We start from the raw sequence: 144,179 nt of genomic DNA, 5'->3' as shown, positions 1-144,179 counted from the left end.
GGTTGGTTGTGGTGTTTGTGACTGGTGGATCCTGGAATCTGAAGTGCTTTGTTTGCACTTTGAAATTGCCCTTTCTGAATCTCTTTATTTGCTCTAAAAACAATGTTGTTCTTGAGGTTCTTATTACTTGTATTTGCGTCTGATGCCCCAGTGTCTGGTTCACTTTCAATATCAGAACTCCCTGCGGTTGATTGTGTAGTGTTCTCCTTGGATCTTACTTTAGAGTCATCATCATTTTTCTCTTGGAAATTGTACTGCCTGCTGAAACCTGACAGGGATTAGGGTAATTGTTCTTGAATTGATCACCTGTTTCCTCTGGACGGGAATTAACAGGTGACCCTGGGTCCCTACGTCTCGTGGGCGGTCTCTGTCCTTTATGAAGACCCACAGGAATGAGTTCTCTCCTCTCTTTTGTTCAAAATGTATATCAGGATAATAGGCAAGATCATGTATCTAAAATGTTGATAACATATATAGCTATGGCATGGTAGGTACCCAAACATACCTATGCTGCCTGCTATGAAGTTGACTGGCGTGGGGAAATGCATGATATTCGGGTAGCACCCTGCACCACATACCAACCATGCTTGAATACTCATGTCCCTATTGTACATGTAGGAGGGAGAAAGAGGAATTGTCAATCATGCCCCACCTGGGGTTTGCCTCTTGGTTTCTCGCCAGTTAAAGGCGCTGATCTGTCTTTGCAGACATAGCATTTACAAGCACTCTTGAACATTCACTAGCAGAGAACCTTAGACATCTTTGAAACCTCCAAAGGCCTGTTGGATGTGCACACACGCAGCAGCATTGACTGTGTTTACAAACAAAAACACATCCTGCACATGATCTGGTGTGGCTAGGCAAGCATTACATCCCACCACACATGGCCCTCCGACTCACCTTTCTGGGTAAAGCAGGCTGCTCAGCCTCCTAGCAGCCACTGCTACACGCCAGGGTCAACACATGCTGCTGTGAGGCTGGAAAGCCTGTTGCATATTTGTCTCCTCTGTAATGTGCAGTGAGGCACCCCTCTACCCAATAGAGATGAGCCACCATTGCCATTTTCTCAATGTTCAGTCATATCCTAAATTTGAGAAATAGTGCTAGTGGTGGCAGCACAGGAGGTGCAATAGCAGTTTTCAGACCTCCTATGTGACCTATGTACCTCATGCTTATGTCATTGAGTCCTAGGAGCCGGAGAACAGGATATTTTTGTATTCCCCAATTGGACACATTTTTGCCTTCACAGGTAGATGTGCTGGCTATGTCACAGAATAAACAGCTATATGCAAGTTCACACTGCAGAAAAATGTGTGACAAGAGCTCTTGCCTAGTTCTAGGGGTGACCAATGAGGTGACTCAAACAACCAGGTGCCACCACAAGCCATTGGATGTTGGGCCCAGTGGTGAGATGGAGAAGGTGTTCTGGTCAACCTCTCTTGATCCCTTTCACAGGGCAGTGGACAATCACGGTGCTCCAATACAGACCAGTTGTGGGGCATTGACCCTCTCTAGTCTACCAGCCAGGTAGAGCAGGACTGTCCTGCTAGCCTTGTACCTCATTAGATCCCTAGTAGGATCATGCAGGAGAGTGGTAGGGAGATCCCTCTACAACAGGGAAAGTCTAAAGCCCCCTCTAGGAAGACAAAAAGTTCCAGCTTTAAAGAAACACTGATTTACCTTTAAACAGAGTCAAGTTCATGAATTTGACATTAGTAGTAGTATTGTAACATTGTTAAATGCCCACCTGGAACTTCTGGGAAGTCAATTTTGCCGTTTAAAGTTACCCACAGTGAGGCAGGGAGTTCGGCTGATACAATGTTGTAAAGTCAGACAGCATTTTCGACACATTCAGGGGAAATTAAAAGCTTACCAAGAGATCCCTCAGCATGGCATTTGCAAGTTGGGAAAACAAGAGACCTAGGTCCTACACAGAGAGCACCAGAGAGGTGCTGGGAGGCCGGAGTAAAATCCAATATAGTGGAAAGGCCATATAAAGGCTTCATTAGGCCCCCTCAGCCCAAAGTGAGGAAAGATGCACCCAGTAGTAGCCAATCCCAACCCTGCCCTGATTACCAAACACAGGTACAGCCACAAACTAAGAGCTTAGCCGAGGGAGAGCACTATAAAACCCAGAGTGCCCAGTCAGCCGGTGTCACTTGTTGGACCAGGAGGTTGGAGTTTGGAGTCGGTTGGAGAGTGGAGACATTTGGAGAGACCAGGAACTGGAGATACAGATGATATTGTAGACACAGAGGAGTAGAGAAGAGTCTGGTGGAGGAAAGAAGGAAGAGGTTGTTGTTGTACCAGAAGGTAGTGAAGACTGGGGGTGTATGGTTACAACAGGAAGTGGTGGTGGTGATGGTGTTAAGGCAGAAGTCACTTTAGCAGGAGATGATTGTGCCAACCACCAGAGTGTGACAGTTACATCAAGAAGTGGTAAAGACAGTGGGCAGGTAGTGGTTGTTACATTCAGAGGTGCTGACAATGACTCAGAAGAGGAATTTACATCAGGAGTTGGTAGACACAGTAGGAGTGGTGGATACATCAAGAGGTTGGCATGAACTAGATAATTGGAGAGGGATAGAAGCCTTGTAGAAGGACATCACAAGAAATCAGTTGGAGAGTCACCCGGAAGGCTGAGATTAGAGTTCTCAAGAGTGTTTCGAGATGGAGGAGCTTAGAAGAGGCAGCAAAGAGGTATTGGGTAGGACATTGTCCTAAGGGGATGAAGAACTATCTCTATTAAGAGGGGTCAGAGGAGAAGTGATAAGGAAAGAGAGAGAAATTGGCCAAACGGATATCAAGGTCATTGAGGCATGGTTGAGACAGGTGAAGCTAAAAAGACTAACTGCCAGCAGAAGGTAGTAATATCAGGGAGTGGTGGTGAGAGTAAGAAAGAGGAGATGGTTAGATCAGAAGGGTGGGTGACAGTACCAAAGGAGAAAAAAACATGATATAAGACCCATGCCAGGAAAGATCAGTAAGAGCTCGCTAGTATAGACAGATTTCAGTGGCCAGGTCAATCCTAGGAAGAACCAGAAGGTGGGAATAGGAATGAGAGCAGCTTAGCAAGGTAGGGGCCAGGAAGAAACAGGACTAGTGTGAAAGCAGGTGGATGTGCTTTGCATCTCTCAGCATGGCCCTCCAAGGAAAATCTCCTTGCTGGCCGGCCCATCTGTACCTTGACTACCATCTGGACTCTGGACCCATAGCTCTGGAACTCCTGAAAGCCTGCAACCGGACCGGTCAAGAAAGGGGTTGGGATGCCTGAAAGACCACCACAAGAAATATTAAAAAGAGACTGGACAAAGCTCTGCCAGGCAGGACCTTGGACCCCGACACAATCTGGAAAGGCTTTGTGGGATTTCCAAATCTCAGAGCGAAACCAGGAAAGAACAAACACACTGACAACTGTTGTTTTGACTTTTCCCTGTTTTTCTTTTGCTTTGGTCCACTCTATTAAGAATATGCCTAATAGATCCTTTTGTCATTCACTATATTTACTCTTGGCATACTTTTTGGACCCTGTTACGGTGGGACAAACGTTTTTCTGCTCCGTGTGCCCTCTGAATGTGCCATTCCTGCATGCATAACTACCACAGCTACACAACCTCAATTTATGTTCCACTGCAATGCGATCTTGGGGCATTCCCAATGTCTTTCATGCCAGCAGAGAATCTTAATGTACAGTACCCTACACCAGGGTTCCCCTAGTTTCCCATGGAGTCCAGGGACAAAAGTGTTGTCGGTTTTGTGTATTGTTGGTAGAGTGACACAAAGCTAAAAGTATATGATGTCAGAGAATTCTAGACAAAAAATTCTCTGCATTTATCTAGATGCAACCCCATCTGTACCCGACCTCACAAAAAAAACTGTCCAGAGATTTGGCAAGAGGCCGGAAATAATTAAAGATTCTTCCATAACTTTGAGAAGGAACATAGATCATACTACTTAAGAACCAAACATAGATAAAGCTTAGAGCAAAGGAATGCTTTATTGTGTAATAGATAAGGTTGCATCTAGATAATGCAGAGAATGTGTTGTCTAGAATTTTCTGACATCATATACTTTCAACTTTGTGTCACTCTACCAACAATACGCAAAACTGACAGCACTTTTATGGAATGTTGTTTTAAATGTCTGCCAAACAAAGAAGCCCAATAAAAAAAATATACACATTCATTTGGGAGGCAGACAACACATGCCTTGATGAGGACAACATGTGCCTTTTAGAAAAACTTTACGGTGTGTATCATTAGTCTAGCGATGAGGCAAGTCCTCTCTGCAATATCCCCTCACCCTAGATAAGCGGAGCAACCAGCGCAACCTAGGGATAGTAACACACAAGGGCTTAGTAAAGAGTGGGTGAAGGGCAAGGAAGACTAGGGCTACATTTAGAGCAAAGATAAAACTTAGTAGTAATTGAACCTGAGACTTTATTGTGGGATCCAGAGTTACCTTGAAGTTTTGGGAGCAAGGGCTGTCTGGAAGAACAGCCGTCAGCGGCACTGAGTATGGAATGATGTAATGAGGTCAAAGAGCATTCATCTGCCACCGCATGAGGTCTTTAATTGAGTATAGCAGCCAAAGTCTTGAATTTGGAAAGTGGTATGAACACATGAGAGACCACAGTGAGACGAATTCATGATGAGGTGACCATAAAAACACATAGAACGGGTCACAAAGTTACGCAGCCATCTACCATTAATGGTGAAAAGGGAATGTGTGGCACAAACAAATCCGCTGTGCCCTAGTGTTCAGAACATGACCTCATTTTGGGAATAGTGTTTCCAAGATCATCATATTCAGTAATTCTGCTCTCAAATACTGGGGGGTGTATGATAGCTCGAGAACATGGTAGCTGGATTAATAGAGTATTGGTGGTGGCTGCTAAGCAAATCCCGAGAGTCTGGAAAACAAGGAAAAAGCCAAAAGTGGAGGGATGATTATCTGATTTACAAATCTTGTCCAGTTTTGAGAAACTCATGCTACAATAACAGAAACGAGAGGGCGAATATTTGGAGGTACGGGGATCATTCAATGAGCTGTATAATTGAGGCTAAGCTATTACCATAATAGTTGGATGAATTGACGTGATAGTGTGGTTTGGAATGACGTGAATGAATAGGGAGATAATTGAGAATTGAGTTGTGTTGTCTTGTCCATATATGTTGTGTATGTCTTGTTCAGTCTTATTGTTGTCTCTCTTTACATATAGCCATATTGCAATGGGTTAGTTATAGTTGATGACGTATTGAATATGTATATAGTAAAGAGTTTAATTTATTTATATTTTTGCTTAGTAGGGAAAACAATTGATTGGTTCACGATGTAACCTGCAGATGTTAATTGATGATTGTATTGTATTAGTCTAAAACAACAAATAAAGAGTAAAAAAAAAGAACACGACCAGTTGTGAAAATGTCTCATATGTCAAACTGCTTACAAACAGTCGCCCCAGGGAATAGAATATTACACAACTCTCAGTCAGCCAGCCTAGTATTGAAATGGTGTCCCAACCATTGAAACGTAGTCCAGATCACAAGTTACTAACTGCATCATTTGTTTTCTCAATCAATCAATCAATAAGTTGCGCCATAGAAGATTCACAGCATAAGAGTACAACAGTCTTGTACACGTAGTCTGAAAAGCAGCAAAATACCTATCACGACTAATACAAGCAAGGTAGCAAATGCTGTCCCCACTTATCACATCGTAAAGGCACCCCCCTTGTCTGAACGGAAAGTGAAGTTAGCAGCCAGAAATACGATGTGTTCAAAGTGGAAATACCAGTAACCATGCATTCTGATTCAATGATCTCCTCACAGTATGCATTAGGTACAGGATTTGAAACGTAATTTCCAAAATTCATATAAAGGCGGAATAAACAAACAAATACATACAATTAATAGCCCCAGCTGATGTGCAAAAGTGCGAAGTGTGGGTGGACAAAGTGCATTGGTTGAATGTACTTTTACAGTATACCTCAAATAAAAGGCAGTTACCGAGAAAGAAAAACACTGTCAGAGGGAGCATTAAATACAAAATAAAGTTTGATTGGGAATTACTATATACAATATAATACCGATAAAGTGAAAATGGGGCAAGAGAAAAGAAAACACTCTAAAAAAAGGAGCAAAACGTACTGGATTTAACTTATCATATCTAACATTCAGATGGAGTACATAAGTGTGAATGTCAGCCCAGGTTGGTATGCATAGTGCAAGGAAGAGCAGTAGTTAAATGTTTGCAATGCCTGCCTAATTGGATCTAGGCAGAGTATTCTCAGCAAGGCTGCTGTTCATTAGTTTGCTTCTAAAGTGCCTTATGCCACTGTCTCTGAGGACACTTGTCAGCCCACTCTTCCTAATATCTGCATCAATGGGACAGAAAAGAATGAAGTGTGTCAAATTATCTACAGTGCCACCAATGCAGCAATAGCTGGCTCAGTCCTTCCAAATATTTGTACCTGCTGGCAGTGGGAAAGCGCTTAAGCTGGCTCTGGTAAGCAGAGTCCTTTGCTGCCGGTTGGTCACAAAGATAAGGTACCCTGGTAGACCCACCCTAGATGCAAAATGGAGATGTGTTCTACCGGGGGAACTCAGCATCATTTAATCTCCCCGGCAAGGTTCCCTGTAAGCTGTGCACTTGTGCGTTTGCCCAACTTCCTTCTGGGTGCCGCTCAGAAGAATTTCAGCAGCGCACACAAACCATTCCGACCTATTCAAAAAGATGTAATAATGCACAAGGCACAGCAGGTACATAATATTTGTTTTCTCTAAAAATGCAGCTAAATAATACAAACTAGTATTGATATTCTGGTCTAGCTTATTTACATTTCCCTACTATGCAAGCTTGACCTTAAAAGCCCCAAAACCCTAAAAGTAGAATACATCCACAATAGGTTAAACAAAATATGAAAAAGTAACTGCATGAACAGAAGATATAATTAAGAGATGTCTGCACACATTAACCAAATGATCTCCTCTCCCTACCCATGACTCCTATACTTAACTCTACAACACTTAAACCTTATGACTCGAACTTCCGTCCCAGGGCTCATTGAGATATATTACCAGACATCCTTGACTCGGCCTACCTTGGCTCTATGAAAAGTTACCAGGCTTGTACCTACATTCACTTGTTGAATGTTTCTAATATGAATGACGTTTAAGCACAAGTATTTCTGTTACTCATGGCGCCCTAGCAAAAGCGTCACCCAGAGTACATAGCTCAACTGTCAGCTCAAATATCAAATTCTGAGTGCAAGTAACCAGGCTACTTGAATGTGTAACCTCATCCCATGATTCCCATTCTTTGTTCATATGTTACACAAGCACTTTGAAGCGGCCCCTCTTGCAAGTTAATGTGTTACAAAACTCAAATATGAATTTGCAATATCATTTACTTGGCCTGCAAGGGATAATGGGTATGGACTATGCCTGCCATTATTCGTATATATAGCGTTAGGGCAATGGATATACAGGTTACTAGAATGCTTTTCACACAATCTGCCGCCTTTCCAAGTTTTCAAAGTTCCATGAGGCATAGACATTAACAAATTATAAGCTAACTCGCTGCTATGCAAAACAGTTTCACTGAGCATTTTTATAATCTTACCCAACAATTTAAAGGTGGGGTATGTTGCAAACAATCTTGTATACACCTTATAGTAATTGTGCACTTGCAGATTCATGGTGTTTTCTTAAACTGCATATAATATCATGGTGAGGTTTTAAATATGTTTTGCATTAACAAGTATTGTGGATATGCAAATATCCCCGTTAGTGTTTTAGTGCTACAATTCCTCACTTTTTACAGAGCCCCGTCAAATGGCATTGGAGGCTAGCACAGGAGCCGGTGTGGGGCACAGATGGAAGGGCACAGAAGAACACTCCTTTGGCACGAAAAACAAATCAGCAACTCGAGGAATAGTCTAGGAAACTGCGCCTTCGGTTTCTTTCTCTACTCAGCTGCTGAGGGCTTTTCAATAAGATAATGTGTTTGCGTTTATTGCCTCTAGCATCCCCATGTATCTTGTCCAACTGATAACACCGAATTTCATTAGGGGGATCCCTAGTTGAAGGAGAAAGCACTCAATTCTTTGTACCTACGAGCATTGTTGCTATTGACTTAAAAGGCAAATATATGTGATTTTCTTAAACGGTGCTCCAGACAAAACCCCAGTAAGACTCTAGTGGAATTGTGTCTCGGCTGTGGTGAGAGATTGTGGGCAAAACTGTGAGCTGTATTATGTACCCTTTCATATCACATTCTATGTCAGGGTTACAAGGCGCCTCCTCTGATATGTTACTCCCTACTCCAAATCAATTGATTTTTCAGGGAGTAAGAAAGTAATTACCTTTGCCAGTAGGGATATTTCATGTTTATTAAAATATGTTATTTCACCTTAAAATTCCTCTTGAGATTGGGCAGTAGTATTATTTGAGTTTCTACCAATGGCACTGCTCTGTGGGTCACTGATTCAAAACGAAATAGCAGTGGAACTTTGTGGGTAGAAGCAGGTGGTAGGTTCCTATATGTTCATGATTTGCCATTTTTGTTGGGCACATTTTCCTGTTTTTAGGGAGCTAGAATGGATTGTGTAAATGCCTCTTAGCTGTAGGGCTGGTTTTGAGCAAATGTCACAACTCACAGGACCATGCAATGTGGATAGCAAGCAGAGGCCCAGGAATTATGATCATCATTTTGTGGTGCAGATATTCAAATGCAATTATCGTCCTTACACACATTTTGAGGCAAATTCTCCTGGCCCTCCAATGTCTTCATTAAAGTGGCACATGAATTCCTATTTGCATTTTTTCTGACACATTCCTTTTAGTTGCCATTATTTCATTTGCAAAAATGTTATCCTGTCTGAATATTTTGACAGCCCTCTTCAGTGAGAAGTGATATTTGCTTTTTTTAATAAACATGAATATTTTTTTCAAATGGTTTTACACACTTTCTGCATTGTCTCTAAACAGTGTTGACAAATGAATAGCCACAACTAAAACTATTGTTTATCCCGACCGTAAAAAGCTTTTTTGTGCACACACATTTTTTTCTCTGCGCATGAGTAATTTTGGCAAGGAACTATGGCATATCTTGAAGTCTTGGACTGGTTGAAGAGCTCTCCTTATAACCACATAAAATAGATATATATATTTTAAGCCTATATGTTTGGAATAAGTGTTTCAATATGCACCTTTTACACTGACTCGTAAAGAATTGCAGTGGTTGGGAAGGAGAAATTCAGTTACAAACTCTTTGGCGATGGTAGCTCACCAACTACGCATGCTCACATAGTAGCTTACCTCGTAATTTAGTTGTGCACATGGAAAATAAATTGCGCACAAAAGCTAAGCATTTCCGCACTTAGGGAAATATAATTAGAGGGAACATTGCTTCCCGGTATACAGTTTTTTTCACTGAAATATATTTCCTTGAGAGATGTTTCACTGAAAAATGTAAATTAAAAGATTTTTTAATTGAAAAAATGTTTCACTGAATTATTTTTTAATATAAAATATATGTATATATGTTTGGATGGGGTAAAGAGTTACATTTTGAAAACAGGGGTTTGGGAATGTTGGGGGGCTTAAGGGTTGGAAAATGGAGTTTGGGGCGCCCAATAAAAAATAATTGGTATATGGATTTTCAGCGAATAGTGTTATTAATCTACATTAGGTGAAACATTGTTCGGTTAAAAAAATTAAAAGGTGAAAAGAATTTGATGAAAAGACATGCAACCAATCTTCCCTTTTGTCTGCAAAGAACTGCTCAAACTTTGTCTTCAGGGCCCTTTTGTTTACCTTAGCTAACAGCTTGCGGCCAGTAAAGCAGGTTTCCAAGTGCAACTTTTAGAGAAGTGACGTGATGTAAAAGAGGCATCTGACCTTGCTCCAGCCCGAAAAGGTCAATCTATCAGAGATCAGGAGCTTTGTTAGTTTGCCCCCACTAGCCAACCAGAGGCTATACCAAAATGGGATTGGTACAGATTGGATCATGTCCGTTAGGTATGACATGCCATTCTCCAAATGAGTTACATAAACCCAAGTAGATTGTGGTATGGATAATAATCTTCCCAAGAGATCATTCTCTGCCATCTGCAGGCAGTCTAAATTGGCGTCGCCTTATATGCTGCATCCATGCGTCCCTTCCGCCACTGCTTTACCTCTATAAATAGCATGAGTTCCATGGAGTGATGCCTAATATTTTTAGCAAATCTGAAAATATCCCCATAGATGTGGCTAATTTTTACCACGGATGTGGCTGTGTTATCCTCCTATTGTATTCTATTCTATTTAAGCTTTGTAGAGCGCTAGCTCGCCCACAGGCATTAGAGCACTGCCCGTTCAGTTTGGTGTTGAATCTGAGGGCGAGGAAGTCAAAATGTGCACCCTCACTCAATTGGTATCCATTTAGGCAGACTCTGGTGTTAGTTTTCCTTTTACCCGAGACACACACTATCAGACACTTCCTTCGGTTAACCCTGAGCCCCCTGTCCAGCATATATTCCGTAAACCCATCGACCGGAAGATGACGTGATTTGGGTGTGGTGGCCAGGTGAACCGCATCATCTCCGTAACTCAAAACTGGAAGTTTTCTTGCAACCACACCTTGGGATGTCTGGCTTCAAGGCAAGGAGTTGCTTGTCCAGTGAGTTAGTATTTACTGTTTTTATTTTATTTTTTTATTTAACTTTTAATGTGATGTAGTTTATAAATAAACTTTACACATAAAAAATATAAATTTGTATGCTTAAATACAACTTTACATAGTAAAACATATAAGATAACATATAAAAAGATACAACATACTTATCACTCAGTTTCTCAATACAGAAATACAAAAAATAAAACCTAATATCTACCATCCTTATATAAAATAACAAAAGTTAACCCAATAGAATACATTTACATACAACCAAAACCATTATTACCTAACAGATGTCCCCAGTGAGTTAGTGTGCAGAATGAATAGAAGGGGGGCCAGAACACACCCTTGCCGGATCACCCTTCTCACAACTATTTCATTGCTAGGTTCCTCTCTGGTACCAAAGCAAACGTGCTTTCTGGCGTTATTGTGGAGGGCAATAAACATCCTCAGAAGTGGCTTGGCCATGCCCACACTGCTCAGTTCCTGTACAGGTAGTCAAAAGCGGAAATGTGGGCAATGAGTCAATACAAAATTAGGGTGAGTTGAGCACTGATCTAGTATATGTTTGTGGCATTCAAGAGTTTGCTGTGGAACACATGCCGGTCTCAGGAGGATAGCTCAGGCGCAACGTGCTCGCCTTGGAAGCAAGACGACACAGAGCACCACAGGTTCGATCCCTGGGTCCTCACTTAGGAACATCTGGGTATTAAACGTATTATAAATAACCTACCAAATAATGATTATGGATTTGAGAAAGTGTAATTTGTTATATTGAGGGCCTATAGAAAACGTGTCTACTAAACTCGGGGAACTTTAGCAACATTCAAAAGGTTTTGTTTAAGGAGTCCTGGACGTTTTAGCTGAAATAAAAATTTTCATCACTATGAATTTAATATAAAATAATAATTCTTTTAGAAATAGCAGCTGATAACGCAGTTTTTGCCTTTTCGTTTCAAAGCTGTAACCTTGAGGCTGAGAACAGATTTCAGAACACACTCTCAATATATTCAGCTGTGAGATGGCTCCTTGGGAGGGGGTAAGGGGAGAACGTGGCCTTGAGCAGGTTCTGGGGTTTTAGGAATTCAGCAAACTGGGTTATGTGTGTCCGGTGTAGCCCAGCATGAAGGAAAAGACCTGGGCTGAGTCTGCGGTGGTGCCCTGGAAAGGTTATGGCCTGAGGAGCTTTTGGCCTGCCCCGGTGCCAATCGAGACGGCCCAGAGGAAGGCCCAGGGAGTCAGCTGTGCCCTGAGGAGCATGACAGTCCATCAGAGTGCCGCAACGGGCTGGCCAGGTAAGATCAGATCCCCGGACCACAGTTGGGCAGCTTCCCAGTGAAGCGAAGATGGCCACCCAGACCCTATGCTACTTGAGTGGGGCGGGCAAGACGCCTGCCCCATGACCAGTCAGGACCAGCGAGAGCAAGTGGGGGAAATCAAGTCCCAGGCAAAATGGGAAACAGCACTCGGGAAGATGGCACTGCATGGGAAAAGACTGGCGTGACCTGCCCTGCAGGCACAGTGAGAGGAGTGGGCTGCCCTCCCTTTGCTCCCTGAAGGGAGAGAACATGCACAGTCCCAGCAATCACAGTAACAGCAGCGCTCCACCTGGGCACAGTGCACAGTGGAAAACAAATGTATCTGTTTGCAGACACCCCCACTGCCCCACTGCCCCCCCTAGGTACTGCATGATTGCAGAGGGTCAGTGGTGGTGACAACATCCCACAACGAGCACAGGAGAGCACCTAGCCTATCTCATGAAGAATGCAGGCACTGGGCCTCGCCCCAGGGAGTGTACCTGAATTGGTTGGCTGGGGGTATGGCTGGGATATATCTTAGAGTTTCTCCTCTTATGGCTTGGTAAAACAACGTCACAAAGCCAGAGATGGGATACAAGACCACTTTACATTATATTACATTACCATTCATTTGGGTAGTAAAACATAGTGCAGCAGTAAGACGAGGTATGTATATGCCATAAACAAACATTATATCATTATGATTGTTAAACTTGAAATAATGAAACAGGATTGGATGGAACATTGTTGTTGATCATTTGTTTAAAACGCTGAGTAGACACTTTAAGGAAGGCAGTTGAACTGTGACGTTGAATGTGTTATATGTAAGTTTGGCTGGGATACCATTCAGGGTGCTGTAGGTTGGGCATTGAAGGTGCATCATGAAGCAACACGTTTATTGTCCTGAACCTACTCCGTAATGTCTCTTTTTTAACCAGCTTGCTAAAATATATATGTTTTCTTAAACCTGTTGATACTCATTTGATGTAGCACCAGCCTGCATCCTATTTGTGCTCCCTGGTTCCCACCCTCCCCTCCCAGTCCCCCTTAGCCCCCCTTCTCCCAGGCCCCTAATAGTGATTTCTAGTGACGCCACTGTCAAGGGGCCTGTCGCCATCTCGGGGAGGACATTACATCCATATTCAGGGTTTTCAGTCACAAAAAAGACCATGCAGTCTGTTTGATGGATTGGGTGTTTCAGCCGGAAATGTCAGTTTTTAATAACTGCCATAACAGAATCTCGCGAACGCTTTAGAGACCAAACCGCAAATGACGCCTTATTAATATTTGTAATTTTTCGAGTGAAAGGGAAATCTGCAGAGATGACAACGTCGAGAAACACTATAAATCTTTAAGTGGCAGGACTCCAGATGAGGAAAGAGCAATTTTGTCCTCTGAGGTTCCTGTCAGTTATTGGCGGGAGTGAGGCAGACGGGTGTTGACTGAGAAGGAATGGCAGAGAAGGAACATGGACTCCGAGGCGGAAAGCGAAGATAGAACATGGGAGCCAGCAAGGACAAGGACTTGTACAATAAACCACCAGAAGCACTGAGATCAGTTATAAACTGTCCTACGCTACTGCACTTACACGATCCGAATGTCACAAGGCCTGGTAGAACGTTATTATTATCTTTCTGCCTTGTTCCCCCCAGCCCGTTTGGTGTTGTGGCGCCTTGAAACACCATTTTTTGTATAGGCACTTTACAAATATCCAATAAATAAATAAAATATGATCTGCAAGAACTTCAGCAACTAGTTCGGTGTTGCAAATCTTACCTGGAGGCTTTACCAACACTGGTGTCATCTGCGGTCTGGCAGGTGCGGATACGGTAACGGGACAGATGTGATCAACTACTAACCAGTTGATGGAATGATCCCAAACATGATGATGGGATACTTGCCCAGGTCCTGAAGAAGGTGACACAAGTAATCATTAGTCACTGAAACCATTTGACCCATACTGCTGATATCCTTCAAATTACTTGAGATACGTTGAGGAATACACAGATGTTTTATGCTCCACCCTTCCAGTTTTTGGGCCTTCTGGGGGGTGACTTTTATGTGGATAGTAACCGGGGTCCCTGGTACATACTCAGGTGTGGTTTTCAGGAATGGACTATAATCCCCTCCTGTCTGAACTAGAATAATCTCTTACTGCACCTTCAGCAGTCGCACTGACCCTCTGGCTTTGAATAATTTTAACATAGTGTTGAGTTTAGTTTTAGGGACACCTTTCCTCGCTATCCCTATTAGATAGGCGGCGCACCATCACTGTCTAGTGATCACAAATATAAAGGATAAGTTATTTATTCCTGTGGGAGAGAACTAGCTTAGAGATAGGTACTGGTGAAGTAATTGACTGTGTGCCCACCTTTGCGTGATATAATATTGTTCCTCCATGGTTGGCTATGTTCATGGACACAGAGGATCAAATTTCGAAAGGGATGGCAAAGGCATGGGGTGGAGACTGAATTACAAATCAAGCCGGCTACTGACAAGTGAGCCAATGCAACAGAAGAAAGAACCACTATTTTGATGAAAGACATGACTGTCAGAAGTTATCCAGGATAGGAGCGCAATTGAAGGCAACGTTGAAAAAAGAAACAAACCTGCTTTGGAAAATGGCTAATCCTGCAGTTATATTACTGGGTAGGCTAATGAGACGCAGGAGCAGATACAGAGTATGTCACCAAAGGATGTTTACCATTAGCATGTCTGATGAGTAGAGGGCAGAAAGGCATCCTTTTCACCAGGTTGAATGGTATGTTGTGAGAATGGATGTTGGTGTTGACTCACACCAAGTTCTCTCAAATGCTGTGCCACCATATATGAAAGCTTGCTGTCCTGCATATGATGTCAGCTGTATTAAATCAGCGGACCAGTGCCACCTCAGGTCGGCTAGTCTCACAGCCTACAACACAAAAGAGGTGATAGCTGGAGTTTAGAATTAACCTTAACCTCTGGCAATTGCTCTGGGCAATCACTTGACCATCATTCCTCAGCCTTCAAATCCATTGCAAAAAGGGGAAAGACCATATGAAAATCAGGCTTTGTCCCACCTCAAAAGGGGCTGCTTGGTCACATCCCCTCTGCATGACGCCACAGGTAACCCCAAACATGCTTAGCCTCATTGGGCATCATCGGTGAGATGTGCCTTGGGTCTATATGCCCAGCAGGCTCGCGACCCACATCTGGGCATACCAGTCCCACTCTGCGTGACTTAAGCAACACAAAATAGGTGATGGCAATGGTTTAGAATTATTCTAACCTCTCACAATTGTTCTGGGCAACATCCAGGCCATTGATCTTCATCCTGCCATGTCATTACAGAAAGGGGAAAAACCATATGCAAATCAGGCTGGGTCCTGCCCCAAAAAGGGCAGTCCAGCCCGAACTGCTAGGTCACATCCCTTCTGCACAAGACCACAAGAAACCGTTTCAGCCTCATTAGGAATCATCATTGAGGAGTAGCTAGGGACTCTAGGCCCAGCAAGCCCGAGTTACAGGTCTGGGCATACCCGTCCACCTCAGGGTGTCTTAAACAAAACAAAAGGTGATGACTGGAAGGTTTAAGATTAATCTTAACATCTGGTACGGCTCTGGGCAACCCTCCAAACCATCGTTCTTTAGCCTGCCAAGCAATTACAGAAAGGGGAAAGACCATATGCAAATCTGGCCTTGCCCCACCTCAAAAGGAGCAGTCCAGCCCAAACTGCTCAGTCACAGCCCTTTCACACACAACCCCAGACATGTATCGACCTCAATGGGCATAATCAATGAGGTGTAGCTTGGGTCTCTAGGCCCAGCAGGCTCTAGACCCAGATCTGGGCATACCCGTCCCAATGGGGTTGACTTAAGCAACACAAAAGAGTTGATAGCTGGAAGGTTTAGAATTAATATTAACCTCTAGCAGTTGCTCTGGCCAACCCTCCAGACAGTAGCAATAGAGTGAGTTCCCCCGTCCCCTGCACACTATCTTGGGCTAATCACCAAACAGTATATATATATTTAGTCCTGTTAAAAAAGGATAGAGTCTGTCTCAAATCAAGAGAACCTGCTCGATATTTGTGAATAGATAAACACTTTCAGGCATAAAATATAATTTTCCATACAATCCTTTAGATAAGGCAGTGTATAAGTGATTTTAATAAAAAGATCAAACATCTTCAATCAAAAAATTAGTGAGTGGTTAGGTCCCAACGCATTTCGAGATGTTCTCTCTTTATCAGGGGTATTCTTCTTATTACATTTCTACAAATAATTCCAAAAAACCATATCAAAATTGTGTTGATACTATATAACTTAGTTCAATAGATAAACCTCTGAAATTCAAACCCAAAATGTTACCTGTGCCTTTACAAATTGCGTACTCTTCTATTGCGTTAATGGCATATTACACAGACTGTTATTCAGTCTCCTAGTCAATAGAAGATAACTCTTATTAGTGAAGTGCATTCAAATAGACCAACGTGATTGGAACAGCTGCAATGGCCACTAAAATGAATGCCTTGTGTGTCTTGCACACCTGTTAGAGAAAATGATTTCTAAATGTGTGTTGTACTTTATGGCCATTTGAATCTGTCCCTTATGTGTGATACACATAATGTCTTTTGATGCTGTTAGACACTTACCCTTCATATTGGATCGTGGAAAGTGTGAGCTGAATCACTGCTAGGGACATCTAATTTTGGCAGATAAGGCATAGTGAGGTACAATTATTTGTACAGAGCCTACACCTTGGTTTCATGTCGCAGCCAGGATTGGAGACAAGTCTGCAACTTGGGCACCTGAACACATCTCCCTGGCTCTAGGTGGAAGAAATATGTGTTTGCCACAATGGAGCCTTTACACCAAGGAGTTCTTGGGGCAGTGAGAATAACCAATTTCATAGTTTCTCAAATGTTAGCATATCGGTGGTGCACTCATGTACAGCCCTGAAAAAGTGGGTAAAATCGTAGTCATATGCGCAATGCTGCACAACATGTGTATACGAAGGAATATACAAATGCCTCCAGATGAGGACTACCCCCTCCCACCAGGCTCTGATGAGGAAGACATTGCAGGTGAATACAGGGCACATCAGGACATACGTGGGGAGATGTGGGAAGGACGTATGGTCTGCCAGGACCTCATGGACAGTTTATTTGACTTAGCACATATGCACCTCTGACGTCAGTGACGATTCACTGAATGCACATGTATCACCACCATAGAATAAACACTGTTGCAAATTGTGTAGACTTAACAGTGATTTATTTTCATATCAACAAACCCTGCTCCTCAACTCCATCACCCACCCCACCCCCTGATACCCAACTCCATTACCCACCCCTCACCCTGATCCCAACTCCATCACCCACCCACACTCTGATCTCCAACTCCATTACCCACCCAACACCCTGATCCCCAAGTCCATCATCCACCCTAGACCCTGATCCTCCCACTCCATCACCCACCCCACACCCTCAATCTGTCCCATGTGGTGAACCACTAGTGCTTCCTTTTGTCTGCTATTTGAGGAGGCAAGGGAGCACAAGACTGCAGCGCAGTGAGCGTCTGGGCTGCGTGCTGGCCACCGACCACTCAGTAGGGGTGACTGACACGGAACTAACTGCCTAACTGCCCCAGAGGTGTTGCATGGTTAGATTGATTCCTCTGCCCATGGTCTCACGTGAGGTCGAGATTTGTTCAGGCAGCTCCCTCACCATCTGGCTGATGAGGGTGTTACTTGTATTTGTGTGCACTGTGTTCTGGCACAGCTGGTCAATGGATGTGGCCACCCACCTGGAGGCCCCTGGATCACATTGCGCATGGCCTGTGAATGGCAACATTGCTCCTGTGCCATGGCACCCATTTCAGCCTGCCGTTCCTTGATTCTTTCCAGCCGCTCCCTAATGGCCTGCAATGTGAGGCTGTGCATTGGCTCAGGAGATGGTTGTGGGCCCACACCCTCATTGTGGGATGCCTGACCTGCCTGCTCTGCATGGTCATCCGTGTCCTTGTACTGCTTGGAGTGGAGGGCACAGAGAGATGAGAAGTGTGATGGGGAGGACTGCATGGACAAGACGCTGCATGGGGGGGGATTCTGGTGAGAAGTATCTCACAGTTTAACATGCAGGACTGTATTTGGATGAGGAAGATTTCAATTGCACAGTGGCAGCGGGTGCAGTGGGCTGGGCCCATGCCTGGATGTTGTCAGTACTCGGGTCAGTGTGTAGTACTCCTGAGTCCCCAGCAGTGGTGGGGGGTGCCCCTGTTGCGGGTGGAGCTACATCCTCTGTAATGGCCTCAGCAGGCAGTTGAATTGTGGCCGGTGTACCAGTGGCCATGGAGGTGGATGGCACTGTCACCTTGGATTTTCTTTTTTGACTGACACTCCCACATCTGGCCAAGCCATGGCCTCTGGCCTTTGCAGGGCTTTCTTGTGCCGGTGTCCCCAAGGTACTGGCACTTTCAGTGAGTTTCTGGGTGTCTTGTATGCCTGTTGGGAGACATTAAAGTGTGCATCAATACCTTCATGGAAATGTGGTAGGTGTGTTGTCATGTAGTGTCGCGTATAGTATGGGGTCACAGGGTGCTAGACCTCCAGGGGGGCATACTTCATGTGACTGACAGTATCGCAGTTTACAGCATTGATTGATGTGCATGCATATGGTCACTGTGGCGGTTGTGCCTTGCTTGGACTGTGCAATCATGTGCATGACTAACAAACAGAGTCACATGTGCGCATGTAGGGCAGGATGGATGTATCCTGTAGTACTGTCATCTGAGGAGTGCCCTGCTAGTTGTGGTGGAGTCGTGACAACATAAGGTTGGGCATTGTCTCCATGGGGGCCTTGCAGCTACTGGTCATTTGCAGTGGTTATTAGTTTGAGACACACGTCCAGTGGAGTTCTTTGCTTGACATGCGCTACCAGTTTGGTACCATGCTTGCTGTGGTGTCTGTGCATGGGTGGCCGGTGTGCGGGCAAGGGTTGGTTGTGATGTGTAATGCAGATGTGTGTCATTCCTTGTTACTTGCAGTTTGATGGTGGTTGTTGTGTACGTCATGCCCTCATCATCCTACTTGGTTGCAATGTGAGGGGGATCACTGCTTCAATGACTCATGATGTAATGGCCTGCAGTGTCACATGGATGGGTCATGCATTGTCAGGGTTGCTGTCGCCTGAATAAATGGCAGTTTGTTTATGTCTACGTGCTATAAGTGTTGATCTGCAATGGGCCCATCATTCACCCATGTACTCACCAAGTTCTTTCTGGCTGCTGTCTCTGACCTCAGCCGAAACCACACCCTCCAGGCCCACCATGTGGAGGATGCTGCTGACCATCTACTCTCATGGGGTCAGCTGTAGAGAGTCTACTGTTCCTCCACCTGTGGCAACCATCTCCCTGCGGTGGTTGGAAATTAGGCTGCAGACTCGGGACTTGAGGTCATTCCACCTGTTCTTCATGTCGTCTCCGTCACGTGGGATATGGGCTACAGCCTCCACATTGTCCTTAATTTATGCCCAGATGGCATTCTTGCGGTGTTGGGTGGTGTCCTGTTGTTGTGACCCGTAGAGTTCTTCAGAATGGGCCACCACCTTCTTTGCTAGGACTGTCAACTCCTGATCACTGAATTTGGGTTTTTGCACCCGCATACAAGGAACCTTAGACTTGGCCTTTCCTACATAAATGATTGTGCTTGCCTCTGGGGGATGGATGGCACGCCTACAGGTTGATTTTCAATGGATTGTGTTTTTAAAGATGGCCACCGCAGTACTTCCTTTTCCTGTAATGACTTTATTTCCACCGTCAGTAATTCCATTGTCAGTAATTCCACCAGTGGATTTAGTGCTGATTGCCCCGGCGGTAACTGTAATTCTGCCAAATATGGGTGCATTTTCAGCAGTATTACTGGTACCACCAATGGTGGGTGCGCGCTCCAACCAAGTTGCAATACGACGGTATTCCATCACAGACAATGGCAGTAACAGTAAATACGTGGTGGTGGAATTACTGCTGTATTAGTGCCAAACTTGTAATGATCCCCATTGAGTCTAAGCAGGTGTATCATCTCTGGTCAGTGGCCTGAGGATGCACCTGCAGTGTGAGAGTTTGCTCTATAAATACACCTTATTTTTTGTTACCTTATGACACAGTTTCTTTTGTTGGGTATGTTTAAATAATTTAAAATTAGTTATGGCACTTGTAGACTGCAATCTATGATGGAGAAAAAAAAGCTACAATTATTCTCCTTTTGCAACGCCTGTTACTATAAGGATTTTTTAAATATATTATGGTATTGGTTTATCATTTGTTTACTCCCAAAGTCATGGTTACAAAACAGCTTAACATTTTAGTGCTGCATGAGTCAAACATTCACAAACAAATGCACATTGCTGAATACAGGAATTGGGAAACAATGTGGCCACAAGTGCCAAAATTGCAGACGTGTGCCTTCCTCGTGGCTCAAATCCCAGCTTCTATTAATATGATCGCATAGTGCCTAACCTGTCAAAAGATCTGGTCCCTAAATTCTCTTCAAACGAGCCTGACTCGTGGTCTATCGTGCTATAGAGTTGTTTCATTCACAACAATAATGACCATTGATATATTGCACATCACACAGCCATTTGTTTCTTGGCCATTGCCCTCTTATAATCTTACTGGATGTCCTTTTTTAAGGAGGACCGGGCACGAGCAGAGAGTCTCGGATCACTTAATTTCTTTGGTTTGGCTAGGGAACTAGATCGGTCTGAGCCCCATACCCCAAAACCCATTCTAACCACCAATCACAAAACTGAATGCACAGTGACTAGTAATATGTATACTTGTAAATCGTCATTGAAGCAGTGGCTTATCTAGTGTGAAGCTACCACACTGGCTGAAGTGCCAGCCATAAAGCACATGCCACTAGAGATTATACCAGTGTTCAACAATATACCAGAAGGGTCAATGGGCATCATTGCTCATGTGCTCGTTAATAAGATGCAATCAGAAGTTGAAGAGAATAAGATCAGTTGCAAGGGCGCTGCCACCACCTACCAAGTTACTTTCATGTTACTTTCAAGTGTTATCCGACTGTTGTTCAAATAATCCATGCGTTGCCAATCATTTCCGGCAGTTGAATAAATATTCCAGGTCACTGCTATGAAGCTCAATCTGCCAGCTTGTTAGGTGTAGTGATCAAATAAACAATGGTCCGCTCAGATATCCCACAAGCTGTGCCAGCCTCTGAGTCGCCTTGAGAAATTACACATTGCAAGCCAAGTTCGCTCTGCCCCTCTGAATCACGTGTTGTTAATGGCATGCCAGTTTCAACAGTACATCTTAGAAGTGCCATAAATTAAGCACTAAGTGATGCAAGTGTTTACATTGCACCAGAATGCTGCTGTGCCAGTTCCAACAAGGCCATGCCACTCCTTGTAAACATTTTGTCATACTGGGTTGTACATTGCCTCAATAAAATATCTGTGCAAGTACAATTAACGTTGTACCAGTATTGCACCAATTACAATTTTTATCTTTCTGGTTTCTAACATTGCACACGCAAAATGTGCAAGGCCCATCTCAACAATGCATTGCGAATGTTGCTCCAATTCAGCAAATTATCCCGCAAAACTTTACATTGCCCCAAAAAGATTGTGGTGCCAGTTTAAACAATACCATGCCAATAATGGCTCAGTGAAGCACATTGTCGTGTCGAGTTCTACATTACACTCAAAAGATTGTGACACCAAGGGCCAGATTACAGAAACTTTGTATTGGTGCAAGTGCAAAGTTTGCACAGGATTAGCATTGGGGCAAAGTTTGCCCTATTTTTATAAACACTGGGACACATTAAAAAACCATTGCAACTCGACAAGTGATTAAAAGCACCAGGGCTAAAATTGCCCTCGTGCTAAAAAGATACATTGTTGATGCATTTTTGCATCAGGGCAAAGTTTGCTCTAGTTCTAATACCATTCCGTATTAGCACTAGGGCAAACTTTGCCCTGATGCAAACATTTTGTGAAAATGCTTCTTTTTTGCACTAGGGCAATTTTAGCCCTGGTGCTTTTAATATGCCAAACTGCACTTATCGAGTTGTAATGGTTTTTTAATGTGTCCGAGTGTTTTTAAAAATAGGGCAAACTTTACCCTAGTGCTAATACCGTGCAAACTTTGCACTTGCGCTGGTGCAAAGTTTCTGTAATCTGGCCCCCGATTTAAAAATGTCATTCCAGTGGTGTCCAATAAAGCACACTATTACGCTGGTTTCTACTATATACATACATTCTCCCCTCAAACATTTTTAGTTTGAAATAAGGAGTAGTATGTCAGATTCTACGACACACCAAAGGCTTAACATGGATACACTTCTCTGTAGGGAGGTGGGTCGGGAAGAAAGAGGCTATTGTGCACCAGTAGGGGCAGCAAACGCTTGATTCTAAGGCAGCAGAGCAAAACCAGGCCCATTGATAATAAGAAAACATGACACGCTGCAAAAGAGACATCTATGAGGGACTTCAAATTCAAAAGTTCAATTAATATTGACCTACTCTTTTTCAGTAGTGGTAGGCTTATAGGACATTTAATTTTTTCAAAGGGGGCTTTCTGAAAGTTTTAAATGGTGTGATTTAACAGGCCCACAAAATGAAGAGTTTACCATCGTTTATATTGAATGTATTTAAAAGGAAATAAAAACATTGAAATGTCTTTGCTCGATCTAAACACACCTTTGGTACAAAATACCATTTTAAAAAATACCACTCTTCATTACCATTATTCGTATTTTCTTGTCACCCAACACCTCACCCTCTACCAGTTGTGTCCATTGCACTACATCTCGAATACTGGCGGGTGGTGCGTTTTTTTAATTGGAGAGGAGAAAATCTTTCCCATGAATATGCAGGAGTGACCGAGTGTAGCGAGGGATCCTGAACCAACTAAAGGCGATCTAGACGGGGTTACACCCCCAACAATGTTTGACAGTAATGGTTTAAAATGGTGCATTTTACAGCACACTTCATGTAAAATATAGGGTTAAAAAATCGATTTTGTTGGGTAACACATGAAAAAAATCCAATAGATGCAAGTTACCAAAGGTGCAAGGGAGCATTTTCCAGTGTATTTTATGTGTCTACAATATATGCTAGTACAAAAGATTTTCATGTTGGTTGTGCCCATATGTGTCAATGCAGACTGCCCCAATGTATGACAGTATTACCACATAATAGCATACTCCTACTGCCGTTGCCAGTAAAAAGAAAATGCATGGTCAGGGCTTTAAATGGACTGGCGCTAGCCAGGGCTCAGCCCTGATACTCTCCAAATATTGCGCTTGAGCTTGGGCTCTGGCAGTGCTCCCTGAACTGACTTCTTAACCCGATTCCCTCATACAGCTCTGGAAAAAGATGTGGGACAATACTGCTCTTTGCCAGTAGATGTCCCTATCTGCCATGTTTAGAAGGTATGCAGTGATAAAATCGCGGCAAAAATGTCCCCTATACAAAAAATCGCGGCAAAAATGCTGTGGTTTGAACCGGTAAAGGTGAACCTTGTTATACCATTTAAGGGGAGCAGGGGTTTGCGGGGGTGTCCCCTGCTCCACTTAAATGGTTAAATGGGGCCAGGGGTTGCGGGGGTGTCCCCCGCTCCACTTAAATGGTTAAATGGGTCCAGGGGTTGGGGTGGTGTCCCCCGCATCCTTTACATGGGTTGCGGCGGTAAAACCACAGCATTTTTGACGCAATATTTTATAACGACAGCAATTTTTGCCGCGATTTTAACACATGGAACCGATTAGAATTACTACATCAGTTAAAGTCATTTGGAATTTGGTCGTTTTGTAATGTGAAAGCAAAATTCTAATATAGAGAATACATTGTTTGGTTTTTTGCGACACATTACATTAGAATATTGTCAGTACTATGCTTTGATTAAATGAATACATAAAATTAATGGATTTACTTCAAACAAACTGTGGGACTGCAAGGTGCGTTCACTTATTTTAATTTGATTTTCGATTTTATATTCAAATATCTTTCATCGATTGTTTACTGCATCTTGATTACTTATTAACACACCTTTAAAAATAGATGTAACAGTGGCGTGGCTAACCAGGGAAGAAAGTGGATGTTTACCCTGTGAGCTACGTGAGCCCCATGCCTGCCGAGGGCCCTGGTACGGACAAATGGAGAGGTAAGGGAACAATAGAAAAACACCTAAAGTCAAAATCAAAAAGGTTTGATATCATTTGCTGTGTAAATGGTGTTTTTAATATTTGTTTTACCCTCAACACGTGTTTCTCCAAATTAAAATTGTTTGGTTCATCAGGAGGGTTTTTCAAACATTTCCAATCACAGTATTTTGTTTGATGCTTGGCTGAATAGGTGTGTGGATGATTAGATGTGAGTTGAGGTTGTAGATTCAAGATTTCCAATCTTGGCCAGTGATAAGCAGCAAGTGCTGAGAAAAATGTTGGCCCTTCTGTCTGGGAGTTTATAAAGGGTGGATTTCTCCTTAAGTTGTCTTATATAGCAGCAGTATACCTTGGGGGAACTCTACAACCTCAACTCACATCGAATTATAAAATTAATTTGAGAGATGTTTGGAGAACCTAGGTTGACAGGATTGAGATGACTGTGACTGACTTCTATGGTGTCTACTACTACAGCTCCTGTTGCTACTCATAATACTACTTCTATTGCTGCTACTCCTCAGCCTAGGTCATTTTCTTGTCTTGTACTGTGGTGTGGCCTTCGGGACTGTATTGTTGGCTTAAGGTGGCAGGGGTTGTTATTATTTATTTATATCTAGGCTATTATTTAAATGTGGTATGGGAATGTCTCTGGTGTCTCAAGTTCACAGATGCAATGGGTCTGTGTACCCTCCTGTAATTTTATTTAAGCAATATGCCCCGAGCGACGGGGGCATTACGGACCAGAGTCGGTAATGCCCCCGCTGCAAGGGGCATATAGCTATTAGTACCCTGGCCCGCAAGATCTGCATGATCAGGGCACTAAAAGCCTTTTTTTTGTCGAAAAAAAGAAGAAAAAAAAACAACCAAGAAAATGGCCGACGGGAAAGGGAAAACGAAATCCATTTTCCCTTTCCATGGTGGCCATCGGGAGCCGACGCGCTGGGAACAGAAGCGTTCCCAGTGCGTCCGCTCCCAGAAAAAAAAAACAAGAAGGTAAGGGGGGTTGGGAGGGCAGAAGGGAAAAAAAAGAAAAAAAACGTACCCGAGTCCCCGATGGGGGACAATGGAAGCCTCCAGCCATGTGGAGACTCGAAGCGGGGATGGCCCCGCTCCGAGTCTCCACACGGCTAGAGGCTGCCATCATCCCTCACCTGGGACAAAGCAGGCTGAAAGTAAGTGGGGTCGGGAGGGCGGGGAGGTGAGAGGGAAGGGAATACAAAGAAAAACATAGTTGAATGGACTTCTCCACACTTCAGGAACAAGCGCCACACTGGGTATTTGTGAGAAGCTTGGTAAATTTATTAAATTGAATTAAAGGTGCCCTTTATGGGTTAATCGATAAAGGGCACCTTTAATTCAATTTAATAAATTTACCAACTTTCTCACAAATACCCATTGTGGTGCTTGTTCCTGAAGTGTGGAGAAGTCCATTGAACTATTACTTCAAGGGGTCGGGGTTACTAGTGTCCCCTTTATTGTTGCTCCACACAACCTGCGACACTTTCTCTAATTGGAACAATAATCAGGCGCATGGTAACTTTGTAGGTTGGTACCAAACAAAAAACCCCGGAGTTGTGGTACAAAGAAAAACATACCTGAGTCCCTGGCGGGGGGCGAAGGCAGCTTCTCAGTCGTGGGGAGGCTCGGAGCAGGGATGGCCCGCTTCGAGCCTCCTCATTGGCTGAGGGGCTGCCATGCCTCCCGCCGTGGAAAAGGCGGCTGGAATCCCGGCCGAGAATCGAGGGATTCTCGGCCGGGTAAAGCCCCGGCGAGGGCCAATCAGAATGCTTGTTTCATTCTGATTGCGCCCTCGCCAGGTACTAATAGAAAGTATAAGGGGTCAGGTTGTATTATTGTTTCACAATATGGTTAAGCATTTGGGGAGAAGAACTGAACTCTTGCGCCCTCGCAGAGCTGACAGGATGGGTAGGAGGAATGTTAATTAGGATGTTACTTGAAAAATACAATGAAATGTGTGTGGGAAATGAAATCTATGCAGAATAAACACTGAGAACCTCACTATAGAATGTACCTGGACTATCCTTCTGAATTTTACACAGACATTATTTTGACACCGTCTGGGGTATCTCATGTTTAAAGGGGGTTGTGGGTCCTCCTGTCACTGTACAGTATCACTGGGATTTTGCATACTTCATTCTTCTTCATCATGAATGATGTGTTGTTGACTTGTGTGTGTGGTATGGTATAGTATGGTATTAATGTGTACAGAGCAAGGATCTACAACCTGTTGCTTTCCAGATGGTTTGAACTAGGATTCCTATGATCCCTCAGCATTGCCAATGTTGGCAAATTCTGATGGGAGTTGAAGCCCAAAACATCTCGAGTGCCAAAAGTTGCAGACCCACGGTACAGAGCACTATTCAATTCCAAAGAGGTATCAGCGCTATCAAGGGAGCATACAGAGAGTGAATATATTACAAGTAAAGTCATATAACACAAAAGATACTTTAAGAAACTATAAGAATCCTGTAGAGCATTAGAGAAATTGAAAGAGACCATGGTTAAGAAATCAGCTCTGACGCTAAGTGGGATGCCATCACCACAGCCACAACAGAGATTGTTTGATGGCAGGTGGCACCAAACCACAGGGCCCCAGAAATGAAAGCCTCTAAGTCCACCCTGGCTGCTAATCCTGTATCTTCATATATCCTCCTCCAACATCTCAAGCACTGCTTTAAGTACCACCCGTCTGAGGTCTACAAGCACAGCTCCATGCTGCTCACTCCATGTGCCAAAAGTTACAGTCTTGTCCTCGATCCCTTTGGCTCAGGTGAGCGCAGCGACATCGGCGAATCCCAGAAGATGAGATAAAGCTCCACAAAGGTAGAGCTCGGAGTGGAGTGAGCAGGGAGTGGAATGCCGGTCACTTCTGGCTGTTGATGGAGAATTGTGTAGGGGTCACCTCCCTGAGATATTTCATTAGACAGCAAAAAAAGTGTTTTTTATTGTTTTACCATAAGATTAAACCTTTCAGGGGAAAATAATACCCTTCGTATGTGCTTTTCACAGTACACAAACAAGTAGGATGGCCACCAGAGCAGGCCTTGTCTGCCACTCTTGCTTTCGTCAATATGATCTACCCGGGTGGAGCTTACACTGACTCTCCTGGGCCATCGCAGACAACACCAGTGGTGCTGGTGAGTAGTGCTCACTGGGGAAAATGAAAAGCAGACTAACCGAAGACAGAAGTCAGCAGAAGGAGGCTACTGACATAAACAGCAAACATGCTCATCTTACTTGCTCTGACCTAGATGGACTTTGAGCTGATGGAAGACTAATCAGGGATTGTGGAACATGAGGACTAGCAAGCCTGTACCCCACAACCACTGGCCCTAAACCCACACTGCCAAACTGAATGCAGTAGACAAAACACCCCATCCTACACAAAGTCAACAATGTGGGACAACTTCATTGTCAACAAAGCAAGTAGCAATACTGCAGTTTGTTGTTTGTGCAAGAAGGAGGTCAAAAGGGCTGAAGTTAGGTTACCGTATGGATACACAGGGCCAGATAGCCCATTGGAAATCCCACAAGTGGGATTGGTGCTAAGCCGACAAGAAGAGTAATAGCACTGGTGTGCTACTAGTAAGGGAGCAGAGAATGTAAATTGCACATTTAACTGCGATGCACAGAAGTAAAGGGAACAAGCATCAGCCAATGCTAACTGAGGAATTGGAAAAGCAAACCCCCTATGACCGCAAACACCTCATAGTGTGCCTACTCAAGGGTCTGACAGCAAACATGCTTGCTCTGGAGTTTCTGCCCTTCTCCTGTGTTAAATACCTTGGCTTCGGCAAACCTATGGCATGCACACCACCAAGGGAGAAGATTTAGAGCACCCACTATTTCTCAAGGACTTCCATTCCAGAGCTGTATCGAAAGGTAGTCGGAGCGCTGAAAAAGGCAATCCAAGAGTCGGAAGTGGAAAAGGTGCACCTTACTGAGCTTAGGGCCCTTTAGGAACGTACATGCAATGGATGGGTTCACACAGAAAAATCCTGAGTCCAAATAAACAATCTAACTCAGGAAGATGGCAAAGTACTGTTTTATTAACAGTTATCTAAAACAGGGAGTTACAACAAACATCAACGGACATACATTTGATTTCTCTCAACAATCTTTTCATAAAAACATGGTTATATATCAAAAACATGTCAGAGGTAACGTCATACTATGTGGCAAATAATAAAAACCTACTAAGTGTCAGGATAGGCTTAAGGGGAACATCTAATTATACTATCAATACGAACTAGGATTGTGATTGGCGGCCCACAGTAAGGTGGACAACATCTGCCTACCTCCAAATCATGTCATCTTCAGAAACATTAGAGCCACAGTTTCTCATTGGTTTTCAAACTATAATGTCATTCATTATATGGACCACTGCAATTGGTTGGCACCTTTGTGCCATGTCTGGAACATTCGGTTCACTTAGCAGCACATAAACCCAGACCAAGGTGCAGGGAGATGAGAAATGACACTACCTCCCCACCCAATTAGCGCAGCACCTCCCATCACCCAAGCCTTCTGTCATGAAGATTGTCTTTGAACTTGGCCTTGCAAAGTATCCTTGTCTCTGAGAAAACATGGGAGTGCGGGCACTCACTATCATGTTCTAGGACTCCAAGTTCCCACTCTATTTTCATCCTTGGCTCACGTGATGGGAGACCACCATTTGGTCCATTTTGCAGGTTTAAAATGTCTTTAATGAATTAAACTTGGCACTCTTCGTGTTCTTTCTTTGCACCTTAACAAGAGATGATTCATCCTTGCATGTTCACTCCTTTTCAGAATAGATAACCGACCTTGACTGCTTCAGTCTTGACTTCAGGCCATGCAACCTTGCCATGCAGCTCCACGATTCAACTTATTCTTGCTGCAACACATTTTTCCCTTTCACCTTCATGGGTCTTAGTTTACTAAAAATTCATTATATCAATGTCCAGGTTCTATACAATGATGGCTTCGCCTGCATTCTATTTACTATGTAAGTCCTCTTCTATGATGACTTAGTCTCCCTTTGGTTTCAGCATCTGTGCAATTATTGAAGGGTTGATTCACTGCAGCACTTTGAGCATGTGTAATCTTTTTCATATTTAAAAGTTCTCCTGATTCTTTACTTCATTATTAGTTTCTGTAGGGTCCATACATCCTCTTCAGCCAGTATCCTGAGACGTCATTTATACTCTCTTATGATGTCACAGGCTTCTTCCTTTGCTCTTCTTTCATATTCCTTCAGGGCATTCCTCCCTCAAATTGTCGTCCCTTTGGGGATACATTCGATATGGTTGTCTCAATGGGTATCTTCTTGCGAACATACATTGCGGTATTGGCATAACTGCTGGTGTTAAACAGGGCACAATCTCAGGCTTCCAACATATGGGAGGTAGGGATGCAGAGTTTCCTGCAGAGGCATGCAGCTGCTCCTCTATATTTCCCCCTCTGGTCGAGTCCTCGACAGCCTCCTCAGTTGTTTCCACATCCTGATATTTTATCTTGACAAAGTATTTCTTTTGTGTCCATATCTTCATTACCCCCCTCAGGGTGCCCGCTGCTTTGACATGTTCATCTACACTCCAGGTTATGTAATTACATTGTCCATTCAGGGTACAATAGACCCATCGTCCTACGTACTTCTCATGATTCTTTGGATACAGAAACTTTGTTCCTTCAATTGCTACGATGCTGGACTCTATGTACTTTCAGACAGCTTCATCAGTCAACTCCTTGGCATTAGGTTCAGGTTTGACATCGATCATGATCTTCATTCCTACCACCTTCTTTGCCATTTTCTTGCATTGGGCAATCACTATCCTGACTACACAGAATCCAAACATCACCAGCACCAATATTACTCCAAGAATGTTGAATATATTTGCCAACCACTGTGGAATCCACGAGAACAGGGAGGCAAACCAACTGTCATCATCATTGTCATCCGTCTTGTCTTCCAGTTGCAGGTCTCTTAACAACGTTATGGCCTCTGTCAAGGTTACATTTTGTTCATCATGAATGAGCACAAACTCCTCCTTCCATTACTGTGATCATATGAAGGATATATCGATTTTGGAGGGTGATCAGTCGTATGGCCCTCAGCTCTTCTTTAATAGCGTTAAATCCCTTTATGGTAGCATTGATTGTCTGCAGAAGCTCCCATCTAGTGATCTGTAACCACATGGTGTTTGTGACTGTTTGGATCCCAGGCATGAATATAGTCATTAATATTGTGGCAGTCTTGCTGAACAACCTGTGCTCCTCAGCAATGGAGTCATACACTGTTATTGATTTGGCTGAGAAATAATGTTCTCTTTTTTTTCGACATAGAAGTTCAAGTGATCTTCTGTTTCTCAAATGGGCATGCACCTTTGGAAATTCACCAATGTTCAGGTTGCTCTGGGGAATCACTAATGCTAGAACATGGATGAGTGCCAAGGAACATACTCTGCCCCAATCCTTGGGCAACCTCATATAAGCTCTAGATGCACAGGCCCAATATCGGTCCATAAGTACGGCTGTCCCTTCTCCCATCCTAGGAACGTCAATTGTGGTTTTGCATTCTTTGTTATACCCTACATGGTTCTTTCCGTGTCTTCAGAAGCATAGTGTTGCATTAACCAATGGGATTAAAACTACTGAGCCTGATTCATCTTCTACCCATGTCAATAGTTTGGAATGCTCCATCATTCACCTTCTGCACCTCTTGTACGTAATCTGTTTTCAGCAGATGAGCTGCACAGGACATCATTCCTTCTTCCCATCCCTTCTTGGAAATCACTCGTCCATGAATCAATAATTGAGTTTGTTCCCAACATGCAGGTGATCCAACTATTTCTGTCACATCAGGGCAATTCATTCTCTTCATTTCTTCAATGATCACCTCATCCTGTCCTGCAGCAGGATATACAAGCATCTTGCTCTTACATCCAGGCTCCTTTTACATTTGTAGTGTTTTGATGTAGTCATCCTGGTATGGAAACAACAATTTGAATCTCCATCGCAAAGTCGCCCAACTTCCTTGGAATTGTCCTCGGGATGTACATGTTGCAATATGACTGAGGCACTTTGCATCATGTTCTGGAACCTCTCTTGCAATGAAAGTCCTTACTATATTTATGGCATTGGGGATGAGAGAGCAGACATAGCAACCCTCCTTAAATGCTTTCTTCCCTACTCTTTTCATGTGTTGGTGCCATATATTATTCCCCAAGGGAGCTGTGTTATCTAGATAGGTATTTATCCCTTCACTATCTTCCTCTGCATCTCTCTTGTGTCTCCCAAAATACCTATAGAAATCATAGATTTTGTCATTAGTCGTTTTCACAGTGGGAGATCCATAGGGACCTTTCTGTAACGCTCACCTGGTATCCACGGGGACGTCACTCAGCCTGTTCTGACCTCTTACGACCTCGAACCCTTCCCTGGAGGCTATTCGACTAGAGACTGGGCCTGGGATAGTGTGTTCTCCGTCCTACTTTCAGCGCAGGGGCGCGTTGATTGATGCAGGCTTGTTGCTGCCTAGTTACTTCACTGGCAAGAGTCCGACAGGTAAGTATAATGAGTCTTTTGAACAGTTCTCTAACTTTGTTCCTTTCCTTCCTTAGATGATGGCGGGCGACCGGGGATGGCGGCGTGCTGCTGAGATGAGTAGCGCTGAAGTTGATTGAGAGCGCAATGCGCAATGCACCCCTTTCATATTTGCATTGAACTGAGTTATTTTTCTGTGTCTTTTAGTGCCGCGATGTTTTCAGCGTGGGTGCCGGTTATGAAGAAGAAATGCGGTGGGTAAGCGTGGTATGCGGCGCCTCTAGGTGTTTCCACGCTAACCTGGAGTGTCTTTTCCCTCTTGCAGATGGATGAGAAGTTCCGGAGACAGAGTTTCCCCAGAGCGGCTGGGATTCAGGTAAGCGTTTGAAGCTCACACAGTATTTAAAAATAAGCAAAGATTTGCAGAATTCTTACTAATGCCTTTTTTCTGTTCTTTTCCCTTTTCCTTAGGAAGCGGCGTGCCGGGATGGGAATGACACCGCCGAAGATGCCCGCAGAACAGAAGGAGCGATGAATGATGGACAGAAGCACCGCAAGGTAAGGCTGTTCCTAACGGTGTTCTTGTTCTTGCAGGAGCTGAGTGCAGAAGAAAGATGCAGGCCTACTGGAGACCGATCCGAACACGGTGAGTGTCACGCTGCAGGTGCAGAAAACGCAAAGCATGTTTCTCAGCCTGGGTGTGGCTTAAATAGTCTCTGGGTATCCCAGGTGTCTCTGGGCTGAACCACACCCAAAAGACTAGACCGCACATGCAGTTCTGGGAACCGAACTATGTGGGGGCATCCATCTTGTCCCCATCAATGCACTACAAGTCCAATCCCCAATGTTATCCTATGGGAGTGAGTGAGTCTGGTGCCACAAGCACCAAGTCTGACTCCAAGTGGGTCTTTGGAGGGATGGAGAGGCCCTTGAGGGCCATGTAGGTGATCGTGGCCTGGCTCCAGCCTGACATCTTGGAGTCCTGGGGACATGAGGGGCAGGAATCATGACACTTTCCTTCAGCGGAAGTACTAAAATGATAGAGACTGTGAAAGATGAGGAACAGGAAGACCACCAAAACAATCATGCAAATGTATGTTATACATAAGAATCTGGGCATCCATCTCTCGCGCCATACTACTGTTTGTTGAATTTGTTCATTCTCTATAACCATGCCATTTTCTTCATTAATCATTTTTAATACAATCATCACGATTCTTTATATTTGTTACTGTAAAATGTGTTCAATTATAGCAATAAGGAGTCTTCTTATCACTGGACCGTTTTTAGGATCATGTAAGAAAGTGTGAATATTAACATCTCTTTTAACAAGAGCAGAGTAAGACTGAAGCATGAACACAAAGACAGCAAGCACAAGCTGATGAACATCACTATCGGCAGGTACGATATGTTTATCACTTAAAACAAATATTCTCCATCAAATGAATCTGGATACTGATCTCGTTTCCAATTTCTGATCAAGAACTGACATTTAGGCATAACTCTGATGCATTATTCTCTGCTTCTATATATTTTTAAAAGTTCATTTCCAAATTCCTAAAATTCCCGGCAAGTCCTTTCACTTGTTACACTCACCTGGTATCCACGGGGACGCCACTCAGCCGTAGGGACTCTGGTATCCTTCTCTGTGGTTCCCAGGTGTGACCAGCGGGGAAGTTCTGCCTGGAATACAGGTGGGCAATGTTCAAGACTGGGCAACCTGGGTAAGCAAGCCCCCACCACCCTGTATGCCCGCAGCCCCTCTGGACTTCTCCTCACTTTGTTGTTAATTCAGGTGTGCTCTCCGTCCTGCCTTCTTGGCAGGGGCACGTTGTCCTTTGTGGGCGAATGGATCTAGTTACTTCACTGATGCTGGCCCGTTTTGAGTCTTTCAGGTAGGTCTTATTGCTGTTATATATTTTTGTTATTCTTGCATGCCTTTCTTGGTTTAAATAATGTCTTTTTCTCTTCCTTAGGTGCGCGGAAGTCCAATCTGATGCATTGGCTGAATTGGGTCTCGCCGGTAAATGATGGAGTATTAAGAGCGCCTTGATGCGGTAAGTAGGCGATATGTGCAGCACTATGATGCCTTGCCTTTGCTAACCTGTTGTCTTTTCTTTCCCATAGATTGCGGTGCTCACCCGGTGTATGAAATCCCTAGGCGATGCTGGTCGAGGGACGACTTGCGAGGTAAGCTCTTCGGCACAATTCGTTATGTTGTAAAAGTGTCTAATGTCTTGTTTCTTCCTTTTTTGCAGATCCGCTGGTCCGGGAGACGCGCTGATCCTAGGATGCTGTTCGCAGGAGCTGTGGGCAGCTAACGATGAAATTACAGGTAAGCTGCTGCTGTTAACGATGTCCTTTTGTCTCTTACAGATGCTGTTCTTCCGAGGTTCGAGGGTACAGCTGAACACGATGAGCGTCACGTTGCAGGATTGCAAAGTAACGCGAAGCGTGTTATCCAAGTCGAGTGTGGTTTAAATAGCTTCAAGAAAGTAGTCCAGGTAAAGTAGTTCCTAGGCTACCACAACCAAAACACTATACCACATAGCTTGGTTCCAAGAAGCCAAGCTATGTGGATGCCTCCATGTTGGCTGGCACTTGAAATAAAGTAGTTCCCTAAACACAAGTCTTTATTAAGTTGAGCCTGGTGCCAAAGGCGCCAGGACTGGCCCCAAGAGGGCCTAGGCAAAGGATGCCTAATTTTGTTGGAGACCCGAGCCAAGACCCCTCCTGGCCCATGGACTTTCCAGGGGGGTTTCTGGATGTGGGTCGTGACATCACTTCCTGCTAAAAAATCTACAAGGAGTGTCTATTGAATTCCAGTCCAAATAAAGTGCATGTTAATTGCTTGTTGCTTTTTCATCCTTCTTCTTAGTCATCGATCGGGCCTGCACACGTGGAAATTCTTCTGCTTGTCTTACTTCTAGATTAGCAACGGCGGGAGGGAAGGTCTTTCCTTTATAGATCTTCACATAGCCCACGTCCCACCAAGCTCTTCTTCCTTGTATTTTAATAGCAGAAGGGGACAATGATAGGGCCATGAAAAAGTGTCTCATGCCACTTCCTGGTAAAAATTTTAATCTACACTAGGTCCCCAGCATATAACTTAGGTGATGGTAATAGTTCACTTGGATTGGTTGCCAAAGTATCTTCTTCCATGTTCTTAGACTGACCCCCCTGACGCTTGACGTGATCTGAAATGAAAGAAATACTAGAGGTCATACATGTCAAATAATCATGCATCTCATCACCTGAAGTTTTCGCTATGATCGGGACATCACTCTTCCTCCTAGACGGAGGTGTAAGGGGTATCTTCATTCGACAACCTGTTATTAGTTTGTATGGGGTGAGGTGGTGGTCTGATCCAAGCTGATTCCGAAAGGCACAGAATTTTCCATACGGTATGTACCCCAAGTTTATACAAACTGACAGCTAGAACCATTTTGAATAGTCAGAATTGAACTTACTTAGCAGTGCCCACTCTCACTCGATGATTAAATATAGTTATGCCACTCCAGCATGCTGTCGTCAGCAGTTCTAAATTTGAACATCACATAGAAGTACACACCTTTTGGCACGTGCATGCAATAAACTTCACTGACAGCCAAATATTATTTATGAGTGGGGCTCCCGTTTTCAGCTCTAAATGTCTGACAAAGTGCAGGAGGAAGACTTTGCAGTGCAAGCTGAAGGAAAAGAATGTGTCCCTATATTTTCTCATTCTTTCTTCAAGGTCACTTACCTCTGCGTCTTCTGGCAAGACGCCAACACCACTCTCTCCCAGTTGACTCTGGCTAGGGTAAGAAAAAAAAAGTGTTCACCCTGAGAGCAATTTTGAATGAGTAGAGATAGTGTGTGAGAGTGAGAGAGTTTGAGAGCATGTCTCCGCAGAGCGAGAGATAGTGCCTGTGTGGATGTGTATGCATGGGGATGTGTGTGTGTGTTGTGTTTATGAGACTGAGAGATTATTTATCTTTTCTGGGTGTACAGGTCTTGAGTATTTATGGTCACTCAACACTGGGTCTTCTGTAAGAGCCCAGTATCGCCCATTGCACTGCTATTGACACCCCTACCTACCGGTCAAATCCCCCAGGTTGAAGGAAAAATATTTTTGTCAATTTTAGTGAGATTCATGACCGGGAGAGAGAGAATGTGAGAGTTAGAGAGTGTGAGAGGTTGCTGGTGCAGAATTAACTTGCTGGTAATTTTGTTTACCGACACGTTTCCACACTAGTTAAGAGCTGGAGGTAATTCCGCCACCCCACCAGCAAAAATTGCCAGTATTACCGCCACCGGTATTATGGGCAAATCCCTGGCAGTTGTAATCTGCTGGTAGTTCCGGCAGACCAAGTGACGGATACCGTCAACCTTATAATGAGGCCTGCGAGAATGAGTGTGAGAGAATACTTATCTTTTCTAAGTGTGCAGGTCTTCTGTCGTCATGATCATTCAACACTGGGGCTTATGATTGGGCCCCCAGAACCGCACCTTGCCTCTCATCACCACCATTTCCTCCAAGTTAACTTTGCCATGGGGAAGGAAAAAAAGTTAGTCTGGTTTGGATTTAGAACAGGTGTGAGGAAGAGAGTGAGAGAGGAAATTAGAGTATGGGAGTCTAAGTGTGTATGCGTGTGTGTGTGTGTGTGTGTGTGTGTGAGAGAGAGAGAGAGAGAGAGAGACCAGAGAGATAGAGAGAGAGAGAAAGAGAGAGAGAGGAAGAGAGAGAGAGCAAGAGAGAGAGAGAGAGAGAGAGAGAGAGAGAGAGAGAGAGAGAATACAAATCTAGGACTGACCCTGTGGTGTGCTTGGTCCTCCATGCTGATCATTCTGGCCATCTATACTCCACAATGGGAATTCTGGCCATATCGTCCCTGCTGGTCCACCTGGAAATCTGCTCCACTGCTGAGCCTCTCATCCTGTGGGTTTTGTCGCTGATGGCTTGCTCCCCTGGCCAAGCAGCCCAGTAATGCTCCTGGTGTGATCCTGCCAGACAGCTAACATGCTCCCAAGCACCAACTCATTGCACCCCAGCAGCAACCCACAGATCCGTCATGATCTGACCAGGTAGCAAATGAATGGCGTACAGACCTGTGTTGGATCTAGTGGGATTATACACCGCAGTAGAGAAGGAATCTCATGAAACTTACTTTCAGGTTTCAGTGGCATGTTGGTCATCACCACTCTAAGCTATAATCTCCAGGCTCTGCCACTTTTATAAGTGTTGATGATGGTCTCTGTGCCAGTGGCAGTTGCTGAGTGGGTAGTGCTCACTGTGCCTGTGGTGGCAGCTATGCCAGTGGGGGTCACGGTGTGAGTGGTGCTGGTTGCTGCTGGGGCACCTTTGTAGATGCTGTCATGGCATTCCAGGTGCAGAGCTAGGGCTGATGTGCCAATTACAAATTTGACAGTCAGGGCGCCCCCGTGGATATCCTGGAAGTAGTGGTTGCAGATGATGCTGCCAACAGCCGTCCTGGCTGCTAGTTTGGTGGGGGCAGTTGCTGGTCCGATGGTGGCTGCTGGCATAGCAGGGATGTCTGCAGGTCTGGCAGTGGATGCTCCTGGGGCAGGCAATGGTGACTCCTGGCCTGTCAAGGTGGCAGCTCCTCATTTGGTGGTTGCAGCCAGGGCTGGACTGCCCCACCGGGATACCGGGACATCCCCCGGCAGGCCTGTGGGCATAGGGCCGCTTTTGTTGGCAGTGGCACAGAAGGATACCTGCATCACGTGAATACGCCTGGGTGGTTTTGTATGAATTGGCTGCCTGCCGGCTGCCACCACCGACAGCACGCGCTGACGCTGCCTGCACATTTCTTTTTTCCCCAGGGCTGGGAATGGGCAGCGCTCCTGCGCTTGAGGGCATGGAAACCCGAAACCGCACGTGCCTGCAAGCGCAGGTCAGGTGCAGGGCAGGCTGCAGCCAGGCAAAGTCAAGTGTTTGCTGTCCGGTCCCAGGGCAGCGGAGGTGACGCCTTCACTGTGGCGTGATCAACGTGATGTTGAAGGTAAGCAGACCGATGACACTTCTACTGCCTTCCCGTTGCCCAGCAATGAGGTGCCGGCCAGTCTCCCTGAACCCAAATTGACCCTGATTGATTAACAGTCTGCTGCCTGGTGCTTATTCGATCCCCGCAGCCCCATCATGTCGCTTTAGGTTGTAAATACCCATTGGGGGCTAATAAGATAAGGTAAGTGGTCTTACATAGCGCCCTCTGCCAATAACGTTGGCCTCGGGGTGCATGGCTCTGTGAGAAAGGCGGGCGTGGTGTGCTAGTCGGCTACTGGGAAGGCAGAGGTGGAAACCTGTGGTTTAGCTGTACAGCCACCTCCCGGTTTGGGAATTTACATTAAACATGGGAAAATGTTGACATGGGAAAATGATTGTTGCGTGGAGATGTGTAGAGAAGAACACTAGACCTGGTAGGCCCTCTGGGGTCTGAGGGGGGCAGTGTAAGAGTCGGAGTCACCATAGTTCCCACTCGCAAAAGCTCTTCCTGAAAGAGCACAAAATACCCCATGCACCCTTAAAATAAACATAAATATATGGAATGAGACAAAAGGCGCCTTGTCCAGTGAGTGGAGGAGTCACACCTGGGGTACACGCCAGGAAGGGGGTGGGGTGGGCTGGCTACTGAACGGGAATTGAACACTGCCACCCCAGGAGAGCTCTGCCAATGATATTGAGCCCGAGTGAGCTAGGGGGGTGGGAAAGAGTCAGGGATATACGCTAGCTCGGCGGGTTGAGGCTGCTGCAGCAGAAACCTGCATCCAACTTCTGGTTGGCAGGGTTGAAAAATCGGCGGCGCCAACTCTGTTTTTTTATTTTCTGAGATGTTTGGTGTTCTTTAGATGTTTGAAACAGATGAGAAAATATGAGGGAAGTCACTGCATGCCAGAAAGAAATCGGGAGCTGGGCGGATTTACAGCGCCACACGTGGCACGCGCCACTGACGAGGAGGCACTTCCATGCCAACAAGGGTCTGGATCCCGTGGAGCTGACTTTTGCCTTCATCAGTTGCGGGTCCCTAATTGGGTGCCACGAACGTGAGTAATAATAATGGTCATTCTAAATACCTGTTATCAAGGGTTGCCAGTCAATTCGTCGAAAAAAATTGGTCGACCAGACAAATGGTCGAAGCAAATTGGTCGAAAACCATTTCGTCGAAAATTCTTTTTTCTATTTTAACCCTTTTTTTTTTTTTTTTGGGGGGGTCCCCCCCCAACCCCCTTTTTTTCTCTAAAAACCCCTTTTTTAACTAAACGAAAACCCAAAAAATAAATATATAAATAAACAAATATTTTCGACGAAATGGTTTTCGACGAAATTGCGTCGACCAAATTGCAGTCGACCAGTTTTTTTTCGACGAGTTGACTGGACACCGTTATCAAGCGCTCTGAAGCTGTTAAAGGTGCTATAGAAAACTATACATTTTCTATTGTGTAGAGTGCCCCCAACCCCTCTTACCTTGCTCTGTGCTCTATCCTGGGGTAACTTCACACCACCAACAGCAGGCAGCTTTCTTCGCTTCCCTATGCCAGCAGCAGACTAGCAGGCAAGCCCGAAACGATGGCTCTTTAAACTGCTGAACCCTGAACATATGCTGCCAGTCACAGGGAGGCTTATGTGCTGACCCCCCACTAAGCCCCCAACAATCAGGGAGGCTGCAGTGCATGGAAGAGTAACATTGGTCCAACAAAAGGCCCCATTAAGTGCATCCAGCTAAAGAGTTAAAAATATCCCAGTGGTCAATGGGCTCAGGAGGACAACTGTGCCCCTCGCACCCACTTCCCAGTGCCAAGTTTCCATTGGAAAAAGGCAGAATCCAGCTTCTTCCCAAAATACGGGCAAAGGAAGAGAATCATGTGTTCCAAAGCAAAACGCTACAAGGCCTGGATTTCCAGTTAAATTGCATTTGTTTGTTTATATAGCGCTAACAAGCTGCTTGCAGCTTCTTCCAAGCACTTTGAAACACCACAGCACTCAGCAAAGGAGGCAGAAGGGCACAGCCAAGAGACCACAGTAAACACAGCGAGCATCAGGGAGGGCACCCATGCAAAGTGCTGGGTCCCCAGCCACCAAATTCCTTATTCTATAGGCAGGGTACCTGGTGCCCCTGAGGACACACTCAATTGAGGGTGAGTTTTGAATGGCAAGTTCCCAAATTAGTCCCTCGCCCTGTGTCTGCCCAACCGGCCAACCTGTACCTGTCCCCACCCTCCAACATGTGCCTGCCCATTCTGCCCATTCAGCCTGTCCCTGCACTCTCCTGCAGCCTGTGCCTGCCCTCCCCGACCCTCCACCGAGCCTGCCCTCACGTCCAGCCTGTGCTTAGCCTCCTGTCCCACCTTGCACCTGCCCTCCTGTCCAGCCCCAGTTCCTTTTTGGGGTCTGCACAGAGCCCCTCGTAAGCCTGTCTTGGACTCCAGAAGTAAATCTGCGCATATAACTGACTTCCCAAACCTGCTCACTGGGTTACTATTACCATAGTCGTTAAAAGGCGGAGCAGGAAAAATCACGAATGCATCCCTAAAGGGAAGGGCACTTCATTTAATTTTATTTCAGTTATTTGTATCGCGATAATTCCTCAGGGAGCAAAATGGAGCAGAGACTGTATCTGGGTGCAGATGATCTAAATACTAGAGACAATAAGGCCTACATTGTTGGAGACATTTAGAGAAAGAGATTTCTCTTAAGCTTCGTCAGAAATATAGGAAAAGTATCAAATGTCCAAAGGTGGGGGTGGAGGGGGAAGTGGAGTAACTTTGCTGAAAATGTTGGGGGGGACATGACATCTGAAAAAAGGTGCCCCAGCCAAATGAATGGGGACTAAATGGTGTGCCATGAAAGTTGTGGGGACAAACACCCCCGCGCCCCTTAAAATTACACCCATGGAGGGGGGCAGAGGTAGAGCATTTCAGGCACAAGGACTGAATACAGAAAAGCACCTATCGCAACGATGGGAAAAGCAGAGTTATAGGTTAAAGCAGGATGTATGGACCAACAACACATTTTGAGCTGACAACCATAAAATAGGTTGTGCTGGGGGATAGGGTGCAGAACCATGTGTTTAACCTACCCCCCATAGGTCTCAGTGTCAGGAAAATATCCTAGCAGGTTAAAGTGCCAGCTGTAGAAATGTGTGTGCCGTGCAAGCCATACATCTTCTTGGGGGATACTCGCAAAATCCTCATAGAAGGGTTGGGCTCACACGCTGTGCTCGCTCCTTCAGTGAAATATGGGGCCACTTTGAAAAAAAATTCCAGGGCCACTTTTGGTTCCCAGTCCAGCCCTGGTTGCAGCTCCTGGCATATGGGGGTTGGTGCTGCCTTCGTCTTGTGCTTCAATGTTGTTGAACCTGCCTTCACTAAAGCCAATGGCTGACAACTGGAACCCCTGGCTTTTTTCTGCTACTGCACTGCTTGGGGGTGTCATCCAGTCCCACTCCTCAGGTAATGGTCTGCTGCTCTCCTTGCTTGTTATGAATGGATAATAACTTCCTGGATCCATCTTAGAATAAATTAAAACAAAAAAGAAACTTCAGTGAGGTTGAAGACGGGAAGGGGAAAGAGAAACACATGGAATGGAATAAAGGGAGTTAAAAATGAGGGTAAATGGGGAAGGGAGAAAAATAGGTAAAAGTAAGCAGTTTGGTGGTTGTGGTGATGCTGGTGCTGGTAATAGTTTTGCTGCCTGTGGTGCTGCTTGTGCTGCTGCTCCTTCTGCTTTACCTGGACCACCTGCTGCACCTGCTGCGGATGCTCCTGGTTTCTATGTAACTCAAACTGGTGTGGTGGTGTGGTGGTTTCTGGGAGGCAATGTGCACTTATGTAGGAAGGGCAACGCAAGCCAGCCAATCACGTTGCTTCATTTTGCCCAAAAAGATTACGGGAAGCAAAGTATGACACAAAGTGCATGGGTGAAGACGCAAAGCACTCACTACGATTTGCCTAATGTGAAGCGTGACATTTAGTGCATGCACAAGTAAGCAGATCACACACGTTGCTTTACCCGAAATGAAGTGTGACTTAAGCATACATACCAACTCTCCCGATTTAGGCGGGAGGCTCTTGATTTTTCAATTAAAAATATTGCAATTTTTTACTTTCTCCAGCCTAAAATAACTAAATCATCAATGCAATCCAATGGCAACATTTCATTCTCCCGCTTTCTGTGGCAAAATCTCCCTCCGAGGTGCCAGAGAATATTGTGTGCATAAGGCACATGGGCAAGAGCAATCCCTGTGCTTGGCTTCACCTAAGGGATTGGGCAAGTGAAACATGATGCAAAGGGCATGTGCAACTGCACATGCTCTGTTTTGTCCAAAGAAAAGCATGCCATAAAGCAAAAATGCAAGCAATCAAAGCCTACTCTTTGTTTTACCCAAAGTACTTTGGGGTAGATCCTTATCCTCTGCAGGTGTCTCCCTCTGGAACAACCTCCCTGCCTCTCTGCATCTTGAGCTGGATCTCCTTAAGTTCCAGAAACTCCTCAAGACCTTCCTCTTTTCTTCATCTTTCTCTCTCCCTCTCCCCTGATAACCTCCTTTCTCTTCTCTCCTGCTTCCCTGCTTCCTTCTCCTCCCCACCCTGCTCAGTTTGCTGACTGGTCGCCTGGTGCACTTCCAGAGCCTCACAGGTCCCAGGCTCCCCCGCCAGTCCTGCACTTGCCTCTGGGCCTCTACACTCTGCTTGGCACTACTGCACTTGGAATATGCTCCATGAGAGGGTCAAGCACTCTGTACTTAACCCAGGCCCCTGCTGGACTGGACGCACTTGTCTCCCTGCCCCTCCCTTGCACTTCCTGTTATGCGCACTTGCACGACCTGAATGCACTAGGCCTAGCAAGTTTGTCTGTCATATCCTCGCTTTGTCTCCCCTTCCTAGCTGGGTTGTGCCTGAATACTCATGCATAGACGCATTAGATGACCGACCACCAATCAATCTGAAATGTCATCAGGTCTAGTACGGTAGTTTATTGTTCTGTATGTCCTTTTCCCTCCCCCGCCCCCCATTCCCCTCACTCTTTGTCATGCACTAACACTAGTAGATATCGCCTCTGGCCTAGTATACTAGTTATTGTTGTTAGATCATTCGGAATCTCCAAGGCTGAAGAATGATGACTGTATTCCCTTGTTCCCTTCCCTCCTTGAAGCGCTTTGATGCACTTCACCTGTGTATAAGCGCTTTGCAAATAAACAATTACAATTTACAATTACAAAGTGAAACAGACTGTAAAGTGTATGTGCAAAAAAAGAAGCCTGCATTTCGCCTTTCCCAAGGTGACTGCACAAAGTAAAGTGTGACGTAAAGCCCTTAAGCAAAGCAAATGAAAAGATTGGATGAGGAGTTGGGTGACATTTTAAATGGTTCATGCATCACCACTTTGCTCAGCCATTTTTGCATCATACCGCTCCACCACGTTGTGTGAAGTGATTCCAAGCAAATTTGGACCCAGGGCAGATGGAGCAACCGATCAGGTTTCTTGGATCACGGGCTGAATCTACCGATCAAAGCCTGTATTACGGGCAACCTGATAGTTGCCTCTCCTGCCCTGCCATCTTCCTTCTTATTTGTAATCCCCCCAGACACAGTGGGCCTCACTATAAGGTTGGCGGAAGGGGTTTACCGGCACCGGTAAAGGTGCCGGTGCCAGTAAACCCGTCCCGCCTACTACGAGGTCTCCACGCGGGACCCGCAATGGGCGCCTGCAAAAACCCGGCGTCCTTACCGGGTCCCGCGAGGGGACCTGGGAGCTAACAACGGGCCCGTCATTAACGGGCCCATTGTTAGCTCCATCCCCATTCCCATTGAGCCCTATGGGGGCTCGAATGGGAATGGGGATGGACCGGGTCCGGGTTCTTCGGACGGGGAATTACCAGGTCCGCCAAGGTTGCGATGGTCCGGTAATTCCTCATTCGAGGAATGCGGGCCCGGATTGCGGTATGGAGGCAGCCATGGCGCTAATAGCACCATGGCTACCTCCATACTCGTAATGAGGCACAGTTACTTGATTACTGCAGCAGCGTTGCCCACCACTGTTGCCGCTGCCTCAGCTCCGTTGTCTGCTGCGTTGTCTTCAGTGAGTATTTAGTTTCAATGATATGATATTTTATTTGTATCGCGCCCAGACACAAGTGTTTCAGAGCATGACGAGGCAAGGGAGGGGAAACAAGGGAGGAACAAAACAGCGATCTTACTAGGCCCAGTGACATTGAGAACATGCAAGTGCAGGGGAGAGGGAAGGGGGAAAGTGCAACGGGCAGGGGAGAGTGGAAAGTGCTGAACACGTGATAGAACAACAACAGGTAGTGCGTCCCGTTCATTTTAGCAAAATCCTTTGCTCTTAGAACCCCGGGTTACCAGATTCGCAACCCGGGGTGCTAATTGCAATAATCACCCTTTCCACCTGCTTGAACGGGTGGTAGCGGTCCGGTGGCTGAGTTAAAGGCCCAAGCATAGAGCAAGCAAATTTCTGTGAATTCTGTGAATTTCAGATAAGACTTTTGAATGCCAAAATTCAGTAATTTTGCCACCCCTCTCCCCACCGTGTATGAATACATTTAAAGTAGTATGGCGTCCACGGGAAAATTCCCACCATTGAGATAAAGGGAGTTTTGTAGGTGTGTGATTGGGGGAAGCAGAGATTAAGAAATGAGTGTCTCCAAGGAGGCAAATGTGCAATATCATGTTTGTATGAACTACATTTTGTGGAAATCATCTACATTCTTTTTACATTGAACTCCAGGGACATCATTTCACCAAAATGCCAGGGGTAGCGGAAGTGACATCACACGGCCCTTGACCTCTGATGACATCACAGGAATTGATGTCATTTGAACCCACTCCGAAGTGACATCACAGGAAGCGATGGAACATGACCTTTCAAGTGGTATCACATACCATTGTTCCTAAGTACACTACGAAGAATATGGTTACGATATCACTGTAATGTGATATACACTTTATACAACAATGGATCACCATATGTATCATTAATATCAGTGTCTATAGGCCCATATTATCAAAATACTGTGAATGCAAGCATGCTTCCAAGGCCAAATGATAATGATGTGTTATTATATATGCTTAAGGGCTTAATATAGAACAGATACACATACAATATCACCCAACCTGTTCTGGTACTCATTTAGCAACTTCAGAAGGATGAAAGGCTGAGTTAGCCTTGTTCGAACCTGCAAACTGCAGATCACACACATCACAGCAGCGAGTGTCCAACCCACTGACCTATTTTACCAGCTATAGCTATAGTAAAATACGCAATTACATGTCTGAATGTTCTCAAAGTAAGAAAGCAAATTACACTCTGTAGTGGATACCATTAAACTGGTAACTGAGATTTAACAGCAGGCCAGTTCATCTGCAGCTCTGGTGCAAAGTTGGCCACACGTCAAGCTTGCGTGGATCTACTTTTCAGGCTTCAGTGGTTGGCAAAATACATACCATTGGGAGGGTTCCTAACTGTATATTAAAGAATTTAGAGTAGCGCAGTGAAACCAGCACACTTACACGGCATCCTGTGCGCTGAGCACTCATACTCCTACCTCCTACATGTAAACAAACAAACATCCTGAACAGCATGCCATGGAGATAGGAAGATAGACATGTTACAACAAAGCATTCATTGTGGCACAATGAAATCAAGGGCCACTTTATGTGCTATGGTCAAACATTTCTACACTGTACACAAGATTTAAGGCACAAAGATTTTGTCTAGTAACCGAGGACACCGAGATGAAATGTCTTGTGGTGATCATAAAAGAGACAATGGCACCAAAAAACATGTTATAACTGCAACGTACATCGTCCGAAAGGATGCTTATTCTACTCTAAATGTTTCTTCGAAGTTTTTGGTTGCATTGTGAATTTGAGGTGTTTAAGAACAGACTAAATCAGTGACTCACCCCCTGAGGTGTGCCTGAAATAAGCCTTTAATGAGTCTAGCAATTATTGTATATAATTCAAGAAAGATAAATTGTTATTCCTATTCTTTCTTATTTAGGGTCATTGCTCAAAGTGTTACACTTGTGGAACCCCCCCCCCTTTTTTAAGAGTCCTGAACTAGAAAGCAGCCACTCCACAAACAAAGAGCCACATGGCACTGGCCACAGCCCATGAGCTTCAATTAAAACATTTTTTTTAATTAATACAACGTTTTTTTGTAACTATGTATAGGGGGTAGCAAGGGAGACCACAGGGGTAGCAAGGGAGACCTCAGGGGTATCAGGTGAGACCCCTGGTGACCCCCAAACGACGTCCCTGTTGAACTCCTTTGCTTTGACTACTAAATTTACTTCTTGGTGTTAAGTTTATGCATTTGTTTGGTTTAATTGATTGGCAATAAAAAAATATAAATAAAGGACTGCATTAGGTTTCTCAACAGTGGGGGTGCATGGCTTTTAGCCGCCTTCGGTGACGTGATACTTTGATGCACACTCGACCCAAAATGAGGGGCTAATAGACAATTGGCAAATGTTCACTTGCCCTAGAAAAGACTTGGCATCTCATTGGGAAATCGGTTAGTCCCAGCTGGTTCATACAAAGGTATGGAGGCCATTCCATCTCTCTTCAAGGTCTAGTCTGCTGGAGCGCCCTTCTTATCGTTATCGAGGATGATTCCGGTTACTTCCGGTTCTCAAAGTAGCTGAAAACCCACATATTCATCTGCATTTCTGAAACCCTGTTACCCTTTCTGTTTCTCGTCTTGCCTGTTCTGGGGCTCAACCTCGTCCCCTCTTTCCATCTCCCCCTCCCCAGGCTGAACTCGTTTTGGAGTGCTTTGAGGCAGATCACTTGCTTAGAAAGATTGACAATGTCCAGTAACAGCATCTGAGAAGAAAAAAGAGACTTGCAGACTGCCACAGAACTCTAACCATAACTGTAACCATAACTATAACTAAATGCCACATCATATCGCAATTCTACGAGTTTGCCCTCAAATAGTACCATTAAGTATGTGGCAGAAAAGTTGAAAAACATGCACTTTTCAAACCCTCAGCAAATCACTGCGGAAGTGTCTCTTATGGGAATAAATATGACTGTTATTCCCGAGGGGGCATACATTGAGACATCTAATATGAGGTTCTTTGCTGCTGTAAGTAAATCGAGCATATTTGAGTTTTGAAAACCTCAAACGTGGGAGCCCTGTTTATCGATCTGGCTGGCCGGAGACACACTGCATCACATTTCTGAACCTTGTAGTACTGGGGTTGTTTCCATAGAAAGGGCGTGAGCTGCTCTGGAGCGCCACCTAGTGGCCGTAATCGGAGCTGGCGTTGTGTTGAGTGCCCGTGGATGTGGGGAGCAGTTTCTTTTTATAAGAGAGCCCATGGTTAAAAGGAGTCTCTTTAGTCTATCCATAGGGGGCATAGCAGAAAATGTTAACTCTGACGTGTGAGAGGCTATGCTGGTTTTGCAGAAAAGACCAAGCGGAAGAATGTGGACGGCATTTGCAGTCTTCCTGTTTCTAAACATTGGTCAACAAAATGGCCGGCCTCTGAATTGCTATGCGCATTCCACCGAGCAAACAAAGCCCAATAAAAACGTGTAATGATGATGTAGTGTAAAAAAAAAAACAGGCTTCCCCTCATGGCTCGCTGCCTCGCTGCTGTCCTACCTGTCTCTGGAAAGCCTTTCCTGTCATTAAGCCAGTTTATGGCACCTGGTTACACAGTAATCCACAAGCCAGGCCCCTTGAGTGATCCTGCGATGGCCATTCCAGGGCGAGCTGTGCTTGCGTATTGGGCAGAGGAAGGGCTGTGAGAATAACACTGTTCAGGAGACAGCTCTGTCTTTCGAGTAAGAGCGAAGTTTGTTGAGCTCGAGGGCAAAAGTCGCGGAGGGAGACAACGAAAGAAAGAGGTAGGAAAGAGAGATAGCGTGAGGGAAAAGAACGACTGAGAGAGGAGAGGGGAACGGAAAGAGGAATAAAAGAGAAACAAGGAACACGAATAGAGGCTTCCTATAAGGAACGTGTAGAAGAATGCAGCCATATTTCAGGACCAGCAACAATAACAATTATTACGTAAACTGGAGGAAGAAAGCAATAGGATAACGCGTTGTAAAGGAGGAAAGACAGAGAAGGGAGGAGAAAAGAAAAATATTAAACAGAGAAATCAAAGAACAGGTTACAAAGTAAAGTCAAGGAGAAAAAGAGAGATGAGTTTGTGAGAGAAAGAAAATGTGGATTTGCGAGAGACCCCCAATGATAAGAGGGGATTGAACTAGGGAGAAACTCGAACCAAAGAAGCACAATATGAGGGAACAGAGAATGGATGAGAGTATGGGAACAAGGAAGGAAAGGCATGACATGGTAGACTTTCGCTGCTAGTAGCTTTGTGAGCTGACAGTGGAGAGGAGACGTGGTAGGGAGAAGAGCCACAGTGCACTGAGATTACAGGGCAAGGGCGAGACATGTATGTTTGGAAGGCCACGGCAGATAAGACACATCAGAGAGACTTTGGGATCTTCGGGAAAGCAGGGACGGCACAGCAGGGGAAAGGGACATTTCCAGAAAAATACGAAGCAGCACCACGGACATGTGATTAGACCTGTTTTTTTTTTCCTTTTTGTTTTTATCAGTGGTGCACACCTGTTGTACACCAAACCCCGGCAGCGCCCTTCAACGCGGAAGGCTCCTGAACACCTCTTTTAGAGGTGTTTCTTCTGGTGAAACCAGTGCAGGACCAGCCAGAGTCTGTCAGTAGAATCCACAGGTGCAGACCAAGCTTTTGGGGGCGGAGAGTCTCGATGGATTCCCCCACTGGCCCTTTGCGAGAAGCAGGCTGGATGCGAAAGACTCTACTCCACTCTTTAAATAAGAAAGAGCGCTGAGAGCCTTGCACGGCACACAACAAGCTGCAGCAAGCAGTTCCCGCCAACCTCTCCAGTGGATGCCTGTATCTTTCCACCAATGTTTCTATCCAGAAAAAAGGGCAAGTATCATGATTGGGACAAGGTATGCCACCACTGTAACAAATGGATCACATTTGTTCTGACTGCCAATTTGGATATTATGTTTTCCGTACTAAAACGTATGGAATGTTTTGTTTAAACACCCCAATAATTTGGGCAGATTTCATTGATTTTGGATTATCCAGAGCAAAGTCATTATCAGGAGAGCCCTTCAATCAGTGGAGTTTGCCCGATCCAAGGTCAAGCAAGAGGCTACGGGTGACTTATGCCACGTGGTTCACGCCCTCCTCTGCCACCACCCTGTGAATGTAGATAGCAGTGCATTACTCCAGCAGTCACGCACGCAGGCGATTGGAGGAAACTATGTGGCTCCAAAACACAATGGGATTTGGTGATTTAAGTCAAACGAGCTTGCCCTCTTCTTGCTGGCCAGTGGGAAGTGTGTCCATGGAGCAGCGTGAGCAGCAGAAGAGGCCAGTGTTATCCCATTCCATTGAGAAGATTCTACGGAAGCCCGAGTGCACTGCCTCAGGAGCAGAGGCCACAGAAGCCGCGGCTCCAGGGCCCGACCTCAGCAAGAAACATGGCCACAGTGAGTACAAGGGTGCTGCTGGGTCTTTCTTCACGACAGAGAAGAAGTCATGATTTACAAGGACTTTCATATTCTCTCGTTCTATGTTTCTGCTATCAACCTGTGTTGCTGCGTGTCGTCTTGCTTCCAAGGCGAGCACATTGCCTCTGAGCTATCCTCCCCAGACAATATGGAGACTGCAGTCTTCTTCATTCCCCATCCTGGCATCCATCCTCCTTTCATAAGGACTCTCTCCTTACATCTTTACATCCAGCTCTCACATTCCCTTCAAAGCTTTTTGTTTTCAGCTTCCTCATCCCTTGGTCCGCTTCCCCCATCAGAGCCTCACTGACCAGTTCCCACAAGCTTCCAACGAGAACCCATCACCACTTCACTCGTGTGTTACCTCTTTTTTCCCATGCTGCCTACATTGTGTGTCATACCCTACCAGTGCTCATACCCCTTTCACATTCCCTTCAAATCTTTTTACTTTCAGCTTCCTCGTCCCTTGCTCCGCATCCCCCATCAGAGCCTCAATGACCTGTTCCCACAAGCTTCCGACGAGAACCCATCACCCCTTCACTCGCATGTCACCTCTTTTTTCCAATGCAGCTTACATTGTGTGTCACACGGCCTCCCTCCCTACCAGTGCTCCTACCCCTTTCACTCACCACTAAGCACCTCTTACTTGACTTGTCCCCATCCTGCTTTCTAATCCCACCTGCACGCCCAACAGCAGGTGCAGCACAGTCAGTCCTTCTGGACTGACTCTAGGCTGGGGAGGATAGCTCAGTGGCAACGTTCTCGCCTTGGAAACAAGACGACACGGAGCAACAAAGGTTCGATCCCAGGGTCTGCGCTTAGAAACCTCTGGGTATTAAGCGCCGTAGCATTTATAGTATCTATCTGTACTGAGTGCACACTGTGCAGATAGTGGAATATTGGGAAATCATTTAGAATGATAAGGGACATTATTGTTCCAATAGCTACAGTTGGGGAGCAGAGACGATTTTATGGGAGGGCAAAAGGGGCACTTGCCCAAGGCCCCCACCTTGGAGGGGGGCCCCACAAGGCAGCCTGATCTGAAGACGTAAGATTCAATTGTTCACCAGTCTTAAATAGCACACGTTAGGACATTTTATGCAGCGCTTGTGAAGCTTTAAACCCATTGCCTTTCTGTTTTGACAAGTACATTCTGCCTTGATCAATTCATCATGTATTGCTTTCTGTGTTCACTGTGCTATACATAGTTTGTGTGTTCCTTACTGCACAAATCTGTAGCATTATTTCCTTCCTGTGGAAATTATGTTGCTCATGTGCAATAGGCAACAGTGAAATGGATATTGATGAATTGAGTGCCACAATGGTTCAGAAGTTAGCTCAGTGTGTGAAGCACCCATTGCAGAAATATGTGTTCATATGCAAAATTAGAATATCATATTCCAGCAAGGATGGCTGAGCCTTTCCTATGTCGGAAGTTTATAAATCTGCCTGCATATGCACTTGGTTTTGCAGAACAACATCTGCTATTATCAGCAATGTACCTGCACCAGATAGGGGTTGCTATAAAAACTAACATATCATCCGTGTTGTGAAGGTCTAGAAATTGGTTTGTTCAGCTGGGGTGTTCTAAAACCTAGCCAATTACCTCCAACAATGGCATAAACTGTTAGCCCAAGAGGTGATTAAGTATCCAAATTCAAGACTATGGAATGAAGACGTTCATGCTTGTATCCTGGATTTGCCAGCAGACGATACAGTGATCCTGGTAAAATCATCTAATATATCTTACATTACTGTGGTGTTTTCTGTGAGGTTTGCCTTCTTGCATGCTGCTGGTATCGTTTAGCCCATTACTTGATCATTCTTCTTATGTAGGCCATTTGGGCCGAAGGGTTGGTAGACAGAAGAGAGTAGACCATATGTTGCAGGCCTCAGGCAAGCATATTTTAAGGTCTGCGTGTTTGACACAAAAAACACGGTTTGCTTTTTGGTAAAAGTGCAAGGTTTTTATGCACATTTATAAATGAAAATGCCACAATCCATTGTTTTGGAAGTAATTAAAGCTTTAAAATACAAAAGACAAACCCAGATTAAATGTGTTAAATCACATAGATTGGCATGCTGGTTCTTATATACATCCCTTGATGATGGAGAGAATGAAGCTAGAATCATTCTCATTTTGCATAACACCCTTCTATAATATTTTGTTTAAAAATTGTCATGTTTGGTCATGTGATTTGTGTACTTTTCAAGTCTGTTTTTATAAAATGAGATTGTTTTAGTTCATGGTAAGAACTAGAAAAGAACGTGTTCAAATTCAGAAATTGCAGAGATGGCACAAGTCTCAGCTTCACCCCTTCACCCCTTAACCAATGTGTGATCCTGGGCATCTCATTTAATCTTGTATTGCCTGACCTCTCAATATTACCAGTCCCTAAACCTTTCAAAATTGTCAGCGCTTCAGAGTGATTTCCTTCTCATGGTATGATCTTCATAAAAAGCATTATTCATGGTTTCCCTGTGTTAATAGTGAGCATATTTATATCGCACACCACATGCATTTGTTCCTTTGATATCTAATGGCAACACTATTTGAAAACCATATCCCACTTCTAATCCCAGTCTGTCTGGTTAAAGACACTTTCCTGCTAGCGTCCAATCTACCTCCACTATTCATTCTACTGTATGTGTAGCATTTTGTTCCTTCCAATTATTGGTCTCTATCCGTGCATGAGCACGTTTGCATTCTGTGAGGCAGCTAACGTGAGTTCTCTGTCTATTACGGGTCACATGTACCTTTTACATACGGTCCTGCATTAATACTGCAGGCTGCATTCCTTCCTGGATGTTATTGATAAAATGTATCCTGTATGTACTAGAACAGTAACCTCTTTGTTGACTGCTAATGTTGGCCTTCAAATGCTACTTGTTTATCATTCTGATTAGAGCAAGAATGAAGAGGGTAAGGGTATTTAAAGGGAGTAAACATGCTTATTATGCAGCGAGACAGCATATCAACTTATAGGTTGTGAGTGCAATGGGTGGGGGGCGCGACCAGTATTCTTGATTCCTTAATTCCTTAATTCCTTTGGGTTGGTGGTGGGGGGCCCCAAAAATGTCTGTGCCCAGGGCCCCAAAAGTGCTTAATATGGCCCTGTTGGGGAGACAGGATGGGAGAACCTAACTGAAATGATGCTACCTATTTAGCCCCTCCCTTTGCTACTTAACTTGCCCTGTAACTTGTGAATAAACGTACTCCTTTTTATATATTGAAGTCTCCAGTGCCTTACCCGATTCCTGATGACTTCTTACATCTTCCAATACTACAAGCGCGTTATAAATAACCTATCATATCATCAACATTCTGTTGTCAATCGTCTTGTAATTACTCACCTCATCGTTCCATCATCTCTCTCCTGCAGTACCCATCTCCCTGTTCCCCCCTCTTCTGGCTCTCACTGGCTTCCAATTTCATTTCTGACCCCCACCAGCCTATGTATCCCTTCTTTTTCTGTCCCTCGTCAGCAATGGCTCCCACTGTCTTTATTGGGGCTTTTATGTTCCCCTTCCCCATCAGACTCTTAAACCAAACTCCATAGGCCCTAATTACAAGTTTGGGGCTAGTGGTAAAACAGCTGTTATTTTATAATACCGGAGGTTTTACCAATATGCCAATTTCCGGGGTTCGGATATCACCCTGAGCAAATACACCTGCTTTTGTGCAGAGGTAATGGCCTCCACACAAGAGCATTTCCACGTACAGTAATTATCACATGCGGTAATTACTAAAATGCAGTAATTTGCAATCCCCATGGAGACAATTGAAGGGCCCAATTTGCTCGAAGTCATGCAAACCTTTCAAGTTAGTGAATGTGGTAACATGAGTTCCATTTGACGGTATTACTTGAGGTAATACAGCCAAGCTCGTAATCAGGCCGTCAAGAGTCTTTTACGCTGTGCCTGATTATGCTGTCAAACGAAATTTCTGTTACTGCATGCAGTCATTTCAATCTCCTTCTTGGTGGAGCTTATCTAGCACCTCATTGCATCCTGTTTGCACCAATACTTTCACAACGATTCCTCCCCATCCTCCACTCACGTTCCTCGTTGAGGCATCCTTCCTTTATCCTCCCAGCTTTCAGCTCAATCTGCCTTCTTCACATCTTTCTTTCACACTCCTAACTACTCCCAAATGTCTAGGCAAATGGCATATCACACACTTCCGAGAGCTTCAATTACATATAATGTTTTCAGTTGTGGCTCTGTGGTGGCACATTAGGGGCACCTGGTGATGAATATATACATAAAGCATCCTGTTTGTTACAAGGGGGGTGGTAATTCAGAGGAAGAAACCTTCCGCAGCTGTCTTGGGGCCACATAGCCTTGACTTATAGCTGATGATCTAGAGCCCCTTGTGAAGAAACATAGGGTTGGACCTCAGGTGGGGCTTTTTGTGATGCAGTTTTGTTTTATGGGTGTTGCCTTATCACCACCTTGTGATGGTGCATAGGTTTGGCTCATAATTGGGGCTTTATGGTCAAAAAGAGGGAGTGAAGGGTCGATATTTTTGTAGATATTTGCGATGCAGCAACTAACAGTTGGATCGTGCGGAAAGGCACCCAGGGTGGGGTCAGAGCAGAGCAGGGGCGCTTCACTCCTCTCCTGCAGTGGTGGTCAGGCTACCACCGTGGTCTGTCTCCCTTGGGCCTGGGTGACACTCTCCATCATTTAAGGAGATCCAAATATGCAGAGCGAAAACTGTTGGCTCATTTTTTAAGTTAATAACGTTTTATTTTATTTTTATTCAAATTACAAACCAGTAGTCTCCAATATAACAGTGAACAATTCATAAATAATTTAACATTTGAAATACAGTCCATAATAAGGCAACTAGATAACAATGAAATAAAATAATTATATTATAAGGTATCAGTATAAAAAACTGTATACATATTCTAGCTTTCAAGTGGCACGGTATTGGAACTGGTTATATTCAATTGGTTAAACTTTTATATTGTGATCCAAAGGCGTCTATATCAATGGTCAATTTTCTCCAACGATTTGCCCTTCATAGAGGTACAAGACAAGGCTGTCCCCTGTCCCCTATTTGATCTGTTTTGGCCCTTGACCCTCTATAAGAGTTAATACGAATAAATAAAGATATTGTAGGCATTAATTGTAGCAATTCTGAATTCAAACTTGCTGCATATGCTGATGGCATACTTTTTTTTTTTTTTTTTAGAAAATCTGAGCACAACACTCCCTCATTTACTGGTTATGATTGATTTTTTCTCCCATTTCTCGGGTATAAGTTAAATAAAGACATGTCTGAGATGCTTCCACTCAATGTTTACTGTATAAAACGTTTGGCTCCTTTAACGCGTACCACTGCTCAGAAAAGGAGTTCATGGAAAATAGAAAAGAGGGATGAGATATCGTGTAGTGGAGGAAAGGAATAATTGCATATGTGTCAGAAAGAAGCTAGAATGTAAAGGGGGTATTCAATATTGAAGTTCTGAAAAATATAAACATGTTCAACCAATAGGAAAAATTACTAGCTGCCATTAAGCCCCTCTGAAAGCAACTCTTTCCAGGTTGCTACACCAGTGAAATCTTTCCGCACTTGGTTCTTTGGAGCAAGAGGGCCGGGGCTCTCAAAGGCCACAGCTCCTGATTTCCAGATCGATCACGCCACTTCGCTTCATATGATCATATGATCATATGTTCATATATCACAACATGCAATAGATGTTGGACACCATTTGCTTTTCTGTAAATCAGCCATTTATTCTAAGCATAATTCAGGTAATGACGTATATGCTTTGTACTCTTAAGCTCTTTCGATGAGATTGATGCTTATGTTTAAGATGACCTATGTAAAAGGTATATTGATCCTTGTGCAATTACCAATCCAGTTATATGTGAGCATTTAGCTACTTTTCTATCAATATTGCCATTCCATAGCACCCAGCATAAAACAGATGTACTGCAACACTGGCATAATAAAATGTGCCAAACACGAGGCCGCCGCAGTATGTTCTGTGGATAATTTACCCACATGTCAATGGCAAAGCTATTGTAATCAGCACACCAGTGTTGTTAAAGTGAGATCATATTTCAATATACATTTCTGTTTATGCGATGGTACTGCAGCTCCATGCAAGCCTAAACTTGTGGATTTTTTCCATACTCCTAAATGGGGCCTGGCTTCGTTTGCACAACCCTTATGAGCTGCAAGATAGCCCACTGAGTAAGCCTTCTGAAGTTTAAACCGGTGGCCAAATGATTAGACATATATCTCTGCAGCAAAAACATTATCCTTCTGAGCTATCTTACCAGCAAAAATCAACAGAAAGTGGCAGAGATGTGTAGGATTATGCTGCCAAGCCAGCTGTTATGAAATGCCACTGGGGCAGAACCAGTCACATGTCAGTGATGTCTTACGTGTTTGTATGTATTGACATTGAGGGAAACATTGAACATGCTTTTTGCAATGGACTCTTTTGCTATGTACTTCTAACAAAACAAGTTCGCTTACTTGCTCTATTGCTTTAATGCCAAGCCAACAAAAAATGGTATTAAAAAAGAATGCATTAGGGAGTGCTTATCAGCAGTGTCCGTGCAAAGCAAAGTGATATTTTGACAGATGTTTCTCTAGTTCAGAGGTCTGCACCTTTTGGCTCTCCAGATGTTTTGGACTACAACGCCCATCAGCCCACCCAGAATAGTGAATGTGTTAGGATTCATGGGAGCCATAGTCCAGAACATCTGGAAGCCGTACACCGCTGTGCATTTTGAACGTCCTCCCGGGGGACCGCTATTAGCCAATCAAGCCGTCCTCCAAAAGACCAGTGCTTCGGAATAACTGGTAAATCTCAGCAGAGTCGGTTCCATGCCATATCACATCAACCCGACTCTGCAGCCCTCCCAGCTTTTCAGATGGCCCGTCAGAAAACCTTGCTTTTTCATCAGGAGAAGGTGTTATGTTATTTTAAAGGATATTTATACCAACCGCTGTCACCACCAGAGTGAATAGAACTGAGCAGGAAAAGCACAAGAGAGCTGTGATGTTCTGTTGGCAGCTTGAGTTCGGTTTACACCGTTCGCTGAGCGTAGGTGTGATTTTTCGGTGGTAGTTGTCAGGTGCTTTTGTGTCAGGCTATGTGTGGCTTGTTTCTTTGCCCTATGAAAGGCCACTGGGGCTGGGAGTCATGTCCAAGCAGACAATGTCATCTGCTATTTCAGAGACAGCAGTCACAGGTGTGAATATCGGCAGGTCTGGCTGGGCCCTTCATCGTTCACACTAACTGGGCTGCAGGGCAGTGAAGCAAGCGACAGCAGTTTCCTATACAGAAAACCTTTACGTTTACATTTTGCATAATGCCTGCTTGTTTCCAAATCTTTCCGGCTCAACCAAGTTTCCAACTGAAATCATCTAAACACAATCTTGTCGTTTAAATACTACAAAACATAGCACGATTTAACTCAGTGCTGTTTTTTTTCTATTTTATTAACTCACTATTATAGCAACATGTTTTACTTAAGCACAACTGCTCGAAAACCTATATTGTTAACAATATTACGGTATGTTTTAATACCCTCTCAGAAAACAGGAGGCAATATCTTCTTGCTATAATGACCCCTCCCTCAGTCTATGAAGCTGCATTGCACGATTACAGTGCTTAGAAGCAGGATGAATACAGCATGAAGTGCTATACCAAAACCTTCTATTATTACTGTTATCTACCAGCTCCCTTAGGGCTCCACTTATGAATGCATTCAAGCACACCGGACCGCATGCCACTCTCATCAGCACCCAACCTGTCTGCCCACTTTCCTCGGAATTGACCTCCATCCGAATTCTGCACTGGGAAACAAACATGAGACCCAGCACAAACTCAAACCGAACCAGAAATTGCAGCACTACCCTTGCTCATGCCAAGGGCTAATGCTGTATCAATAATCCCCACCAGATTTACAAGGAAACGTCTCAGAAAAAGCCCCACCAAAAATCTCATCCCAACCACAAACAGAGCCCCCGAGAGTCCAGCAGAATCCTCCCTGTACAACCACAGAAGAAGTGAAGTGTTCCCCAAGGGGCGAGCCGTTTCAGGAAAGAATGACACAAACTGTGAGTTCATTCTATTGTTGCCCTTTTTAATCAAAAGTGTGGCAAAATAGTATTCTTATAATTGAACATTTCTTGAAAAATAAAATTGTTATCAGATTTTTACAAAAAGAATAATCACTCAGATTGTGAAAAACTAAAACAAAGATACAAAAACTGGAAGATAGCACATAAACACACGCAAATGTAGCTCGACACTGAGAGAATGATGGAAACCCTGGCAAACAAGAACACAAAATCCTTTTGGTCGATAGTAAATGAATCCATAACAGAACAAGCGGCTCTAACCTGCAACCCTATAGCAGCAAACATATGGACAGCTTTCTTTTCTAGTCTGTACAATAACAGTACAGATTCACTAGATGCCAGAAGTCAACAAATTGTTCCATTAAAAACAGGACATAACGATATGGAAAACCAAGAATTAGAGGGAAAATGAATATCAGACTGGAATCTGAAGATTGCCAGCAATGAAATCCTAACAATAATCATGTGGTTGAGCACCTCACGAGCCCCAGACCCTGACGGGCTTACTAACTTCATAAGCAAGAAAGCACCGGAGGAATAGGCGATTTTCTGCAAGATCTTATTCGGCAGAATAGCCAGCACCAAAAGACTTCCTCCGTCATGGACATCCTCAGTAATTATACCAGTTTTCAAAAAAGGCCCGACAGATGATCCTAAAAACTACCGCCCTATAGCACTCTTGGATGTGCTTGGTAAAATCTATGCAACATTTTTGTTAGACCAACTAAAAGCCTGGAATAAATCAAGAAATCACCGTGACAACCACCAATGTGGATTTGTAAAAGGTGTAGGGTGTGCACTGAATTGATTTCTCCTAAATATCCTAAAAATCAGAGCCTTGAAAAACAAGAGTAAAACCTACATTGCGCTAGTATACTTTGCTCAAGCCTTTGACAGTGTCGACCGCTCGTTACTCTGGAAAAAACTCAGACACTGGGAATGCCCGCGAAACATATTAGAACCAATAATGGCTCTTTACACGAACACCACTGTCAGAGTTAGGCTAAGCCAGAACGGCCTATTAACCAATGACATCGAAACAACCAAAGGCTTGAAACAAGGATGTCCTCTAGCAGCAGAATTGTTTAAATTATTCATATCTGATATGGCCCTAACAATCACAGAAGACTCCTCATTGTTAGCGAAGATCAATGGACAAAGACTAGGAAGACGTCTATACGCGGACGATTTAATTCTTCTAGACCAAAGCCAAATTGGTCTACAAAGGAAATTTCAGTTTCTAAACATCTATACAACCAAAAATAATCTCAAAGTTAACACTGCGAAGACCACGATCTTAGTGCTAGAAGCCACTCAAGGTAGACCCAAAAAGGAAACATTTTGATGGTACCTGGGGAAACAACCTCTACTTCAAACACCGACTGTCAAATACCTGTGTGTGACTATCAACCTAAATAAAAATGACACCCCTCAACATGCAGTGATAAAAGCAAAAATCATACATCAAAAGTTCTGAAAATTCCCATTAATGCCCGTAATTAATTTTTATAAACAGAAAGTTTGCTGACAGTCACCAACGGTGCAGAAACTGCCCTTTGCCTACTTTGTGAAATCTGGCCCTCCATCGAAGGGCACTTTTGGAAACAAACCTTGAATTTACCTCAAACTTTACCAGTACAACTTATTCGACATGATCACTAGTCGCAATAGGTGAGTGGAACGCCCTGTCACTCTATTGAAAAACTCTAGCTAACTGTGGCACTATTCAACACAACATCTTAAAAAGCAAACATCCTGATCAAAGTGATTCTGTAATTGAAGAATGGACCAAATGTTGTAAAAAACTGCTTTCTGAAGCAAACATTACGGAGGAGCTACTTGTCACCAATCCAAATCCAGCAAAAAGAAATTTCTGGATTTTTGACTGAATGAGAAGTGAAGATGATCAAGCAAAAATTAAGCTGCAATGTAATATCTGTTTGGAAATTAAGGCTCAGAAGAAAATTTCTACCTACCTTTTCTAGTTTCCTTGTCCTGTGTATCGAGCAACACGCATACGCTTTAGGCTAAATCTCTTTAACACAAAGGAGATATTGACCCAACGCAGACCGATTGACAAGGATGATCTCTTATCTCGACTATGCCATGGAGAAAGTGAAACATTAAAACATCTTGTACTTGTATGCCACCAGCTATGTGCGATAAGAACAAAATACCTAGCTGCATTCATGAATAACAGCTATTTAAGAGATGTTGATACCTGGTGGTACAGGTTGTGTGAAACGGAAAATGTAAAACTAATATTTGCCTTAGGGAAATTACTGCACAAAGTTTTCCAAAGGGACACATGGGATACTATTCTCGTCATTAAAGATCCCACCTGAATATGAACTAGAAACCATAAACACACTGTCAATTATGTGGTTGGCAAAGGTGTGTAATAAACCATGAGCCATAAATAAATTAAAATAAAGGAAACATGCATGCCCGATTAATAAAATGCACACATCAAAAAGGACAGATTTGATAAAGCATTATATCAGAACAATCCCCCCTCGTCCGCCCATCCTTTTCTCTTTATACCTCAAAAGCCCTTTGCAAATCACCCAAAGCACTCCCGGCTGATCTCCATAGAGCATCAGGCCCAGCTAAACCAATAATCCAACTTCCCTCCCATTTCCTCCATCCCCTCTAGCTTCCCCTCACCCCGCCCTAGCCCACCCTGACTCTCACTCAGCAAGACGTACAGGCCTCAACACTCCCAACCAAGTTGAATTCAGTGGATAGATAAAGTGATGTAAGGAGCACTATTCCCGTATACTTAGTTACGGCTGCCCTGTTACCTGTTCTGTGCTCACACTCTGACAGTTTTCATTTAACCCACTGTAAAATACATGACAGAGCAACAGTTCTGTGTAGTCTGATCTTAGATATGCTGCCCAAAAACGAAATAATTCCATATTCAATTCTCTGTGGACCTCATTGACCCAGTTTGTGAATATCTCCATTGTCCTTTTTTGATCAACTCTTGCTTGGTTGGAGGCAATGACCTATTCCAGCATTCCATCAAGCATGCACAGTCCGCTAAAAACACATTGTATACCATATTTGGTAACTTTCTATGCTTGTCCTCAACAGAGGGCAGGCCAAACAGAATTAACATGGAATTCCGCTTTCTATCAATACTATTCAGGTACTTTATCCAGGGTAATACTTCTGAAAGACATCTCTGAATATCCTTGAAGCTCCACCATACATGCCAGTTTACCCCTTTCTCTCCACAATTCCTCATACACAAGTCTTTTTGGTATTAGGTCAAAAGAACTTTTTCTAAAAAACAAACAAAAAAAAGATCGATTTAGAAAGACCGCTCTGTGACCGCACAGAGTGGTCTTTCTAAATCGAACTGTCGTACCGAGTGTGCACAGGAGCTGACAAGCAGGAAGTGTGAGCAAGCGCAGGCAGGAGAAGAAAGGCGCATCCTGGGAGGTAAATATGTTTGATTTGGGTGTGTGTGTGAGTGTTTGTGCATGTGTGTCTGTGTGTGTATGTGTGTACATACGCGTGTACATATGCGTGGGTTTGGCTGGGAAGGTGATGGTGGGTGAGAGAATGGGGGGTTCAGGGTGGTTAAACCCCCCCAATTATTAAGACAACCAGCGGGAGATGGTGGGGGTGGGGAAGGGATCACCTTGCAGGGGGTAGGAGGAGCGAGTATGTGATATTTTGGCATTTTAAAACCGACACAAAAACGGCCGAAAAAAAAAGGTATTTTATGTTTTCAGGCTTTAAAATGCGGAAATATGACATAGGACCATCTTTTTGTACCCCTGAATATTTTAGCTAATCTATCAGGGGGTAATTGTCATCTGTGGAGACGTTGAAACTGGTGCGACCCAAATTGGTTGGAAACAGACATTTGCTGACCTTTTTGCAAAGTAAGAGAAAACGCTTACCTGATATTGGGAACTCCAAATCTGCTTCCCAGTTATTTTTAGCGCAAGGATGGTTTTGCTTGAAAGATGGCTTTGTGAAATGCTGATATCACATCCCTCTTTTCACTTTGAGTAACCAAAACATGCTCAAACCTGGTCAATTTCCAGGATATGTTCTCCCTTTTCTTATCTTGATGGTGGGGGGCTTTCAACTGAAGGTAAAAGAAAATAGAACGTTTTAGTCTACCCACAGCCTCCTCTACCCATTGCAGATCAATACATTTTGCATTCCTCAGTGACTGCCCTGGTCTCTCACCTCTAGCCTCAAACCAAGTTTGAAATCATAGCAGGTCAGTTAAATCTTCTTAAATGGAGGGGGGTCCAGAAGCAGCCAAGCGGTGGCAGCCATTTTGGAAAGACCCCTTATGTTTTTGCCACCCACAAGACATCCCCTTGTGTGTTCAAGATTGGGTGGTGCCTGGACATCATTAAAATACCTTTCCTCGGAGCCCATAACATTCTCCAGCAAATACTCAGGACAGGTCAGTATTCTCATTTGAACTATTCACGATATGATCCCACACTATCGAGCAGCAGCACTTTCCTCAGTGGGCATTAAAATCAATGCGTTGCAGGCAATTCTGCCTTTCTTCCTATCACACAACAAGCTCAGCAGATGTAGAGTCATATCTGGCATGATCACTGGAAGCATTGCAAATACACATTCTTGGAGGAATGGTCATCTTAAATGCAGGGGAACGCCGCATCAAGGAAGTGCCAGGGTTTACCATCTCTGTAAACCTTGCTTAACTGCTCCCATTATGGGAGAAATCGATTGGGAAGTTATGATTTAAACCATTACAGCACGAAATTCCAAAATATTGTAATCTATCCGTAGAAATCTAGAAGGGAAGATGAGTGAGCGTGTGATTTGTGTAGCCGTCGGTATCAATGCCTCCAATACTGATTTTTCTACATTTATGCTGTTATTCTTTTGTGTTAAAAGCATTCGTAGAGTGTGTGTTTGCCCCAAGACTTATCTTGGGCTGAGATTTCAGCATAATAGTAGTAAATAAAGCAGACCAGTTAAATGAATTTACCGGAAACATTAAGATTTTAAGTTAATGCTTAAGAGGGAAACAATCATCTATTAGTTTTAGTGGAAAAGGTAAGAAGGTGCAAGCATGAGCAGCTGGGTATAGGTGGAAATATCGATGTTTTCCTGCGAGGTAGAAAACAACACATTTTAGCTATTTTAAATGTGGGGGGATCCCACGCACCCTGCTCCACATCCTCCACATCCCCCCATTTTAATAAATACCCCAACCCAACCCCCATCTATTTTTTCATCTAAATTAATTGTTTTTGATTCAAGGTGTTCTACCTCGCAGTAATGTTCTGCAATATTTTGTAGTGATACCTGAGCAGCGTGTACTACAAAAGATCTCGTGCCCCAGCATACTAACAGGGAATATGAAACACACAGTCAAGGTTTATTGCTATATAGCGGAGAGAAGTTGTCCACAAACTCTCCCCAGGAACTTCCAGGTTGGGGGTTAAAACCGCTATAGAAAACCTTTGGGCTGAGAAATCAAAATCAAGCATCTCTTCTACCTTGTCCTTGAGATTGTTTAGTCTGGGTATTCGACTCTGGACTGTGGCTTCTTTAACTTCTTGGAGAAAAGACGCGACCAGCGATACAATCCTATTCCTCCGAAATAGGCTTTCTGGCGTGATGTCTGAGGATCTATCCAGAGTATGGCCTTTGGAGAGAGCATCGGCCAATGGATTCAGACTTCCTGGCAGGTAGGTAATCAAGAAGTCATATTGTGCAGAATAAATGGGCCAACCCTGCCTGGCGTGAATTCACACACTCCATCTTTTGGAGTACCTCCAGGTTCTTATGATCTGTGCATATGAGAAAGGGGTGGACCCCTCCTTGGAGCAAATGCCACCATTCTTCACAGGCTAGATTCATGGCCAACAGTTCTTTTTCGATTACTGAATAACTGGCTTGGCAAGTGGTAAGAGTTTTTGAGAGGTAGGCTATGGGGTGCTCAATGCCCTCATGTTCCTGAAGTAGGGCAGATCCCACCACAGCTGAGGACGCATCTGCTTCTACGATGAAAGGTTTGGTCTGATCAGGTTGGCGTAGTATGGGATCTGAGCAAAACAGAGTCTTGATGCGAACCAAACCAACACCTGCCGCCTCTGTCCACTGAAACGGTGTTGCTGTCTTCCTATGTAAGCTTGTAATGGGCAACACAATATTGGAGAACTCTGGGATAAACTTACGCTAGAAATTCGCAAGCCCCAGAAATCTTTGGACTTCCTTAACTGATGATGGGTGGGCCATTCGAGAATGGCGGAAACCTTCTTAGGATCCATCATGATCCCTTGACTAGAAAGGATGAAACCCAAATATGGGGGTGCAGTCGCTCCAAACAGGCATTTTTTTTCAGGTTTGACCAGAAGCTGGTTATACTGTAATCGGTGGAGAACTTCCCTCAAGTGAGATTGGTGCTACTAAGGTGTGGTGGAGAAAACCAGGATGTCGTCCAGGTATATGATGGTAGAGTGAAACAACAAATCAGAGAAGAGCCTGTCCATGAATCACAGGAAGACTGCGGGGCATTAACTAACCCGAAAGGCATCACCTTATATTCAAAATGCCCGAAAGGAGTCTGAAAGACCACCTTCCATTCATCTCCAGTGCGTATTCGGAGGAGATGATAAGCGCTCCTCTGGTCCAATTTAGAAAAGACGGTTGACCCCTGCACAGCTACTAAGATGCTGGAGATGAGTGGCATTGGGTAGCGATCCCGGATGGTAACTTTGTTGAGTCCCTGAAAGTCAATACAAGCTATTAGCTCCTTAGAATCCCTTTTGGGGATGAAAAAGAGCAAGGCTCCAGCAGGTGAGCGGGAAGGTTGAATCAGGCCATTGGCGAGATTGGCATCCAAGTACTCTCGAAGTGCCTTCTTTTCACTCAGCTAGAGGGAATACATCCACCCGCAGGGAACCAATGCTCCAGAAACTAGGTCGATGGCGCAGTCTTCGGGTCAGTGAGGAGGCAGGTCTTGAGGAACCTTGTCAACAAAGACTTCCCTGAATTCCAAGAGCTCCTTAGGCTTACAGTAGGTGGAGTGCAATCTTAGTGGGTTGTGCGTCCAGGCTATCGTCGGATTATGCTTGCGGTACCACGAGATACCAAGTATTACCGGAAAATGAGCAGCACGAATGATGTCGAATCTGATCCTTTCCGGGTGTTGAAGGACGGATACTTGGAGGTCTTCAGTGGTGTGGGTGATCAGGCCTGAACTAAGGGGCTTGCCATCAACCCCTTCCACCTTCTGATCTTCCTTCCTCTCGATTCGGCAGAGCCTGACTCTTTCTGCCCATATGGTGTCCCCAAAGTTTCCAGCAGCTCTGCAGTCTGTGAGTGCAAGTGAGTCGATCTTCTGTTCATTGATCATGAGTTGTATGGCCACAACCATGAGACGAGAATCCTCTGAAGTTTCTGGGGAAGAAACCATGAGAGTGACATAGGGACTGGTGTAGGAACCTCGGTAGCCCGTCCCTCCTAGGACTGATGTCGCCTATTTCCCGAACATCGAGGAGGTACTTCTGGACAGTCTCTGAGAAGATGCCCGTCAGAACTGCAATAAATGCATAGACCTTTGTCTCTCCTTTTCTTCCATTCCTCTGATGTCAGAGGGGCTCGGGCTGTTCCAATTTGCATGGGTTCATCTTTAGTCTGGCGAGTGGCAGTCTGAGATGATTGAGCATAGTGGTCTGACGGTAAGGAGAAACCTCTGACCTTCTTCCTCTCAATCTTGTGTGCTGAAAAGCAGTAGTCATTTTGGAGAATGGCAGAAAGCAGGTCTGAGACAGTGGGAGGATGCAGCATTCTAGCTAGCTCATCCTTAATCTCTTCCTTGAGGCCTCGCTGGAAAATGGCGTATTGTGCTGGCTCGGGCAAACCTGCTTCAGAAGCGAGTTGTTTGAAGGTTGTAAATTAGGTAAGTAGGTCAGAATTGCACTGGTGGGTATCCAGCAGTTCCTCACATGCCATGAAGGTCGTCTCAGGTCGTTCAAAGGTTTGTTTAAGCAATGTTACAAAGCCTCCATAGTCATGGAGGATGGGGTTGTCATTGGTAACCAGTGGGGTCACCCAGGCTAGGGTGTTCCCAATCATGTTAGACATCATATACCCGACACGGGCGTGTTCAGATGCATAGGTGCTGGCCCTGAAGGAGAAATGCACCATGCAGGCTTCTATGAACTCCTTCAATATCTTAGGAGCCCCGTCAAACTTTCCGGAGGCTAAGGCCATGGGTGGTAGATCCGTTGGATGTTTTTCACGGGCAGAAAAAAGTTGGCGGAGGACGGTGTTTTCCGTCTTTAGACTCTGCACTTCTTGAGTAAGTCCTTGTACAGCTGCCACCAGTTCTTGGACTTGATCGGCGGTGGCCATTTCTATGTTCTGGAGTTGCAAACTATCAACTTCTGAGTGTTCGGTCTCAGTTTCAAAGATTTCAACCTCCTCCTCACCTGAGCTGCTGGAGCTTGGAGTAGATAGCTTCTTTCTTGATATGATATGATATGATATGATATTTTATTTGTATCGCGCTTGTAAGTGTTTCAGAGTGCGACTAGGCAAGGGAGGGCAACAGGGGAAAACACAGCACAACATAAAAATGAGCTTACTAGGCCCAGTGACATTGCGAACGTGCAAGTGCATGGGAAAGGGAAAAGGGAAAAAGTTTATGAAAGGGGGAGAGTGAAAAGTGTGGAGCAGAGGAGCGCAGATAAATAAAATAAATACAAATAAATAGAAAATGGAGGCAATGAGCAGTGGTAGTGCAGCCAGCAAGTAGCAAGAGCTGTGTTTAAGGCAGCAGACTGGGTAAGTCTGATAAGGGCAGAAAAAGAAGAAAAATGGGGGTGGGGCTGTATGGGTATAGATACAGTCCCCAGTGCAAGGGGTGGCAGGGTGAGCAGGTACCTGGGCCCAGTGTACAGAGGGTGGCCAGATGCACAGTGCCAAGAGAGAGCAGATCAGCAGGGGAGAATGGGAGCGAAGGCAGAAGCAAAGAGGAAGGTCTTGAGGTGCTTCCGGAACCAGAGATTGTTCTCCTCAAGTTTTAGAGTGGCAGGGAGGCTGTTCCAGAGGGAGGCCCCAGCCAAAGATAGAGATTTACCCCCAGCTTGTTTCTTTGAGAAACTATTGACCCGGAGGGAGTTAGAGGTAGAGGAGCGAAGAGCTCGAGAGGGGAGGTGTTTGCGGAGGGATAGCAGAAGGTATTTTCCTCTGATCCTGTAGTCCTTCTTTTTATGGAGATAGAGTCTACCTCGAAAGGAAGCCACAGTGGCCATATAGATAACTAGCAGGTCAGTTACCTCTCTCCCGGGATAACTGTGAAGGGGGAAAAAGCTTGTTCAAGCATAGAAAAACCCTGACTGCTGAAGGCTTGGAACAGTGTAGGAATGTCCCACGATGAAGCGTAGTGGAGTCAGCACCATGAAGGACCCTTGAGGCAGGTAAATTGCCAGGTCTGGCTGCAGGAGATCAGATACCGGGGAGAGGAGCTTGAAGATGTGAGTATCTCGGGGTAAATGGAATGGTGACCCAGAGAGCGTGATCCCAGAGTATAGGACAACAAGGTAAGAAATACCTGTGCAGCAGGAAGAGCAATCCTGAGGGAATCCAGGAACCGTCACAGCCGAGAAGTTCATCGAGGAGTGAGAGAGAAAGCAAGAGAGATCTGCCAAGGAGCGGACCGAGAGCAAGAGAGAACAGGCAGGTGAAGAGGGAGAGTGCGGCAGCGAAGCGGGCAGTGAAAAACGGCACAGTGGGCTGGGTAAAGGACCTGCCGCGAGCGGGAGGGAAGCCGTAGAGAAAGCAAGCAACAAGTCAGAAATGAATGGCACAGAGCTGGCAGGGAAATAACAGCGTGTAGACCCAAAGAGGAAAAAAAACAGGGTTCCAACGTGCCCACTGCCAGGAGGGATGGGAATAAGAACCTCGCAATGGCAGCCATGTTGAGAACAACTAGACCACGCTGGCGGTGCGGAGAAAGCGTGATGTCACAATCAATTGAGGTAAATTCGCCATTGATTCCACAAGTGCCAGCCACCAAGGAGCGTGACAGCATGGCATGGCACAGTCAACATTTAGTGCAGTGCTAGACCAGTTGCTGGAGGCCCTCCTGCAGCATGTCTCACGCTTAATCTCATTTCTCACCACCCCAGCACAGGTGCACGCCCTGAAGGCACAGTTCCATGCCATTGCACACATGCCAAATGTCATCACAGCCTTCGACTGTAGCCATGTGGCGTTGGTGGCCCCCACAGTCCCATGAAGCAGTGTGTAACAGTTTATTGAGAGGCCCCACTCAGCACGGGGAGTTCCTTCCCTCCCCAAATCAGGTGTCACACAGTAAATTGTTTAATGTCAGTTCTTTATTCAGCCCTGTTTCCCGATTCATCTCATGCCGCCCCTTGGATCCCTTCTCCTGAGCTACCAATGAGCCAAAAATCAGGTCGGTGGGCAGGAAATATATCTGTATTTATTCCAATTATAGGTAATAGAGATCGTAATAAACTACACATGCCACCTTCTTTGTGGCTCACAATTAAACTTCTTGCTACACAAATAAGTCACACAAGTTGGTTGTGAAAAACACAAATCACAATACTTTACTTTATCCCAATTTCAGTCAAAAAATAATCAACACTGGTCAGTGAACAAAATCAATTTACATCTGCAATGCTGTGCAATTTTGATTTTCCTGTGTGCTTAAAAGGCTAGCAGTTTGGTTAAAAGATTTATACAAATGCTTATGGCAATTATGATTTCACCCACACTTTTGCTTTAAAATAAACATAGGGTGATTTGGCAGTTTATTTTTCAGGATCCCCCCCTTTGTTGGGGAAGTCAGACAGAAACATTTGAATTATTTAGGAATTTTGGATTTCAGACCCCCTCCACTTAAAGGCCTGTTTTGGGGAAGCTGGACAGAAATATTGGGATGATGTTTAGGAATTTTGGATTTCAGACCCCCCCCCTCCACTTAAAGGCCTGTGTTGGGGAAGCTGGACAAGTTGTGGTTGATTTTAAGGAATTCTGTGTTTCAGACCCCCACTCAACTTAAAGGCCTGTATTGGGGAAGCTGGACAGGAAAATTGTATTTTAGTTTAGAGACCAGGACACCCCTCTTCCTTATACAAGTCTGGGTCACAGGGCGATAGGATTACCCAATTATATTACAGTCTTTATTTTTCAGTGCACAACAGGAATGACCTTTCTTAATTTTGAATTTTAACATAAATCACCCTGTGGTGTTCTGCCAAAGGGGAATTAATTAAATCAATATTAGTCAAATAGGCTAAGGATCTACACAGTTTTGCCCCCCCCTATGAACACTATAGAGGGAAACAATTAAAGGCAAGCAGATGCCTCCACCTTTTGGTTTCAAATGGCTAAATTCTACTTACATTGAACACCTCTGCATAAAGTTGAGGAAAGCCAGCAGCATTTCAGGAACCTCTTTGAGGACAGGGAAGAGGTCAGGTCACACCACTCTCAAAGATGGTCCCCAGCTCTTCACCATAGCGCCCCGTCAGCTTTTAGTCCTCCCCAGCAATAGACAGCTCCAACCAGTGTTTCCTTGTGGCTGTCAGATGGTAATTTTTAGCAGCTCTCCCCTTCTCTCAAAGTGCATCCACTTCACCATCAAGCTTTAAATATTGGGTGGTGCCCTGCAAGAATTCTCATAACCAGGATTGGAGAGTTACCTTTCTCTCTCCCCCCAAGTCCAGCCTCTCTCTAAGGATTTGTTTAGGAGTCTAGAGCAAAAATATGGCAACTCCAATTTGAAATCCCCTTTTTTTCATGCCAACTTTTTGGCAAAAAGTAGTTATATGGCAAATCTTCATAATTTACTGGTAACTGTTGTTGTTATATATATATATTCCGCTTCAGTTAATCATGGGGAATTTAATAAAATGACAGCCGGGACCGCACCATGTTGCACGACCGTGTAGCAATTTTCTGCCATTCATACAAAAGGCATAATAGCCTAATAGTTAGGAACATGCAATTTACTCTCCACATACCTAATTTTACACTCCACCAGTCCGCTACATTTTAAATTTGGAACCTTTTCGGAACAGCCAGAAACACTTTTTAGCTTGCCATTACAATTCCCTAACTTGCAGGTAGATTTTATTTCAACAAAATTGCCTAGAATTTATCTTAAAAATGACATAAATGAATGCAGTACGACTTGTGCTATGCCGAGAAAAATGCATACATTATAATTGTCCTTTTAAACTAATGGGAAATCTTCATGTTATGCAAATGTGAGCTCCCCTTCCTACAGGCCATTTGTCATTCCTGGCCAGCATGTGACCAGAACTTCCTGGACTCTGTTTAATAGCCTCTTTGTTGTTTGAAGTTAGCAGGCTGCTGATTGTAAACTTGGGAGGCATCAGCCACACAGAGATCTCCCACTGCAGATAATGAGCCTTACCGGCCCTGTGATGTCACAAGGCCCTGCTGCCATCTGGCATCCTATCCTGTTATCTGAAGTGAACCACTATTTTGATCTGGAAAGCATACTAATTTCTTGTATTTTTTGGGGAGGTTAGATTCTTTTGATATCAGCTACTCCAACATTCCGGTCATACACTGCCATTCACAGAAAAGAGCCTTCAGAGACAACCGTTCTGTGGAAAGTTTGTTTTCAACACCCTTAGCAGGCCATACGTTATTGCAGTTGTAAATAGCTGAGGGGATGCAAGAGCCAGGCTTGCCATGGGGGAGTCCTCTGTGAGGTCTGCCTAGCAACAAGCAAAAGGGTCTGCCTCTGGCCTAAATGAAATGTTCATGTGACCCATGGAAACAAAGTTGCCTTTTCCTTTCAACTGCCGATATTTTGCATGTGAAGCATAATATGCATTATATCTCATAAACACACAATATGTTTTTTTTCTTCCTGATTATCTATATGTTTGCTGGGGAACATTTTTCTCAAGCCTTGCTTTCAAACTGCAAACACACAAGCAAAGCCATTTTGGTGTCATTGATTGAAAATCCTGCTTTTCATGGTAAAGGGGCCTTTGCATTTCTTCTGCCACTGTGAATTAAAAGGCTGCTTTTCCTTTTGTAATGACAGATAGGCATTTTTCACATTGCACTTCCTTGTGTTACTTGCAGAAATCCCTGCAGTCTGCCTTAATGGGCCCATTTTCAGAGTAAAGGTCTTTTTATGAAGGCCGGACAGTAATTTTTCCAGTGGGCGCTTCAGTTCTGTTTGTTGGTGCCTTGGATTAAACTCCACTGAACATCCAGGTGACCTGCAATGCCAACCTGTATATCACCCACTGTTGTGCCCGCGACCCTGGTTCCATCCATGACGGCATTGCCCTATGCAATAGTACACTGCTTGGATACATGGAGAAGCACAGAGGACAACGGACGTGGATAGTGGGTGAGTAAAAGTGGCAGCACACAGGTGCTGCAATGTATCCAACCACATTGGGGGGGGGGGTGAATGTGCACAACTGCAGAATACGTGCCATGTAAAGTCAATGTACAAGTCGGAACTGCCCACCTCCTGCATCAATGACACAGTACACCCCAAAGAACATGTACATGATGGACGTACGTGCATGGATACGCTCATGCACAATAAACAGTAAGGACTACCACCACACACATGAATACAGATACCACAATGCAACATGTTTAATCCATACTCAGTGTCAAATCATGTCACACAACAATGACCCTGTCAGTACCACAGCCAAGTACCCAGGTACACTCAGCCTTCAATGCAGACTCAGTGTCCCCAGAAGCCTAAGGAGGCCCAATGAACGAGAGCAATATACTGGCACAAGACAGCCACCATGTCAGCATGACATGACAATGACAGCCACGTAATGATACCTCTGCTGCAAGAGAACAGGGTGCATGTGGCGATAACGCAATGTATGAGGCGATAGATGCAACATACACAAGCATTTAATGAAACACATGCCATGCAATGAAGCCCCTAATGCATACGCATGATCCCTTTGCCCTGATGCTCTGAAAGGCGTCACACCCACACAATGCAATGTGACTCAAGGCTCTGCCTTTCTCCTTGCAGGTGATTCTGGATTCTGGATATCGGCAGCTACTTTGGCTCATGACACCTGCACGGGATCTACAAACACCACAGGAGTTGGCCTAAAATCACGCTTATAGCAGGACCTCTGTCTCTATAGAGTGTACCTTTAGCCTCCTGAAGGCCGGTTTCCACTGCCAGGACCGTACAGGAGGTGCACTACTGTATAGCCCAGAAAAAGTGGGGAAATCGTGCTGTGTGTGTCATGCTGCACAATATCTGCCTCCAGAGGAATGTCCCTGTAGCCCCTGATGTGGACATGCCACACCCAGAGGATGAGGACACAGTGCCTGTGGCAGACGCGACTGCATGCATTTGGACCGGACGAGTGGTTCACCAGGAACTGATGGACAATATCTTCTAAGACTTTCACATTGCACATACAATTCAGCACTGTGGTTTTGTGCAAAAACTAGCTCTTTCTCTCCCCAACCCCCAACACCCCAGCACACTATGCACTGAACCGCAAAACCACCCCAACACACTATCCCCCTCCCCTACCACCCAACACCACCCTAACACACTATCCCCCCTCCCCGACCTCCCAACACCACCCCAACACGCCCACTGTGGGCAACAACTAGGACATAGTCACTTGCGTGGCTTCTTCCCTCTCAAGGATTCCCCATGTGACTTTGGGCCAAGATTGCACTCAGACCGGCACCTTGGGGTGCTTGGCAATGACCCATCTGTAGGAGTTGCGGAACTCGAGGGTATGGACCCTGGCTTCTGGATATGTTGGCGAGTCAGTTCCATATTCTGCTGCATGGGATCCGCAAAGGCAGAGATGCCCTCTGTCCGCTCCCTGACACGCTGGCCATACACTGTCAGTGCGGCGGTAGTTGCAGCTGCCTGTGTCCGGCTGCGCCTCATTCACTGCACAATCCTTCATGTGGCACCCTGCAGGCAGTCACGTATGGCCTGGAGGTGGAGGGAGTGGGTGTTTGCAATGGCCTCCATTTCAACTTGCCACCTCTCCATGGCGTCCAGCCTCTGCAGGATGTTGTGGCTCAGTGTTATCTGGAGAATTGGTTGAGGGCTACGCAGTGAGCCAGGACTAAAACACGGAGACCCATAAGAGGGGGTGTCCATGTCACTCTCAGGTGTCTGGGCATGCTGGCTGTGATGCATGCTGTCAGGGCTGTGTAATTCAACAGCGCCCTGTGGCTGTTGGGTGATTTCCTCCTGACTGGCTTCTTCACATCTGCCAGCAGGTGTGTCATCGGTCACAGCTACTGTCGCTGTCTGTTCTGGTGGACTTAGAGAGGTGGTGATCCCAGAGACACGTGGGGTTGGCACAGGGCCTGTGCTGTCACCAGCAGACCTGGTCTTGCTGGGGCCAGGTGTTGCATGCTGTGACTTGCGCATGCGCACCACATGTGGTTTGCAGTGGACGTGGATGCCCTGCAGGCTCCAGTCTCTGATTGGCCCTTTCCCTCATCCTCCTCAGCATCTTCCTGAGCTGCCTAAGTGCCTGTGGGGACAAATTACATGCTGTCCGGCATTGTGCCTTCATGTGGAATGGCATGCAAGTCAAACATGCTATTGATCAGAGTGACACCCCACCCATGCGGCCAGATGGGCATGGATGTACAAGGCCCATTGCATATGTCCACAGAATTGTGGGACTAGTCTCAGCTATGTGTCTGTGACCCATGGCCATGTGACATTTGAGACGTGTCTGATCATGATGGCCTGTCCATGCAGGTGCAGCTGACTGGGTCAACCATCCATGCCTGAGACCCTGCAGGGCCATGCATATTGTGGCATGCTCTCATGGCCATGTGCTGTCTAACAGGCCCTGCCTTTGGTTTTGCAGCGCATGGGACGATCACATGTGCACTTGCCCCCACAGTCCCTCCCCTGGGGGAGTGCATTTAGTGGCATCGTCTATGACACTGCCATGGCTCAATGGGACACTACTGTACAGCAGGCTGCGGTACACTGTCTTGTTTTCTGTTTGGCTCACTGGACCCATGTAGGTGCAGGGAGTTGTACACTGCAATGGGGCTCGTCTGCCACACCAGCATGGGGGTGACCGACTGGGCCTGGCACATGTTGGTGTGACGACTGCGCGGTGTTGTGGATACTCACATGCCACACACCTGCTGGCACGCAGAGCACCAGCAGGGGAGTGCAGTGCATTGCACTTGGATGGGTCGCTTGTCACACCTTCACACTCCACAAAAGCTTCATGGTGCTCTTGGTGCTGACACCCAAGCTGCCATGGAGGGGGCTGTTGCGCCACCCGATTAAGTCACTCTGATTCCCCAGGCCAGCTGCTGGGCCTGTTGGCATGTGTCTCAGGGCATTGGTTCATTCTATGCTAAGGGACACTTATATGGTTGGTCATTTACTATGTGCAATGGGGAGGGGATGACTCACCTCCTGCCTCCTGGCTGCTGGCCCACGCCTCTGTTCCACCAACTCCCCTGATCCCCTCCACATTAAGGATTCTGTTGGCCTTCTCCTCTCATAGTGTGAGGACCAGGGGCTCTGTGGTTCCACCTCCTGTGGCCATGGCCTCCTGCCCGTGTTTGGAGAGGAGGCCCTGCACCCTGATATTTAGGTCATTCCAGCTCTTGCCACAGTCTTCTTCATCCCAGGGAACCATGCCCACCGCTGTGACCTTCTGGCTTATTGCCTGCCAGATTTTAGTCTTGCATTATCCAATGTTTTCCTTTGCCTGTTCCCATAGAGCTCTTCACAGTATCCCACCACCACATCAGTGAGGACCGGTGGCCCCCCCTCACTGAATTTGGGTCTCAGAAGCCAGTTTTCAGGCACCTTCCCTCGGTTCCTCTCTTGTGACATCCCAGTTGGTTTGGAGGTCGGAGGGCTGCAGGAAGGGGGGGATTGATGATGGATTCTGTTTTTCAAGATGTCCACCACTATGCTTCCCATTCCGGCGATGACGCTATTTCCGCCGGCGCTAATTATACCGACTGATGTCCAGCTGTAAAGGTAATTGTGCCAGGATTTCAGCAGAGTGCCTTGTTTCGGCGCTAATTCCGCCGGACGGAATTAGAGTTACTGTCGAAGGGGTGTGCATGTTCATGACAGGTTATGATGCAGCTCTAATTGTGCCGCAGGTCACGGCGGTAACGCTCATTCTGCTTGGTGGAATTAATGCTGGGATACTGCCTGACTCCTGATGAGGCCCTTAGTGTTTTCCAATATTATCCACTACGGTCTGGCCCTGAACATACCTAAGTAGTATGTATTAAATCAGGCAGACAGCAATCAACTCTAGAGGCTAGTACTCTGGTAAAGATTTTGGCAACTGCATGAAGTAGAGATATAGGCTTATATGAGGCACATCTTAATGGATCGCGCCCTTCCTTTGGTATAATAGTTATGGCAGCCTCGAAAAAGGTTGCAGGATGTCATGCCCTTCTAATATTCTATAATAGAACTGAGCTAGAGTTGGTGCCAAGAGATATCAGAATTTCTTGATGAGTGCAATTGTTAATCCATCTCTTCCGGGCACTTTACTTATTACATCTCTCATACTGCGCAATTGAGCTTCCAGTCCACCACCACACCTTCCAGGACCATTAGATCTGTTTCTGCTAGCTTCAGCCAATCCAGGTAGGGAAGGTAATCCATGATTGATATATGATTTTTTATTTGTATCGCGCTTGTACACAAGTGTTTCACTTGGATTCAGGAGTAACTCTGCCTGTCTTCTACATTATGTGCATATTCATAACTATGTGCAGCCCTTCTCCCTCTACAGTATCTCTAAACAGCTGGCCTGAATAATAACAATTTTCAAACAACCCCCTTTCCATCTATTGCTTCCATAGATACCTATCATTGTATCAGTGTTATTCCCTTTCTTGTAAAATCTTTTTATAAGAAAATTAAGCTTTCTGTAATTATTGTCTATATTCAATGATTTGAACTCTTCCTTTTTCAAGTAAATTTCCCATACGCGGCCCTGTCTCACATTGCTCTGAGGGCAAACATTCCATTCCAGTTCTGCTATGTTGTTTTTAGTTTTGGCTATTACGAGGCAACAAAGGCTCCACCAATAAGCCACAATTATTAGTACAAGACTAGAAGATAAAGGGGCAATGGGATGTGAAAATTGACACAGAGCCTGACGTTGCTGTTTAATTATGTGTGCGCCCTATCCCGGACCACGACCATGCTAAGGCGTACGGTCATTCCCTCCCCATACCTGACAAATTACACCCACTGAAGACTGCTGTATCATGTTGCCAACATCTGCATGCCTCAAAGGCTCATTGGCAACATTGTGGGATGTCCAACTGATTGCTAGTAAGGGAAAACCGAAACTGAAGCATAACCTCACCAGGGTCAGTTATTGACTCCCCTTTCTCATGTCCCTGCATGCTCCCCCACACATACGCGCAAATTGCAACTGGAAGGTGAAGTCCTGTTGGCCTGTCTTTTTGTGTTTTTTTAACCTATTGGCATTATTTTGTTGAGTTGTTTCTTTCTCTGGAATGATACATCTCTAATATTATTACCACACCTGGATAATGTCTAGAATAGACGAAGGAAGGTTTTGTTTGTGTGCATTTATGCTGTGACCGTAGTGTTAAAGTACGGTTTGTGACATAGTTCCAGAACTAGTACTTACTTTATGCTTGTAGTGCAAGCTGTGTGCCTGAATACTACTGTCTAACTAAGTTGTCAATTTAGTTTTTTTATATGCCTGCCCCACGATGAGCTGCTTCAAGGCTTGACCACTTTATTTGTGTGAGGCAATGGACCTCATTACCACGAGTGCGGCCACGATATGAACGGTGCAGGTAAGGAACCAGCACTGTTCATAGCGCGCCGCCTCGTTCCGAGTTCTGCAGCGGGTCCCGCTCTGGAAGCCTGGCCAGACCAGACGTGCATAGCGGACCCGCTAGCAGACCCGGACGCTAACAACGGGCCCATCATTAACGGGCCTGTTGTTAGCATCCTCCCCATTCCCATTGAGCCCTATGGCGGCTCAAATGGGAATGGGATGTACCGGGTCCGCGTCCCGCGAAAGGGAATTAACGGGCCCTCCAAGGTCGGAATGGCCCGGTAAGTCCCCTTTTGCAGGACCCGGTACCCGGTTTGGGGGTAGCCATGCTGCTTAAAACAGCATGGCTACCTCCAAACTCGTAATGAGGCCCAATGTTCTGGTGCAGTGTGGATATAGCTTCTTTCATGCAGGCGGTTGCACTTGCCTTTCTGTTGGAGTCTTGCCTCGCCGATCAGGCTGTGGAAGACCAGGAAAGTGCTTTTGTTTCTTGTGTACTTTATGTTTTGTCGTCAGGAGATCTCTTGAAAAAACTATCTCAGTCCATGCATGTCATCTGCTATCCCCACAAGGCCCTATGATATACAAACATTATTGTGTGCCATACTGCCCAGAGACAGGTGCTGTCCCTATCACACACACACTGTCTCCACGAACACAGCCTCAAATACGCAAGCATTGCTCCACACCCTCTACCCCCACACACATTGCCCCTAGACGCGCAGTCCCCACACGCTGCCTTGCACGCACACTGACCACACACATACTATGCCCCTACAAACACACTGGCCACTCACCGATTTCCCCCACATGCAAGCTGCCCCCACTCACACATATTTAGGGGTACTACCCCTTGTTTGATTTGTCAGCATTGTGCAAATGTCATTAAGGGTAACAGCATCAGATATCCCCATTCGGGTAAAGCAATTTGGCTCAAACACTCTTGAGCTTGTGATGCGATGAACGTTATCTATGGCCTGCAATGCCCCTGTGGCTTTTATTATGTTGGTATGACCATGAGGAAGGCTAAAATACGCTGGACCGAGCACAAATCAAATATCCGTACCAGCAGCCAGAAATCGCCAGTAGCAGCACACTTTGCAGAAGCCCTACATACAGTAGCATACAGTAGCACAATTAAAATGTGTTATACTGGAGCAAGTTAAAGTGGGGCCCAGGGGTGGTGACATAGTAAGGAAACTCCAACAGAGGGAAATTCTATGGACTGAGTTACTAGACTGCCTTAGCCCTGAAGGTATGAACTCTGAGTTCGACTTGATGTGCTATGTATAAATACTGTATGTGAAAAAACAGGTGAGCCATCTGTTTAAAGGCTATACTTTTGGAGCAGTGTACAAATTGTAAGCAGTATAGGCTACTGCAAATTCACCGTACGAGCGAAGAGATCGATGGTCATCTCCTTCAGAATGTGAACGGATTGGAATCCTGTTAGAGGGAGTTCCAGTCACGGCAGAATGAATAGGCTATTTGCTGTATGGTCATTGCTTGTTATCAACTAAACTCCTGCTTTCTGATTGCCTGTCAGCATCTGTTTTACGCTTCCTCATACCTCCTATGATATCTGCTTTTGTTTATGTAATTCAGTGGCACTGTCGAAGATTCATATAGATCTTTCAATTGCCCAACTTGACTTCTGTCTCTAGGAACATATATACCAGTGGTCTCCTTGATTTTACTGAATGATCAATATTAACATGTATGCTGTTTTTTGTAATTCTGTTGACAGCACTGAGGTAGTGGGGTCCAAAACTTCAAGATCCCTATGTGTTTCCATTTTAACTACTAGGGCTAGGTTCTTTTTAACCATTAGCTTGTGTTACACTTACTGGGTGGCCCTGGGGGGCCCCGGCAGACTTTGATCTGCACTCCCCCTTTTGCCCACCGACATTAAGTCTGCATGGCAGTCTAGTGAACAGGTGAATTCAAGATGTAATGACCCACTTGGTTCACGTACCATTTGAGCCTTGGAGTGAGGAAGTATAGTACCTCTGGGCAGATAGCACGCCGTTACCCAGTCACACCTCGGTCCCGTGAAGGTGCTGTTTATCCTCTTGGATATAATATAACGAAGTTGCCCCTACCAAGATGGCAGTCCAAGGCATTAGTGCGCGTGTGCGAACTTGCCATGGAAACCACCATAAACATTGGAGAGTTAGCACCGTGCATCGGCGTCGGATAGCTGCTCTCCGTCTTCATGTACGAGGTGAGTGATGTTTCATTCTCTCTCACCCTCGAAGGATAGGATATGCAAAACCACCTCAGTTTGTGAGGGGCGACACGGCTTGTACTCCCCTATATGTGTTGTGTACTGCGTACATGAGGTACGTATGCGCGAGCCTCTACGGAGCTCGCGCATGCGCGTTTGAAGAATAAAGGCGGTGCCCGGCAGTTCGCGCCGGAGACCGGAGCCATCACACGTCTCCGGCGTGTGTTCTATGCATGCATGGGTGCGTGTGGATGTATGCTTGTGTAACGGCCGACGGCTGGCCCCCGAACACACAAAACTGGCGACGAGGATGGGATCGGAGCTGTCTTCCCGTTTCCGACGACATCGGCGAAACAGAATACAACTCCGCAGTCGCGGACCCACTCTAACAGCCGGCGGCCATTTTGAGTGCTCGTTCACTACAACACACGCAGTGGTTGCGGCCCGTTTTGGGTGCTCGTGCGCCATCTGCCCGTTGCAAGCAGCTGCAACAATTTTTGGACACTCCACAGCCCAGCTGGTGCAGGGCTGTGACACAGGAAGTGGCAGAAGAGCCAGCAGGAAGACTCTGCCACAGTTGGGAGCCGGATCACCCATGAACTTGCCAAAAAAATACTGTGAGTACCTATTGTGATGGGTGAAGAAACAGATGATGAGGGCGCTGTTGCCCCAATACCACGCAGAGTGCGCACCACTCTGGCTCCCATGCCTGAATTTGATACCACGGGGCCCCCATCGAAACTTGGCCCAAAATGGCTCATATGGGTCAAAAGACTGGAAATGATGTTCAGAGCCTTGGGGAGACAGAGGACGAGGCAAAGATCGCCATCATGATGTACTCCGCAGGCACTGAAGTCCAGAAAATATATGACTCCCTCGACATTCCAGTGGCGACATATGACGCTATCAAACAAGCACTTCGGGATCACTTCCTACCCTTAGCGAATGTTGACTTCGACAGGTTCGTCATGGGGGCAGAAAAACAACAGAGCGAAGAGTCACTGGACCAGTTTTGTGCCCGTTTGAGACACCTAGCGAGCTCCTGCAGGTGGGTCAATGAAGAAGCAATGGTCTGTAACCAATTGCTGCAAGGATGCTGCTCAGGAAAACTCAGAAGGCAAGTCCTGAGGGAACCAGGGCTGACTCTCCGGCAAATCCTAGACATGGGAAGAGCCTATGAACTGGCGGAGGCCAGAGGATCGAAAATGGACGCAGCCACACATCCCAAGAATGAGGAGGAGGCACTTGCAGTCGGACGGTTCACACCTGGGAAGGCCAGATGGACACCGAAGAGGGGAGAAGGGCCCACGACATCAGGTACCCCTCAGTCGTGCTCTTACTGTGGATATGACCTCCCACACAGAGGTGAATGCTCAGCCAAATCACGAACATGCGGCAGGTGTGGGATACCTGGGCATTACGCTAGAATGTGTAGGGCCGCCATGCCCGTGGCAGCAAGTAGAGGACCAGAGAGGGCCGGTAGAGGTGGCGCTCGCACCGTGAGGGGCATATCATCCCTTGAACAGGACGTGCATGACCTACACATTGCCGAAGAAGAGGAAGAAGAGGAGGAAGAAATTTTCGTCATTTCCAACATCGCAAATGGCCCTGGAACTCGACGAAGACCCATATGTACTGTAGACATTGGAGAAATTCCCACTCCAGTCCTCATCGACACGGGAGCTTCAGTCTGCGTACTGGCGGACAGACATTACAACGCACGTGCAGGCCCACCAACCCTGTCGCCCTCCAAGGCTCAAATATACGCTTTTGGTGAAGATACTCACCTACCCATCCAAGGGGTATTCGTAGCCCCAGTGACCCATGGCCAGAACAGCATCAAAGCGAGGTTTTTTGTTACCAGCGTAAGCCCGCACTCTCTTTTAAGCTGCGCGGCATCTGAAGCACTCAACCTTGTTCATTTCACTTTTGCTGTATATCATACAGATCTGGACAGCCTGCTGACACGCTTTGAGAGGCTCTTCAGAGGCATAGGGAAACTGAAGGCTGAGCCAATAAGGCTCCGCATTGATGAGTCAGTCAGACCAACGGCGCTGAAACATCGCTGCATACCGTTTCATCTGAGGGCTCAGGTGGAAAAGGAGCTGCAAGGCTTAGTGGAACGAGACATCATTGAAAAAGTGGAAGGACCCACCTCGTGGGTCTCTCCAATTGTAGTGGCCCCAAAGCACAAACAGCCTGGGGCTGTATGCATTTGCGTAGACATGAGACTTCCTAATCTGGCTATAAAAAGAGAATGTCATCTCACTCCCACTCTAGACGACATTGTTGGAGAACATCAGGGTGCGAAATTCTTTTCGAAACTAGACCTGAGAGCAGGTTACCACCAGTTGGAGCTCCACCCAGAGTCTAGATATATTACGACCTTTACATCCCACGAAGGACTGTATCAATATAAAAGACTCAGTTTTGGAATATCCTCGGCGGCAGAAGTCTTCCAAAATGCTATCAGGGGGGCTCTGTCCGGACTAAAAGGAGTGATAAACATGTCAGACGATATCCTAGTTTTTGCCAAATCTGAAGCAGAGCATATCAAGTGTCTGGAAAACACTTTTCACAGACTCCACAGCCTCGGGCTGACACTGCACCAAGAAAAGTGCGAATTCCTGAAGGACAGCCTAGAGTTTTTTGGATTTGTCTTCCATGCGGGAGGCATATCCCCAGATCCTGAGAAGGTGAAAGACATTCGAGAGGCGTCACCTCCCACGTCCCCAGCAGAAGTCTGCAGCTTTTTAGGGATGGTGAACTATTGTGGGTGTTTTATTCGAGATTTAGCATCCCTTTCTGAACCCCTGAGAGCGCTCACTAGGAATGAAGTGGCATGGACGTGGACTGGAAAGGAACAGAGAGCATTCACGGCCATCAAGGATGCTCTGTCTGAACAAGATACCATGGCATATTTCAACCCAGCCCGGGAGTCTGAAATTATAGTGGATGCCAGTCCAGTGGGACTTGGGGCGGTTCTCATGCAGGCGGATCAACAGGGATCCATGCGACCCGTTGCATACGCCAGCAAGGCACTCACAGACACAGAGAGAAGATACTCTCAAATTGAACGCGAAGCCCTCGCAATACTATGGGGCTGTAAACATTTTAGACTATATATCCTGGGGAAACATGTTGTAGTGGTGACGGACCACAAGCCCCTAATTCCCATTCTGGCAGGCGCTTCTTCCAAACCGCCACCTCGGATAGAAAGGTGGATGCTATCCCTCATGGAGTACGGGGTGAAGCTGGTATACCGCCCAGGTATGCACAACCCTGCGGACTATTTGTCTCGTCACCCCGGCGCAGGACGATCCAGAGATACTACGGATGTTGCAAATTGTGTGGACACCATTCACATGGTCGTCGAGTTCGCACTTCCCATTGCCTTGACAAGACAAGAAATTGCCAACGAATCGAACTCGGATGAAGCATTTCTGAGAGTGAAAGGTGCGATAGCCACAGGAGCATGGCGGGAGCTCCTCTTGAACAATGCCTGGAGAAATGCAGAAACGCAAAGGGATTTGCAATTGCTCTGGAGTGCACGACATGAACTGTCAGTAACTGCCGATGGTCTCCTGCTGAGAGGGCACCGGATTGTGATCCCCAGGTCACTCGTGCCGAAGGTCCTTCAGCTGGCACGCAACGGACACCAAGGGATGACCAGAATGAAGGCACATCTCAGACTCAAAGCCTGGTTCCCTGAATTGGAAAAGAGAGTGGAAGATTTTGTGAGGGCATGCATCCCGTGCCAAGCCACGAGCCCGGCGGAGAAAGGACCACCGATTCAGACCCTGGCAAGAAGTGATGTACTCTGGGGGACAGTACATGCTGACTTTGGCTCTACCGGAAGAGGACTACACTTCCTAGTAGTAACTGACCAGTGGTCCCGATATCCAGAGGTGGAACTGGTCGAGTCCCAGGCCACCGACCACACCACCCTGGCCATGGACAAGATATTTGCACCCCATGGTTTTCCCATCGAGTTATGTTCTGACAATGGGTCACCTTTTCAAGGGCAATCGTTTGCTCGATACTGTGAAGAGAGAGGGATAAAACACCGAAAAGTTACCCCACTATGGCCAAGAGCCAATGGAGAAGTAGAGCGTTTCATGCGCACACTAAACAAGGTGTTTCGCATATCCGAAAATGGAGGTGAAGACCTCCGACGAAATGTATTCGAATTTCTCCGGGAGTATCGCACAACACCTCATCGATCAACTGGAATAGCCCATGCGGAAGCACTTTTCAAGAGGATCCCAAGAGAACTCATACCTGAATCAGAAGGGAGACAACCAGGAGCGATCGACAATGACCAAGTACAGTTAGAAAGGTCATGGAGAAACGATAATGAACAGCGCGGAGAAGACTGCCGGAAAAACAGATTGCAGTTGGAGATACCGTGTTGGTACGAAACAGAATAGCAGGAGGAAAGTTGTCGACAACTTACGAGACCCAACCACTGGGTGTAACACACGTGAAAGGTACAATGGTCACTGCAGCCAATGCCAGAGGAACCATCACCAGAAATGTGTCATTCTTCAAGCGCATCAAGGCCGCTGGTGGCGAGGCAACAGCAGAACAGGTCCCAGAACAAGGGGAAGAGACAGGGACGGAGGAAGCCACTCCACCTGCAGATCCCGAGACATCGGAGGCCCCTGGTGATGCGGCACCACGATACCCGAGCAGGGCCGGACGACGACTTCCACAGAGGTTCCGAGACTTTATCATGGATCCTGCACCATTGGCGGGGAAATCTGTCGTTGTAAATCCGAAGAAGGAACCAGGTTGTCTCTCTGCAGTTAATTGTTAATTGCTGTTGTTTCTGCAGTTAATTGTTAATTGTTTGTTTCTGGGGAAAAGGAGGGATGTTGTGTACTGCGTACACGAGGTACGCATGATCGAGCCTCTATGGAGCTCGCGCATGCGCGTTTGAAGAATAAAGGCGGTGCCCGGCAGTTCGCGCCGGAGACCGGAGCCATCACACGTCTCCGGCGTGTGTTCTCTGCATGCATGGGTGCGTGTGGATGTATGCTTGTGTAACCGCCGACGGCTGGCCCCCGAACACACAAAAATATGATAATTTGACACATTACGAGTGCCGGCATGGCTTCACCTGACAAGCTCGTATGTAATGTTGCTGCACATTTGAGCCCTTTGTTATGTCTGGAAATTATGGCGCATGCCGCACCTGAATGCTTAGCCCCGCAGTTGTTGTTGCTGCACATGTAAGCGTTTTTTATTTAACGTGTGCGCTATTCCAGCAGTTTGCAATTGAAGCCCCAGTATACTAGCGTGGGGGAGAGAAAGGCCTTGTGACACCCATGGGTACCCACAAGGGTTGGAACACTGTGTAGATGTACCCTTATGAAGTTTTTCCCATTTTATGCTTTCTCAACGTGTATGTAGTGGCCCCTTTGGACAACGTGCTATCAATTAGCTGAGCTGTCTTCACGTTTGCATGTTTCTCCTCCCTTTAGGGACCCCGGTTTACTCTGTCTGACCTGTATCTGTACCTGGACGCAGTGAGAGACTGCAGTCCACTGAATTCGTTGACACCTTTTGTATATGGACCACAAGGTTTGTGTTTTCTCCAGTATTTAAGAGATTGAGTGGAGCTTTAATTTTTGAGCCGTTAGTGATTATCTCTTCTGTTATCCCTTAGGTATCCACATTGTGGCAAATTGAGATTAGTTTTGAACTAAAAGCACCCATAGCCCTGAAGATGGATTATTCACTAATCCGAAACACGTTGGCAACAAAATAGACCCGTTGGTGCTTTGGGACCGTGTTAATCGACCTAGATAATTCATGTGTTCTAGTGTGGATGTTGTAAACACTAGTCACTGAATCGGTTTCATCGGTTTGAAAGAGTCAGGTCGACTTTCTAATTTAGGTTTAAGTTTACACGTTTGAAGATATTTCTGTTTGGAATATGCTTACATGTATTTTATACCCAACTGTTTATGTGACTGGCTAATACCAGTACCTCGAAGTCCTATAGAGACATACGCACTCTCCGCCTGAGAGTTTTGATTTCTTTGAATTGTATTGACTTTATTTAAAAGGTGTAATATAGTCTATACCCCAGCATATATCCCGTCTTGGGTTTTGTCAGTGGTTAGACTTCTGAGAGTTGAATCTGGGACTCTGTCCTATTGGGAGTGCATATGGGGCTATCGTGTGGCAACGCACAGTTTTGTTTTTCCCGCTCACACTGTCCCCACACACTTTCCACTTCCCACAGACACTGCCCTCACACACACTGCCCACACACATTGTCTACACACACACACACACACTCCCATCTCACATAATGCGGCACACACTAACACTTCCACCACATTGCCCACACACATCATACACACACTGCACCCACACACTGACCTGCACACAGCCACGTTGCAAATACACATACCTATTCAACACATTCTGCCCACACACACACTTCCATCACACACATAATGCCCCCACATACATTCTGGCAAATGTAGACAAAAAATAATCAAACTGGTCACTGAAATAACATGCGCCCAGATACCACAGGATGTGGCGTGCTTTATAAATAAACAAAACAAACATAAACTGCTCTGGGGAAATTGGCTACTGGTAATCTGTTTATTGGGCAATGACAGTCGGTGGGGCTGTGAGTACACTCTCCCCACTTGACATTTTAGAATGTTATTTTATGAATCTGACGCTGCTAGAATTTTTACACTGTATCTTGGTCTTTTTGTATTTTCAGAAATGTTATATATTGAGGTTTTTTTTATTTGTGTTTAACAAAATTAATTGTTTTTACAAAGGCAGAATTCTCTTTTTTGTTTGTGGTTTGAGTCATTTCTTACTTTCTTTTCTGCGGTTCTTTTTCTTTTTTCTTCATTTTCTTTTTCTTTTTCGATTTTTCCTAGGGCGATTTGCAAAATTTGTGTGGTGGCGATTGCCCATGCAGTCTTTTGGCCGCTGATCATGCGTGGCCACCAGGTCATTTCTTCGCGATCCGCGTAGGGGTCTAGGACCAGTTTTAGGTAGCTTTCTCTGGTTGTTAGTAGTGCCGGGCATGAGGTCACTAGATGACGGATGGATTCTATTTCATCGTCCTGTTTGCATAGTCTGCATGCGTTAGAATTTGACAGACCTCTAATGTGCCGAATTTCATTGGTCGGAAGTAAATTTTAATCTGGCTATGAGGAATAGGTGAGGGAGCAGTTTTCTAGGGAATTTTTTGTAGATTTCTGCTTGGTCATTTGCTTTTCTAGAGAAAGGTGGCAGATGTCTTAAGAGTTTATTCTTGTCCACCCTTTCTAGAGTGGTGATCCAATCAAGTTCTTCTAGTTTTTTTTATTTTATTCTGAGTGGGTTTTGTAGCAGCTCATCCTCTGACCATGCGATTGCCTCCAATTGGGCCTTTTTTTTCATCACCCAGCCGGCTAGCATTTTCGATCTGCCTGACTTGATTTCTTTGTGTAGCAAGTTATATAAGGACGATGCTTCCGGAAGCAGGATGTTTCTATAGAGTGATATGCTGCTGTTTTCCGCTGTGGCCTTTAGAGAGATGAGGCCCAACTCTCTTCTGATGGCTGGCATTGAGGTTGAGTTGGGGAGAGACAGCACGGACCTCCAGAAGAAGCCTTCGATATTTTCTCAGATCTCCTCCGGTAGCGCTGGCATAGCTTCGGCTCCATATAGCAGGGTAGGGACCACTTTTTCTTTGTAGTAGTTTAGCAGGGGTATCAAGGAGAAGCAGCCGAATTTGTTGTCTAGCGTGCACGCTTGAATAGTTGAAGATTTTGCTTTCGACCAGATCTATCGTTCCATGCATACTTCTGAGCGAGAGTTGTTCAATGCGACCCCCAGATATTTAAATTCCGCTACTTCTTCAATTTTGTTGTTCTCAACTTGCCATGATGTGCTCTTAGACCTCTTGTTGTTTTATTTCTTTCTCTAGGATTATTATATTTGTTTTCTTTATGTTGATTTTCAATTTGTTTGTTTCTATATACCTTGATAGGTTGGGTAGTTGCCTCCGAAGGCCGATCGGTGTTTGATCCACTAACATGATGTCGTCAGCATATAGTATTCTTTGGACAGGCGTTACTCCCATACTTGGTGGGAATTCTTTCACCGTTGTTGTTGAATATATGGAGTTTTATGATAAATTCTTCTGGATATTTTTATAATATGACTCATGTCGCCCTTTCTTTGTCTATACAAAATCAAATGTGTATGTGTTGCTCTTTATTGTTTATGAACTTTTATGTATGTGTTGCCTTCTATTTCTATGAAATTGTATGGCTTTTGTATCATATAAAGTTTTATTGATTGATTGATTGATTGATTATTACTGCCACGTAGCAATAGGTCAGTACCAACCACATGCTCTCTTCAGGGTGTAAGGATTGAAAGCCAAAGGGACTACTCCTCCCACAACCCAAGCCTACTAAAGGCTCATCCACCACATTAGAATTGTGTCAAGAATGCATGCACACTGACATGTACATATGGAAGCCTACAGGCTGGGTGGGGTGCTGACTTTGAAGAGCCTACCACACTACTCCTTTTCAGCTGTTCCCACTGTCAGGCTCGTCTTGTTTCTCCTGCCTGCAGGTAAGGTTTCCCTCACTCTCACAATTCCTAGTGACCACCAATGAATCATAAAATACCCACAGAGTCAAGTTCCCCTGGTGGTCTGCAGTGTCACATTTCTGCACTCAAACCTGATGGGGCAAGCGGACTGTGACAGGACTATCAGACAAAACCCACCTCTGGACCACAATATTATGTGAGGGGTCAGGAGAGTCCTGGGGATCATCCCCATACCACCCTGGGCCCCACATCTAGTAGAGGGCAGTGGAGCTGGCCCTGTGAGCAACCCCCCACACACAGCCCTATGTCCAGGAAGGGACACAGTGACATTGTCACACCACACAGTGCCCCACCAAACATACACTATACCCACACTTTCACATGCTGCCCACATGCATTGCCCCCTCACACTGCAACCACACACACTGGCTATACACAAACGTTTACTGCACACTCTCTTTGCACAAATGCACTGCCCCCACCGACATACACACTGCCCCAAGCACATTCTACCTTCACACACAGTCCCCCAAATGCTGCCACCACACACTGCCCCTCCACACTCAAACTATCTCCAAACTCTGCCACCCAAAGACACACATACTCTTCCCCCACACACTGCCTCTGCACACTCACTGCTTCTCCCTCCATACCCACACTGCCACCAAACACACACTGCCTCTACAGATCCACAATGCTCTCACAAAGACACACACCCCCCACACACCATAACCATACAACCCACAGACTGCCCTAACACACAAAAATGACCCTCCTGACACAGAGTGGACCATCTGCACACACAGACACAAACACACTGCCCACATACATCCCTCACACTGAGCCCAAACATGCACTGACCTCATACACGCATGCACAGCCCCTGCACACTGCTCCCTGCACACCCTGCCCACACACACACACACACACTTCCCCCACACACTCCCCCTGCACAGATACACTGCCCACTACCCACATAAACACACATACTGCCCCCAAACTCTGCCACCAAAGGACACACACGTCCTGCCCCCACTCACTGCGTCCACAGACATACTGCTCCTCCACCACATACATACCGAACCCCACACACACTACCCCCACACACACTTCCCACACATACACACAGTACCCACCCACACACATAGCCACTACACACACTGCCACTTCCACACTGCCTTCATGCACACTGCCCCCACACACCCACACTGCTCCCACACGCATTTCCCAAACTGACACTGGCCAACATAAAAACTGCCAACATACAATGCATGTGCACACACACTGAACACACACACAATCTACACTCTACATACTAAGACTGCCCCACAAACTGCTCCAACAAATACATTCCACACAGGCCACACACACAGCCCAGGCACACAGCCGCCACACACTATCCTCCCACAAACACACAGCTACACATATACAAGGCCCTCCTACATCACCCCCACACACATTGCCACCCACACACATTGTCACCACAAGCACGTCCCTACATACACTACACACACCCACACACTGCAAACAAACACACACACACACTCAAACATACACACACGTTGTGAGTATGTGGGCATTTCATGCAAATGGTGTAGGTAACTGGATATTTACAGGAGTTATCTAGCAAAGGTATTTAAACCTTTGCTAGATACCTCTGTTTGAACCTGGTCATTTGATGGGATGCCCTGGCAATGATGCAAGTGTGTGGTCATATGATGTCAATACCTGCCAAACGTTGTGAGGGCCTGAGCATATGTTGGTAATGCCTGACAAAGGCTTATACAGTGACTAAAGAAAAGTATTCTCAAATTTCTGTTTTGTCCCTTCCAAAATAATCAACACACTGAAGGTAACCTTTGCTGTGTCTCAGACCACTACTGGGGAGATGCCATCTCATTTGTTAATGACGAAGACCCTTGCCCTCTTCACCCTATTTCTCTCCCTGAAATTAACATTCCTTAGTTGGGTGGCCTTACACGGCCATCTACCCTTCTAATGTCTGGAGATCAGAATATGCAATAAAACACTAACTGTGTCATGATGTAACCATGCCACCAAAATAATGGCTAGTGTATGTGTAAAGGATTTCAATCAGGCACACACCCAGGTCTCGCCTAGCATGTAGTGCGCAATGAAACCCTTATTTATGTGTGTCTATAAGTTTAATATTCTGAATGATATACCACTCATACCAAAACCCACTCATATTACCCCCTAGATCACACTGGATCAGGAATTAGGCTAGTTTGTAAAGGTAAATATTTATTTATTTATTTCATATTCAAATCACACATCAATATATATATATATATATATATATATATATATGGGCCAGCAATCACCAAGGGGTGACAATACAATTCAGAAAAAAAGTAAAGCAATTGAATTCACTTTTAATGATGCATCATACAAACCACAGGAAAAAGAACAGTTTTGATTTGTGAACAGATAGTGTTTAGGTTAATATTCCCCTGCAAAATTTTGTTTAAATACAAATGAGCAATCCTACACAAATGTAAGTAATCAGCAGGTATTCAGGAATGAAAGACAAGGTCTAGAGTTTATATACAATCTTCCTTCCCCAAACAAGAGAGAAAAACGTTTTTGGAAAGTGACACTTTTTAAACTGATAGGTCACAATTGCTTTGTAAAATAGTGCAAAAGGGTGCAAAAATGCTTAAATGAACAAAAAGTCTAAGGAAAGCAACACTAAAGAGGTCCTAACACACATGAGCTATAATATAAACAACAGTACACACTTTAGATCAGGATGGGATGGAAGAAGTATTTTGAAATGGGGAAAAGACACATGTAAACTTTTGAGAACTGCAAATTTGCGACAAACTTTTACTATGCGATATTTGAGAAAAACAGGTCAAATGCACTGTTCCGCGATGAGATTTTTAGATATCGACGTAGCTAAGGGTCTTAGGTATCAGTGAGAGTTGAAATTATAGAGGTTTTAGTGAGAGGCGTTCTTTCAAAATAGTCACGAAATGGAACAGAAATTTGGTTTTAAAAATGGCAGATAAGTTTTATTACACTATATTAATGACTATGAAAAAGAGGAGGCCGCACATGAATCTTCACAGCTACATGGCCAGCGCAACCATTCACGTGGTGGATACTCGATTTTGTTCTGGGATTTTGCTTTAGTTAATCAAGATCACTAAAGAGTTATGGTTTTGTAACACAGATGAGAAAAATCAGCGCAAGAAGGATTCTAACGATACAAGGTTTCTGAATTTAAAGATGGGATGGGTTGAGATTGGGATGATACAATGCAGATATACTATGGCTCACGGTTCTTCCTATTAATGCTTACAGTCTTTTGTAATTCAATTGTACCGTCTGGTTCTGGTCATGGGATCGGTTCAGGTCTACCGGCAGCAGGGCACCACTGGAGGGATTGGATCAGTGGCGCAGTTCTGGTCAATTTTGGACTGCACCTCAGACTGGGTTTGGATGGACCCTTCTGGTCACTGGACACAGCAGATTACAGGATGCAAGTTCCAGTGGGCAAGCCTTAATGGTAGCAAGCCAAGCTGAATCAGAATTAGTCTTTTAAGTTTTGGATGTTTGAAATTGGGTCTAGTTAGCAAGAGTTCAGCAATGCTAAAGTCTAGATTCTGCAAATAAATCTGGATCTTCAAAGAAGTCTGGAGTCAGCTACAAGATGAAGAGTACTGGAACAAGGTGCTGCGCGGAAATCTGGATTGCTTCTGGAAGCAGCGTTTCTTATGTGTTGTGAAGTTCCTATATTTGTACTGTCAAATGCCATCCCCCAGTTTATGGTGTGGGCAGAATTTCAAAAACACACCCCCACGACTGTGAGTGGCCGCAGGCACATGCTTTGTTTTGTTTAGCAGTCAGAACAGGGCTGTCATCTTTACGATGGGATTTAGGAACTCCCACATTGATTTTGACCACAATTTAGGTTTCCCATAAATACACATTTTTACAATCATGCCCTGTACTAAAATCAGACACATGCATTACATTGTTTATGGTTTATCCCGGAATCCAATTCCCATCTCGGTGAGAGCTGTCTTTGTCATTCTATGGGAATTCATCAATTTTAATCATAACAGTTTGGATTAATAATTTCTAATTCAGTACACCTCTGGACGCTTATCAGTGGATCATGTACATACAATCGTATGCTTGCAACATTAATAGTTCTGCTATCATAAGGATTTTTTCGTAACTTTGGTTCCTTAAGTGGTACAGATTTCATCCATGTCGTAAAAGCATTGGCCTATAATTAGGTTAACATGTAGTAATTTTTAGATTTATACTCCTTCAGGTTCCACAGCTAAAGAGTTTTAAACTTTAATCACAAATAAGGATTTAACATCAAAGTTCTCCTTTGTAACATCCCTTTCCCAGGCAGCAGCGGCCCAGTCCTTTGATCAGGGAGGTGTGTCCCCTTCCTGGAGAGGGAAGGTCCCCTGTAGAGATCAGTTGGGCAGCTTGCTATTGTTCTTGGCTCAGCCAGAGACGAATTTCTGATGCGGTCTCGTTGTGCTCCTTGTTGTCATTATGCGGGAACCATTAGGCAGCCATTAGCCTTCCTGTAGCAATTGAGTGTCAAGCTGAAATGTGAATCTTTCCCAGGCTGGACTGTCAGATCAGAATTAGCTCCAGACTTGGTTCTGTTAAATTAAATTCTTTTCATTTCACACATATACAGCACAGTTTATAAGGGATTTGGACATTTAAAAGAATTAGCCCTTCACAAACATTCATCAAATAGGTGAATTTTGCCGTTTTAATCAGGAAACAGAACCACTTTTAAACTGGGTTTGACAGCTAATTTTCTGATGCAGCTGTCAGTCAGTGAGGCTTGCATTCCTCTGACTGCACAGGAGAATCTATGATTTCAGCACCCTTTTCCTTTAAATAATTCACTGGGGAAATGACTGAATTTAGCATCAAAACAACACTTTGAAGGTTGCCATTGATTAGGAAGCTGTATTCAAGGGCATTTTCGGATTTTAGCCCACTTTTGTGGCCTTGATTCATGTGACAGGTAACAACACCCACTGGCATTCTCTCGCAGGGAGTTCTTGCTTTGACATCCACTTTGCCTGTGTGTGGCAAGGTGGTGCAGCCTCTTTGCGATTTCTGAACCATGCGCAATTTTGCAGATTGGGCGTGCACAGGGGTTAGCACCTCCATGTTTGGCAGATTCTTTCCCCCATTGGTAAAGGGATGGAGTGTGGCGCATTGGCATGGGCAAAAATATCCAACATATAGGTGAGATGTTGCTGTCCCACCTCCAACAGGATGCAATCCAACCTAGGGTGCATTTTATTGGAATGGGATTAAAAGGTGTGTCCCTTTTTCCCCTCAGTGCAATCCATCCACACATCCACTAAAAAGAATGTCAGTAACAAGCTATTAAACCGCTGTGGGTCTTTATCTGCCCTCCACTGTCGTGTAGGTGTCAGCACTGGTCTATCAAGTACCTTGGTGACCATATTAAAATCTCCACCAACAGTAAAGAACCCTTCCACCTATGCTGTGATCAACCCCAAACGTTGCTCAACAAATTCTGGTTGGGCCTAATTTGGACTCTAAACAAAGCCCTTCACCAACAGCAGTCTTACCACCAATAATCCTCTCACTACAGCTTTCTCAAGTATAAAATGCTTCAATGACAACATCCCCACCCCTGCTTTATTTGCCTGATGCCCAGAATGATTGGCCTTCATTCGCGTATCTAATCAAATATTTTTTTTATTTTTCTCCCCCCATGACCCTACTTACCGTATTTCTGCGGGGGCTCCCGCCGCCGCTACATCCACTCCTTCCCTTTGCCTTCTACCGGCTGCTATAGAAAGGGAAGAAGGACTCTCTACGGATCTTCCCTTTACATTGTGGCCATCTTGGAAAAGGATTTTCCTTCCTTTTCCTTCCTTCATCGGGACGCCGCGCATGTCCTGTTGTAGGTAGTAAATTCCTCTTATTTTTAGCACCCAGGCTTACTGCTTTGGCAACCCGGTGTTCTTAATGGCCTTCGTCCCCCGTTCAAGGAGCTGGAACGGGGGATAACAGACCAGAGCCCTCGTTATCCACCCTTGCTTCGCTCAGGCCAATAACTTGGGCTGCTGGACCATTACCCCTCGTTCTAGCCCCTGGAACGGGGAATGAATGCCACATTGTATTTTTATAACGTGCTTAATAACAAAGAGGTTTCCAAGTGTGGACCGGTGATTCAAACCTTTGTTGCTCTATGTCAACTTGCTTCCAAGATGTGCGCATTGCCTCTGAGCTATACTACCCTCACCTACCTTCTGTTGTTCCTGACCCGTTTTCAGCAGTGTATGAAATTACCCATTCCCAGTGAAAAGATCTTTTTCTAAAGATCTTTTCACTGAAAGGTCGCTTTAGAAAAACTGCTCTGTGGACGCACGAGGGGTGAGGGTCTGGGGCTGAGATATGGGGATTTGTGGGTGCGTGTTTGTTAGTGTGTGGGTTGTGGCAATAGGAGGGAGTAGGGGGGCTGGGACTGAAATCCTGAGGGTGGGGGTGGGGTGAGGGTGCTGGGGCTGAAATCCTGCAGGAGCGGGTTGGGGTGCAGGGTTTGGGGGAGAACAATGGGGTGCTCGCGGGGTGAAACCCTCTGAAAAAATGTTAAAAAAGAGGAAAAGGTATTTTTCTCTTGAGACCTTTAAAAAAAGGTCAATTCACATAGAATCCTTCTACCACCTCCAGCTATCTTGGGAGGCACTTTATTGTTAGGATTCCTTCCCTCATTTTACATTTGGTTCTTACCTGCCTTCTCCACTCATGACAGGACCACTTGTGCTATTTCATCTGGCTCTGTCAAACAGTAGCATTTATCAACCATCTCAAAAATGAGGGAAACCCCCAGATGACACCTGTGCCCTTCTCCCAAAGCCACTCTGTGAGAGGGTGGCTCGCTCACTATCTGCATAAATGAATCCTGTGGAGGTTGTGAAGTACTCAAATTGTGTGTTGCTGATGCGCCACCAAGTCCAACTCACTCATCTTTGTCATAATAAGCATTTTACCAACACAATAATGACTGTGTGCTTTGTCTAATTGTATGTCTAATCCTCCTTCATCTTGAAATAATTGGTTAATGAGTTCCTTGACAACCTTCCCAACCCTGTGGGATTCACATCCATTTCCAGGACTGCTAGAAATCTGTACCGTCTTTCCCGATTTTTGATGCCATCAACTTCTGGTTACAGTACTCTTACCTGCATGTCTCTTTCAGTTAGCCTTGCTTTCGATTCCATTTTGAACGTGTTTGTTGAGTTCTGAATAGTAGTCCATAGGCGCCCCTCTGCGAGAACGAACACGGCCCATTGACCTGTTCTTTGGGAAGCTACCCACTCGAGAGTCCGAAGCCATGCTTTAGCTCACTGTACCTTTCACAGATGGGAAATATCCATTTGCATATCAGTCTTAGTCCCGCCCAGATGGGCAGTCCAGCACCGAAATGCTATGGCAATTCCCTTCTGAACAAGAGTACCAACAGCAACCCCATACACATGTTTCAGCCTTGTTGGGCCTCATCAGTGAGCTGAAGCTGTGTCTCTCTGAGCACAGTGAGCAAGGGGCCCACATGTAGATGACCCTAGGAAACTGGGTTTTCGGTTTGCAGTTGGACATATCTGGAGTTAATAGACAATCAATAACAAGAAGCATTGACCAATATTTTCCAAGAAATATATTAGCAACTGAAGCAGCGGACAAAGGTAGAGCCATAGCTGGGGGAACTATCCCACGGTGGAAGGGACACTCATGTCACTACTTATAGCAGAGCATGTTAGACTAGATGTCGCTAGGAGAGTGGCTAACTAACTACCAGCCAAGAAAGGAGAGTGCAACTTCATGACATAGTATCAGCCGCCTGGGTATAACCCCAGCAGAAAGCTCTCGAAAAGAGAATTGAAGAATGGTTCCCCAATGAGAAAGTTGACACTACCCTGCAAGACAGGTACGGGTCACCCCTCTGTTGCTCATTAAATCCGCAAACCACTTAACAGCTTTTTACGGCTCAGTGGGGACAGCTAAAACTTAAGTCCAGGATGGGTATAAGAACTCCAACAGAATTACCAATGAGAGTGGCAGTGATGCTCAAGCTGCCCACAAGAACTGAAGCTCTGGTCCCTTAATAGGTCTGACAGCCAGGTTGAATATTCACAACAGAATAAGGTGTACCTGAATATGGGATTATATCTTTATTTGTGAGATAACTACATTTAATATCCACAATAAAATTACGAGCGATTATATTTTCTGTTGCATAGCCTCATCCCAATTGGGGGAGAACTTTGGGGGAGATCATTGATTCCCTTATTACTTATGAAGGTGTTTTAGTTAACAAGATGTTATTGTGCAGTTTTTAATCGTCTAATGCCTACTTTTTTCAATGGACACACATATTTTCTCTTAATAAATCTTGGGGGGATGAACAAGTTTCTCACCAACTCTAATCTTTGTTTTATTGGCCAGGGGTGTCTACCTAGTTTTGAATGGTCTCTGGCTATTTTGAGATCCAAGTCATGTCTGTGTCCTTAGGCAAATAAGCATGGCTGCAAATGTGCGTGCAATAGTTGCTAGCATGAGTACTCACTTTGGACGCATTTGTTTTGTCGAGGAAAAGTGGCTCCCTACTCCAGTGTGGGAGTTGCATGGTCTATGCTCTTAATGTAGATGCGTGCACATCATTAAGAGCACTGCTATATATTTTCTCACAGCACCTGACATAGATCACCCAATTTCATCCCTCTTCAATCGGCAAAAGTTGTAACCGCTCTTGGAGGATAAAGGATATACCATCTTCTCATCCCGCTGTCCCTTTGTGTTCCCCACATCCACCTTTACTCCACAAACTCTTAGGGCTTGAATCACAGAGCATTTTCCAATGGGATTGCACCATTATAAAACACTGCTGTGAATCAGGCCACTAGTCTGGCACTTATATAGGTCGACTCTGCAGCTCCATATTTCCCTTCTTGTTTATGGGGAGGGACATAAAAACAATTGTAATATGGCCAAGAATCCTCCACACCTCAAGGGATAACTCCAGAAAATCCCGAGTCCATCACAAAGCCATACACAAACTAATTCTATCAATGTACTAGAGAGCGCCTTAACAGAAACCGCTGATACAGTGGGCACATATTTACTATCCCTCTATCCAGTGCAACATTTATTTGATCCTTCACAAATGATTACACCTTCTCTTAAATCCTCTTGTACATTCCCAATCGTTTGTCTGTCCATCTCTATTCTAACCCACTTTCACTAGCCGCTCAACTCTTCTTTTCATTTTCTTCCACAGTCAACAGTCAGGTGTACTCCACACTGGGGCACAATATGCCTCGATTCAGACAAGTCTCAGCGATGTAGACACCTGAGTGGTGATGGGCACAGTATAAATGCTTATTAACATTATATAACTTACGATAACACATATAGTCTACCAAACCTTTGTTTCTTTCTGCTCCACTCTGGGATGTAATCTTCTTGCTACCTCCATTCTTCAAAGTGCAGCTTTATGATGCTTGCCTTTTATTTCCTATGTTGTTTAAGTTACCACTTTTTATTGTAAATCTTTGCAGCCCTTTGCCCTCAGCACTTTATAAATTCAGATAAATTCATAAGTAAATAACCTCAAAGGGAAACATTCAACTTCAAATTTTGTGAAAATATGTTTGCCTTTTCCGTTCCCATACATCATAATATATTAACAAGGCCACATCGGTGAACACAACTTCACAACTTGTAGGCAAAGTACAGAAAGAGAGGTTAAATGCCTATTTATATGGAGAGTGTGTGTAGCAGAATCCATTGATTGGTAAGAAAAGTGATCACTCCCCTCCCTTTATTTTCCCGTTGGATAGCAAATTCATATCTATTCAAAGCCACTATAAGTAGATCTCCTTAGATTGTATTAGCGTTCCTTCACCTCACACAACTTGGGGGTCACGATACTCATGGTGTTTCTGTACATGAATATATAGAGTTATAGGTACAGTACCAATTCCTGAACTGACAAGTGGCGGGAATTTGTTTTCATGAGTCTGTAACTGGCTGAACCACGTCTTCCTCCTTGTTTCCACACTAGTTGCAGGATATGGGATTCTGGTGGTAGGCAAATGCCCGAGGGTAGAACTGAACCTCATTTCATCCAAGATAAACAGATAATATGGGTACATCTGTTGGAATCTGATTATGCTCCTGCTCCTGCTGTTACAGCGTGACCCAGCATGACCCAATGAGACTGGACTCATTATTTCACTTTAGGAAATTATAATTGTTCATTTATAACACGCTTAATACCAATAAGTGGAATCTAAGCGCGGGATCGGGCTTTGAACCTGTGCTGAGCTGCACTGTCTTGTTTCCAAGACAAACGAGTTTCCCCTGAGCTGGTTGATTTTCATGAGCTTGATTGTTGTTCTCGCCTTTTGAATGTGTTGCAGTTGGCTCTTTTGGATGATTGATAGATGTCCTCGAAGTCTCCGTACATTTCTCTTTGTTCATTGTCTGTAGACTAGCTGGTTCTTTAATTTCATTCGGTGTATTGTTCGCCTTAGTAAATCACGTTTTGGACTACATTTGGTTATTTGTATGGTGGCCATGCTTGTTGTTTGCTCTGTTTCAATACCATAACTGGTCTCACAGGTGAAATATTTGTTCTCGTTGGATGTTTCCCTGCAATACTAAAATTAGTCGATAAAATGAATCCATGGGGGTTCAAACAATTTGGCATACTTTCACAGTGTTCAGCAGATGTAAAATGCCTTTTTGGTGAAACATTCCGAAATAATGTATCATTTCAAATCACAATGGATCATAGCATTGGTGTGCATCTTCTACTCCACATTATGACAGGCAAACAAAGAGTGTTTGGCCCTGCATGTGACTGCATGAAACTGCTATGACGTAGTTCTTCACGATTTTGACCATTTGGTAATTTGTTGTGTGTTTGAATCAAAACAGTGTAGTATGTCCCTTCATCTGAAGTTGCTCCACTCCAGAGAGTTCACATGTAAAACCAGAGGGCAAAACCTGTCCTCACCACCTATGTACCTAACACTCTCACACTTACTTCACAGATGCTGACTTATTAAGGGAACCTCAACACAGCTCAGAGGCCCCAGCCTCCCCCAACAAACTAAGGTCTCACATCATGGACAGAGTTGGTCTGGGCTCACCAGTGAGGTGCAGGAGGTCCAGCGATACAGGGGTGAGCAGCACTGTCCCATTGCTGGATCAGGACACATGCACAGAAGAAGTGGGCCAAGATGACGAAAGTGATGAGATGTGTGACTCACCTGAAAATACCTTCTCTGGTAAGTAACTCTCTTCAGGCTCGAGACCTTTTGCTTTTTGAATTTCCCATTACAGTATAAAAATGTTCACACGGAAGGCGATCCAGATGTGCCTGAACCCAAGGAATGACCATGATTGCCTAGAAATCTCCCGAATCCTGATACTAATCCCCATTCAAATCTATGCAATTCCACAAAAAGTCCATACAACTAAAACAATGTTTTTCTATTAATTTACAACCAGATGTGTTTTTGAATTATGTATCGTATGGTATGGTAAAAAATTAGATAGTGAACAACGTGAAATACATTTCCACAAAAATTGGGCTGGTTTCAGACACAAAACAACATTAATTGTGTAGATTCCCTCTGAATATTTTACAAATTTGAAGTGTCAATTGTACTGTACATCACTTTAGATGGCAAGCCACCCTCCCCTTTACTAGATGGCATCAACGTTCTATGGACGTTTCTCACAGAAGATTTAATCAGAACTAATTATTCCAGACAGGAAAGCATTTTCGGAATATTTTACAATTGCCCCCCAAATGTTAAGAATAAGGGGGTTCATTTCAGCACAATGATTGAGAATTATGAACACATCAAAAGTTCTGCATATATTTTCCTGGAGGCTTCACTAAAACGTACTAGACGAATTTCTGATTTTTGCAGAATGCAACATTTTGTGGAATTCTTTGGACATTCCTATGACGTATTCCAATAGAAGGACTTAATTGCCAGGACATTTCTTCAGGCATTTAGATTTACACAATTGCTGTGGTATTGTACACAGTAATCTCTTCTGGAACCACGAAACCTGTGCTGGACCAGTCAAATCCATAACTAGCAGTGTCATATGTGATTTACCCCATGGTTCTTGATTATCCCCACTCCATTACAATGCATTCATGCAGCCACTTGACCAAAATCATTAAGGTCCTACTCCTTTAATTACAACTGTATGGTATAGTATGGTATTATTTATATAGCGCCTTTAAACAGTCAAGTGTTTCAAAGTACTCAAGGAGGGTGGGAGCATGGGAAAAAAACAAACAGTTTCTCAGAGCCCTTGAAATTCTGAGACGATAATAGTCTGCACGGACAGAGTAAGTGCGTGAAAAATATATTTAATAGTTTGCAAGACAGCAAATAGGCCTGGCGGCGATTCTGCAGTTTTAACAATGCAATTAAGGGGTGAAGACAAGGGAGACAGACAGACGATCTTCAGGCACAGTGCGTACGGATCGAGCAAGTGCACAGAGGGTCACAGGAAGGGGGAGGATCAAGTGCAACAGGTTGGTTGAGAAAGGGTTAAGTGCAGAGAGAGCCACTCTCTTTGGTTAATTTCTCAAGTGCATTGGGTGAGGTATAGAGCCCTAAGGCAAGTGCGAGAGAGGACTGGCGGGGGTACCCGGGAACAGTGAGACTCAGAGGTGCACCCGGCGGCCAGTCAGCATGCTGTAAGGAAGAGGAGGGAGGGAGCAAAAAACAGAACTGTACTAGCAGGGTAGCGGGAGACAGAAGGAAGAGGAGAAGTGGAAAGTCTTGAGGAGTTTCCAGAATTTAAGGAGATCCGGTTCAAGGCATAGGGTGGCAGGGAGGCTATTCCAGAGGGGAGGCACCTGCAGAGGATAAGGATCTCCCTCCAAATCTCTGCTTGGAGAATCGTCTCACTCGCAGAATGTTGGAGGTAGATGAGCAGAGGGCTCGTTAGGGATAGTATTAAGGTAAGCAGCATTTTAGGTAGGTAGGTTCCAGGCCCCAGAAAGCCTTGTGGACAACGTGATGTGGTTGTGATGTGCTCAATCTTAATAGATCCAACATCCTTTAACTTTTCTACTCTCTTTTCCAACTCCAACCACCACCAAAGAAATTTGAGCTACCTCCAACCTTCTGCGAGTATGCTGGGATCATTCAGTTCTCAACCTTTGTCAGAATTAGGCAACATTTATTAATGGTTCTTGGTTTGTTAATTGTTTTATTGATCCCAACTTTTACTTCGTATGGGGCAACTTGGCACTAAAGAAACTTTAAATTGCTACCATTATATTGCCTGCTGGCTAGTTGGAGAACAGCAGTGGGTTTAGCAGTTTCCTGAAATGTTCTAATTATGTGACAGATAGAGTGACAACTAAAGTTGTTCTCTTCTAAATTCTTGGAATTGAAATGAATACAAAGACAGAGGGCCTTAGAGGTTGGGTGGGTTATTTAATGGATATAAACAATGCAAAGCCTTTTGTCACCAGCAACCAGTGGAGAGAGTCTGCATGAGAACTATGCTACTGATGGCCACACTGAAACAGAAGCCACGCTGCAGCACTTGTCACTCTCTGCACCCAATAAAATTCATGCTGTGCAAAACCAAGGTAGACACACCTGGTATAATCCAAAAGAGAAAGGACACATGTTGCAATAGCTTGGAGCAGATGAGGGAGTGACAAGTACAGAAAGATGAATTTTAAGAACTTAAACTGGAAAAGGTCACCTTTTTCTGTGACTTCCACCAGAATGGGCATGGACAACTTAGCCTCAATGAGGAAACCAAGGGTCTTTACAGTGGTTACTGGTTGCAGGCAGTTGCATGGATACATTTCCAGTGAAGCCTTGCTGACCTTACGCTGTTTGATGTAGCCCATATGGCATGGCATCTAGGACTCGGCTATCAAAGTGCTGTACCTGTGTCCGAAAGTGAGGTCAGAAACTGTATTGAAGAACTCATGCTTTTTGTGTATGATGATACATGATACCATGATATTACAGGGTAACTGCATCTGCCAGGGTGTGAGTACTGTTTGGGATGAGTTCAAGTTGGTGGTACAGCAGGTAACACGTGTTGCTGGAAGTGTGTTTCCCCAGGACATGTGATGGGGAGGAGGAATGTGTAAAGGACAGAGACATATCTCAAATTGTTTTGGTGGTGGTTGGAGTTGGAAAAGAGATTAGAACAGTCAAAGGATGTTGGATCTATTAAGATGGAGCACATCACACCCCCAAATTTGGGTCCCTAATTGAGGGCTCCAAGTTTGGTCTCTCCGAGAAGCCAGAAAGAGAGCCACCAATCATGCACTAGAATGAAAACAAGAGTTCAAGCCTCTGATGAGTCCGGTCTGAGCCCCTGGGAGCACCGGAGTCCCAAAGTGATAGCCACAGCAGGCAGAAACACACGCGGTTGTGTTGGAAAACGCTGCGGTTTTCTTTCCAAGTTTCTCAGGCTCCTCCGAGCCGGAGGAGCCTGAGAAACTTGGAAAGAAAAACCGCAGCGTTTTCCAACACAACGTTGTATTTATGTTTGCGGTTGCTTCAAAAGTGACCGCAAACATAAATACGTTTTTAAAGCTGCGGTTTTATTTCTAAGTTTTCCGGGCTCCTCCAGCCCAGAAAACTTAGAAAAAAAAACGCAGCTAGTGCTTATTTTTAAAAAAAAAATAAATAGCACTTACCGAGATTCAGCTGCAGCTTTCCTGCTCTGGTCTCCGGTCCCCGTCCTCCGCCTACAGCACTAATGAAGGGAAAGCCACCCAGCGGTAGCCTTTGTTTACTACAGCTGGCTGGCTTTTCCTTCATCAGTGCCGCAAAAGCAAAAGCCAGCACAGGAGGGCCTCCATTTCACAAAATGGATGCGCCCATGTGCTTGCTTTTGCGAATTTTGAGCTTGAATAGCTCAAAATTTTCATAGGAAGTTTTAAAACGGAGAATGCTAGTATTTTTTTTTTTATGTTGCCTATCTATTTTTTAAATAACATTTTTTACTAGAGCATCCCTTTAAGCTCTGGCTTCCTCTTTCCCAACCTCCCACTGAAACACCTATTCCTCCTCCCATACGTCCACCCTTCTTTCTATGTATCTACCTGAGCTACTCTGCAGCTGGCCGCCACAATACTCCTTCTCATCACTCCTATCCACCATAGACAGCAAAAAGAAACTCACTCCTGAGTCCCTGTTGTGCCTATGGTGGCCATATTGTTTAGAGTAAACCTGTGCCTTGGTCAAGTGGCACAGGGAGTAGAGCGCTTGCTTTGACATCCGTGCAGTCTGCTAACGCAGGTTCGAATCGTAGCGCTATATAAATGCCAAATTATTATTATGAAGGGGCGTACGTTCGCAAACGCCTCTTCATTAAAGGGAATGTTCTCCTTCGATTTTGTTGAAAACACACAATTAGAACTCTGTGCACTATGCCAGTGTGCTAATGGAGCTAACAACCACGCTCATTGTTTGGGTTGGCTATTAACAACACACTAATTTGGGGTCATCCAGACAAAATGAAAATAAACTTAAATAAGGAGAGGTTTAAGACCAGATGCTGGATATGGAATGTGTTAATTGGCTTAGAAAAACATTAGATATTAGGGGGAGTGGGGGCAGTGCTCATAAGTATGCAGTTTGGTTTCAATGGAATGTGCATTGGGTTCGCTGCAATTTGCAATTTGGAAATGACTAGCAGAAGTATTTGGGAAATAGTGGAGTCTGATGAATGATCACAAAAACACATCTCCGGCCAAAAGTGTGGTTAACCTGAATGATTTTATTTAAAGGGCGTATAATGAATCGGTTTGTGGACTTGCCACTTCTCTGTGCATATAATACAGTTTAGTGTGCAACAGGGGAAGAGGCTGATATGCCTTGATTGTTTACGGGTAATCTTCATTACTCCTAGTCCTACTCTTCCTCAGCCAAGTACTTACTCTTGAAGGCGACCTGCCTTCATATCAGCAATTCCCGAATTTGCTTTATCCTTTTGTTTCTACTTAAATGAGCATCCACGCCATAAAAGGATAGCACTTAACAACAGGTATCCTGCCTTATTCCCAAGATGTTGAAGCCATCAGAAGGGATGGAATTAAGAACTCCTGGAAAAGTTGACCAGTGAATACATCCTTAGGGCAAAAAAGGGGGTCAGAGCGTAGTAGCCTCTGGAGAGATATCTAAGTAGGGGAAATAACACAGCAGGGCCCCCAACTCCTCTATTCTTCTAGCAGATGTAACACCCACTAAGAAAGCTGCCTTTATCAGGAGAAATGTGAGCTTGGCTGATTCAAGAGTTTCAAAAGGGGCACACCACAGAGCCCAAAGCCTTGTAGTGGGTCACAGTTGAGGGTCAGAGATTTATTAAAGGAGTGAGCCAAATCTAATTGGTTATGGAAACTTGCTACCAAAGGCTTGTCTGACTCCATCCCATTCCTAGGGTCCCTCATAGCCCCTTAAGCTCTTGATGGCTGACAGTTATGCCCTAAGGGGTGGTGGGGGGAGTGTGCTAGCCCCATTTGGAACAACTCCTGAAGAAACCTGTAAAAGGAAACTGCCCTGCACTCCAATATAAGCACATCATTCCTGCAACACAGGCCATGAACAAACACCAGTGACAGGCGCAGGATCTACGGGATGACGGTCTCAGAGACCCCAGGATAGATAAATAAATATCCCCTAGAATACCTTGGCTAAACTACCCCGCCCTTTCAACATCCAGGAAGCCCATTTGCATCTGCTGTTAAGCCAAAAGACCCCTGGCCTGATGATCAGGGGTTACCTGTGGGAGGATTGGCTGGGCAACAGAGGATAGCCGAAAAAGAAGGGAAATCCGCACCCTCATCTGCCAGTGTGTCATCACCAAGATCACTAAGCATATACTGCTCCTGACTTCCTGTATTGTCTTGGAAATCAGAGGAACTGGAGGAAAGCTGTAGAGGCGGTTTCTGCCCATGGAATTGAGAGAGCATCTATTCCCCAAGCTGTTGGCTCAAAAAAACTTAAACAGAGCAGAGGAAGTAGGGAGTTGTCCGCCAACACAAAAATGTCCAATGCCGAAATCCCAAAAGTCCTGGTAATCAAATGGAAAGCCACCTGAAACAGGGTCCCATCTGCTCAGGCCACAACTGTCACATGTGACCTCAAGAACACACATTGGCCCTCATTACAAGTTATGCCGGTAGCCATGCCGCAATTTGCGGCATGGCTGCCGGCAAAACCGCATCCGTGTCCGTGTCCGTGTCCGTGTCCGTGTCCTCGGAATGAGGACTTACCGGACCATTCCGAGTCCGGATGGCCCGGTAATTCCTCACTCGAGGACACGGACACGGTTCATCCCCATTCCCATTTCAGCCCCCATAGGGCTGAATGGGAATGGGAGAGGGAGTAAACAACGGGCCATTACGAGATGGCCCGTTGTTTGCTCCCTCTTCCCCTCGCGGGACCCGGTATGCACGCCTGGTTTTCCCAGGCGTACTTAACGTGTCCCGCGAGGGGAACTTGTAATGTGGCGGAACGGGTTGAATGGCGCCGCAGCCTTTTACGGCGCCGTTTAACCTGTTCCGCCAGGGTCGTAATGAGGCCCATAGTCTGAAAGACATTCCAAGGATTTTTATTAGAATTTTTAAGTATGTCCAACTAATTGCCATTCTTCACTCTCTCGTCCTCCTGTGGACTCCCTCGACCCTAGCACAGGCATCCCTAATCCCCAAGATGGTGGCCACTAATGATTGGTCACCCAAACTGTTTACTATCTTCTGCTATTGGGCTGAGTGCATAGAGGCAGAAGCTTTAGCTGTCTCCCTCCCTCCTGGATTGCCTAATGGAACACTAACCTTCCCGCCATATCAAATGACGTGGTTAAGATTGTGCCTGCCTCAGACACCCTGCTCTTTACACTGTGCCCTTCACTCACACCCTCTCTTTCTGCCTCCTTCTCCCGTCCTCCTGTCTCTTCATCTTTTCCTCCATTGTCTCTCTGGTCTTCACGCACCCTATCTCTCCCATTTTCCTCTTGCCTCTCTCCCTCCCTCTCCTTACCTTTCATAACACCACCCCTTCACCTCTTAGTAGATCCCTCTTCCCACCTCCCACTAAACCCCTCTTATCACCTCTCACTAAGTACAAACCACTTCTCACCTTCCACTACACCAATCTTCTCTCCTCCCACTGTAAACCCTCTCATCTCCTCTCACTACACCCCTCTTCGCTTCCTACATCTTACCAAACTCCATCCACTGATCTCCTCCAACTACATTCACCCCTCCTGCTTTACTCCACTCTCACCACTTCTCCCAGTGCCGCATTGCACTCTCCCTACACCCTCCCACCATACACTTTCTCTCTCTCACTTTCAAACTCTCCCTAATTACCCCTACACTTTATCTCCTCCTCTCTATATATGTGCTATATATGTCTTTCGCCCCCTTTCTCTCACCTTTTACACACACACACACACCCTTTCTCACACTACACTGCATACCACATGTACCACTATCTCTCACACCCAATACCTCACCATCAATCTCTATCTATACTTCAACAGCCTCTGCCACCTCTTTTTCCACCCTCCTCAGTGGTCTCTTCATTCACTGCCACCTTTGCCTGACATCACCTGAATAACCCGCACTCTGTCTCTCATTCACTCCCCTGGTCTCTTCCTGAGTTTAACTCCCCAACCCGCTTCCATTGGTTCCAGCATGTATGTGACTCTGTGGGACAATATGTGCCTGTCTTTTCCCCAGGAGCTGGGTTACACAGGTGGAAAGCTTTGAAAACCTTCGAGGCCCCTCTTCCTTTTTCTGCATGGTTTTGTTTGTAGCCTCTAATGGTGCAAGCGAGCAGCCAGGGGGTCAGGCTGCTCATTTTGCTTGTAGCCTCCTCCATGTACTGGTGAGTTTTCTTCTCAGTTCGCTGTGGGGAGGAGTTTTGTGTTTCTCCTGCAGCCGCTTCTTAGTCTCAGTTCAATTTGTGTTGTGCCACCATTCCTCTGGGTTCTGTTTGGGTTTGGCGGGTTGGGTGTTAAGATTCTCATTTCTGTTTGGCAAGGGCATTTCCAGTCCATTCCCTGTCTGTTCTTGATTCTGTTCTCCTGGCTCCGGTCCAGGTTTTCCTGGTTGCTCCCTAGTGCCCTCTGGGAGTTATCCTGAAACATAAAAGAGAGAACAATGGCCAGAAATAGTACTGGGAGGCATTGAGATAACCATTGCCAGCATTTATGGAATGATAGGGGGTTTCAGGGACCAGGACCCCCATGACAGGGTCATGGCCATGACACTGTCACATACATAACCTGCTGATCGAGACATAAACTCAGCTCCTATGTCACCTTTCCAACAACCTGTACCTCATACCCCACTTGGCAATTCACAAATGCCAGGGCTGTCGTATTGCCTGTTCTCGCGTATGGCCTGCTTTCCTCAGATGTAAGTGGTTAAGAATTGGAGAAACCTGTAAACTGCTATTAGATGCTTTCAGTTAGAAGATGCTCCTACATAGACTGCAAAGCCTGGATCTTTTGCTGTTCCATGAGGGACCCCACAACACCCGGCACTAGTGTTGATGGTAATTGTCACAAGGACGGATGTTAAGGGGGAAAACCCCCTTCCTCAGGTTCCTGGGTTCCAGTCACCACTACAGTTGCATCCTGAGGGAGTCTGACATTGGAATCATGTTCACGAATCCCTAAGAGGTCTGTGATCACTTCTGATGGAGCTGTGGCAGCAGGGCATGGAGGTGCTGAAGTGCCCAAGATGTTATGAAGACTGATGACACCATCAAACTCTGGAGTCAGAGTCAAGAACTCACTGGAATTTTGGCTGGCTTGGAGAGCTTCCATACTTCATCAACGTAATGCGCCTATACTTCCTTGTGGATCAAGCCCACATTTGGAGCTAGAACCTTCATGAAAACCCTTGGTGCTGACCTTAGATGGAAGGGAAGGACAATGAACCGCAAAGCCGAGGTACTTATGATGCTCTTGGTGGATTGGCACATGAAGATGAGCATATAATAGGTCCAATAAAGCCACCCGCTCCTCCTGTTACTCTTGAAACGTAGCTTTCAGACAACCGTCATCCCTTGCTTCATATCCTTCAGAATTAGAAAACTGTGGAAGAACATTCTAAGTTATCTGCAGGCACAGGCATGATGCAACGACTCTGTCTTAAAACCTGCAGCTCCTTTCTAAATGCTTCGCTTTTCACCCCATCATTGGGATGGGGGTCGACCACACCTTTCTCCAGTGAACTGTTCCCAAACTGTGTCCTACACCTATTACTGATAATTTCCTGTACTCAAGGCTATACTGCAGCCACTTTCCTTTGATTAGCTAAGTGCTTCAGCCTGCCCTGGCACAGGGAGCTCCTCAGCAGAGTCAAGACTGCTGAGCCTTGACAGGTGACTGATGTCTTCTAGAAGAGAGAGGAGTGATGTGTCTGCCATGAAACACTGACCTTCCTCTGCCCGCATTGCTTATGTACATGGGCTTACTGGAGTTTGCCGGCTTAAACTTCTGCAAATGTTAATTACTCCTCCTTATAAGCTGAGTACCAGCATGTTTGATCCTGAACATAATCTACCTTCTCCTCCAATCCATCCCAAAATAGCTTAGCCCCTTGGAATGGCTGCGGAAGAGGAACTGTTTTGGGAGAATTGTCCATTCTGCCGTCAAGAACATGGATTTGACACCTGGCTGAGACAGTCACGCCCATTGTGAAGACAGCATCCCTTACCCATTCATAAGCCAGATCAGACAGCAACTCTGTTTGCTTATGCATCCCTTCAATGGGGTCAGAACAATTTGCCTCTCCTCAATTTTGTCATACAAAGATTGGAAGTCATCTAAGAGTGTTTGAGCAGGTTTAGGTCTACTTGATCGAAAATATTTGACCTTTTTCCAATTTGACCTATTTTTTGGGTCCTGCTTTTGGTCATAAATGTGGGGGGAGATCCCCCGCACATCCCCCCAACAACCCCACTTCTCCCCACCTTAAAGTATATCCTTACCCCTCCACATATATTTATTTAATTTAATTTGACCGAAAAAATGATCAAAACAATTCGGTCAGATTGAACATTCCGAAATGCTTTTCGATCAAGTGTGCTAATACCTTTGAGCCATGTCAGAGCCATAAATATGTGTACACATGGACAGATGAGCACCCCGAAAATGTCTTCTTCAGTGAGGCATCCCCATTCCTCTCATACTAATCCCACATCCCACATCGGCTGCATCCTCCAGAGCTATAGATGATGGTCGACCAGATAAGCTTGGCAAAAGGGAATCTTCTTCTAAAGGGGTGGGGGAGATTTCTCTCTTCCCCCACCAGGTGATAATGCCTCTGCATCAAATGGGGCCGCACAATCTCCTCTGGGTCCTTCCGTTCCTTAAAAGCTTTCTTCTGGATATCAGGAACGAGGGGAAGTTCTGTCTTAACTGTCTCCACCATCTGTCTGACCGTAGGGTCATCTCCAATGTCCTGTGTTTCCCCCTTTTCAAGTCTTATGTGGGCTGATAAATGTGGCCACTGCCTCCTTGTCCAGATACTTCCCTTTGGGTTTCTCTGGCCAAGAGGAAAGAATGTCCCTCTTTTGTTGCTTTCCACTATGACCATGAGCAGTTGCTTTATTTTCTCTGAGAGCCTCTCGAATGAGCTCCTTTAGCCTTTCAGCAGATTTGGATCTCCTCCATTTTGCTTGATTCTGAGGCGCGGGATCACACGATCATGTTAAAGCAGAGCAAGTCTCTATGTTCTTTGTTTGCTCCGTATGTTTTCCCATTTCAGCATTTAAATGAGTGCAGAGCGCGCAATTCTGACTGCTGCAAGCAAGCACCCTGGCAACAATTTTGCTAACTCATACAGTGTGTGAAACGTGCTCCTGTTCTGCATTATCCTCCCTGCATTACCTTGATCATCCATGTGCCAAAGAAGAGACACCACTCTGTGTCAGTATCCTCCCGCAAGGTTTCTCCTCTGGTAGTGCCTGGCCCTTCAGCTGTGGTGCCGACTCCTGCAGTCCTTCGTGCCCATTCTAGCTCACGAGAGGTCCAGCCCTACCTCACCTCTGAGTTCCAAGAATTAAGGACTTCTCCCAGACACCATTCTCCTTGAGTAAGTCTCTTGACAGGCCATCCCTGTGTCCCTCTGTCTCCCTGGGCCTGCTCAGACTTCCCCAAGAACACCTACACAATCTGTGCCTGTCTTGCCCCTAGGAGCTGGGTTACACAGGTGGGAATCTTTTAAAACCTTCTAAACCCCTCTCCCTTTTGCAGCACGGTTTTGTTTGTCTGCAGGCCCTGCCTGCCAATTCATGTTTCCACTCTCCCTCCAGCCCAGCATGACTGGCAGGAGAATCCTTCCTTGTGCCCCTACCCCCTCGCAGCCCAGCAGAGAGAGCCACTGCCCATCAATGAGAAATAAGCCAGAACACCTTCACAGGGAACCTCTCTCGCAGGACAGAATTGAAAACTATGAGGTGTGTGGTAACTCATATACTTTTAAATGGAGTGGGGATTCAATTAAGTAAAAAAGAAAAGGATAACGCAATTTTGGGACTCGCTGGAGGGCAGACAGGTCGCCTTCAAGAGTAACCTGCGAATATTCACTGCTCGGTTTGGGGGGGAGCAAGCTTCCAGTAGGACTTCTCTGGAGATGTCTAATTTCAAACGTGTCAGACTAAGGGCTGCACAGGCAGGCATATGAGTTACATGGCATAGTATAGAGGATGAAATGATGTCTCTTGACAGTCCCCAAATCTTGCCCCGTGCCAGGATCTGATGGCACTAGTCTGGCTACATGGATATTACAGAAAGTAACAAAGTTCATTGGATAGACATTGGCCTGAATACTGTCTGTTCCTCATTTCAGTGGTGAATCATGTTACCACGGGTGCCCGTTACAGGCTTGTAGACATATCATGGCAATGTCCTTTCACAAATAATCATGCTATGCATTATGTCCCACCAGGCTGTCCTCTTAGTATCAAACTTCAGTGCCTTAAGCATTCCATGTGACCAATGTCACAAGTATCAGCGAGGGCTGCCGGCTTGAATTGAAACCTATTCTAAGTGTCTCGTTGTCGTGTTTGTGGCTTTATCCTATACGCAGCTACGAGGAAGGGTAAGCGAAGGATCCGGACGACCTTCACTGTCGAGCAGCTCCAGGAGCTGGAGCGGGTCTTCCAGATGATGCACTACCCCGATGTCAAGACTCGTGAGCAACTGGCTGCCTGCATCAGCCTCCCCGAGACACGGGTCCAGGTAATTGGGATAATTGTATCTTTTGAAAATGAGTTTTAATTAACTACCTAACTTTCCACGTGGTTATCAGAAATGTATCATGAGGGTAGGGGTATAGAGCAGAACAAAACGTAACTTGAGTGGTTTCAACGCTGTATGCAGAAGCGTTGCTAGGGGAGAGGGGACTGAGGGGGATATAGCGTAGCCCCGGATACAAGCTCATGGTTTACAACCAAAAGGCTAGCTAGCCCCGAGTCCCGACAGTCCCGACATTAGCATAGCTCCGGATCTTTTCCAGACCTAGAAACACTCCTGGCTGTAGGCCTTTTGCGCTGAAGCTTGGCCGAAGGTCTAAAATGCCTCAACCAGAAATCAGCAGATGGAATGTAGGATACCTTGGTTGATACACACCTGCACCCTCATTCGAATACCAAGCTCAAACTCTTCAATCCTCGGCTAGAGAAGGTTAATTTAAACGGTGTTCATCATTAACTGCTGTCTTATTCAATTACTGTTTTTTTTTAAATTTAATTTTGATTAATTATTAATACATTTATTCTCCAGCTCTGGTTACACATTTGCGGAGTTGAAATCATTTTTACTATTTAATAGCTGTAATAATAGCTGTAATAAATGCATCAACATCAAAGAAATCTGGCATATCAGTGTACAATGGTTTATAGTGACATTTTCGAATGTCACAATTTCGAATGCATTTTTCTCGAATGAAAAATGCTGGAAAAAAAATGTCGAATTTTATTTTTTTAATTTTTATTTTTTTAATGGGGGCGTTCCCCCCGCAACTCCCCGTTTTTTATTGTCCCTTTTTTTACCAACTAAACCCAAAAAAAACATATAAAAGAAAAAAATATATATATAAAAAAAAAGTTTAAATTTTCTTTTCAACAAAAATGCATTCGAAATTGTTCATTCGAAATTTTAGCTGGATACCGTTTAATACCATATTTCAAATATGTGTGAATTTTTAACACAGCTGTTTTCAAAACGAAATCATTCCTTATGCACGTGTATGGTTTTTTTTCTGTTTTGAAGCTGCCACTTTTGTCTTGGTGTTATGTGCAGCAGCTCTCAAAATATAAACATTGCTCGGGTGGACGGGGGGGGGCTACATAGACTACTTGCAAAATGTCCAAAAGAATTAAGGGAAAATAACTTCATCCAAATTATTCTTTTTCATTCCTCACACAAAAATAAGCAACCCAAGACTGAAGAAGCACTTCTGGCAATGGTTGCACCATGTTGAGGCTATTATTGCCCCAGTCCCCTCATCGACTTATTGTGTTACCTTTCGTTGCAAACTCCAAACAGATATGGTTCCAGAACCGACGAGCAAAGTGGAGAAAACACGAAAAGCTTGGCAATTTTGGAGGCCTGCAACATCTCATGGACATTGATATGGTACCAGCTCCAAAGGCAGAGGCTGTGGTAAGAGCAACGTGTCACTCAGCATAGCACAATTCAATAAAGCAAGGTGGGCTGGTTGCACATTAAATGTGGCCATGTGTTCATGCAAATGTCCTTGTTCTCCAAGTGACTAGCAATGATGATAGTACTGGCTTTAAAGGATAGTGGTGGCAGAGGTTAATGGTGATATTACTGGCCATGAAGGTTAGTAATGATAGAAGTTAATCGTGATTGTACTCGAAGTGTAGGGTAGTGGTGACAGAAGTTGATGAGGGCAGTACCACTAGTGCAGGATAGTAGCCCTAGAAGAAATTGATGTTAGCGGAGTAGCGAAGGTGGATAGTTCCAGTCATTGTGGGATGGCGGTGCTGCAGAAGCATAGGTATGGGATTGAAAGCTGGAATGGGAGGAGGCAATGGCCCTCATTAGGACCCTGGCGTTAAGGGGTTAACAGCGCCGTAAAAGGTGTCAGCGCCGTTAAACCCTTAACGCCTGATTACGAGGTCCCTTTGCGGCTCCTGACCTTAACGGCTGGTTTGGACCATCCGTTAAAGTAGGGACCCGCAAGGGACTTTCAAGGTAATTATGGTACCGCAATTTGCGGTACCGTACTTACCGCCTTCCCCAGTCCCATTGAGCCCTATGGGGCAAAAATGGGAATGGGGAAGGGCCAATGGAAAATGGGGAATTACCGCCCCGCCAACCTTGGAATGGGGCGGTATTTCCCCATTTACCATTGGCGGACTCGTTACAATACCGGCAGCAACCATGGTGCTAATAGCGCCATTGGTTACCGCCGGTGTTGTAATGAGGGCCAATGTGTTGAAGGTGCACAGTCTGCGGGATGTGTGGACAGAGAACGGCTAAGAATTCATTTAGTAAGAAGTAAAAAGTAGTTTTCGTGGAAACGTTTTGTACATGATAATGTACTGTTTTCAGAAACCCTTAACAAACCGAAAGACTGTTAGATTTCCCGAATGTGTAAAATCTGAGGGTACCCAGACCGGAGGGCTGCATTCTGCAGGGTTGGCCTTTTGTAACCAACCTTCTCCCGGTCCCTTTCGGGGGAGGGGGAGAGGGGCTGCATCCCCTGGCCGCTGCATAGCCCAAACCTCCGTCACACCAATCCACTCCACTTACCTTCTGTGCTGCAGCGAACCAGCCCCTCACTCATCCGGCTCCCATTCAGGCCGTGCCCCCTAAAAGCCTACGTACGTAAGGAGGCCTTTTGCATGTGGCCTCCTTTATATAAGCCTTTAGGGGGTGTGGCCTGCAGACTTGTGCCCTACAGGCCGTGAACGGTCTGCCCCATGGTTCTTTCATGTCCCAGTATGAAATACAGTCAGAATCGAATGTGTTTCCTAATAAAATCCTTCTAAATGCAAACAAGTTAACACAAATAAAATAAAGGCTACATAAGTAAACATAAGTAAAAATGTTGAGTAAATAAATCTACTACCTATGTTTATTTTTAACATGTCTAGAATTTGAATATTCTACCCACAGGCCCATGCAAATATAAGAGGCCTATTAGAGGCCTATAAGAGGGAGAAGTCTGTTTCCTGACAAGTATTTGCCAATTGCACACATAAGTGAGGAAAAATCCCACACTCTGCTATTGGGGAAAGTCCCTTGTAAATAGCTTTCCATGAGCATATGCTCCTTACCCACAGAATTTACTAACATGGGGAGTGTAGAAGGACGCTCTGCGACACCCCCTGCGACGCCCCCAAACACTTCCCTGATTCACACAGTAAAGTGTTCAATAATGTCACAGGGCCTGTGTCTTTTCCCTTGTGTCTGTTCTTCCTGGCCTCAGACTTTCCCATGGAGAAAGAGCAACACAGACAAGAGTCTTCATAGACCCCTGCCTGCATTTCAGAGCCCAGGATCTAAATGCCCATGCAAACATGAGCGATTCCATCATGTATTTTACATTCCGCTGGAACAGGGGTGACAATATAAACAAATAATTTGCGGGAGAGGAACTGTTTAGGCAATGTAAATACAGACGTCATTGCCCCAGCCCAGTAGGTGCGGGCAACCAATGCGAATGTGAGTGTTCTAAGCATGGCATTTAGACATGCTCGTAGGGAATGAGTTCCTGTCTCTCGTGCCTGGAATCAGTCCCTCCTTCTGTACACGGGTCCCCTTTGTGAATCAGGAGTATTGCATGCGGAGCTTGAAATCAGGGGACATGTAGATTAGATAATTAAATATTATTTGTTGCCGTTGTGATGGGTCGAATAGTGGAGTGCCCTGAATGCGTTGTGCACGTTTCAAATTAAGCGAGTTACTCAATATTAGAGGTGACTGGTGCACAGGGGCGTTGCTAGGGGGGGCATAGGGGGCTATAGCCCCTGATCTTTTGGTTGTAGCCCCGGATAGAATCTCAGGAGCTACAGCCAAAAGAGTAGCTAGCCCCGAGTCCCAACAGTTCCGACATCAGCGTAGCCCCGGGTCTTTTCCAGACCTCGCAACTCCCCTGCTGGTGCAGGTTTGGGAGAAACCAGAAAGAGACGGTCAGGCCTGGCTGCGGTATGGTCGGGCTAGTAAGGGGGCAGTTGGGTAAAACAGGGCAGCAGCAAGAGGGATATTTAACTATAAGATAGGGTTGACAGACAATGTACATTGTTGGGGAATTGAAGGAGGAGTGATCTGGAGGGGAGTGAACGTCAGGGAACTTTCGAGAACTTTACTCTGAAAGCCAGAAGAAGCCAGTACAGACTACCATTTTTAATTCACCTCTTCTTACTGGACTTGTCTCAAGTATAACAGCTGGACATTATTTTAAGCTTGTTATTTAAGTCCCCGCCATGGCAGAAAATAGAAACCTGTATACAATATAATTTGGACTTACCAGAGAAAGGAGCAGGATGGGGGTGACATAAGCCCTATAAGGCGACTCCGTAGCGACTCTAGCCGCCAGATTTTGAAGAACGTTCATGCGCTGGATTAAGTATGCTGGCTGAGCTAGAAAAGGGAATTGCAATAATCTATGATTCTTAACACCAAGGAAGCAACCACTAGTGCCAAGACTCTGGGAAGAATGGGAGAACCTAATGAAGAACTATCAGTTTGAAATGTCCCGCCTGACAGACAGTACAGATTGGGGGCTCTACTGATAATGATGCTGAAATCTTAAAGCCAAGATCTTTAAATACTGAGACGGGAATAGGGAACGGTCCAAGCGACGAGGGCCTGAAGGAGGGTGTCCAACAAGAGGTGCTCGATGGAGGACCAATCACCAGCACCTCAGTCTTGTCCCCATTAAGCTTCAGCCAGTTGTTTCTCACTCAGTTACCCATGGATTCCAGACACAGTCTAAACTGTGAAGCAGTGTCCTGCCTAAATAGATCTAGAAGAACAATGATCTGGGTATCGTTGGCATAGGAATAGCATTGGAAACCGTGGGACTGGATTAATTTGGAGAGGGGCTGGATGTAAATATTGAACAAAATGGGGTAAAGGGCAGAACCTTGGGGAACCCCACAAATAATCGGAGCTGTAGTCGATCGGTGGAGCATAAGACAATAAGACAGATCGACTGAGTATGATCCAAAAGAAAGGATTGTACCAGGATAGTACAGAGCCTGTGATACTTGCTTGGACTAAACCATCAAGCAGGATGGAATGCTCAATAGTATCAAAGGCTTCAGACAAATCAAGTAGGATCAGTGCCCCAATGTCACCGTGGTCACAAAGTCAGGTGAGGTTGTCGATTACTGAGACCAACACTGTTTCTGTACCCCTACCGGGATGGAAACCGTATTGAAATGGGCCAAAGAAAAGTGAGTTCTCAAGAAACCTACTCACTAAAGGAGTAACCAGGGATTCCAGCAATTTCACCAGAACTTCCCGCAAAGAAATTGGATGGAAATTGTCTGAAAGGACTGGGTCCAATGGTGCAACTACAGCAATTACCACAAGTTCCAGTCACCCATTTGATAGTTCTTTTTGTCCATCAATAGCATATCCCATGACCTCTTCTTGGCAAATACCCACATTTAAGCACCTTTACTATAAAATGTTGTTAATGTTATCATGGGCACAGCTAATATCCTGGAAACCTGAAAGAAGGTTAAAATTGCCCCAAACTTTAAGACAGCTGAATGAGCATTATTATAGGCCAATTTCTCTTATGAACCATAAATGTAGGTTATTTGATAAACTCTTTCTAGAGTATATTGAAGAATTTTCAAAAGGATCATAATATTGAGTGAGGGAGGATTAACCAAGCCATTGGCACAACTCGGGTGAAAATTAAACGTTTCCTTTTCACGTCAAAGTTTCCTTTAATACTAATGGAAGGATTCTGTTGTGGATCTCCCTATAAAATCAAGGTTTTGATAAAAAAAAATTCTCAATATGTTCAAACATGCCAGGGGGGAAGACTGCAAGTATCTGTATTGAACCAATGGATTAGATAAGCACAGAATTTACAGTGGTGTGTGGGGTTAGTCTAGGTCGTGTACTGGATTCAACCTTTCTTAATTGTTCATGTGTTTCCCTACTACCAGACGATTTCATAGCTGTTGCATAACAGAAGCCCAGGAACATACAGCCGACATCAATGACCTCTATTTCATGATTCCTAGTTCCTTCCTTGAGTTAACACCTAATGGTTTAGCTATAGTGTCCCTATTGAGCGGATTTCATTGTCCAGTTCTTTGTTTTTGTCAATTTCATCCAAGGAGGCTTATATCTCTGTCTGACATGTTTCGTTCCTTGTTGGCAAATGCAGAACTTCTTCAAAGGTGGTGGGCATATATGGCAAGAACACTATTAAAGAAGCACACACATATTTACATAAGCTGTGATTAAAACCATAGGGGAGGATTCAAAGGCACCTAGTTCATCACAAGGATAGAAGAAATGCATGTAGTCCTACCTGAATTCATGCTTCTGTCATCTTGTCTTCTATCTTAAAATTGTCCGGTAGTAGGGATACACATGAATGGATGCTTTTATGATTTTACAAGCAAGGTATTTGTCTGGATAATGCATTTCATTTTGGTAAGTTTTGCAATTAATATTGAGTTTTTTTATTCATTATGCATGAAATTAAATTCATTAAAATGGTCATGAAAATGTATTTGTAATTGCACTAGTGCAGTATATTTATTTAGGAGACATACAGAGGACAGGGGTTCTTCTTGACATATCATCAACCACTGATCCATACACATTATACATCCAGTGATCCACTAATCAAACCACACACCCAGGCTCACCCATTTACTGCCCATCCACCAACCCATCCACATAACCATACATACAAGCTATGTCATGCATTGATCCAATAATCCATCATCACAATCACATGCAGACAAACTCACCCATCTACCCAATCACCCCAGTTCTCACAACTGCACACAGATTCCTCTATTTATAATCCCATGAGCCATCTACACAAAAAGACTCATCATCTATCTCTCTCAGTGCTAACTCATCAACACAATTAGACACATTAATCTATTCATTTATCCACCCACTAGCCTATCCACATGATCGAAATACAACGTTCCATGCACCAAACCAAAGACATATGTATCACTGCTTTATTCATCCAACCACTAGCTTGCCTACAAAACTGCACACCCTGAAATGTATCCATCATTGGCTGACCCAGCCGTAGGTACACAAAGTCACCCATCAATCTAACAAATAATCCATGCACATGCACACTCACTCATATATATTTATGCTTACCTACCCATCCTTGCCACTGCCCATAACAAATGCACCCATCCATGTATCCACCAATCCTTTCACCATACAAACGCTGCCCTCCATCCACCCAGTAACCCATCCACACAATCACACCCAACCATTTATACATCTATCCAGCACCAACCTATTCACACAACCACACCCACACTCCCTGATCAATACACACATTAGCCTATCCAAAACCACAAACCCATTCTTCTGTCAGCAGACACAAACTCGCTCATTCATTCATCCAACCACTAATCCATCCACAACCCCCCCCCACACACACACAGACGTAACCATTAATGTACCCAACCACGCCCACACTCATCCATCCACTCATGGATACATCTAATGCTTACCTGGTCCACAAACCCACCCGCACACTCAAATGTATCAATCCACCTACCCGTTAATCCAGCCACAGACACAACAAATGAACCCATCCATGCAACCAGTGACCCAATCCCGGACAATAGCCACACTTAAACACCTCTTTTTCATCCACCCACTCAGCACGTCATCCACAAAGCCACACACGCATGTGCTCATTCAGCCACTGTCTTAGACACAAAAAGTCCACCCACACAGAAGCCTGCATATTTGCATTACTACACCTACATGCGCACCCATAGATCTCCTATATTTTTTATATTTTATAAAAAAAACACAAACCAACCCATAAACAGTGTCATTCTTCCTATCAGATTCCTGCTATTTTTAGTTTAAAAAAAGACCATGCAAGTAGATATTATGTGTGCCAGTCAAGAAATAACTGTCAACCCAAGATCAAGCATTTTGTTCTAAAATGTATGAACTCTTTCATTTATCAAAAAAGCCAGAACTTGAATTTGTTAATGATTGTTCAACATTGTGTACAACGACTCTACATTTTGCATCGGTTCCGTGAGCAAATCGCCCATGTTGTTAATGATACAACCGTCAGCTTTGTATAGCAATGGCTGTGGATTGTGGGATGTAAACGTCCCTCAAAATGGTCAGAGTAAGTGCAGTGAGTACGTTTGAATAAGTGGGTCCAAATGTAGCATTAAACAGCACACATTCCAGAAAAAGTGTAATGACTTACTCAGTTCTGCCGAAATATCAGTGCCCATGTGTTGCCCTCTGAGTGCCGAGTTACTGACCCATTTGACTCTTAGGGCCTCTTCTGGCTCACAGTATCCAATGTTGCCCTCATGTGGCTCGGTGTGACCAGTGCTGGACCCATTTTGCCCTCCATGCCCATTTATGCCCCAATGCATCTTTCAGGGCCTCATTTTCTCTTAATGTCAAAGTCTGTGTCCCCAATCTACCCTATGTAGCTCCCACTGCCCTCAAACTTTCTTCATTACACCCTGTATCTCCCCTGCTCCCTGACATTCCATTGCACCTACATGCATACACTTGCACACGTATAGTTACACTCATGCACACAAACACACAGACACACACACACACACACCCACCTCTGTGCACACATTGCAGGCACAAACACCCTTTTTAAACTTACTGTATCTCTGTTTGGTCCTTTGTAGTGCCAACCCAGTCTGGATTGGCTCCTCTTTTGGAGTTCCTCTCTACACATAACCAGGGCGCATGGGTTGAACCTGTTTGACTACACCCCTCCCTGCGTCTCACACTCCTGCAGTCCATGAGAACATCAACGGTGATGCTCTCATAGCTTCTTCTGGGTCGTGGCTTCCAAAGCATCGACTTGTGGGACAGCACTTTGTCTCACACTTATACTTGTGGGACTGTGGTCAAACATGCTACCGTTGTCGGACAGGCGTCAGTCTGTTCTAGTCATAATACTGTGCTTGGCCTTTAGACGGCGTATACTGGCAGTCCCTGGAACTGAGCAACCTGGTTGCATGCTACACAGTGATTGAAAACTACATGATTGACATGTTTCTCTCATCAGCTTCCATTCATGTGGTCGTTATTTTCACAAATATCCTGTCTTTGTTCACAGCTGGATTTCCCCCGGATGACCGAACAGCTCAGACTCCCTGTGAGCTACTACTTACCAATGCAGGGGCAAAGGACTGCAATGATTGACCCCAGGGTGCTGCCCTTTTCCACGCCACCACTGGGGCTGATGCCATTTCCAACGCCACACTGGTTTTCCAATGGATTATCATCATATGGAAATGCGTTGTCCACGAAGTGCGCGTGGAGCCGCATCTGTGCATAGTCCATGTAAAGGAAAGACTTCTTCCAGTCCAGAACATTTCTAAGAGGCAGTGGATCAGAAAGTGACTGAGAACCTTATAAAGTGTCATGGGCTGCTCTGCATAGTCAGGGTAACTTGAAGGCAGTGCTGGCAGTTCACGCCTGCGGGTGTATCGTCAAAGAAGACAGTGCGTGAAGATCCTAGAGTCGACCGAAGCTGTCCAATGCTTTATGAGTGTAGTCCTGATCACAGGCCAGAGGCCTTTCAAAGTGTGAGGCAGTTCAGCTACTGTGTGTTACGCTGCCCACCGAGAGGAGTATTTCTGATGCTTTTCTCTCACCAGTAGGAGGTGTGTTCTTCACTCTAGCTGTAGGAGGTGCCTCATGCAGACGAGCACTGCATCACCTCAGCTGAAGTTCAATGCAAGGGATATTCACCACATCATCTACAGAGTTTCCCTTTGCTCAATGAGGGAAGCAATCGATCTCAGCAGACAATAGGCATGATGTGAGAATTTCACCTGCCATTCTTGTATCCAGTAGGAAGAATGCTGGCCGCCTCGGACCCAGTTTCGAACTCTTGCCAGCAATGGCCGAGAAGTTCACGTCACTAAAGCAACACGAAGATATTGTGCATTGGTGAAGGGGTGATCCGAGTATTATAACATGAACACATGGATTGCATGAACATTCTCAGGACAGCAGCACTGGGATTAAGAGAGGACAATGAAGGTGTTTGCTGAAACATCAAACATTAACAATATGAAACTTGTGCAATATCACATGGGATTAAGTTGTTGTGAAGGCCCACATACATCTGCACTGGCTGAATGTGTGAAGGGGTGACAAAGGAAAAAAAACAAAAAGGGGTGATGGCTGTAAGGTTTATAATTTCTTTTATTTTTATTACGAGTATATAATCACCAAAGTGATTTTTACAAGAAGATGAACAGAAAACTTCTCAGCATGTTTGTCCAGTCAAAACAAAAAGAAAATCATGACTAAATAAGAAGAAGCAAATGTGAAGATTCAAAGGTAAAAGTGAAGGTGAAGATAAAAATGAAGGGGCAGGTGAAGGTAAAGGCACAAGGTGGGATCACTCCCAGCCATCTTGGTAGTTGCACCAACCCACTCCCCACCAAGATTAATAATTAATCATAAACCTCTGGCAATTGCTCTGAGCAACCCTCCAGACTATCGTTCTTCGCCTGCCAAGCCATTAGAGAAAGAGGAAATACCATATGCAAATCATGCTTGATACCGCCCCCAAATAGGCAGTCCAGACCGAACTGTTAGGTCACATCCCTTCTGCAAACGTATGCCCAGATGTGGGTGCCATACCTGCTGGGCATAGAGACCCAAGCTACTCCTCACTGATGAAGCCCAACAAGGCTGAAACATGTCTGGGGATGCTTGTGGTTTCGTGCAGAAGGGATGTGACCATGCATTCATGAAGAATCATTCACTGTTGAGATGATAACATTAGGTCAAGGATTAAAGATTTCCTGTAAAACATGTGGTAATGTTCTGGTGTCAGTGTTGGTTATTAATTTGTGTTGGTTCTACCTCCAACTTTAGAAGAAAGATTTCTAGGCACTCCTACAGCTATGGCATAGTCCAAGTTGGATGTTGGAAATTGCTAGCTTCTCATAGCTTCGTGCTTCTTCTCTTGCCACTCTAAAATCTATCTTTCACTCTACTGCTCGATTTGTCTCCAGTTCCCAAAAGTTACAACCAATCAATCCTATCCTTATTCAACTTTTTTGGGCATCACATGCCCGGTATAATTCGCTTTGAGTTCTTAGCCATCGCCGTCAAGGCCTATTAGGTAAGCACAGGATTGCCTGTTTTTCCTGTATCACTCTTAGTGGTGACATCCAGCATTTGGAAATTTCCAAATTCACTCAAAGAAAATGTGTATAGAAAGCCTGTTTTCTTTTATAGGTTCACCCTATCTGCTTGAATGGCCAATTTAATCCAGGTAAGCTTCAGTAAGGATTTCCAGATATTCCCAATGATATTTGTGTACAAGGTTTGCATATCATGAATTTGAATGTAGATTTTTTGAAAAATGCTTAGACAATCAGAAAACCCTACCACTTTAATGCACCCAATGAAATGTATTGCTTGACTCTAGTGGCTGAGAAAGGGACCTATGCTGTTTTGCACATTTAGGAAATCTAGCACTTAGCCATGCTTTTTGTTCTCAGGAATGCCAGATACAAAAGACACATTCCAAATGCAAGCTGCAGAGGTCATCCAAGGAAAATGTCCCATCTCTGTCACTGAACACTAACTACCCTGCAGAGTCTGAACCTGGATAGCTTAAATTAACCTCTTATTTATAAGGATATTGTCATATTAATCAAAGTATCAATCTTTATGTCCAAGAGTGGCATGGAAGTGTGTGTGTGTGTGTGTGTGTTTGTTTCAGTCAGGCTGGTCTGCCTTTCTAATAAAGAACAGGTAGTCTAAGACTCCTACCTAATATTCGCCCCAGGTGTGCTGACATAATTCAGGAAGAAAAGACACCAAATCAACCTGATCTGATGCTCTCGTAATCCAGAACCGAATGTGACTGCCCACACCACACATACTAACATCAATATGTCCATACTATCATAGAAATGTCCACACCTGCGAATATGTGTTGATGGAGCACACAGCTGTGTGGTACAGAAATGCAATGAAACAGTGCAGAAAGGAAAAGGATTGTGCTTGTGGGTTTTCGGTGCTCTAAGAGAGTCTTGTTTACACTCGGTGGAGACAATCAAGTTCTGCACACCACACGAGCCCTACATCATAGGCATGATGTTAACTTTCCGAGAGATTGGCTCTTTCTGTTGGAAAGGAAGAGGCCCCAAGGGGCATCAGGAACACTGCCACATAATAAAACAATCCAATAACTAAGTGAAACCCAAATGCACACACACCTGAGAGTCAAGGAGCAGGGGAGGTACAGGGAGATGGGGACAGGCTCCTATAAAGAGGGCAGGAATTCTTAGAGTGCTGATGGAAATTGGACAAGGAGCAGGTGGTAGCATGCTAGTGGAAAGCAGAGCAGCTGCAGGGACCAGAGGTTGAAGGAAGTGGCTGGAGTGAAGTGGTCAGGGGACAGGAAGAAAAAAAAGAGAAGATATATGCAGAACTCTGACGGTGTAGAAGGGAGTACAACTAGGCAAAAACAGGAGAACGTTATGGGAAAAGAACCAGAGGCTGGAAGGTGGAATATCACAGAGGAGGAGCGGCGAGTAAAAAATAAGAAAGTTACAGTGACTTTTAAGGATAAAGTACAAGAGAAGTTTAAGGTGTCTGGTAAAGTGAAGATTCATTAGGAAGTTGTATCGAAGATTAAGGATGTGGTTGGTGTGAAAACTAGCAAGAGGTTGGTGTAGCGATCAAACAAGCACAAAAGAAAGAGGTGATGAACATCTGATGGGAAGAGCATATTCAGAGTGTGGTGGGGAAGGAAAGTTTGAAGGGGCTAGAGTAGGGGACACACTGAACATTAACTGAGTGGAGGGGTGGAGGTAGGAGCATGTGGCAAATCATTGAGGAGACAGAGAGGAGAAAGAATGATAGATAAGGTGGAGGCACAGAGTTCACTCTAGGCATGAGTCTGTTGCAGATTGTCGAGGAGGCACGCAAAAGTGGGACTGGGGGAAGGTGCATGGGTCCCTGGGAAAGGGAAGTTGAGAGAGAGGAAATGTCCAGATTCTGCCACCAACCAGCCCCAGCCTTTTCCACCGCCTAAATTGAACTGTCAGGTGATTGTGGGCCCTGAGTCCTGCAGCCCTCTCCCAAGAGATGACAAAAGAAGAAGTGGAAACTAAAGAGACAGTGAAGGCCACGAAAAAAGTACAGAGCCAGTTAAACCCTCCGGACTGTGAGTGTTGAAGGACTGAGCACCCCTGTGTAGGATGGAGCCAGGGAGATCAACCAATAATATAGAGACTGACAACTGAGTTGAAGGAAAGCATTGATGTTCAGAAATGCCATTTGAAGTTTAAGTTGGCCCCATTTCATTAAACAGTCCCAAATAAACCCACTAGTTTTATCCTAAGTTTGGTGTCTGTGTCTGTTAGTTCCCACTCAGCCTCAAGACAGAGCCTAGGCCTAGTAAATATGGAACTGAATCCAAAATGTGCCTTCCAGGCATATTGGTAGCAGAGTAGTATAGAACATAAATGAGACCCTACCAGACATAATGTCATGTTCCTACTTTTCAGAAACCTAGAGCCAGATGAAGGATGTGTCTGATGGATATTGCTGGCCGGGGACTCCAAGAGCTGACTGAAGAGACCTATGGTTACATAGGTGCAGTAAAACCTGAGTTGGGCCCAGCACATCACCAACAGCCATAATTATGTGGCAATCCTGGGATAGCAAGGCTATCGAACCTATTGTTCCAAGGTTTGTTACAATAATGCTCTACCAGGAAAGCAAGGGTCTGCGTCTCCGCAGTATAGTGGTAAACAGATCCTGGGGAAGCTAAAATCTAACTCAATCTATCCCTCTATTTCACACTATCATAGTTATCAAGAGATGCAACACTTGACCGAATATACAATTCCAGGAAAATGCCTGGTCTGAAGGCGAGTTACACTATGTGGGCACCCTGCCGATCACAGACGTCTCTTTGGGGCTCATTTTATATAAAAACGTAATTTGGTGGCAGGGACCTGTTACGTTTACACTGTAACGTTAGCGGGTCCCTGCTGCCAAATTTCAGTCATTTGCACTGTGTGGTGCAAATGTAAAGGGCAGATTGCGACGTAGAACCGTCTATGCCACCTTTTGCCCTTCACATTTGTACTCTGCAGTGCAAAGTGGGTAAATGCTGCCGGCATAAAGTAGGCGGATCCCATACGAATCCATTGTACACTCTGCCTTATTCATTAAGAGTACTAATCTTCAATCTAACAACCTGATCCCAACCATGCTCTAACAGTCTCATCCTCCCTCCTCACAAAGTCCTACACACCTGCACAAAATGTTATGCATCCCCTAGGCCTTCTAAGTGTTTGATCAGCCGTCATAAATTCAACAAATATCCACAACATTAGTAAAGACATTAAACTACTTCGCCTGGGAATGGCAGAACGTTGGTTCACCTCAAGGTGTACTATTTCCATTGATACCATGCTACCTCACAAATACACAATACTGACATTAAATCACTTTAACAAACCAGGAAGTGGCACAGCTTAGATCTTTCACCAATATCTTAAATGTAAGAGCCTGGAAAGTGCCCATTATCCCACATTGAGTCACTGCATAATTAAGTGTTAGACAAACAGTAACACCTTTATTATTCAAGCCCTTGTCTATCTTCCCAGACTAGAATACATATTTCTTGACATACTGGCTAGATCCCATGTCCTCAGGGCTTAATAGCATTAACCTCACAAAAGGATTGTGCTTTGCGACATACACTTTTAGGCCAACAATCCATCTAATAAATTAACCTGCTAGGAGACATGAGCTCCCACTGATTCCAGCAATTCATTCAAGGGGCAACCCACAGGCAAGGTAACACCTTAGATATCTTCTTTTCTGACAATGTCCTCTGTCCACTGTGACAAATCTCTGATATCGTCACTTCTCCCCAAGGGGGAGCCCTTTCCCATCAGGCCAGGGAGGTGAGGTTGCTACCTGATAGTCCCCCTGGCAGTAGTATAATGGGGAGGATCTCATGAGGAGGGACTCCGCGCCTAGGGAGAAGGACGATCATTTAGGGTATAGCCCTTATGAAAACATGAGACCTCCATACACTCTAGCCTCTCCTTCTTTTCCTAACCTCTTTGTCAACAGTACACCTATGTACTGTAATGTAGACTACCTCAAAGTTCTGGAAAGAACTGAGATGAAGAAGAACATAACAAATGTAGGTAATCCAGGGTAATCCAAGTACTGGGACGAGGTGGGACACAGGAACAATGAAGAGCAATACCAAGAAGGAACTGCAGCAGTATAGACTTCTGCACAGGAGTATTTCATTTTATGTCATAAAAATAAAAAAATAACTGCCTTTTAAGGAGACACAACAGCCAACCACGATGAGAAACCATGAAGCCTGAGAAGCACAAAGAAGACAGAGAAGGCCCGGATGGACCCACGAGCAGTTCACTCTCAGAGTCAAGAGGACAATGGAACTCAGTTGCCCAACAGCGTCCAGACAGTAAGGGGAGGCTGGCAGATGGTGACAAGAAGCAAAGAGGCAGCATCCATACCGTCGGTCCAAGGGCCGGGCAGGCAATCCGCAAGGTGAAGGCACCGAGGCATGGAGATGCCCGTGCAGCACACTGATTAGAAGAGAGACTCTAGGAAGAACAGGACACACATCCTGGGAACAGGCAAGGTAACGGGAGAGGGACAGGGACCGGTAGGCGCTGGAAAGCACTGTGGGCAAAATCCCTTTATGAACATAATGATCAGGACTATCCTCCTTGTGTCAGTACTTGGCAAGCGAGGCAGCTGAGGCTTCATAAAGAGAAGGGGAGAGAAACAAGGGTTGGCGACCCAAACTAAGAGAGTGATACAAGCCATCTTTCTTGTGGCAGTACTTGACAGGGAAGTGGACTAGGTGGGCCAAACCAAAGAAGAAGAGAAACCCAGGTTGGGGACCCAAATCAAGAGAGTGATACAAGTCATATTGCTTGTGGTAGTATTTGGCAGGGAAGTGGACCAAGTGTGCCAAACCAAAGAAGAAGAGAGAAGCCATGGTCACAGACCTAATGAGGAGAAGACCAGCGGAAGGGATTCATTCACCCTGGTTGCAAGATATTGTTTTTTATTTATGAGGAGAAGGGTGGCATTCTCATGCTAACTTGGACCGGGAGGAAGGTCCAACAGGCCTCGGGAAGGGAGTAATTCCCTCAGTCTAAATTGAGACTGAGACCGAACACCAGGAGAAGGGAGGCAATCTCCTGGCCTACAAAGTAAATATTGTTTGGAACTTTGTGACATGGGGAAGGGAGTCATTCCCCTAGGATATCTGAGACTGAACATCAGGAGAAGGAAGGCAGAATCCTTGCCCACCAAGGAAATATTGTGTGGAACTTTGACCATAACTCAGGAGAAAGGAGGAATTCTCAGAACAGTGCTGCTTTAATGTTTAGTTTATAGTGTAAGGGACATAAGTAAGGTTTTCTTGACACAGGACAGTGGACACTTTTACTTTAACCGACATCCTGACAGTCACCTTAGATCTTTATTTGAGGCAGGGAAACCCCTCGTAGGAATAGGGAAAGATAGGTTTTCTCTTGCTTTGTTATCTATTAAAAGTCTTTAGCCCCAAAAATGCCACCTTTGTGTCAGAGTCCTTGTTCTACACCCTTACACAACCTTTATCATTGTCAGACCACCCGATTATTCTCAGCAATCTGAAGTTGAGATCCTAACCTTATTTAAATCCATGTGTCTTCGACCTTGTTGTCTTTCAACCAGTAAAGTCAATCACATCATTTTTAAAAAAATCTTCATTCAAATCTATTGCCTCCAAAAACCCAATGCCCACACTCTCCTCCCCCATGATTACATTACAAATAGCCTAAACAAAATCACCCCCCTGATCTCTAAAAGGCCAAACACAAAATCTAAATCCAACAACAAATGGCCCGAGAGTGAGCTTTCAGCCGTAAAAACTAAAAGCCAAAACCTACAATTTAGATGATAAAAACATTATGCCCTACCACAGGCCAGTGTGCCTAATCATGAAAAAGGCTACCACAAATTGATATGGTGGAAAAATGACTGTCTCCATATAAGAATCTCAGAAGCACAAAATAAATCCACGCATGCGCTCCATATCTACTTGAACTGTCAGAATCCTCAAATGAACGCAAGCCTTGCGCTTACTGGTCCATAGCTGACAAATGATCTAATCTTTTCACAAATAAAGCCTCTATCATCAGATACAACATTCACCAATGGCACCTCACCCAGGTCGTTCCTTCAAGTCCAGAACACACCAGCACCTGCTTCACCAACCTCTGCTCAGCCACACAAAGAAGGACCCAGCCACGAAAGAACACAAATAGTTAGAAAAAAAAGACTTCCAACACTCCAAACACTCTGTGCTCCTGCAACCCCCTAAAGGAGCTCATCCCAACTCTTGCTCAAATGCTTAACAAATTCTGCAATGGTTTCTTTGCATCAGTTATTTTGGCATCACTCTTAACAAGGGCACCCCTCTTCCAGATAGAAAACTTTGACATGGAGCCTGCAGATGACTACAGATCGACAGCTAACCTCCCTTTCAAGGCCACCATCATGCGACTTGTGGTAACCCAAAAACGTCAAGAGTTCATTGGCGCTAACACTTGGCTACATGGCTGACAATCAGGGTTTAGACTTCTAGTAACACAGAGCCCATGCTCCTAGATGCAAGAGAAGAACTACAAAGTATACAGGAATCTAACCATCCAGCAGCATTCATCATGCCAGATCTCTCCATTGCCTCCAATATTGCTGTTTACTGTATTGACTGCCCTCCATGTTTTTGTGCTCCCGCTCTTATGCCTTTCCATCTCCCTTATTCCCCACTTTCCCCTTCCGATTTTCGAAAAAGCATTGTATAGCAATGTGATTGTTTAGTAGTTAGTGTGGGAGACAATACATACATCTTTATTAATATCTCTTTCTCCACCCCTTCTATGTCGCCTCAAAACGGTATTTGTCTATTTCCATAAATATCTGAAAAGAGGACCCTTCTGTCAAGCGTTTGATCAGAACCCATTCTAATCATAAAGTGATACACGAGCATTCTTTAAACAATTGTTGTTTTTGTACCATCCTCCACTGCATGAAAATCATGGTTTACAAATTTGGTAATCTGCATGCAAACCTATGCAAACTATAAGTTTACAAAGGTTTACGAGTGTTTGAAACCTTTGAAACCATTCTACCATGGTTTACAAATCATGAATACTTTGTAAACCCTAGGTTTGCCATGGTTTACAAATCATGAATACTTTGTAAACCCTAAGTTTGCCATAGTTTACAAATCATGAATACTTTGTAAACCCAATGTACACTTAATGTTTCATGCACAAATGAACATTTCATTTTCCAAGAAAACGTATTTGTAAACCTTTGTAAACCTAGTGTACACCTGAAATTCTCATTAGTAAACATTTGGTTTACCGAATTTACAAAGCGTGTAAACCTTTGCAAATAGTTTTCAGTTCCGTCTTTTAAGTGCACTTTTACTTTATTAAATAGTAAACCCTTTAAAACACAATGGGCCTCATTATAAGTTTACCAGTCCGGTAACTACAGTACCAGTAAGCTTGCCGGGACCGTAGTTCCCGAACCAGCAAACTACGAGTTGTGCTCGCGGGTGCCTTTCTGCCCGCCAAGGCACCCGCAGAGCAGCACCTGCGAGCACAGCATTTCGGATGCACCGGCACCGTCATTAACAGTGCCGGTGCATCCGAGCTGCCCATTCCCATTCAGCCCTATGGGGCCGACTGGGAATGGGGAGCATCTTTTTTCCAGTGACCGCAAATGGGCAATTAACGGGTCCGGCAGGAAACAAAATGACACCGGCAGCAGCCGTGCCTGTAGTACAGGCACGGCTACCACCAATGTCATAATGACCCCCAATGTTCCCAGGTTGTGTTTTAGGAGTTTACTAACGAGACCTCATAAATACAGACCTGGAATCTGCTGAAGTAGCTATTCTCCCCTATCTGCAGTGACTTAGAAAAGGCACATATGATTTGAAGAAAACAGCTTGATTGTGCATCACTGGCAGCTCACCTTAAAAAAGGCTACACAAATATTTAAAGCCTCTCAACTATGTGACTGCATGTTAACATGACATTGGGGACATCAAAGATGTAAATCCATTTGAAAAAATAAAATAAAAAAGAATAACAGGGTTCGAAATTTCCAGGAGCTAGGAGCTATTTAGCTCCTGCTTATAGCCAAGGAGAGCCTGGGGACCTCGAAACCAAGTGGTGCAATACAAACACGGTTTTGTAATATTAACAGGGTAGGTTTGGGCATGTGTATAAAAGAAAATCATGGACAAACTTATTGGATAATGTATAAATGGACAAACATTTAGAATTTGTGTCTTAAAGTTTACATTTGCTGTACTCTATGCACTAGCTACTGCCTAATTGGTGATGCCCGAAACAAGGGGGCTGAAATTTGTTCCTGGTCAAGAAATCCTAATTTCAACCCCTGCAATAGTAAACAGCAATTTCTCTAGGACACTAGACTCTTGCTACACTACACCTACATGTCTTATGAATTGTTGGTTAATCCTCCAGTTATGGCTCTTTACTTGTCTTTTTTAATCTAAAATACAAAAAAGGTATCCAAGTTCCTTTCAAAAATACAAAAAAGGTATCTAAATTCACCAGTCGCTCAAATGTCATAAAAGTCCTCAGTGTGCTAGAGTACCAAAAATAACTTTCATAGGGCAAATTAATGTAAGCAACAGATACAAATCATGGTCACAGCCATATGCACCAATAGGTTAGTGGTTTTAAAAGTTAAAGAAACTGGTGTATGCTGACCATTAGGCATATAGTGGCCACTGGCAAATGTAATTAAAAAAACACTGATGAAGCCAGATGAGGTCCTACAGCACATGGAAGAGAACTATAGGTGAAGCTAAAGTAGGCTATATTGGAAACCCACAATAAAAACATTTTGAAAAACAAGGTCCTATATTTAGACAAGTCCAGCATATGCTGCTCCTAGCCTGCTAAAGTACTGGTGAGCACCTCAACCCTGCTTCGATGCAGAGCGCCCGCCTCACAGAGGTTTAATCAAAATCACAATTCTAATCCCAGACAGTATCCAACATTATTTCTCATCCATTGTTTGGAGTAGGGAAATCTGACTTAAACACAAGCAATTTACAAGGCACACGCGTTCAAAACAGAATAATGGCAATTACAATGTGTGTGACTGTGGTCAAGTAGTTGTACAAATTAAGCCTTCCAGGTATTGGGGCATGTTGAATGCGGTCATTAGAAATATAGAAACAAACCTATGGGAAGTTAGACGCATCTGCTATACCAATCCCCTGCAGCAGTAACAATATAATTATCTTAGCTTCTACATCAGCCACTGATTACTTGACAGAGTTCATCAAATAATAATATTAACCACTTACAAAGCAGAAATAGCTAAACCTTCCATCTTGAGTCTTAAATTGTAGAGTATTCAATAGTTTTTTCAGAAGATATTTCCTGTTAGAAAGCAACTAGTAGCATAAAAGTCATTATCGATATTGATTTGACCAAGATCAGAGTTTTGACAAGTTGACGACTTATAAAGTCTGCTAATGCTCCAGTTTATTGAGGTATGTCACTTATCCCTTCAGAACCAGGTGTCCACAACAATGTGTTAACCATACCCAATTTGTAAAGTTTGGACTCCCCATTGTGAAGGTCTTACTTCTTTGTACCCTCATCATGGAACCATGGTTCCCTTAGCCACTTTGTGAGGCCCTGTATCCCCCTTGTGAACGTGGGTATGAAATTAACATGGTGTGAATGACCACATATACATGCATAACCCAAATTCTATAAAAGCAAAACGGGGACTATTAGCTAATTGTGACTTACTGCTTATAATGAAAAGTAAGGAATAAAGAGAGAGGGAGAAAGAAAAAAGGGAGAAAGAAAGAGAAGAAGGCAGAGAGAGAGCAAGACAACCATTAGCACAGAGTGGCAGACCGCTTATAGCGAGCGCCTCCTCCATGGCAGATTGTAAGAAAGTAGGCTAACCATTAGCAATGAGTGGCAGACCGCTTGGAGCGAGCGCCACCACAGTGCCTCTGATTCAAAGAAAGGAGGAAGAGGACCATTAATATAGTGTGAGACTTCTCAGAGACAGATATTTACTTGGGATCCAAGGGAGTGGAGGGAGGACAGAGAATCCCAAGCTGGAGGTGAGCGAGAATTGCAAACAAGACCGAGCTTTAAATGCTGGTCTACAAATGTTCACTGTTTGAGACAGTAGTGTAGTTTACATCACTAAGCCTAAATGCCTATGCATTGTCGGACATTGAGCAGCCTTGTATTACAATAGCCGTTTATTACTGCTTTGTATGCGTGTGAAGTCGAAAAACATCTAACACATTCCCTTTAGCCCCTTCATTTCAAGTTAAACATTCAGTGAAAGATGTGTATATTGTGCTTTCAATCAACTATCAATAAACTCATACCCAAATTCGAACAGCCACCCCAAAATAAAGAGGATTACCAATCCTCGTTAGCATTAAAATCCATCACCAACATATGTCTGTGTGGTGCTGCTGTTCCCTCTGACCTAATCAGATTTCCAGAAACGCAACTCATGCTTGTAAAACACAGCAGGTCAAAACCCTGGCATGCAACTATATTGCATCTTTTTTCCAAGTACCCATCCTTACACTAGTGGTTGTCTAGATCTCTTACCAGGAAGCTGGAATGGCATAGAAGAAACTCTTGGAACACGGACTGGGTTAAAGGCAATCTGCCTTGTAACTCAAGTCATCTGACCATCTTCTACCTGTTATTACCAGCAATGAGGTTATGAGATTGAGTGGGGACATGTTGCTACTAATAAAAATAAAGAATTGATGGGCAGGAGCAGCTCCAAGGTATTTGGCATCACCTAGTATACAGGAAACATATCTGGAGAACTAGCAGCTAGTAGATGGCATGCCACAAATGTATCTTTCATTTGAGATCCAAACTATTGTCCATTATATATTCCTCATTGTACTGCGATTGAAATTGTGTTTGTTTTTCTTTCTTTATGTTATTGTGTGATTGTTTTGTGGAACGTTTATTTTAAGCTATACACTAGGTTGTATTATTAATATGCTGCATTTTACTTAAATGTGTGTCATAATGCTCCTTTATACACATTCCCATAACTGGTTATTTTCACATAGGTATAGTTCAATGGTACCGGTTTGACAAGGGAGTCAACTGTAGCTCCTGGTATTGCTTGGTGTCAAGCTATATGGGCTCTCTGAATCTATAAGCATGAGATAAACAGCTCTTAGCAATTTCACTTGCTGCATTCAATTTGAGGAGGACAAAAGAGAACGAAATGGCCAGTCTTGCACATTCTGCCAACATTGTTTATATGGCTCAAAGCTTTGCACTTTCCACAATGTAAAATTTATATTTTATGTTATCATGTATTGCTTATTTAAATAGCGCCTATACATCAAATGGTGTTTCAAGGTGCCACGAGACAAAAGTGTGTTTTTTGGGGTGGGGGGTGACAGCAAAGAAAAGAAAACAAAACAAACGGTACTACTAGGCCTTGTGTCATTTGGATTGACCAAGTGCAGTAACAAGGATTGCAGGGGGAAGGAGTGCAGGTAGGGGGGAGGGAACATTCTAGGGTAGGAGGGAAATACGGGGTAGAGTGGGGGCATACAAGTACAAGTGGGGAGAAAGGGAATAGAAGGGCCCATTGAACTAGGCAAGTGCCAAGGGGAGACCAGGTGGGCAAGTGCCAGGGGATGCAGGGAGTGAGGACCACATTCTAAGTGTGAGGAACGGGGGTGGACGAGGCTCGGTAGGGATGCACACTTGTCAGACTAGTGAGGGGAAGGGGGCCCAGAAGGGCAAGTCCAGTTTAGGGAGACCAGAGTGCTGGGGAAGACTGGGCGAGGAGGGCCTGGTACCCTGTAGGACTCAGAAGGGACCAGGCATCCAGTCCATGGGCAGAGGGGGGCATTGGGAGGGGGAGAGGAAAGGAAGGTGTAAAAAGGAAGGTCTTGAGAAGCTTCTGGAACGTAGGAGATCCAGCTCAAGCCTGAGAGGGTCAGAGAGGCCATTCCACAGGGAGGATCCTGCCGAAGAGAGAGATCTACCCCCACTCTCTACTTAGAAAAGCATTTTATCGGCAGAGAATTAGAGCTAGAAAACAGAAGGGCTCAAGCAGGGAGATATTTAGGGAAGGGCGGATCCTCATCCTTCATCCAAGGTGGGTTCGGCTGAATCGGTCAGACCATAGGGTAGAATTGTGAGGGAAAGAGTCCCAGAGGCTGCGGAAGAGTCCAGTGGCTGCATCAGGCGAGTCAAGTTGAATATTGCAGTCTCTGAGTAGGAGAAGTTTGGAGGTAGAGGCCAGGAGAGAAGAATTGAGGTCAGATCACTCAGAAAGAAAGTGAGGGACTGGACCAGGGGTCCTGTAGATGGTGGCAAGAGTCAGTGAGAGGACAGAAGAGACCACGCCTGCAGAGGAGGCATTCTAAGTAAGAGTAGGACTGAGTGGGTATGTATTATAGTAGCAGGGACTCATTCAGGGAATATCAGGGCCACTCCGCCTCCAGCCCGTTAAAGCCTGGACTTAGAGAGGATCTTGTGACAGATCTGGCAGTGAACCATGTCTCATTGAGAGTGAGGACATCAAGGTCAAAGTCTTCAAGGAGGTGACAGATAGCAGAGGAATGTTCAACAGCAGAGCAAAAGTTGAGGGTATCTAAATGAAGCTGGTTGCCACCTTGGAAGGTCTTCTGAGGAAGAGTACATGGATGCGGTATACACCTCGATGGTGGCAAAAGTGTTGGGGGGTAGCAGAAGGAGGAGTGGCAGGAGAAAGGAGGAAGTTGATGAGAGATGAAAGACACCAATCAAGATGGAGGAGGTTGGGCTAAGAGTTCTGGGCCATGACAGTGCCATTCTGGTAGACATTAATGATGCACCTAGAGGATGAAAAATGTGCCAAGAACATTTCCCATCTGGTCCACCATTAATGGGTGAAGAGTCTGAAGGTCTGGAGTTGAAGTAACAAAGAGGATGTCAGTGATAGTCTACCTCGAAGAAGTGTTGACGTAGGTGTCAGCGATGGGCAGGCCTGTATTGGAGACCTTTCTTGAACTTTATCCTTCCAGGTTTCAGAAAAGAGGTATGATATGTGATGGAGTAGCAGTTAGAGTAAATGGGGGAGATGGAGAGTACCACGGATGGAGATGATGGAAGAGGGGTAGAGTGAGATGGAGACAATGCACAATGAACTCACCAGGCAACCTAGCAGCAAGACAGGTGCAGACAGATCAGGTGCATGAGAGGAAAGTCCAGGCCAGAGAAGAGGGACCTCAAGGCACAAACATATGGGTGGAGTGATCTGCAGGGGCAAGGGGGACGTGTGGTGCAAGAGTCAGAGGCAGCACGGTTGTTTTGCTGCTCATGTAGCAGATGGGTGCAAAGCATACATGTTTTGTTTGTTTGCTATGGTGTCGCTGGGGTCTTATTCGTTTCCAGAAAGTGTTACAAAGGCCCAGAAATTAGGACTCAATATTGACCTACTCAGTTGCCTGCTGATGCTTCTTCAAGTAGGGGACTCCTGTTCAGACGGATGGCCTCATTGCTGGGAAAATGACAATATAACAACTACTCTTTGTTGTCGAAACACTTCAAAAAAACATCACAACAGCCAGAACTTTGGATGATTCCCACTGAGGTACTTGAACCTCTTGTTCGGATGTTCAATTTGCTCCGAAGTAAACACCACCTCAGCCAGATCATTGGCTGATTCCCACTCAGGTACTTGAGCCTCTTGTGCAGATGTTCAATTTGCTCCGAAATCGGTTTCCACCAAGTCATCCCCCACTCCCAGTGTACCCTCGCCATGATTTTTGGCTGGCTGGGAGGCCTGGGGTCATCATTCTAAGCTCCCCCTGAATACTGTATGTATTGGATGCTGTACTGTGCACTTCCCATGGCCATCCCACTCGGCTCTGATCTCCCGCTTCTTGCTCAAGTTCCAGACCGCTATAACAGTCAGTGGCTACTCACTCTGATATGCCTCTTTTCCCTGCATACCTGCTGTGAGCACCCTGACTTTGCGCTCATTCACCACATTGTCCTGCATTTGCCATCCATCTCCAAATCTTGCTGAAGGCATTGTTGTCCAGTCAAGCAGGAGGCTGAACCCCTGGTGCCGCAGACACAATTAAAAATGACCCATCTTCTACCCACACAAACACTCCCACCGACACAACGTCTCCCGCCTACTCAATCACTCCCTCTATGCAGTTGAAGGGGGCAAAAAGTACAATATGAAACAATCAAATAAAATAACCAAGAAACAAATAAAAACACTGTTTAAAAGAAATCCCAATTTGATATACCATTCTTAAAAAAGGTAGCATATTTGCATTGGAGTAGCAGACTACTTCCTCCCAAGAGTTCACTCTTGTTTTCTTTATCCATACTGGCATCGAGAGTTTGTAGACACCAAGAAGATAAATCTACTCTGGCAACTATCACCAAGAGCACCATTTGAATCTACTGGTGAAAAAAGACATCATGTCAGAAATAGCCCTTGCTTGGGCCAGTTGTAGGCTTTTATAACATTTCCAGCCAACCAGTCACTCACTTCCTAAACCAAAAAATTCACTGACTCTCTCACTCAGTCTGCCAGTCTGAGGGTCACTCAATCACTTTGCCACTCATGCAGTCACACCATCACGTCACATTCAGTCAGTAACTCAACATTAGTCACACAGTCAGTCACTCCCACACAATCCCAGTCATTCAATTACACGTGCTTGGTTGGACTCAGACATGCTTACTCTGCGAGGCTCCCGCGCCGTTGCAACAGCCACTCGGCAAGGACCACCCTTAGCGGGGACACCCACTTGGCTCGGCTTATGCTAAAGAGGAGGGGGCCTCTGCACTCACCACCCAGGGTATGGTTGGGGGGTAGATGCATCATCAAGGGGCAACGCTGGGGGAGCCACGGCCAATGAGCCCCTATATAAGGTGGCCAGCGCACTGGGCATCCTCTTTGGTCCTGCTTCCAGGTTAAAAGGTGTGCACCGTGGTAAGTGTTGAAGGGAGGTGGGGGTGCGTTACAATTTAAAAATAAAGGGTGAGAGGGGTCCCAGAACCAGTCCGGTGGGGTCCAGCCCAGGGAGCAAGGGTTAGAGGGGACACAGAACCAGTCCAGAAAGTCACACGAGTATGCAGCCCAGAGAGCAAGGGTGAGAGGGGACCCATAACCAGACCAGGGAGTCACATGAGTATCCAGGCCCAGTCCAGGGAGCAAGCAAGTCTGGTGGGGTCCAGCCCACGGAACAATGGTGATCGGGGTCTCAGAACCAGTCCAGGGAGTCACACGAGTATCCAGGCCCAGTCCAGGGTGCAAGCGAGTCCGGTGGGGTCCAGCCCAGGGCGCAAGGGTGGGAGGGGTCCCAGTCAGGGAGTCACACGAGTATCTAGGCCCAGCCCAGGGATCAAGCAAGTCTGGTGGGGTCCAGCCCAGGGAGCAAGGGTGATAGGGGATGCAGAACCAGTCCAGAGAGTCATACAAGTATCCAGGCCGAGGCCAAAGAGCAAGGGAATGCAGAACTACACTTGTGTAGAAAGGACGAGGTGTGGCTCCTTCTTCATCCGGTAGTTCCCAATTTTATTTTGGAGGGCTTTTCTGCACTCTGATGCAGAAAGTACTGGAAAGCCAATATCCCTGGCTTGAACATTGATAAAATGCAAAAAAGATTTGTATTAAAAGTTTGAGAAGGGCAAGCAAATTACTTTTTGGTTGACACATAGCTGTGAGAAATAAAGCATAGACAATTTCACTGTACACCCTCTAATATGCTTTCGTAATTCCATTTATGTACCTTGTATAGATTCCTGTCGATGAAGATCCAATATTAACCTCCCCTTTGCTGCCATCAGTTCTTCTTTTGTGAACAAAAGATCCAGCAGCTTTTTCAGTAGGTAATGTGATGGGTTGCTCGTCTGATTTTTTGCCAGTTACGACAATCTCCATCAACTTCACAGGGTTTGCTAACATCTGCAAACCCGCAGGTCCAATCTGTTGCAAGGGGCATTTCTGTCTGTGTACACAAAAAATGAAAAATTACTACATTTCTCAAAGCTCTCAATCTGGATAAAACCATGGAAATTCCTTAGAATTTAATATATATTAGTGTCACTTCCCCAGGAAGTGGCTCTCCGTTTATCTTGTTTCCCATTTCTTTGCATAATTGGTATATTGTGAAGAAATTATCAATCTCATGTTTCCCCCATGTTTCCCCATGTACAGTGCATTGGTAAAGGAGCCATACAAGCAAAATAAATACACAGGGTTTGAAATAGAGGGGAGCTGGGGGCTATTAAGCCCTGCTCGTAGCCTTCAAGAGCCTGGTTAGCTTTACAACTTGTCTACCAGGAGCTACATTTGGCGCCCATGCCAACTAATGTCGATCACGTATACCCACGGGAATTTAACTATGTGCTTGCTTTTGTAACTATCAACAACAAAAAACTTAGGACACCACTATATGACATTGGAAGCATAACGGGTCATAAGTAATGGACAAAGCGATATGTTTGCATGTGGGCATATAATGAGTGATGGACAATAACCGGTGAATACATGAGTCACAGTATTTGAGCTACCTTTTCACACCCTCTGAGACCGTCGTCTAGAAGCCCTATGGCTTCATAGGAATGTTGGGGAGGAGGGTTTGAGATTGGGGTGGAGACACACAGAAGCCTACAACCGATAGCATTTGGATAGAGAAAAAATATGTATTTATTACATAGGGGCACAAACCAACTTTTGTTTAACTATAATGGCACTTACCTCTGATGCAGTTGATGGACCAGGGCTGGGATTCGGATCGGGAAAAACTGTTTGTGGCTCCCGCCCACCTCCTGTTTATCCACTGTTGGGCCAGTTCCAAGCAGTGCTCAACTGCTACCTGCTGACGGGAATGCATTTTGTCCCAGTATGCTGAAATAATGGCACAAATATCAAAATTACACATTTTAATACAGTACACATTCTAATCAAGTCTTATCAGACTTTGCGCTCAAAGTGCCTCCCAGTGATTTTTCAAAGCAGTCTTCTGAGAGTTAATTACTTTATTCGAGTTGTAAACCCACTACTAGTGTGATATAAAGGTCTTAACCAGGTCTGCCTTCAGCCACTTGATTTAGATCTGGTGCGGGAAGCTTGCCGCTTCAGCCAGTAAGCACAGAGACAGGTTGTGAGGTGAATAATGAGTGCTATGAGCAGTGTAGTGTGAGCCAGAGCTAGAGCATTGGGCTCTTCACTTTCGTGTTGCTAGTCTCAGTTACCAATAGTGAATCCCATGTGTCAATGCGCTCTCACCATTCCTGCCACTGCCATTACACTCACAGTTCTTTAATCCCAACTACCTTCACGATGTACTGAAATAATTAATTTGCTGCACCCATTCCCAGCAACACTAAAAGCATTCAAGCCTGGGTGTGGGTGCTAAATATTGGCTTGATTGTTTGAGCTGTTTTACTCCACACTAGTTAACCAGAGACGGAAGTTCAGATTGAAAAATAAGGACACTGGAAGATTGAAGATATTGGGGTTTGTCTTAATAATTGTGGAAAAAGAGGCGCCCCCTTCATACAAGCTATCCTGTAGGTCCACAAAGCAGTTCAAAGAAGCAACTGAACACGTCTGGAAGTATTAGATGAAAAAAGTAGGACATACCCTAACGCATAATCATTTTACTCAAATGTATTTTGCTTTATAATTACTTGTGCTGTTCAAGTACAACATTGCGCTTTGCTGATCGAGCAAACAGAGTCAGGAGAATGAGAAGCGGAAGAGATTTTCTGCACTGCGGTTTGATCAATCACCTCTACCAGCTTTTCAGAGGCGCTCGGCATTCAGTGGAATGGACCTGGGCGTAAAATGGAACCATCAATGTGCAATCGCATTCATTCATTTGCGCCTTGAAACACTTGTGTATAGGTGTGTTATAAATGCCATATCATATCATGGGCCAACGTTCGGGCCATTTGCGCAAAAAAAACTTGCAAAGACAAACCTGCTGAAAACAGACGTGCAGCATTGAATTTGCACCGGTGCTAACTTTCTGTATTCTGTCCCAAGACAGTTAAAATTGACTTAGGAATCTGAGTTTTTGGGCTCAAACCACAAGCTGTACATAGGAACAGCTGTTTATAAACTTTAAGATGAGCTCACAGATTCTCTTAATTTGGGCAGTAATCCAAGCAATTTCGGCTGTTTGTTACATACAGTGGAATTCTTGTGAAAATGGCATGCATTGAAAGCAGTGGGTCATTTTGCCAAGGTCGCTGTGGATTTCGCGGCAACGTTGTCTCTGATGGGCAGTATTTCACCATGCGTGGTAATTACCACTCCCAGTCCCAGAGTTCCTGCCCTTAGTTTGCGCTCACACATTCAAAACACTGCAAAATGAGCAAGTACGTCCATCATTAATCACAAAAGTTAAGCGACCTCTTTAAAATGAATCTTTATTTGTTGCCACTTTACTTGGTAATGAAATGCATATTTCGCTGCTCAGATTTACTGAAGATTAAAGCTGGCGTGTTTGTCATTTAGAGCAAAACCGGTTGCGAACAGCAGTCTATTATTAACGCAGGGCATGTGGGGGTGGCATGGCGGGATAATCGATGCTGTGAATATCTTGAAATTGCGAGGAAATAATGGATCAGTAAATAATTGGAAAATACAGATTGGAAGCCATGAAGTGAATCGAGTCCTTCTTTATAACGTGCGCGTGATTTACAGGAGGGAACCCGGCATTCCTTTGTATCCAGCCTATACAGGGTCCATCGGCAGGGAAAGGAAAGCAGACTTTACTGTTCCCTGCGAATGCTGCATAGAGGACCGCGCAGCGTTAATCATTCAGCCACATAACATAACTAGTACTCGAAGGTATAAATGGAAACGTCGCTGGATTGAGAGTTGCTTGAAGGGCCAGGCTCTGAACTACACAGTCTCAGCCCGGGAAGGAAAACACTTGTGCTTTGAAATAAATGCCTGACTGAATCCTTTACTTTCGCGGAGTGCGCAGAGCTACAGATTGCATCCAGAGAGACAAATGCACATAAATAAGGGTACCCTAAAACGTGTACACATTTACCTCTTCTATGCTATTTATCCAGTTTTTTGTGCCCACGGCCACCACTGTATCTTCTTCCTCTTCCGCCGCCATTGCTGCTCACGCTGCCTGGTGACCCTGGTCCGAGGGGAAAAAAAGCAGAATGACCCTGCAAAACAAGCCCAAAACAAACCAGCTTCCATCGAAATAAGCAAGCACTCACCAAAACGCTGTGGTTAGGTGTCAAAAGTTAAACATTTAACAGAATTGTATAGAACACAGAGTGTATACTTGCCAACATTCGTTGACCAAAAAGATGTAGAATTTTTAAAGTTTCAAAGATAATTATTCTCATAACAATGACGTTACAGGAAAATACAAAACATACATTGTTGGCACCATTGAAGCATCCTAAAATACACAACCCATCAAACAGCACAACATAAAATGATGTTCAAATGTTAAAAATGTATAATTCTGAATGGTATGTGAACACCAAATTCAATTACACAGAAGGTAATCACACAGAGCTGGTAGGTAACGTTTGCCACTGCTCTGTAGCAGCAGCCTGGGCAATACATATGTATTCCTGCAGTGCAAGTTGAACACCGAATGACATGGAGACCAGTGGTGAAAATGGAAACAAATTGGTGGGGGATCCCACAAGGGCCGGAGTGGGGGCAGAGTTTGGGGGGCAGTGCACGAGGAGACAGGGTTAAGGGGGCAGAGCTGGCAGTTGACCTCCGATCAAAGGAAATGTCCAAAATAATACTTTAAAACGGCATTATTTCTTTCATGCTGCTTCTTTTCCAAACTATATATCAATTCCACTTTAAACCACTTGCATGGCACTGGTGATGAATTACTTCACTATGCGAATAATAGTTTTGACCAGTGTTGCTGAGTAAATATTCTTTAAAATTGACAATTTGCATCCAATTTTATTTAAAAAAAACTTCCCCTTGGGTACTATTCAAACACAGCGATTTCTGCCATAAGCAACATTTTCCTTCACTTGAACCCCACCCAGCACAGCTCCTGCAGATCCCCTATGAAACCATTTGGGTGGCTGCATCGTGTGTGATGTTAATAGGGGTATTTATGTATGCAATGTTTGTCGGATACCTGTATATTTATTTATTTATGCAATGTATAAATAAATCATTCGGAACCATGTATCCGACAAACATTGCATAAATAAATAAATTAGCCGTGTCGTAGCTGAGGACTGTAATTTCCTCTCGTGACCTCTTGGATGGGGTCACCAGAAGAGGTTACAGTTTGCTTGCGTTCGCTTTATTATTATTATTTTCTTTTCTTCTTCTTCCCAGCGCATAGCAAGGGTTTGGGGCGGCTGACTCTGGCCGGATTCCGAGATCCGGCTACACATCTGGTGCCGGATCTCGGATCTGGCGAGAGCCGGCCCAATGACCAGCCCTCATGTTAGACAGATGCTGTTTGATGGTCTTATGCTCTACCACTTGCCTTCACTTGTGGTTCACCTAAGTGTTGTACCGGCACCAGTGCAGGACAGGTTCACGTAGCTGTCAGGTCAGTGGATTGGTCTGAGCCCAATCAAAGTAATCACCTACCAGCCCACTGTACAGACACACTAATTAATGTGTTGCATGCTTTGTCCTGGGCCTAGCCTCAAGCAGCCTGCCCGAGTCACATAAATTACCTGTCACTGTAAAATGGAGTAGGATCTGTCACACAAATCTGTAGACGGCAGGACTGCTTAAAAAGCAGTAGCCTACTGCCTAAATCTGTAGGGTTGGCAAGTATGAGTGTATACTCAGGAAATGTAACCCCACCCTCCTCAGAAACCCTTTGTTATGAGCACAATTAAATTAAATTCTCTTTATTAGTCAAACAATGACTAAATGTAGGTCCATATTATTACCACAAAATACATTTTATTGTGTGTCTTGAAAGCACATTTGCAAACCCCATGGAGATTAAATACAAAAGAGGTAGCAGGCGCACCTCTCTAGAATGAACATGGCATGATAACCTGTTCAGTGGTTTTTACCCCCTTCAGAATCCGCAGCCATCACTTTTTGCTCACTGTACTTTTCACAAAGGAGGAATATCCATTTTCATATCAGTCTTTGTCCCGCCCACAAGGGCAGTCCAGCACCGAAATGCCTGGCAAACTCCCTTTGAAAAAGAGTATCAACAGAAACCCCATACATGTGTTTCAGCCTTGTTGGGCCTCATCAGTGAGTTGGAGCTGTGCCTCTCTGAGCACAGTGAGCAAGGGGTTCATGTCTGGGTTCCCCCTGATAACAAAGGTGACCAACACCAAGTTCCTTGAAAAAATACAAAAAAGATAGCAGGCACTCCTCTCTAGAATGAACATGGCATGATAACCTGTTCAGTGTTTTTTACTTGGAGATTGGTCTTATATTACTCTGCCTTCTGGTACTTGTATCTGTCCAGTGAAAATGGGGAGGAGGATGGGGTCAGGAAACTAAAATTGCTCTTTTTTTCTTTTTCGTGTTACACATATTTCTATAAGGAAATGCTTGTCAGAATGGTTTATCATGTGATTTGCATACATTTGAAGTCATCTCCATTAAAACCCAGACATGTCCACAAACTGTAGCTGGGAAGATATGTGGTTAAGTACTTCAATTGCAAGACTGGATGCCAATCCTGATTTCACCACTTCCCTAAAGCGTCTTATCATTAAATTCTGAGACGTTAATAGTCTCCAGAGGCAGAGTAAGTGCGTAATATACATTTAACAGTTGAGACACTTCAAATAGGCCTGGCAGCGATTCTGCAGTTTTACCAGTGCAATGAATGGGAGAAGACAAGGGAGAACAGATAGAGGATCTTCGGGCACATTGCATTTGGATCGTGCAAGCGCAATCGGAAAATTGGCAGCTATTAACCAATGGCTATATTTCTTTCTCTCAATTATGATGTATGCACCCCACTGGTGCCTCAGACTATTTTCCACTCTAAGCAAAGGGTCCTCCAACCATCATGTTGAATTAGGCCCCCATACCTCTTCAGCCAGGCCTGACGATAAGACTGGCCTACATTGTGCACCCAGTTTGGACATGTTTTCTCACTGTGATATGGCATTTTTAAAGGTAAAGCCAAACCCCCCCATCATGGCCCAGTGCCTGCCAGAAGCAGGGGCCGGCCATGAGCCCCACCTGGTAAGCATATTATTTCTTTTCTGCTTCTTTTCTGCTTGGTTTACTTACATCTGCTTAAGAAATGTAAATTATTTAAGAGTACCATGCATAGTATTTATTGTCTGGGGTAGAGACAGAAGGCTATTCAGGCATGGATTGCTGCCAATGATCCAAATGTCACAAGGCCTAGCCGGACCAGTGTTATCTTTCTCCCTTGTCCCCCCTGCCCACCTTTATTTTGTCTTGAGGTGCCTTGAAACACCATTTGTTGTGTAGGGGATTTACAAAGTATCCAATAAATAAAAGAAAGAAATAATATAGTAATTGCGTATACATTTTCTTTTTTCCCAGAGGTAACAACATAACAGATATACAGCCGGGGGTGGTATACAGAGGGGCACAGAGGAGGGGTACAGCTGTACCGGGTGGCAGGCAGGAGACAGGCAGCCACCATCCAGCGAGTCAGGTGGCACGTTGGGAGATGGGATGGCCGAGGTGTTAGCCATTTCGTCTACCCATTGCTGCAAATTGGTATAACCGAATGTTAGCGACTAGGCATTATCTACTGGAGAAATT

General features: G+C 44.9%; 1 protein-coding gene and 1 long non-coding RNA gene across 2 annotated transcripts; one reads left to right on the top strand and one right to left on the bottom strand.

Annotated features, from left to right (window-relative positions):
• Positions 1–33,267: 33,267 nt before the first annotated feature.
• Positions 33,268–140,575, bottom strand: LOC138513710 (uncharacterized). Its single transcript, XR_011281800.1, has 5 exons — positions 140,494–140,575; positions 138,183–138,332; positions 137,212–137,430; positions 61,250–61,440; positions 33,268–34,868 (listed from the first exon to the last, which is right to left on the bottom strand). It is a non-coding gene; the product is annotated as an uncharacterized lncRNA (long non-coding RNA).
• On the top strand, positions 47,481–121,100 carry ISX (intestine specific homeobox). Its single transcript, XM_069628783.1, has 5 exons — positions 47,481–49,195; positions 98,099–98,335; positions 110,170–110,321; positions 111,630–111,746; positions 119,413–121,100. The coding sequence occupies exons 1-5, from the start codon at positions 48,967–48,969 to the stop codon at positions 119,632–119,634; spliced, it is 957 nt and encodes a 318-aa protein (XP_069484884.1). The 5' UTR covers positions 47,481–48,966; the 3' UTR covers positions 119,635–121,100.
• Positions 140,576–144,179: the final 3,604 nt, after the last annotated feature.

Source organism: Ambystoma mexicanum, chromosome 12 (assembly GCF_040938575.1).
Source record: "Ambystoma mexicanum isolate Mex_15411 chromosome 12, UKY_AmexF1_1, whole genome shotgun sequence".
In the NCBI taxonomy this organism is placed as follows: Eukaryota; Metazoa; Chordata; class Amphibia; order Caudata; family Ambystomatidae; genus Ambystoma; species Ambystoma mexicanum.
Note: the sequence above shows the minus strand (reverse complement) of the source record. Positions and strands in the feature narration are given on the sequence as shown.

Bases quoted from the DNA above. Each gene is read 5' to 3' on its own strand.
- ISX (XM_069628783.1), top strand. From the start codon at position 48,967: ATGTGGCTCCAAAACACAATGGGATTTGGTGATTTAAGTCAAACGAGC. The intron at 110,322-111,629 runs GTAATTGGGATA...AACTCCAAACAG, and splicing joins TCCCCGAGACACGGGTCCAG to ATATGGTTCCAGAACCGACG. The intron at 111,747-119,412 runs GTAAGAGCAACG...CTTTGTTCACAG, and splicing joins CTCCAAAGGCAGAGGCTGTG to CTGGATTTCCCCCGGATGAC.